Source organism: Rhinopithecus roxellana, chromosome 9 (assembly GCF_007565055.1).
Source record: "Rhinopithecus roxellana isolate Shanxi Qingling chromosome 9, ASM756505v1, whole genome shotgun sequence".
Lineage (NCBI taxonomy): Eukaryota > Metazoa > Chordata > Mammalia > Primates > Cercopithecidae > Rhinopithecus > Rhinopithecus roxellana.
Genome location: NC_044557.1, coordinates 61,969,231 through 62,113,409, shown reverse-complemented (window position 1 = coordinate 62,113,409; position 144,179 = coordinate 61,969,231). Strand labels below are relative to the sequence as shown.

The 144,179-nt window shown below is 42.2% G+C and overlaps 4 protein-coding genes and 1 non-coding gene across 6 annotated transcripts in view; 3 read left to right on the top strand and 2 right to left on the bottom strand.

Moving 5' to 3' along the window:
• The window catches only part of NIPAL2 (NIPA like domain containing 2), a 100,994-nt gene extending 57,576 nt beyond the window's left edge, over positions 1–43,418 (top strand). Inside the window, exons 5-11 of one of the 2 annotated variants that reach the window (XM_010385620.2) lie at positions 9,880–10,001; positions 20,066–20,162; positions 28,898–29,033; positions 30,952–31,040; positions 39,517–39,580; positions 40,698–40,792; positions 42,485–43,418. In XM_010385620.2, coding sequence (XP_010383922.1) covers positions 9,880–10,001; positions 20,066–20,162; positions 28,898–29,033; positions 30,952–31,040; positions 39,517–39,580; positions 40,698–40,792; positions 42,485–42,597 — 716 coding nt within the window. In that variant the 3' untranslated portion in view covers positions 42,598–43,418. The remainder of the gene's footprint in view (positions 1–9,879; positions 10,002–20,065; positions 20,163–28,897; positions 29,034–30,951; positions 31,041–39,516; positions 39,581–40,697; positions 40,793–42,484) is intronic. The other variant, XM_030937756.1, reaches the window with a different exon arrangement.
• Positions 36,472–37,449, bottom strand: LOC104679886 (cytochrome c). Its single transcript, XM_010385619.2, has one exon. The coding sequence runs from the start codon at positions 37,377–37,379 to the stop codon at positions 37,062–37,064; it is 318 nt and encodes a 105-aa protein (XP_010383921.1). The 5' UTR covers positions 37,380–37,449; the 3' UTR covers positions 36,472–37,061.
• On the top strand, positions 43,268–43,372 carry LOC115899766. The gene has a single exon (XR_004059375.1). It is a non-coding gene; the product is annotated as a U6 spliceosomal RNA (small nuclear RNA).
• Positions 43,419–78,001: 34,583 nt separating the features above from the next.
• POP1 (POP1 homolog, ribonuclease P/MRP subunit) lies at positions 78,002–123,592 on the bottom strand. The gene is made up of 16 exons (XM_010385621.1): positions 123,495–123,592; positions 116,551–116,694; positions 112,230–112,397; positions 111,461–111,636; positions 109,270–109,518; positions 104,353–104,440; positions 103,723–103,910; positions 101,649–101,905; positions 101,433–101,526; positions 97,909–98,020; positions 97,188–97,307; positions 91,096–91,211; positions 88,776–88,967; positions 87,195–87,349; positions 81,418–81,780; positions 78,002–80,211 (listed from the first exon to the last, which is right to left on the bottom strand). Exons 2-16 carry the CDS (start codon positions 116,690–116,692, stop codon positions 79,557–79,559), a joined length of 3,075 nt encoding a protein of 1,024 aa, XP_010383923.1. The 5' UTR covers positions 116,693–116,694; positions 123,495–123,592; the 3' UTR covers positions 78,002–79,556.
• Positions 123,593–123,692: 100 nt separating this feature from the next.
• On the top strand, positions 123,693–141,614 carry RIDA (reactive intermediate imine deaminase A homolog). The gene is made up of 6 exons (XM_010385623.2): positions 123,693–123,853; positions 134,287–134,392; positions 137,312–137,366; positions 137,631–137,699; positions 139,099–139,154; positions 141,052–141,614. Exons 1-6 carry the CDS (start codon positions 123,789–123,791, stop codon positions 141,112–141,114), a joined length of 414 nt encoding a protein of 137 aa, XP_010383925.1. The 5' UTR covers positions 123,693–123,788; the 3' UTR covers positions 141,115–141,614.
• Positions 141,615–144,179: the final 2,565 nt, after the last annotated feature.

Sequence of the window (144,179 nt, the reverse complement as noted above, 5' to 3'; positions counted from 1 at the left end):
CAACCTAGTATTACTTAACTTCTCTAAGCCTCACTTTTCTGACAAATATATAAGATAGTTTTGAAGATCAAATTAATTAATTCATATATAAGTACTTTGGAAAATGCAAAGCTTTGTCAATATAATTGTCATAATTTCTATTACCACTTTCATTGCTGAGAGATTCCTAAGAGGTAGTACTAAAAATGCAATATAAGGAAGGAGAAATACACACACACACACACACACACACATATCAAGAAAACAAACTAACAAAATAAAACTTTTAAGTAATTATTTGGGATTCTTTGCTAATTCCTCACCTTTTTTTTTTCTATTGAGATAGAGTCTTGCTCTTTTGCCCAGGCTGGAGTGTAGTGGCGTGATCTCAGCTTACTGCAACCTCCACCTCCTGGGTTTAAGCAATTCTCCTGCCTCAGACTCCCAAGTAGCTGGGATTACAGGCACATGCCACCATGCCCGACTAATTTTTGTATTTTTAGAGAGACAGGGTTTCACCATGTTATCCAGGCTTGTCTCAAACTCTTGACCTCATGATCCACACACCAGTGCCTCCCAAAGTGCTGGGATTACAGGTGTGAGCTATCGTGCCTGGCCTACTTCCTCATCTTTTAAAAGCAGCTAACATTTATTAAACATTTACTCTTGCCAAATACTATGTTAAGTGTTTTGCATGGATTATCTCATTTGAATGTAGGAACAATCCATTTACAGAAGCAAAATCTGATACTTAGAAAGGTTAAGTAACCTGCCCAAGGTCATATAACTAGTACATGATAGACCAGTATCCTAACAATGGCAATCTGGTATAGCTATAGTATAAAGTTAGGGTGAGTCTTTAGTATCAGAAAGCTGTTATGTAACCTTATATAACCCTTCTCTTTTTTCTTTTTTAAGGCCACACTGGAGGAACCTTATGTAACTTTTGCAAAGTTACATAAATAAGCTTTTTAAGCTTCAATTTTCTAATCTTTAAAATAAAGATAATATTACATACCTCACAGGATTAAGTGAGTTCATATATGTAAAACTCTTACAACAGAGCCTATCACATAATGTGTTCAATAATATTAGCTATAATTGTCATTATGACTACTACCACCACCACCCACCACTGTACTCTACTAATTAATCAGAGGAAACCTTGATTAGGACATTTTTGCCAACTTTAGGAATCCAGGTAACCTTTCCCACAACTCTGATTGGGTGCTTTGTTTTGTTTTTTCCTACCTAACTTAATGCTTTTGGAGTAGGGCCATGTAACTCATAAGTCATATTTATTTCATACCATAGTTAAACATGACCAATTTTTGCCTTTAATCTAGTGTCCTAGGAATGAAAAAAGGGTTGAGTCACCTATTCTATACCCTTGCCTCCAACAAGTGATATCCTAAGATTATCATTATCTGAGATGTAGCAACCCACTTCATACCTAGGGAAGTCCAAGGAAGGACTTTTCCCCAACCCCTCTCAGAAATGTGTCAAGTCACATGTATTTGCTCTGAGCCTTTGTTGCCGTTGCCTTGAGAAAATGTAGCTTTTCCTGTTAAAAGCAAAAAAAAAAAAAAGCATCTTTTACTTCCTAGGGACTAAAACTAAACAGGGAAAAGAGTAGTTAGTGGGGTTTTTTAAAGATTAACACATGAACATGCTAAAAATTAAATTATCAAAATGTGTAAAGGAAGATCATTTATTTTTCCCTGTTTCGAGCAAATGGAAGTTTGTTTTTCATGATGGAACAAATGAAGATTTGGGGACCATGTGGAAACAAGCTGAACTAATTTATTGCCAAATGTTACTCTGTGACTATGAAGCTTTTCACCACTAGTCTCAAAAAATGACCTCACAAAGCTATGTCTGAAAGCAATCGCCAAGTATTATTAAGTCAATGACAGGTTTTGGACTGTGCTCTGATTCTTAGTGGATTAATTATTTTAATGATTATTTTTCCTTTAAAAAGTAAAAGCACCAGATTTCTCTCCCCTTCAATCAGCTGAAAACTATAGGATTTTCTTCCCTCTTCTCCCTTAGACATCAAAAGCACCAAATCATCTGTGAGATCCCAGTTGATTTAAAACCAGATAGAGTCATCATAGAAACAAAAATGACAGTCAACTCATCAGCAATTTCCAGAGACCAGCAATTTGATTACTTCAGGTCACCTAGAAAGGGTTTCCCTAAATAGAATATCACGAGATTAATAGTGAGAGGAGGGCTATTTCCTTCCTTCCATTTCCCACCCCAGAAGTCAGCTTGATTTGGAGCCAGTGTCTAGAATACTAAACTAGCTAAATGCCCCATTGTCTGTGGTTGAGAAGACAGATTGACTGTTTTGGTTGCAGAGCTGCCTCAAGAATGGGAGCCTTTCTGATGGACTACTTGAATTCACCACATCATTGAGATTTTCAATTGAGGGCTTCTTCAAGGTTTTGCTACCATAAGCCTGATGAATCCAGAGAGATTGTACTTATGGGAGGGTATTCCCAAATGGTTTGATGTTAAGGAGTCCAATTTATTCTTTGACTCCTGTTATCCCACAAAAGCAATAACTGGACTCCCACTGACCAGGAGACATATTGCAGGAACCAAAGGGATTAGACTGCAATCTTGGTTGCAGTCAGGTTAGCTGAATAAGAAACACTCTTAAGGTTCCTAAAAGTCAGGTCAGACCAGATTCCAGAAGTCAGCAAATGGGCAGTTAATATTAAGTAGCATCCAGCTGGAGAGTGGACAAAATTCAAGAAGATTTCAGGTTTTAGTTCCGGGAAAGAGGAGCTTGGGAACCAGGATATCTGTTGTGGAAGAACTGTGCAAGTAGATCTTAGATTCCAAGACTTGCACAGGTGAGGGACTCCACAGGTTAGAGGTGCCTGTGAACAGAACCTTCAGAAGGAGCCTGATTCTGGGGTGTTTTCCTCCAACCACATTCTTGGTGCACAGGTATCTATAGAGGAATTTTGCAACAGAACACTAGTAGCCTCCTGAAACAAAGGCATGCTCACAGCTGGATCCAGTTAAATGTCAAGTATTTCCCAAAATATAAAATATTCCCCCAAAACACTATTTCAGTGCAATATAAATGGTCAAATATGTTTAGAAAATATGACAACCACATCCTCCTCTGGGAGATTTACAGTGAATGCTAATACATTAGGATCGGAGAGGTTTTCCAGTAAAAGAATGATTTAAGTTTGTTTAATTCACCTCTTCTCAAATACATTTGCCTTGGGACCTTTTTTGGTGGAGCATCTGTCTTACGAAACTGGTTCCAGGGAATACCAGTTTGGGAATACTCTTCTCTTCTTTTTTTTTTTTTTTTTTTTTTTTTTTGTTTTTGTTTTGAGACGGAGTCTCGCTCTGTCACCCGGGCTGGAGTGCAGTGGCCGGATCTCAGCTCACTGCAAGCTCCGCCTCCCAAGTTTACGCCATTCTCCTGCCTGAGCCTCCGGAGTAGCTGGGACTACAGGCGCCCGCCACCTCGCCCGGCTAGTTTTTTTTGTATTTTTTTAGTAGAGACGGGGTTTCACCATGTTAGCCAGGATAGTCTTGATCTCCTGACCTCGTGATCCGCCCGTCTCGGCCTCCCAAAGTGCTGGGATTACAGGCTTGAGCCACCGCGCCGAATACTCTTCTAAAGGAAATTTAGGGCCAGAAATATTACCTGAGACCAGTCAAGGACCCCAGGGACCTTTGCCGGGAACAATCAATTTCTTTTATCCCCAGTGAGGATGCTGCATACGGCCTCAGGTTGTGCTCTGTACAGCTCCTAGGGGTGCCACTCATACAGGCTTCAATGTAAATGACAGCCCTGAGCTGTCCATTCAGTGGCCTTGATTCTTAAGGCAAATAAGAGGCAGTGGAGTATAATAGTTAAGAAAATAGACTACCTAGGTTCCAATCCCAGCTCTCCTCTTCTTAGCTGGAAAATCCCAGGCAAAATAACTATTTCTTCTGTGGCTCAATTTCCTCATTTGTCAAATGTAGATGGTAACAGTTTAAGAGTATACATTATATACTATTCATATTATATGTCATATACTATACAACCTATGTATAGTAAAAGTTGTAACAGTATAATAACACAAGGGTAAATCATTTTCACAGATTTGTTGGAAGGATTAAATTAGTTATGTATAAAGCATTTAGAACTGTGCTTACAAGTATTAGTTATTACTATTATAGTTATCATTATCATCACATTTTAGCATGATGCTGATTATACCATAACTCTCATGTCAGCCATACACATCTATGAACTCAATAATTTTAAGAACAACACCTAAAAAAAATTATTACTGGCTGGGCATAGTGGCTCACACATGCAATTCCAGCACTTTAGGAGGCCAAGGTGGGAGGATCACTTGAGACCAGGAGTTCGAGACCAGCCTGGGCAAAATGGCCAGACCCTATCTCTACAAAACTTAAAATTTAAAAAGTAGCCAGTCATGGTGGCACATGCCTGTAGTTCCAGCTACTCAGGAGGCCAAGATGAAAGGATCACTTGAGCCCAGAAATTCGAGGCTGCCGTGAGCTATGATTGCATCACTGTACTCCAGCATGGGCAACAGAGTGAGACTGTGTCTCTATTTAAAACAAAAAAGATTACATTCCCTTGGCATATGCCCTCCCAGTATAACTAGTGTATCTATTATAAAAGGCAGGGATTTGCTTGTTTACCTGTTTTGCACAAATATCAAGTTTATAGGGAGAGGTTATTTTTTTAAATATTTGTGTATGTTATCAAGCTAAATCTAAGATTCCCAACAGACCATTATAGACTTCGAAGTGACTTGAGTTGTATATGATGAGAAAAATGTATTTGCTGCAAGTTTGGGCATGAGGACAGAGGATGGCATCCCATGCCTGTATTGTGTGTAGCATCTAGCATCTAGACATTGCCTCTTACCTGCAGCTTACCCACAGCTGTCTGGCTGCTGTTTTATGTCCCCTCCAATATCCAGATCTTGGGACTCTATGCACCAGTTTCTTGAGGCTAGCTGTGGGTAGCAAACATAAGACTGCTATTTTTTCCTTCTTCTTTGTTATGTCTGTTAGTTATGCCATGTCCTTCTTTCTGTTTTCTTTGAAAACCAACAGCGAGAAGTCTTTGCTAGGCATTCAGAAAACACCAGCCAATTCCTTCCTGCTCACTCCTTCCATTATCAAATTGGGTTATCTCCTTAGAGACAGCCCCAGTGATGGTCCCTGATCTTCCCAAGGCTATAATATTAGAGATACAATTTTGGACTAATTTTTAAGCTTAACTCAGATGGCCATTGGCTCATGGCAGGCAGTCAGCATCCTGAGATGGATCTATCCAGGATCCGCTGTCACATCAGGCCTCTCAGTGGGCTTTGAAGCATATTCAGTTCCCTAGACTGGCCTCTTGCAGAGCCAAATTCCTGGGATTTTGCAAGTATGATGACTTAATTTGTACCTAGAGATGAGGAAACTGAGTCACAATGGAGTAAATAACTTGCCTAAGCTCTTCCAGGTAGCAAGTAGCAGTGAAATGTGAATTTTATGAGGGCAGTTTCAGCTTGGATTAGACTCCTGGGATCCAAGTCTTGACCTAAAATGTAACATTTCCCTGGGTGAGGAACATGTTGGTGATACCCTGCTTCCTTTTGGATCTTACATGTCCAGACAAAGGAGGTGGAGCAAGATGGCTGAATAGAAGCCTCTGCCAATCGTCCTGCCTGTAGGAACACCACATTTTACAACTATCTAAACACAAAAAAGCACCTTCATAAGAACCAAAACTCGGGTGAGCAATCACAGTACCTGGTGTTAACTTCATATTGCTGAAAGAGGCTCTGAAGAGGGTAGGAAGGACAGTCTTGAATCACCAACACCACCTCTCCCACATCCGCCAGCAGTGGCCAAGTGGCACAGAGAGTCTGTGCACTTGGAGAAGAAGAGCACAGTGATTATGGGACTTTGCGCTGGAACTCAATGCTGCCAACACTGACTAGAGCTCAGCTGATGGCCACAGAGGGAGCATTTAGACCAGCTCTATCCAGAGAGGAATCAACCACCCCAGAGGTGTGAACTTGAGTTTTGGCAAGCCTTGCACCGCAGGCTAAAATTTCTCTGGGGTGCTAAATAAACTTGAAAGGCTGCATGGCCACAAGAACTGCAACTCCTAGGCAAGTCCTGGTGCTGTGCTAGGATTAGAACCAGTGGACTTGAGGGGCATATGATCCAGTGAGACAACAGCTGGGAAGCCAAGGGAGTGCAGACGCCACTCCCCCGCCCCCCCCCAGCCCCAGGCAGCACAGCTCATAGCTCTGGGAGAGCCTCCTTTCTTGCACTTGAGGAGAGGAGAGAGAATAAAGAGGACTTTGTCTTGCAACTTGGACACCAGCTCAGCCACAGCAGGATAGGGCATCAGGCAGAGTCCTGAGGTCCCCATTCCAGGCCCTAGCTCCTGGATGACATTTCTTGACACACCCTGGGCCAGAAAAGAAGCCACTGCCTTGAAGGGAAGGACCTAGTCCTGGCAGGATTCATCATCTGCTGACTAGAGTATTTGGGCCCTGAATAATCAGCAGTGGCAGCCAGACAGTACTCACCATGAGCCTTGGGTGAGACTCAGAGATGTATTAGTTTCAGGTGTGGCCGAGCATATTCACAGCTGTGGTGGCTGTGGGGAAGGACTCCTTCTGCTTAAGAAAAGGAGATGAACAAATAAAAAGTATTTTGTCCTGTAGCTTAAGTACCAGCTTGGCCACAGCGGAGTAGGGTGCCAAGAGGGCTCTTGGGGTCCCTGATTCCAGGTCTTGGCTCTTGGATGACATTTCTAGACCTACCCTGAACCACAGGAGAGCCCACTTCCCTGAAGGGTAGTGCCAGGCCTGGCAGCATTCACCATAAGCTGACTGAAGAGTCTTTGGGCCTTATGTGACTATTGGCAGTACCCTGGCAGTACCTGAGGGTGGTGGACAGAGGAAAGACTCCTCTGCCTGGGGAAAGGGGAGGGACAAGTAGAAAGGACTTTGTCTTGTGGTTTTGGTGCCGACCTAGCTGCAGTAGAATAGAACACCAGGTAAATTTCTAAGGTTTCTGACTCCAGGCCTGGCTCCTGGACAGCATCTCCAGGCCCACCCGGGGCCTAGCGGAACTTGTCACCCTGAAGGGAAGGATACAAGCCTGGCTGGCTTTGCCACCTGCTGATTGTAGAGCCCTAGGGCCTTGAGGAAACATAGGTGGTAGCCAGGCAGTGGATAGAGCAGGCCTTGAGCAAGATCCAATGCTGTGCTGGCTTCAGGTCTGACCTAGTGCAGTCCCAGTGGGAGTGGCCACAGGGGTGCTTATGTCATTCCACCCCTCGCCCCCAGCTCGAGGCAGTTCAGGACACACACACACACACACACACACACATACACACACACACATACATACAGAGAGAGAGAGATTGTTTGGGAGAAAGTAAGAGAAGAGAACAAGAGTCTTCTCCTGTTAATCCACATAATTCATCCAGATCTTATCCAAGACCACCAATATGGTACCTCTACAAATATTCAAGAACTACAACATTACTGGGCTTGGAGTGCCCCCTAATGTAGATATGGCCACAGTGACCAAAAACTTAGATCACAACACCCAAGTTCATTAAAATACCCAAAAAGTCTTCCAAAGAAGGAGGGTACAGACAAGCCCTGACTGCAAAGACTACAATAAATATCTAACTCCTCAATGCCCGGACACTGACAAACATTCACAAGCATCAAGACCATTCAGGAAAACATGACCTCACCAAACAAACTAAATAAGGCACTAGGGACCAATCCTGGAGAGGCAGGGTTATGTAATCTTTCAGACAGAGAATTCAAATAGCTGTTTTGAGGAAATTCAAATAAATTCAAGATAACGCAGACAAGGAATTCAGAATCCCATCAGATATGGATGTGAAGTAGGGAGGGATATGTCGGGATGTGAAACAGGGACAATATTGGAAAGTTATTCAGTAAACAATACTACCTCCGTGAGATAGAATACCAGTAGACTTAAAGAGAATGACACCACCCTGCATATACTGATGTGAAGTATCCTCCAAAATGTTCTAAGTAGAAAAAAAAAGCAAGATACAGAAAAGCTTATATAATATGCAATTATTTATGAAAAAAAAACTCATGCACACTTTTTTATATGCACATGCATAAAACATCTCTGAAAAGAAAACCCCAAGAACTAGTGGTGGTAGTGACTTTGAGGAGGAAAACTAGTGAACCATCAGGGTGTATGCGATTTAACTTTTCACCAGTCCACCTTGTGTATTGTTGGAATTTTGCCATATACATGTGTTGCCTACTTGAAACTAAATTTAAATACAAGAAAGTTAATAGAAACTAGATACTATTAGTAGAGATAAAGAAGTATCTGATGGAGGAAATTGATATAACTAGAAATTTGGATTTCACAAAAGAAACACAAGTATCTGAGACATTTTAAAGTATATTAAATGGATTTACGCTACTTTATCATACCAAGTTTAGAAAACAGTTTTTTTAAATCTCTTCCTCCTAGGGACCTACTTTTGAACAATTATGTAATTTTTTTCCAAAGAAAAGATATGACTGACAAATAATTTTCTCCCAAGTTCTTACATATGGTTTTATCATTTGCTTTTATTACAGTGTTTAATAATGTATATTGGTTTTTGTTTCTAAAGTTCTCATTCAAAATAGCTTTAAAGATTGCATATAAACTGTCTTCACAAAGTATTACAGAATAAATCGTTACATTAGAGGAAACTTCCTTGTAGCTTCTACAATACCCTGATTTGCTGTTGTCTAGGTTTTGCGAAAAATCAAATGCTATTTGTTTCCAAGAACTAGAGTTCAAAACCTAAGTCATTTGCATAAGAGGAACAGGAAATTGGTGCCTTCAAATTGTGAGACTTTGTAGACAAACCAAATTGTTTCAGGTTGGAGTCAATGTTGGTTATAAATTATATCCACAATAGCACTGACCTCAGAGATGAAAGAAGTTGAAGTATGTTTTCAAGTGTGCTATCTAAAATACACTACTTATATCAGGGTTTTTTTCAGGCTGCTAATTATATATAAATAAGCACTTTTCAACATTATTTGGAAAGGCAAGTCCTCCCTTCACCCCTTCTTTGGTGGCCTCACCCCCTAACCCCTCTTCTGTCATTTTAAGTAATGCTAAACCGATGGCAGTAACATACTCCTTACATAGGTTTATGACGTGGTTTCTATTTTATTTTATTTTATTAAGCTAACCTTGGAATTCTATATTCTAGACTGGATTAATTAAACTCCCATAGCAAAGCCAGCGTTCACCTTTGTTATTGCTGCTAAAACGAATCCAATAAATGGCAGTGATTAAAGATACTCATTACCAGAGTTTCAAATTATTAAATCACCTGAGTGTGTTGAAGTCTCCAGGGATGAGTGAGTGTAGAGCAGATCATCACGTGATGGGTTTCCCTGTCCTCTGGACTGTGCCATCTAGATCTAGACAGATCTAGACATGTCTAGATCCATCATGCACTTACTGGCCCATGAGGAAACGGTCAGCTTAGGATGTGTTTTCACATCTTCATAGCACATATACTGATCTTCCTGATCACTGGGAAAAGCTTCCCTGAAGAGACCGGGAGTTGTCCAGAACAACAGAGAAAAATTGGAGGTTATGTCCTACCCCATCCATCCCCCAGCTCTATTCCCCTGTAAAGGGAAAGCCTTCAGGTGAATGTGGATGCTATCCAGGGATGGTTTGATGAAACGGAGTATAATAGGGAGGGGCGACTGGCACTTTTACAAGTAATGCTCAGTCTCTAGGCATTGTCTGCGTCAACAAAAAGCTTTAGGTTGGTTTCAATTTGGTTTTTCTTTTCAATTTTATTTAAAGGTATGACACTGGCATTTGCAGGAACATATTTACTGGTGAACTTTGCTCCAAATATAACTCAGGCAATCTCAGCAAGAACAGTGCAGTATTACTTGGTCGGATGGCAGTTCCTGATCTATGTGGTAAGAATTCTAAATATTTTACTATCCCCAAATCTGTATTATCCAGACCACCAGTACATGCAGATATTAGAGAACATAACCTTTTCCTTACCAGCACTAACATCTTATTAAAATCTAAATGTATTTGACTGACACCAAAGTATTTGAAATACTAAGTCAGCCATAGAAGCACCCTTAGTTTCCCAGGTATCCTTTCCTGGAACAATTTCCACATCAATTAATCCAGCAAGTTCCAAAGCAACATGTTTTAGGTTAACTCAGAGTAAAACAAAACATTCCCTTCCAAGTTGAAGGGACAATACTTGAGGACACATTTTGCTTTACTGAACTTTATTCAAAATAGGGGTTCTCTTCAAAAAAGTCCTTGTTTTTTATGGCTGCATAGTATTCCATGGTGTATATGTGCCACATTTTCTTAATCCAGTCTATCATTGATGGATATTTGGGTTGGTTCCAAGTCTTTGCTATTGTGAATAGTGCCGCAATAAACATACGTGTGCATGTGTCTTTATAGTAGCATGATTTATAATCCTTTGGATAAATACCCAGTAATGGGATTGCTTGGTCAAAAGGTATTTCTAGTTCTAGATCCTTGAAGAATTGCCACACTGTCTTCCACAATGGTTGAACTAATTTACACTCCCACCAACAGTGTTCCTATTTTTCCACATCCTCTCCAGCATCTATTGTTTCCTGACTTTTTGATGATCACCATTCTAACTGGCGTGAGATGGTATCTCATTGTGGTTTTGATTTGCATTTCTCTAATGGCCAGTGATGATGAGCATGAGGGATAGCATTAGGAGAAATATGTAATGTAGGTGATGGGTTGATGGGTACAGCAAATCACCATGGCATGTGTATACCCATGTAACAAAACTGCACATTTGGCACATGTATCCCAGAACATAAAGTATAATAATTTTTTTAAAAAACTTGATAGATGTAGACAAACTGCCCTCCAGAATTTCCATATTCATTTATATTCCCATTAGTACTGTCAACCAATACAAAATATTTAAACTTGTATATTTCTCTTTTATTATACTTTAAATTTTATATCTTTAATTTTTCCAGTGAAAAAGATTAAAGTGATTTATTAATTTTTTTAAAGTCCTTGTTGAGATCAATGCCACAGATTATCTGAGAGGAGCACACAACAGTACTACAATGCCAACAGATGTGTAAAAGAATCAAATGAGGCTGGGCACAGTGGCTCACGCCTTTAATCCCAGCACTTTTGGAGGCCAAGGTGGGCAGATCACTTGAGGTCAGGAGTTCGAAACCAGCCTGGCCAACATGGTGAAACCCCATCTCTACTAAAAATACAAAAATTAGTGGGAGTGGTAGTACACACCTGTAAACCGAGCTACTTGGGAGGCTGAGGCAGGAGAATCGCTTGAACCTGGGAGGTGGAGGTTGCAATGAGCCAAGATGGTGCCACTGCACTGCAGCCTGGGCGACAAGAGCGAAACTTTGTCTCAAAAAAATAAAAAGAATGAAATGAGCTGGTAGAGAAATATGAAGGTGTTAACTGGGTTATCTCGCTTGATGCAGTGGCTGTATCTGTAGGTATAAAGAGAATATGATCAAAAGGGTTGATATGCAACTTGTCACAGAAGTTGGTACAGATTGGGGAATAATAATATTCTAGGAAGGGTAGGTAATAAGAAGAAAGCTGGGACAGTCTAGCTGAGCATTTAACCAAGAACCGGTTTGGTAAAATAGTTGTGAAAACAATAAAAAGAATCAGGCTGGGCATGGTGGCGTACGTCTGTAACCCAACAGTTCGAGAAGCCAAGGTGGGAGAATTGCTTGAGCCCAGGAGTTTGAGACCAGTCTGGCAACATGGCAAGACCTCATCTCTACAAATAATTTTAAAAATTAGCCAGGCATGGTGGTATGCACCTGCAGTCCCAGCTACTGGGAGTTGAGATGAGAGGATCTTGAGCCCCGGAGGTCAAGGGTGCAGTGAGCCATGATTGCAGCTGTGCACTCCAGCCTGGGTGACAGAGTGAGACCCTGTCTCAAGATAAAGAAACAAAAAAAGAATCCAAGCACACAGAATTATACACTATTAGGATTAGAAGTGACCTCAAACGCTAACTGGTCTAACCTTCTGCCATTAAAACAGGTAAAATAGTACGATCCTACTTTATATGCCTAGTATTGAAAAGTGTGACATTGGCATTTACAGGGATGTGTCTACTGATTAAATTTGCTCTAAGTACATGACTGAAGCAGTTCCTAGTGTGTATGACAAGAATTCTACATATCCTACCATTTCTGATATGTATTCTGACCACTAGAACACAAATATCTACAGATCTTTTCACTTTCATTTCCTTTTCTACTCCTTTCTCTTGCCCTACAAAGATACTTAGGTTTCTCTACTTTAAAAAACTTCTCATACACTACACACCCTTTTAATAAACTGCCCAATTTCACTCCTGCCATTTACTACCAAGAATGTCTTCAAATAGTCTACTCTTGCTGGCCCTGTCCACTTCCTCAGCTCCCACTGACTCTTCACTCATTCCAATCTGTGGATGGGTCTGTGGGTCAAAGGAGGTAGGGGATTTTGCCAGTAGAGGGAACAGCAGACAGATATAATAGCACTGCATTATGTGGCTGGAGGGGCTCACTGGTCAGATTTGTTTATTAGGAGGAGCTTGTAGCCACAGTGTTGATGATTAACAGAAAGGAGAGGCAGCCTTGTTAAGAGGCTGCTGACACAGTCCAAGCAAGAGATGATGGAAGCCTGAATTAATGCAATGGGAATGGGAATATAGAAAAGGACCAAGTTCTAGAGGCTTTACATTCCCAACGGGAAGGGGACTAGGAGTGACGAATTAGGGTGTAGGAGAAGTCTGGAGAAGTAAATCCCTCTCCATGAATTGCCAAAGGAATTGCTTTTTTTGATCCTGATTCTCCTCGAACCTTATGCAGCATTTACTCCCTGGCCCATGATCTTCTAGAACCTCTCTCCTCCTTGCTTCCTCCAAATGTTTTCCCTGTTTCTCTTCTTCCTCTCTAACTAATCCATGCCAGACTCTTGAGCACCTCCTCTTCCTCTGCCTCACTTCTATTGATGCTGCACACTCTTCCAAGGTCTTCTAAAAGAATCCCATTGCCCACCCACCAGCACCCTTTTTAAAGACTTCTTAATCCAGACCTACCTCTCCTTCCCAGGCACCTCCTGGGCTCCAGATCTATATTGTCATCTGTCCACATATTACTCATCCCTGCCTGGGCGTCCCATCGTCTCCTCAATTGTAACGTATCAAAAAACAAACTATCTTCTCTCCCAGACTCTCTCTTCTCTTCCATGTCAGCCTCCCATACTGGAAACCTAAACTACACATGACTTCTCCTCCACCCTCATTCCTCACTCCTACCCCTGATCCTTTTGGAAATGTAAAGTCTCTCGAACTTGACCCCTTTTTCACATTCCCATTCCTGTTGCATTAACTCAGGCTTCCACCATCTCTTGTTTGAACTGTGTCAGCAGGCTCTTAACAAGGCTGCCTCCCCTGTTGTTCATCAACACTGGTACAAGCTCCTCCTAATAAACAAATCTGACCAGTGAGCCCCCTCTGGCCATATAAGGCAGCGCTGTTGTACCTGTCTGCCTCCCCTACCTCCTTTGACCCACAGCCCCATCTCCTTATGACCTCTGAAAACTTACCCTCATGGGCATGGCTCAGATTGGACCTCTTTATCTATTTACCTGCCTGTCTTATTTCAGAAGACCCTGCACTTCTTCAGGACATGAACTTGTACTGGTTGATCAATGAATCAATCAGGCCATCAGTCACAGTGCCCTGCCTATTTAAATCCCTGATCCTCATCTGTTATGGCCCCAAAATCTATTTTCATAGGCCTTATTTCTACCCTAGTGCTGTCACTTCCTAGCTCTTCCCTCACCCCTGCCTTCTTTCAGCCTTTAAGATTGGGCTTCCCAACTCAGATCGCCTTCCTCGGGTCTGTCATACTTTGTGTCAACCCCTCTGCCCCATTTATCTTCCTACTTCTATGCCGCACTCAGTTCTTTAATTATTACAGCTTTTGTCAGTCAATGATAAGCACTAGATCTCTGTGATTTACTTCTGTCTTTTATACTTTACAGAAAATTTCATGATAGTCCAGACTTGAAGCCCTACCAACAAATTATTACTCTTTGCCTACCAAATTATTATTATTATTACTCTTTGCCTACCAAAAAATTATTACTCTTTGCCTACCAAATTATTACTCTTTACCTACCAACAAATTATTACTCTTTGCCTGCAGGCAAAATAATTCTTCATCTAGTTAAGAAAAGGGTCACATAGCCTGAAACCAGAAAATTAATGGCATGAGTTAAATCCTTTGTATATTAAAGATGCATCAAGATTTATTTCCTGGAATAAACAGCATTGTTTAATGATGCTATATCTTGTATTGTTTTAACACCAGAGAAAACATTTGAAGAGATCCAAACTACTTTTTATTAAACTGTATATTTCCACAAAAAGTACTGAGATGAGTTGCAGTTTGCCATTTTTCCAAAATCAACTCTTAAAATAAATTTATTCATCCATTTATTCACTCATCCATTAAGTGGTGATTAGACACCAAGTTTAGAGACAGGAATTCCCGTAGCAGGAATTTTACAGTTCTGGGAGAAACCCATCTATATATGAAAAATCATATTAAGATAAAGAAAGTATATTTGAAAGTAAATCCACAGAGAAAAATGTAAATAATTTCAGGTATTTATAACATAGCATAACATAAACCTTTAATAAAATTACTTTTGAATAACACTGTTGGCATTAGACCCTAAGGGGAATAGATCTATATTATATTCATTTGTAATTTAATCCATTATATAATTGCATCTCTAAAGACTCTAGAAGTGATGCATTTTATACTAAGATTGTGAGCTGAAATTTGGTTTGAATCTGTTAAACACCTAAGTAATATTTAATCCTCAGATATGGCAAATTCTATGCTTTTCTGCAAGCCCTGACTGCAAAGATAATAATTACAGTAATTAAGACTATTCTTTGACATATCATTCATCTAACTCTATGTATTATACCAAGTATAAATAAGAGCACCTGAATTGGCTTTCGGGACTGATCAAATAACTTCTAAAATATTTATAAGCCTGAATACCTTTTATATTTCTCACAAAAGGAATTATAATATTGCGGCACCCACTGGCTCACATCAACCCCTTGTTTTGCGTGTTTGCGTGCCCCAGACAGATGTCTGTTTTTCCTTCAAGGCTTACATTAAATGGAAGCCTCACAGGGACAAGGTTCAGTAGCTTTTCCTCTGATCTGGTACAGAAAAGAAAGGAGGGAAGATTTGAGAAGCCCAGTGCATACCAGCCAGAGAAGAATAAAGTGCCCTCCACTCACTCACTAAAACAGCCTTTCCCAGCCTGTCTGCCGCAGACGGACAATCCCGATCCTTGCCAAAACACAGAGGAGTGGGATTTTCAAGGTCAAACTAGGTGAGGAAAATTCTGCATAACATGGCCTGTCTGAGAAATTCATCATCTCTGTTAGCAATGTTAAAAGCCAGAAGTCCTGTAAGAATGAGAAAGGTTTGATTTTGTTCGTCCTACATGCCCCAGGCTACTTTGACCATGAGGCCCTTTTCTTGGAAGGACCTTTTGTTGAGTAATACCTATGAGCAAACGTGTTCTGCAAAAACCACGTTAGAAAATGCAGCCCTAATTCTCAATTACTTCATGTTCTTTGGCAGGCTTGGTCATGGCTATTTTGCTCACCCAGATTTTCCAAAAGACTATTCAAATGGAAACCTCTTTTGTGAAGATAAAATCCTTCACAAAATAATCTGCACATTGCTCATTTTCTCTCAGACAAAAAAATTAAATCAGCAGATGCTGGGGCCAAGCCTGTCATTTGGTGTCATCCTGTACCCTAAACCTGATTATTAAGCCAGCCTTTCTGGCAAAACTGTGACAAAATCCACCATCGAGTATTAGAAACCTAAGGGAGAAAACTGTATGTTTTTATAGGACATCAATATCTATGGCATGATGTTATTTGCTTTATTGTCTGAATGCAAATAGCACTTGTGCATCCACACAAGAGTCCACCTCTTTGGTAGCAGCAGCCACTCTCTGAGTGGCTGAGCCCTACGTCTAGCTCAGATTATATTCTGCTCTTTACCTGCACACTGGCCCTATACATGGGACACTGTTATCCTCTGCGTTTAACGGATGGGGAAGTTGAGGCTGGGGAAGGCCCAGGAACTTGTTTAAGGTCACATAAGTACTAAGTGATAAAGCCAAAACTCAAAACCAGTTTGTTCACTTCTGGGGTGCACATGCCAATACACCTCACTCAATGCCTCTCTGCAGAATTAATAAACTGACCACCAAGGATCAGATCTTTGTCTAAATATGGCCTTAGAGAGAAACTTTGCAGAGCTCATTTCTTTTGGACAGAGAAGCCATATGCTATGGCCATAGGCTATGCGTTTGAGAACTTGGTGAGGCAAGATGAGGTCAAATCGGGCTCAGATATTGGTACTGGCAGTGGGGCATCCAGTGCTAAAATTTTGTCTGTCTCTTTTGCCACACACCCCTTCAGCTGCCAGTGCTCTTTGTATTAGGTTGGTGCAAAAGTAATTGAGGTTTTTCCCATTGAAAGTAGTTATTTTCAGTGGGAAAAATTGAAAATTGTCTGCTTTTCCTTCAAGGCTTACATTAAATGGAAACCTCACAGGTACAAGTCCCAGGAACTTTTCCTCTGATCTAGTACAGAAAATAAAGGAAGGAAGAATTGCACCAACCCACCAACCTAATACAAAACCCCTTTGCTATGTAAAGTAACATCTTCACAGCTTCTGGAGATTAGACCAGGGACTCCTATGGGGCCATCATGCTGCCTATCAGAGCTGCATCATTTTGCCCCTCTGAGCCTCAGTTTTCTCACCTGTAAACCGATGATAGCACCTACCTCCTAAGTGATTTTGAGGATTCAATGAATTCGTAACAGGAAGCTCTGAGAACAGCGCACGGGTGAGGGGGACTCAGTAAGTGCTGTTACTTTTTCTAACCTGTGAGATTGCAATCAATAATGCAGCCTCTTCCTGGGGCACCGCAACCTGCAGAAATCACAGCTTCTTTAATATTGATGTTTTCAGGGAGAAAAAAAAATGTTGCTAGAAAAAAATCAGCATTAATTCATACTGCTTTAATATTTTACTCCTAGGAGCTGTGTGACTTCTTGCCACAAGGCAGAACCAGGGCAACTATAGTTATTCTGTGAATAATGGGAACTCATGTTTTATTTATCTGAAGCCACAGAGATGGAATTTGCCCACACATGAAAAAAGTCATACATGGTTTCTAGAACTGATAACAAATACCTGCAAAAATTAATAATCAGCATGATAATCGATTTACCTAACAGGCTCTGTGTGTTAACGCAGGAAGAGCTTTCTTTTCTCCCACAACAAATACAGAGGCCCAAACGCTGCTGTGAACTGTCTATAATTGTCTCATGTGAGAAATGGAAGCCTGTGGTGGAGGGGAGACCAGGCCCAGAGGGATATTTCTGTTAACAATTGGCGAAATGCACAGAAATTAGGACATCCAATGTTTTGATGGCCATTTTAGGGAAGGCAAAGAGATACAAGTTTAATAGCTTTTGTAGCACTACTCAATTAAATTAAAGGTCTGGCAAATAAGTCCCGTAAGAAACAGTTAAAATAATTGGTTTAATTTACCAGGAGAAGAAAAGACAAAGAAAAAGGATGATTTCATCTTCCATATTAGATGAAAAGGTTTTTTAATGAGGAAGATAAGGGCCTGCTATTTCCCATGCCCACAAAGGATTAGAGAAAAAAACAAACCCACAAGCAAATCCTTGAATGGAAACAAATTTAAGTTGATTTAGAGAAGGCATTGTAGGTAGAATGCATTCCTATAAATAGTGAAGTCCCTAACTCCTGTGGTTAAAAAAAAAGAGAAAAAAAATTAGTGATGGTACTGTCTGCTGTTAGAAGAGTAAACATTCATACTTACGAATTCAGCCCAAGAATACCATCTCGTCAAAAATAATAGCCTGGGCTGGGCGCAGTGTCTCATGCCTATAATCCCAGCACTTTGGGAAGCCGAGGCAGGTGGATCACTTGAGGTCAGGAGTTCAAGACCAACCTGGCCAACATGGCAAAACCCTGTCTCTACTAAAAATACAAAAATTAGCCGGGTGTGGTGGCAGGCACCCATAATCCCAGCTACTTGGGAGGCTGAGGCAAGAGAATCACTTGAACCCAAGAGGCAGAGGTTTAAGTGATCCGAGATCGAGCCATTACACTCTAGTCTGGGCAACAGAGTGAGACTCCATCTCCAAAAAAAAAAAAAAAAGTTAAAACAAAAGTAAAACTGAGAACTCAAAATTACACTAAATTTCTTAAGGACAGGAACATTTTAGACTTTTAGTCAATTAATATTTATTGAACAGTCACTTTTTCAGACATTAAGTCTTTTTTGTCGACTTATTCATAATAAATTTGAGGTGTGATTTACTCATTAATTCCATCAATTCTCACTGAGTGACCAACTGTGTGCCAGGCACCAGATATTGAGTGGCAAAAAGAGTGGGTAAGATTCCTGTTCTAGGGCTGGCATTCCAGTAGGGAAGACAGACAAGAAACACATAAACATATGAACAAGAAATGATGATGGCAAAATGCTCCACAGCGACCTGAAGCTGGGGGTGTGACAGGATAATGAGTGGCTCCGTTAGATCAGAAGAGTCAGAGAAGAACTCTCAGAGAGGTGGCATTTGACCTGTGAGCTGAGTGACTTGGAGGAGCCATTGTGCAAAGATCAGTGAAAGAGCATTCCAGGCAGAGTGAACAGTTAGTGCAAAGGCCTACAGGCAGGAGCAATCTGAAGATTGCAAAGAACTAGGAAAAAAAAAAGAATTTTTAAAAATTGCCATGAGGCTGGCACAGAGTGGACCATCCAGGAGTGAGTGGTACAAAGTGAGGTCCAGGGAGTTGCCTAAAACTTTGTGATCCAGAAGGGAGTTTGGATATTATTCTAAATGTGGTAGGAAACCACAGGAGGTTTCAGCAAAGTAATGAATGGGTCTAGTTTATATTTTTACTACATGCATCATCCTGGAAGAATGTCACAAATATAATACATGGCGAAAAAAAGCAAACAAGTGAAAGCAAGTGTGAGTCCACTTGTATAAAGTCCAAATGTGCAAAAATAAACTGGGTACCATTTAGGGACACATAGAAATGTGATAAACTATAAAGAAAGTGAATAATAAACACAAATTTTCAGCGTAGTGATTCCTGGGGAGGTTGAAGGAGGAGGGGAGTGCAGCTGGAGAGGGGCACATGAGCAACTTCAGAGGTGTCAGTAGGTTCTGTTTGTTAGTTTGGGTAGAGAATCTGTGAGTGTCTGTCATATTATCTAAATCCCTTTGATGTGTATCATATATGTTCTCTATGAATAAAATATTTCATTATCCAAATTGTGTTTTTAAATGATTCCTCTGGCTGTGGAATGGCTGGATTATAGAGAGGCAAGAGTAAAATCAGAGATGAGTTAGAAGCAAATGCAGCTGTCTAGAGAGGAAGGCAGGGAGTGAGGGAAAGGGAGGGGTTTGGGGTTTGTGCAACAGGGAGTGTGGGAATGCTACTAACTGGAGGGCAAAGGCCCTGAAGGAACAAGCTGGGAAGGTAGAGAATCAAGTGGGAAGTGTTACCCACATTACTGTGGCATGTCTATTAAACATGCATATGGAAATGTCCCATAGATACTTGGGGAAATGAGGCTGAACTCCCAGGGAGGTTAGGACTGGAGATCTAGATTGGTCATCACTGGCGGAGAGGGGTGTTCGAGCTCCGGGTCTGGATGGCCAAGGTGCTTATGCTGCTCTCCTGTGTCGTCCTTAAGAACCTCAGTCACCCTCAACTCTCATATGAGAACTGCTGCAAAAATCAAAATGAGAAGTGTGACATTTTGAAGATTTTGTGTAGAGTAACTTACTCTTTTTCATCTTTTTCATTTCTAGATTTTAGAAATATTAATTTTCTGCATTCTCCTATATTTCTACACAAGAAAAGGAATGAAGCACATGGTGATTCTGCTAATCCTGGTGGCACTTCTAGGTAAAGGCATATTTTGTTTTCTTACTCTTTAATTGAGCTGTGCTGAGTCATAAATGAGGTTTGAAGGAAAATACTTAAGCATTCTACTCCTTTCTCATTGTTTATATTTTTCAGCTCTGATCTACAGGAAGAAACTGAGTCTAAATTATAAAAATTATACATTGCCTGTCCATTACTGCAATTGGTTAGATATTTAATTCTTTTAAAAATACATTTAAGGATTTTTCGCTTCTTGATAACTTTATTTGCTCCCTGACAATTTGAAGATATTTTGTTAATAAGTAATTGAAAATCTTAAAAGAGAAACAAATTAATGATCCCAATTGAAACTCTTGTGTCAGGAATTGGTTAGCAAGACCTATACTATTAATATTTTCTTTAAAAACTTTGTAATATGACTAATAGGAAATGTAGATGTAAGCAGTATGATTTTCTTAAATACCACATTTCTTGCATTCATTGTTTACCAACCTATTTACTTTGTTTTTCCAGAGGCACCTTGTTAGAGATGAAAGTAGTGCTTAGATAAGCCCACTATGTACTTTTTAATGTATCTTCACTCCCTTCTCCTTTTCTGTCTCTTTCTGTCTCTCTGTCCCTGCCCCTTTCTCTCTTTCTCTCTCTCTCTTTCCCCCACCCCTACACACACACACTCTCACTCATATATACCAACACTAGGAGATCTCACTAATCATTTAGGAAATTCCCTTTATAAAAATGTATTTGTACATCTTCCTTCATTTCCTCTTTGCCAGTCAGATGGCCCACGCATCACGTGCTGTTTGCCATGACTTGGAAGGCCGTACTCCTACCCCTGGGGCAGCATGTAGCCTCCATGTTAATGAGCTGCTGGGTTTTCATGTTCCCATCTCATCAACTAATTCTCTCCTTTGTACTAGTAAATTTGTGTTTTTGATAGTTACTTAGAGAAACAAATGTACTCTGTGCTATATTCAGGTATGCTGTAGATCAAGAGAACAGAAAGAGAACTTTATATTTGTTTCTTTCCAAATTACCAAATAGGGAAAACAAAAGCAGACAACTAAGAAACAAAATGTACCTTATATAAGAAAATAATGAAAATGAAGCCAACTTTAAATAGGAATGTAAGATAACAGAATTAAGATAATGCGTAGCAGTTATGATAATAAATGTAAATGGAATACGTTTACCTAGTAAAAAAAAAAAGAAAAAAGAAACATTCTCAAATTGGATGTCAGGGAAACTTCCAGATTGATTTTGAAAATGATTCTGAAGTTGGATTCAGCCAATTTGCACTAGTACAGCTGTAAGGGTTATTAAAATAGCAGCCACCATGCTTCCTTCCCCTAAGATCTCCTCCTCTCAAATCCAGCCCTGTCATAAGTACTAAGACAGGAGCCCTCCAGGACCCTCTTCCAGCAGTGCCAGGGCCAGCACCCTTTCTGATTGGCCCTTGCAGGTTGCCAAGTGTTTTGGCTACATGCATAAATTTTCATCTAAAACAAAATAAATGAGGTTGAAAGTAAAACAAAGCAGGTCATGATATTACTAAATGAAAATTAAGGCAGAAGATATTAAATGAGACAAAAGGGATAATTTATCCTGACAAAAAGAGCACAATCCACAAAAATATCATATCCAACATGCAATAGAAAATCTGCAGAAAATGCAAAACTACATTAACAGAAATATAAGGGGTTTAGGAGACTTCTCTCAGCTCATGGAAGATAATTAGACAGAAAACCATATAAAGACAGAGGATCTGAATAATTAATCATGAACTGGTACCTCTAATATTGAACTCTAAAGCCTGAAAACAGAGAATAAACTTTCTTTCAAGTGCCTGTGTAACATTTACAAAAGTTGATCATATAATTGGCCATGAAGAAATCCTTGATAAATTTCAGGAAGTTGAAAGAGTACAGACCACATCCTCAGATCACGGTGAAATAAAAACAGAAAAATAATAACAAAAATAGAAACCAGTAAAACCCTACCACCTGGAAATGTTAACACTACCCTTAAACTGCAGCTGTGCAAAGTAGAAACCAAGATTTAATTGCAGCATATTTTTAAATTATTATTAAAACACTTAATATTAAACCTAGAGTTTCTGACTAATGCTGTACTCAGAGAAATTGATTGCTTTAAATGTAAGTCAATTAAGCACTCAAGAAATTAGAAAAAATACTGAAATAAAACTAAGGAAAGCAGAAATAATTAATTAAAATTAATTAAAAAGGCAAAAATTAATGAAATAGAAAAGAGAAAAGTAATGGATTTATAACTAAACACAACAATGTGTTCTTAAAAGACAATAAAATAGGCCGGGCACGGTGGCTCATGCCTTAATCCCAGCACTCTGGGAGGCCGATGTGGGCGGATCACGAGGTCAGGAGATCAAGACCATCCTATCCTGGCTAACACAGTGAAACCCCATCTCTACTAAAAAATACAAAAAATTAGCTGGGCGTGGTGGCAGGTGCCTGTAGTCCCAGCTAATGGGGAGGCTGAGGCAGGAGAATGGCGTGAACCCGGGAGGCAGAGCTTGCAGTGAGCCGAGATCGCGCCACTGCACTTCAGCCTGGGTGACAGAGCTAGACTCCATCTCAAAAAAAAAAAAAAAAAAAAAAAAAAAAAAAGACAGTAAAATAGATCCTCCATCAGAAAAAAAGAAAAACCACAAATACTCCAAAATAGAAACGATAGATATGCCTATATATAAATTTGAATAAATTGCTTATTTTTTAATGAAAATAACTACGGAGGAAATAAAGGAGTTGTTAAAAAGCTATATCCTAAAAGAGAACCAGGCCTAGAGAGTTCCAAAGGTAATATCTTCAAATCCTTAAGGAATAGATTATTCTGATGTTGTTGCAACTATTTGAGGACATAAGAAGAAAGCTTTTACTTTAAAAAAAACATAATCAGATAAGACTCACCTCCCAAACTGGGAAAAAAATAGGACAAACAAAAAACATTATGAACTGATATCACTGCTAAATATTGATACAAAAATAAAAAAAAAATTAGCAAATAAACACAGAGCAAATCATACTCAGTGACAAAGTGGTCCTTGTTTTGTTTTGAGACAGAGCCTTGCTCTGTCACCCAGGCTGGAGTGTAGTGGCACAATCATAGCTCATTGAGGCTTCAAACTCCCAGGCTCAAGTGATCCTCCTACCTCAGCCGCCTGAGTAGCTGAGACTACAGACACATGGCATCACGCCTGACTAATTTCTTTATTTTTTATTATTTTTGTTTTGGAGAGACAGGGTATCCCCACGTTGCCCAGGCTGGTCTCAAACTCCTAGGCTCAAGAGATCCTCCTGCCTCACCTTGCCAAAGTGCTAGGATTGCAGGCATGAGCCACCGCACCTGGCCCAAGTGGTCTTAATAAAACTGATTCTTCTTTGTAACACTTACAACAATTTACACTTACATATTCTACTTATATGTTTATATGCTGTTATGAGCCCCTCTTCCTGGCCAGGTTAGCTACATGAGGACATAGAGCGTGTCTATTATTTACAGTATACATTCTTTAAGTAGAATTGAGCACAGTGAGCACACAGTAAACATGTGAATTTAATTAACTATGGGAATGAAAGAGGGATTCTTTAAGAAATTCATTAATGTAGTTCATCAAGTTTCATATGCACTCCTAATAAAGAACTTGTTGGTAAAATACCAGAAGTGTTCTCATTACAGTAAGAAATGAGAACCAGGATGCTCACTCTGCACCGTGTGCTCGTCTTGAATATTGTACAATGAGCATTAGTACCTTTTTAAAAAGTGATTATCAAAGTCATGTTGTATCCGTGAGAGGTAGCAAAGTACATAATATTGCTTGTGTGATTGATAAAGATGGGAATAAAAAAAAGAAAATAGCAAGCGAGGGTAGTCAGAAGAAAGAAACCTGACTTCTGGTGAGTGGCCCCCTTTGCCAGTGGTGGTGATCATTCTTAAAGGACTCCAGGCCTGGTGCGGTGGCTCAACCTGTAATCCCAGCACTTTGGGAGGCCGTGGCAGGTGGGTCACCTAAGGTCAGGAGTTTGAGACCAGCCTGGCCAACATAGTGAAACCCCAGCTCTACTAAAAATGCAAAACTTAGCTGGATGTGGTGGTGGGCACCTGTAATCCCAGCTACTCAGGAGTCTGAGGCAGGAGAATCATTTGAACCCATGAGGCGGAGGTTGCAGTGAGCTGAGATCGTACCATTGCACTCCAGCCTGGGCCACAAGAGTGAAACTCCATCTCAAAAAAAAAAAAAAAAAAAAAAAAAGTACTCCAAAGCCTCTGGGACCATCAGGAAACTAGGAAGGCCAGGAAGTCCTTCTCTATCCATGGAATGCTTTGGTTATCAGAGACAAATTAATAAATAAAATGTTTATGGCTCTCATAAGGAAACGTTGATGGCAACCTAGGAAAATTTTTGAAAGGAGGTATATTGATGAAAATCTAAGAGGGAATTGAGAGGGCCAAATTTCAAGAACAGGTCAGCACAGGTTAGAAAAACTGGTGTTGTCATGAAAAAATGCTCACCATCACTTGCCATCAGAGAAATGCAAATCAAAACCACAATGAGATACCATCTCACACCAGTTAGAATGGCAATCAGTAAAAAGTCAGGAAACAACAGGTGCTGGAGAGGATGTGGAGAAATAGGAACACTTTTACGCTGTTGGTGGGATTGTAAACTAGTTCAACCATTATGGAAAACAGTATGGCAATTCCTCAAGGATCTAGAACTAGATGTACCATATGACCCAGCCATCCCACTACTGGGTATATACCCAAAGGATTATAAATCATGCTGCTATAAGGACACATGCACACGTATGTTTATTGCGGCACTATTCACAATAACAAAGACTTGGAATCAACCCAAATGTCCATCTGTGACAGACTGGATTAAGAAAATGTGGCACATATACACCATGGAATATTATGCAGCCATCAAAAAGGATGAGTTTACATCCTTTGTAGGGACATGGATGCAGCTGGAAACCATCATTCTTAGCAAACTATCACAAGAACAGAAAACCAAACACTGCATGTTCTCACTCATAGGTGGGAACTGAACAATGAGATCACTTGGACTCGGGAAGGGGAACATCACACATCAGGGCCTATCATGGGGAGGGGGGAGGGGGGAAGGATTGCATTGGGAGTTATACCTGATGTAAATGACGAGTTGATGGGTGCTGATAAGTTGATGGGTGCAGCACACCAACATGGCACAAGTATACATATGTAACAAACCTGCACGTTATGCACATGTACCCTAGAACTTAAAGTATAATAAAAAAAAAAAAAAAGAAAAACTGGTGTTGTTCTAATGATGAAAGTATATATGGTAATTATTGATAATTAAGAAAATAGAGAAAGATACAAAGAAAAATATGAAAATCTGTGTAACTGAGCACTGTACAACAGAGTGCGGCTGGTACTCTCTGGAAGGCAGTTTGCTAGTATATTTCACAAGCCTTCACAGTGGCTGTAGTCAGGAATTCCCCTTTAGGTGATTTTCCTAAGGAAATAGGCAGAATGATATACAAAGACTTATGTTCGAGAATATTCATCACAGCTACACTTTTAACAGTAAAAAAAAAAAAAAAAAAAAAAAAAAAAAAAAAATCTAAATATCCAAAAATAGGGAATTGCCAAAATAAATTATATATTCATACAAAAGCATTCTTTATGCTTTTGTATGGATATACAATTCATACAAATTCATGCTTTAGAAAAATACTTAATGGCATAGAAAATACTTTAGGTAAATAAGTTCCTAAGTGGTATATACTTGGAAAATAAGCTCATAAGTAGTATATACCTTATGATTCACATGTTGTAACATATTCATACTTATAGATAGGAAAATAACAATATGTCCCAATGTCAAAAATGATTTGGGGGGAGTGCTGAAACTACAAGTGATTTTAATTTTCCTTTCCAGGCTTTTCCACATTTTCTAAAAATTTTTAAATGAATGTGTTTACTTGTGTAGATTTTTTTTTAATGAATTTAAAGTTAATTCATTATCCTAGTGCTAGAGATAACCACTGACAATATCTTGATGTAGTTTCTTCTAGTCTTTTTTCTGTGCTTACCTAAGTACTTTCTATTTTTAAGTATAATGTTAGAAGAACACTGCATTACAATTCTGTATTTCCACCTATCCTCATCAACCACCCCCCAAAAATACTTAGAAGTACTCAACACCAGCCTAGAAATAACTTACAGGTTAAAATAGTGATTAATTAGTTGACAATTGTGCATGCTTTGAAAATATAATGATTGGCTACAGAAATTGATAGTTTGTTTAGCTATCAATAACAGAGAATTCTAGTTTTGTTTTTGTCTTTATTTAAGTATAATATAAAATCAGATAGTGGTTAAATCAGATGACCTTTAAGGTCCTTTGCAATTCTGAGGTTCTGAGGCTAATGGAACAGTACGTTTAACTCCTTCTCCATTAATTGTCCCTTTGGGAAACCTGGCTGTTCAGACCCCAAGATCATAATCACATTGTGCTCTGATTTCAGACAGTGTTTAGGAGGAAATCAAGGTCCCTCAAGAGCTAACCTACAAACTTAAACCATCAAGTGACACACAGATCTCTATAGCTATTTAAAATGCCTAGGTTAGCTAAGATGTGACTATTGGCATCATCAATAGGAAATACGTAAAAGAATCAGGTCAAGGACGGGCGCGGTGGCTCAAGCCTGTAATCCCAGCACTTTGGGAGGCCGAGACGGGCGGATCACGAGGTCAGGAGATCGAGACCATCCTGGCTAACACGGTGAAACCCCGTCTCTACTAAAAAAATACAAAAAAAAAAAAACTAACCGGGCGATGCAGCAGGCGCCTGTAGTCCCAGTTACTCGGGAGGCTGAGGCAGGAGAATGGCGTAAACCCGGGAGGCGGAGCTTGCAGTGAGCTGAGATCTGGCCACTGCACTCCAGACCGGGCGACAGAGCGAGACTCCGCCTCAAAAAAAAAAAAAAAAAAAAAAAAAGAATCAGGTCAAAAGACATCTTAAGATGGAGAGAGACCTGACTGTAAGGGCCTCTTTGTTGAGAACTGGGGTTTGTTTTTAGAATTTATTACCTGATCTCCTGTGTCAATTATGGTTTTTTTTGTTTGTTTGTTTTTTTAAGACGGAGTCTGGCCTTGCTCTGTCGCCCAGGCTGGAGTGCAGTGGCACGATCTCCGCTCAGTGCAAGTTCCGCCTCCCAAGTTGACGCCATTCTCCTGCCTCACCCTCCCGATTAGCTGTAGTTGGGACTACAGGCGCCCGCCACCATGCCCAGCTAATTTTTTGTATTTTCAGTAGAGACGGGATTTCACCGTGTTAGCCAGGAGGGTCTCGATCTCCTGACCTCGTGATCCACCCACCTCGGCTTCCCAAAGTGCTGGGATTACAGGCGTGAGCCACCGTGCTCAGTCAATTATGATTTTTAACTGAAAGAAAATGCCTAATTTGGAAGTGTGCCCTAATACCCTTCAAGTTAAAGTATATTTTCAGTTTTTGGAAAACGATATTATGGAAGACTCTTCTTGGCTGGCCACCACTCGCCATTTTAAATATATATATATTTCAAATATATATTTGAAATATATATATATTTATATATATATAAAATATTTATATATTTATATATATATAAAATTTATATATTTATATATATATAAATTTATATATATATAAAATACCTTTTCAAATAAAAGGAGGAAAACTCAGATATATTATGGCCAAGTAGATCAACAGCAACAAAGGGAGTATTTCTCCTTTGCATTGCCTCTGACATAATTTTTTGATTTCATGTAAAAATTATTTTTGAACTTTCAGTGAATTTTAGCTAAATTATGGAATTATTTGCAGCAGTAACTTCAAGAGACATAAGACAGAAAGCATTCTTTTCTTCCTTACAGAAGGATGATGTTGTCGGAAAATGCTCCATTACTTTCAAGTTACTTTTTCTTAATGGCTGTTTGGAACCTATGAAAAGTTTATTCTCATAAGGGATGAGTTCATCTTTAGCATAGAAAATAAATAGTTATTGCTTATGTAAACCTTGAATTGATGGTCCACCCTGAGAAATGAATACTCAACTCTGGTCCTCTTTCCAATTATTGTCATTGTCAAAAATATTTTTAGTGAAACTTCTAGGTGTCTCCTAACAAAAAGGCTTATATATAGACTTAGTACAACTCACTTGATCTTAGCCAAAAGGCTGAGAAGCAATGACTTAATACAACTCTAAGTAAACTCAAGAAGTGAGTTGCATTTCACTTTCTAGTCTTCTCATCTATTTGGTTTTTAAATTTTCAGTATAGCTTAATAGTTATTTTTCTCATTAATGTCACATGGACAATCTGACTTTTCTTATCTCCTCCCTCCATTGTTTTTGCCTTTCCCATCTACTCGTAATTATAACCTCCACAGCATTCTTTCAACAGTTAGGGCTGGAAAAGAAGCATCTTGCTCCAAAGATTAGAAAAAAATAATAATAAAGCACACAGTCACACAGCAGAACTTTAGCTGATTAAGCAAATTTGAAATCCAGCATGGCTCGGGCAATGAGGCCACTGCTTACTACTGTCACATTCCTTCCTACACCTCTCACAACCATGTTCCTTCTTAAACCATAATTGGTGTATTTGCTACTCTACCACATAAGCTTAAGATATTTATTTGTTAATTCAATCTCAAATATGTTCTTTGTGTTTTTTGTTTTCTTTTTCAGCCTCATTGACTGTTATTTCAGTAAAGGCCGTCTCAGGCATGATCACTTTTTCTATGATGGATAAAATGCAACTAACTTATCCCATTTTCTATATCATGTTTATCATCATGATAGCATCTTGTGTTTTCCAAGTCAAGTAAGTTAGCTTCTGCATATTCACTAATCTTTCAACATTCCTGTGCTTCTCCGGGCATTAATCTTTATTGGCTTCAGATGATAATTAAAATGAGATACAACTGATTTCTAAGGGTGAAGGGCCTGTAGCTTGTCCTCAGTCAGTGTGCCTTGCTTCCTCCTTTGCATCCAATAATGAGTTTTTACAAAGAGTTGCCTTCATGTCTTGTGAGTTCTAAAGCGCAGCCTTAATCCAGCTAAGTGCACTTTGATACTTTCCTGATGCTCTTCTGCTTGTAATTAATATCCATGGTACACAGGTTGTCATTAGCAATAAATCAAAGGGGCAGGTCCACATCCAGGCTTTCATTCTAAATATAGGACACACATGAACCCTTCACCTTCATTTCTTAGCTCATGCTCACTAATTGCCCAGAGATGGACGAAACCAGACATTTGGCCGGGAGGGAAATCCTTTCCCCAAAATTTTGCATCTTTGGTCAGAATTTCCTTTGTATCCATGGGATTGCAGAATGATTGTTTTATGTTTCTCTTGGGGCCTAATAGTGGTGACATGGAACATTTTTAATTTCTGCTCTTCCCTGCCCCCACTTCCATCAGCTCTGATCACTTCCCCTCCATCTCTCACACTGGGATCGTGCCTTTGCCTGCTGGGCTTTCTTGAGTTGACCTGAAAGTTTTCTGTTCACCCCAAAATGCTGTGCAAAAGCACCATCCCAGATAAGAAATCAGAGCTCAAAATCAGTACAAGAGTGGTTCCTTCTGTAGGTGTGAGAAGTACCATCTAATTGTTATGGACTGAAGATAGGCCCTGTTACAAGGTCTGTGGAGAATTACTGGAGAAACCCAATATTTTGTCGCTGGTTTGTCATCTCCTTATAAGTCTGTGTTTCTAATACTTGTATTTTGCTATTTTTTTCTCTTTCTTCTTCTGAATTAATTGGTACTGCCACAATATCTTTTGGGATTAGTGGCATTATCTTCATACCATACTTTGTAAATTTGACAGGCAGACACAATCGGGGGTAAACTGCATTCTGTCACCCTGTCTCAATCTCTGCACCCATCACACTGTACAACTGTGGTTCTCAGCCCTGGTTGCCCATTAAAATGATCTGGGTTTTGCACATATATGTGTACATGCATGTATATGACCTGACTTTTGTACATATACGTACATGCAGGCATACAAGAACATACATGCATTTATGTATACCTACATATGTGTATGTATACACACACACACACACACACACACAGATACACACAGGATCTACCCACAAAGTACTTTTTTCAATTGCTCTAGAGTAGGACCTAAGCATTCGTGCTTTTTAAAAGCACCCCTGTGATAGTACAATTCACTGCTTCAAAAAACAATCTAGTCCCGAGCAGGGCAGCACAGCACAGTTGTGGGAACTGCTTTTGTGTTGGTGGCCAGAATGAGAAGTTGAGCTCCCACATATGCTCTGCAGCTGGAGCACTCAGCATTGTTTTTGAAACATTAAACATTCCTTTACTTCTCCATCTTCTTTCTTGGCACGTGGCATGTCAATGGATAGCTCTACTATTCCCCAGATATGATATTTAACAGATTCTAGGGTCTATCCTAATGAATCAGGCCCAGTGTGATACTGGTCCAGCAGCTTGAATCGCTTCCAACTCAAACTTCTGTGGCCTCGGAATATGATTAATTGCTTTTCATTGTTACTGTTGTTGGTTTAAACAGACCATAAAACCTGACATCTGATCTCATACATCAGATGCATATAAGCTATGACTGCTGATTGGAAATGCCCTTTCACTGCACCTCCTTTCCCTTTGTAGTTGTAGCTAAAGAACACGCGTTTCTTGAAGTTATTGTTAACTTATTGCTGAATGTCTCTTAAAGCCAAAGCTCCAGTAAGTGCCTTCTGCTCTAGGTTCCTGAATCAAGCCACGAAACTCTACAATACGACAAGAGTGGTGCCAGTTAATCATATTTTCTTTACAATCAGTGCCATCATTGCAGGTGAGTTTTGGTTTTCTATACATAGGTGATTCCAAGCATAAATTAAGTATCTCCCAGAGTAAATGAGAGGATCCAGAAATCTTTAGGTTGTAAGGATCTCTGTTGCCTCCACCTGGTGTCTGAATTTCCCCTATGACAGTCCTCCAGGAGAGGTTCCTCTACTTTTTGTGAATGCTGTCTGCCTCCTGGCTCAGCTCAGTCCTGCTTTGGATCACTCTCATTCTCTGGAGATTTCTAAGTAGAAAATGTGTTCTTATATTGGAGCTGAAGTGAGTTTCCTTGCAAATTCAAGACACTCATCTTTGTTCTTCTTGTTGGAGTCTTTCCCTTGCCAGCCCTTGTATTAGTCCATTTTGTGTTGCTATAAAGGAATACCTGAGACTGGGTAATTTATTTTAAAAAGAAGTTTATTTGCCTCATGGTTCTGCAGACAGTACAGAAGCATGGTGCCAGCATCTGCTTCTTGTCAGGACCTCAGGAAACTTTTACTGTGGCAGAAGGCAAAGGGTGAATAGGCGTGTCACATAGCAAGAGATGGGGCAAGGGAGAGGGGTAGGTCCCAGTATCTTTAACAACCAGATCTCATATGAACTCAGGACTGACAGAGGACACCAAGCCATTCATGAAGGATCCACCCCTAGGACCCAAACACCTTCCTCTAGGCCCCACACACCTTCCTCTAGGCCCCACCTCCAACATTTGGGGATCACATTTCAACATGTGATTTGGAGGGGACAGATATCCAAGCTATATCAGCCCTTCTGATCATCAAAGCAACTGAAAGATCCTCTTGAGTCTTATCTCTGGGCCATACATGCCCAATTCTACTAACTCTTCCCTATATGCCCCTCGCCAGCTTGATCAGAGAGCACAATCCAAAACTGAATTCAATGTTCCAGGGAAAGCCTGAGAGACAAGAATAGAAACTACTGCCTTTGCTATTCTGGCCTCTATTTTTCTACTATTGCAGTTCTTTTATTAGTATGGACCATTTTTTTAAAATATGACAGGCATGATAACATTAAAACTAAAAGTATAAATTTGAAATTCAGTCCAAACCAAAAACAGTTGATTCAAGTATACCATTTCTAAATTTGGTACTGGTATGCCCTCATTCATTGGCTTATTTGATGTATTTACCACCTTCTTGATCTTGAGATTCCATTTCTCAATGTAAAGTTTATGTATTTGAGGCAGTAATTGAAGATTATCTCTTTCCTAAATGATACATTTTTTTTTTTATTTTATGGAAAACAATGTGACTGTCAGTGGGTAGTTCTTTAAAGTAATTAATGCGTTTTCTGTTTCCCAAACTTGACACTTAATATTTAAAGAAAAAGATTCTATCCCATAACGTCTAATTTTTTAGTATTTTAAGCTAGTTAACAAAGTAAGAAAATATTGCATATTGATGTGTCTTAGAATTATTGGAAAAGGAAAATAGGCCAAAAAGAGTCACAGAAATGGCATAAGCCTGATAGTTAATGTGCATAAAGAATATAGTTGCCCTGATCAGAAGGTTTTGTGCAGCCTGGGAACAAAGCAAAATGTTATCTCTAAAAAATTAGGGGGAAAATCAGCCAGGTATGGTGGCACATACCTGTATTCCCAGCTACTCAGGAGGCTAAGGCAGGATGATTGTTTGAACCCAGAAGTTCGAGGTTACAGTGAGCTATAGTCACACCACTGCTCTGAAGGCTGGGTGACAGAGCAGGACCCCATCTCTAAAAAAAAAAAAAGTTAAAAATAAATAAAGATTTTCTAGGAGAACCAACAGGGCTGGGTCTTAATACTCAGCATACAGAGTAATTAATGAGTCAGGGGGATGCTGAGACCTTTTGGGAGGCATAAGAGTCCCTCTGATGTTACTGGTGAGTGGAATGGTGGTGGAGCTTGCTGACTACTTCTTCTCTCTGCCTCCATGAGAAAGCATAGCTTACAATTAAGATGAGACCATATTTTGCCTACTAATTAGTCAAGTTTTGTTTGTTCTTTTTATTGCATTATCCAATGCTGATAAGGCTACAGTATCACAGGCACTCTTATGGGCTGGGTAACATGGTGCCACCCTCCTAGAACTGAGTTTTGTAGTTTTTATCAGAAGCCTTAAAAATATTTCTATTCTTTGATTCTACAAGTCAACAACAAAAACCCAAATAATCTGATTTTAAAATGGGAAAAGAACTTGAATAGATGTTTTTGAAAAGAAGATACACAAATGGCCAAAAGACGTGAAAAGATGTTCAACACCTAATCATAAGGGAAATGCAAATCAAAACCACAATGAGATATAATCTCACACTCAATAGGATGGCTGCTATTAACAAGAGAAAACAACAAATGGTGGTGAGGATGTGGACGAACTGGAACTTTCGTACACCGTTGGCTGGGATGTAAAATGGTGCCACCATTATGGAAAACAGTGTGGCAGTTCCTCAAAATATTAAAAATGGAATTACCATATGATCTAGCAATTTCACTTCTAGGCAAGAGAATTGAAAGCAAGGTCTTGAAAAGACATTTGTATATGCATGTTCATAGCAGCATTATTCACAATAGCCAGAAGGTAGAAGCAACCCAGATGTCCATCAACAGATGAATAAACAAAACATGGTATATATATACAATGGAATATATTCAGCTTTTAAAAGGAAGGAAATTATAACACATGCTACAACATAAATGAACCTTGAGAGCATTATGGTAAGTGAAATAAGCCAGTCACAAAAAGAAAAATATTGTATGATTCCATTTATATGTGATATCTAGAGTAGTGAGATTTATAGAAACAAAAGTAGAACGATGGCTGAGGGGAGGAGGAAATGAGTAGAATTTCAGTTTTACAAGATGAAAAAGTTCTGGAAATTGGTTGCAAAACAGTGTGAACCTACTTATCACTACTGAATTATACACCGAAAAAAATAGAGATAGTAAATTTTATGTTATGTATATTTTACTACAATGTTTTTATTTATTTATTTATTTATTTATTTATTTATTTATTTATTTATTTATTTTTGAGACAGAGTCTCGCTCTGTCACCCAGGCTGGAGTGCAGTGGCTGGATCTCAGCTCACTGCAAGCTCCGCCTCCCGGGTTTATGCCATTCTCCTGCCTCAGCCTCCCGAGTAGCTGGGACTACAGGCGCCCGCCACCTTGCCCGGCTAGTTTTTTTTGTATTTTTTAGTAGAGACGGGATTTCACCATGTTAGCCAGGATGGTCTCGATCCCCTGACCTCGTGATCCGCCCGTCTCGGTCTCCCAAAGTGCTGGGATTACAGGCTTGAGCCACTGTGCCCAGCCTACAATGTTTTTAAATTGGGGAAAAAAAATAGCCAGGTGTGGCGGTGCACACCTGTAGTCCCAGCTACGCAGGAGGCTGAGGCGGGAGTATCACTTGACCTGGAAGTCCAAGGTTACAGTGAGCTATAATCACGCCACTACTCTCCAGCCTGGGTGATGGAGCAGGACCCCATCTCTAAAAAAATAAAAGTTAAAAATAAATAAAGGTTTTCTAGGAGGACCAAGAAAATCTTTGAAAACAGAAATTCCACTTCTAAAAACCCCCACGAAAATTCATAAAATACTTGGGAAAATGAGGCATACCTCATTTTATTGTGCTCTGCAGATACTGCATTTTTTTACAAATTGAAGGTTTGTGGCAATCCTGCATCAAACAAGTCTGCTGGAATCATTTTTCCGACAGCATGTGCTCACTTCATATCTCTGTGTCATGTTTCAGTAATTATTGCATTATTTCAAATTGTTATTATTATATCTGTTATGGTGATCTGTGATCAGTGATCTTTAATGTACTACCATAATTGTTTTGAGACACCACAAACTGCACCTGTGTAAGACTGCCAACTTACCAATAAATGTATGTGTTCTGATGCTCCACTGACCAGCTGTTCCCACATCTCTCTCCTTCCCCTTGGGCCTCCTTGTTCCCTGGGACACAACAATATTGAAATCTGGCCATTTAATAACCCTACAATGGCCTGTAACTGTTCAGGTGAAAGGAAACATCACACAATCCTTCCGTTAAGTCAAAAGCTAGAAACCGTTAAGCTTAGTGAGGAAGGCATGTCAAAAGCCAAGATAGGCTGAAAGGTAGACCTTCTGCACCAAACAGCCAAGTTGTGAATGTAAAAGAAAAAAGTTTCTGGGCTGGGTGCGGTGGCTCATGTCTATAATCCCAGCACTTTGGGAGGCTGAGGCGGGCGGATCACTTGAGGTCGGGAGTTCGAGACCAGCCTGACCAACATGGAGAAACCCTGTCTCTACTAAAAATACAAGATTAGCTGGGCATGGTAGTGCATGCCCGTAATCCCAGCTACTCGGAGGCTGAGGCAGGAGAATTGCTTGAACCTGGCAGGCGGAGGTTGCGGTGAGCCAAGATGACACTATTGCACTCCAGCCTGGGCGAGAGAGAGAGAGAGAGAGAGAGGGAGAGAGAGAGAGAGTTATTAACCATTCTGAAAAGCCTAGGGCCCTTAAGAATTATGCTAAATCTACTCTGCCTGTACTCTCTAAATGAAACAACTAATCCTGGATAACAATACATCTGTTTATGGCATGGGTTACTGAATATTTTAAACCCACTGTTGAGACTTAATGACCAGGAAAAAGATTCCTTTGAAAATATTACTGCTTATTAGCAATGAACCTGATCACCCAAGAACTCTTATGGAGATGTACAAGGAGATGAATGTTGTTTTCATGCCTGCTAACACAACATTCATTCTGCAGCCCATGGATCAATGAGTAATTTTGACTTTCAAGTCTTATTATTTAAGAAATACATTTCATAAGGCTATAGCTGTCATAGATAGTGATTCTGCCAATTGATCTTAGCAAAGTAAATTGAAAACTTTCTGATTTTCTTGATGTCATTAAGAACCTTTGTGATTCATGGGCGGAGGCTAAAATATGCACATTGACAGGAGTTTGGAAGAAGTCTGTTCTAACTCTCCTGGATGATTTTGAAAGGTTCAAGACTTCAGAGAAGGCAGTAACTGCAGATGTGATGGAAATAGGAAAAGAACTAGAATAGAAGTGGAGCCTGAACATGTGACTGGATTGCTACAACTTCATGATCAAACTTTAATGGATGAGGAGTTGCTTTTTTTTTTTTTTTTCCATGATCTGTGGTTTTCTTTTTAATTATCTTTAGGCTTGCGATCACACATAATTTTAAAATTTGTGTATATCTCCGCTACTTTAATCCTTTTAAGTTGGCAAATCCTTTTAAGTTGACCATTCCCAATCACAAATACACCGTTCTACAGATTTATGTTTCTGAATGGCTGTTTAAAGACAATCCTAAATTATAACTTAGTTTGACTTAGATTGTAAAGAATTCAGAGTGAAGTTTAACTCGCTACTATTTTAAAAGCATGTGACCTTATAGATTTGTAAGATGTGAGACGTGTTGAATAATCTTTAATATTACACATAAACCATACTAAAATGCTTTTCAATAAGTAAAAGGAACCATTTTAAATACAGGGGATTATAATTAGATTGGCATCGTTAAGGCCAAAATTCTAGACATTGCTACCTTATTTATCTTCAACCCTTGCCTTTAAGAGGCAAATGAACACAAAACACAGGTGAATCTTGCTTGGTTCTGAGACAGTGAAGGAATTTCCCCAGTATTTAAATATATTCACATAACCAGCTATATAAAATTAAATATAAAACCAATCTCCAGTAAGTTTTAAGATGGCACTCACCATCTTTGCGAAAAGTTGAACATTACTAACAAAGTCTAATCATATCTTTAGAAGGGGTAAACAGTGATGGCATTTACTGAATTGGAATTACTATTAAAATTCAAAAACTGACCATATTCATTTAACCACAACCCAGTCTTAGTTTTAAATCAGGACTGCCCAACAAAATATTCTGTCAGTCATTCACGATCTGAATTCTGGTGTATGAGATCTATTAAAGTATGGTACACATAAAAAAGTCATGAGACATTTGTTTTGTAATAAATAAGGCAGCGGCCAATTATTACTCATTAGTAGCTTTTTTGAGATAAGCTATCAAGTCTGCCCTTTCTTCCTTCTTCTTAATGCCGACAAAGATCATTTTTGTTCCCGGGATGTACTTCTTGGGATTCTCCAAATACTCCATCAGTGTATCCTCTCCCCAGGTGATGCCTTTGTTCTTATTGGCGGCTGTGTAAGAGTATCCAGGGGCCTGACCTGTCTTCCGCCCGAAGAGACCATGGAGATTTGGCCCAGTCTTGTGCTTGCCTCCCTTTTCAACGGTGTGGCACTGGGAACACTTCATAATAAAAATCTTCTTGCCTTTCTCAACATCACCCATATTTAATTCTCTTTTTAGTCGCTGGCGCAACAAAGATTCCCGCTCCGAAGCAGGACGTCCCCACTCTCTCAGGAGTTGCTTTTTATAAAAGAGCAAAGAAAGTGGTTTCTTGAAGTGGAAACTACTCTTGGTGAAGATGCTAGGAACACTGTTGAAATGAAAACAAAGGATTTAGAATATTTCAGTAACCTAGTTGATGAAGCAGCAGCTGTGTTCGAGAAGATTAAGTAGAGATTTTGAAAGAATTTCTACTGTAAGTCAAATGCTATCAAACAGCATTGCATGCTACAAAGAAATCTTTCACAAGAGTTCATTGATGTGGCAAACTTCATCATTGTCTTATCTTAAGAAGTTGCCACAGCCACCCCAAACTTCAGCAACCACAACCCTGATCAATCAGCAACCATCAACACTGGGGCAAGTCCCTCCAATGAGCAAAAAGATTAGGACTCACTGCAGGCTCAGATGATCATTAGCATTTTTAGCAATAAAGTATTTTAATTAAGGTATGTACTTTTTTTAGACATAATGCTATTGCACATTTGATAAACTATAGTATAGTATAAACATAACTTTTATGTACACTGGGAAACCAAAAATTTAGTGTGACTTGCTTTATTGAGAGATTAGCTTTATTGTGATGTGGTCTGGAACCAAAACCACGTATTTCCAAGATACGCCTGTACAAAGAAGTACATTGCTGCTTTACTAAAGAAAAAAAAATGAAAAAAAAAAAAAGAGAAAAAAGATGTAGAACCAACTTGAAATGCCCTTAGAGAAATGAATATTATGGTATATCAGTTTAAAATAACATGAAAACTGGCGGGGCACAATGGCTCACGCCTGTAATCCCAGCACTTTGGGAGGCCGAGGTGGATGGATCACGAGGTCAGGAGATCGAGACCATCCTGGCTAACACTGTGAAACCCCGTCTCTACTAAAAAATACAGAAAATTAGCCGGGCGAGGTGGCGGGTGCCTGTAGTCCCAGCTACTCAGGAGGCTGAGGCGGGAGAATGGCGTGAACCTGGGAGGCGGAGCTTGCAGTGAGCCAAGATTGCGCCACTGCACTCCAGCCTGGGAGACAGAGTAGACTCTGTCTCAAAAATAAATAAATAAATAAATAAAATAACATGAAAACATTAAAATGGTTATAAGGAAGTATGTAATAACCTGGAGTGTGCTTCAGAAACTTTCATTCATTCAACAAATATTCATTAGAACTGGACATGACTTCTTCCTGTAAGAAGTTCATTCCCTAGGTAAGAAGATAAGGTGAAGATTGAGAAAGCTCCTTGAGGATAGGTCTCTGTCCTGTCGTTTCTCCAAGACCTAGAGCAGTGGCTGACACACAGCAGACGTTCAATAAACATTTGTTGGCTGGCTAGCAAGGATAACACCATACACAAAAATATTTAATTCCAGGCGACATACAACTTAAAGATATCTTATTTAACAAAAACTCTATGAAGGCTTTGGAACTTTACAGAAAAATCATTGAGACCAACAGGGATAGAAGCAACGTTCATCAAAGTAGATGATGCATCCTTGTTTATCTGTGGAAGACCAGAGGAAGATGAGATGAGGGTTGGCAGTGGGAAGTGGAGCTAAGGTAGCACTTCAGCTGCTAGAGTGTGCTTTGGTGCTTGAGTTGCCGTGGGGCCAGACCACCAGATCACTGGTATCGCCACAAGTGACAGCATGCATGGCAGCAGCTGGCCTGAGGCGGACCTGCCGTGTCAGAGGCCCCAGAGTCCACCAAGACTCTTGGGCCAGGCTGGCTGACTCCTGACCTAAAACTGCAGGTGGGGAATAGTCACTAGAGTGTTGTTTTCTTGTATGTTCCAGTGGGGCAATCCTGGACTGGATGAGAAATTTCTGCTTGCAAATATATGTCAATTATGTTGATTTTATAATAATGATAATTATATCAGGTCTACAAATCTATGTTCTTTTTGGAATAATTCAGAATGTGTGGCCTGCAAATTTTCTTAAACTAAACTGCTGAATGTGCATTTTAAGGGTGACTAAATTTACTTTGAAAAAATAACATATTAACATAAGTTTACAAACAATATTTAGCTATTATAAATAACCTTACTTCAAAATCCATTTTATCTTCTTTTCCTGTGTCACAGGTATCATATTTTATCAGGAATTCCTTGGTGCTGCTTTTCTCACTGTATTTATATATCTTTTTGGGTGAGTAAATGTCTCAGAGGTAAAGTATGTGAAATTCTATTACTTTTACATAGGATTTTTGGCATCGTAGCAGAGGTATAGAAAATTGGAAAATAATATAAGAAACGTCAGTTTCCTAAGCTCCTAAAAGAAACATATTTTTTAACTTAAGGCCCTACATGGGGCTCACTGTCTTTGGCTTTGTGACTTAAGTATTCCTCTGAAGCTCTGAAACATCGGGGATTTTCAATTCCAGGCCAAAGACAAGATACATCCACTGGCCCTTGTAGTTACTCCATGACCTTTCTGTACCGTATCAGACCTACTTCACTCTTGGGAACCCCTAGATTAGATCTAAATTAGAGAATCATGATCCTCTAGGGTCGCCCAAAATAAAAGACCAAGATAGGCAGATCCCTTGCTTTAGTCATGATAACGTCATGTTGGTACTGTCCCTTCCTTGTGTCAGAGTGTGCAGCTTGAACTCTTCCTAGAGATTTGGTGGGCATCATTGCTAGCATTGCTTGCAAACAGAAAGCAGAACTTTGACAATATATCGCCAGTGTATAGGAGCTTCCATGAGTCCATGAGGCACTTCATTAAATGTTTAGCTGCTTCTGATCTGATATTCAGCATGACCATTGTTATGCAAACTTAAGCCTAGGCTATTTTCTGTGTAGGAAGCCATCTATCTTGAAAATTCAATTTCATAAGATATTTGGTCAAGGCCAAACTTCTGAGGTCTGGAAATTATGACTACTCTTATGGCCAAGGACAACTAGATTTGTCAGAAAATTAAAGAATAAATTATTTTTTCTCTTGTGTCACATGCCAGAAATGGATCTGGGCATGCATGGGTAGAAAATGAGACAGGGTGTCTACCCAAAGGGTTTTGAGCCTGAATTAGCCCCCAGATGGTAAAAACCCGGGGGAGAGATCTACTGGAATCTGCCCAAGTCTTGGTTCTGGGTAGAACTATTGGCTGTGCTAATTAAGACAAGTACTAGGAAGCTTACCAGAAACTGGATGAACAAAACCAATGGGATTTATGTCATCATGTAGAATACGGAGCTCAGTTATTTAATATCATGAGTCTGTTTCAGTGTTCTTGTATTCTTTATTAATATTATTCTTACAGGTGTTTTCTGTCATTCCTTGGTGTATTTTTGGTCACAAGAAATCGAGAAAAGGAACATCTGCAACAGTCTTATATTGATTTTGGAAATATTCCTGGTAAAAATCATATATTCTTTATAGTGGAAAATTTGATCCTTATAAATGAATAATTATTGGTATTATTTTGGGTGGTAAGTTAATATAAAACATAATTCTTACCCTTAAAAAATGTGCATTTAATAATGAAACCAAAGGTGATATTTTCAGTGTAAATGTTACTAATAATTTATTGAATATTAGTTTTGCACAGAACTGGGGATATAAGAGAACTGACCACGTTTCCTTGATTTGGGTGATTTGGAGGATTTCCTTTTTGGGTTTCCTTAAATTGGAAAAGGGTAGAGAAAAGAGTAGCAATGACTACCAGCAGCAGACCCCTGCCACTTTGAGAACCTTAAAGGAACATCCAAGGACAAAGGGTAGGCAGCTAAGGAACATGTCTTGGGGAAAGCCTGGGGTGGCTTGTGCACTGTGGCTCAGGACATGAGTAGCTTCTTCCCCCTTCCTCGCCCCACCTACACAGAGAGCAAACACTCTTTCCCGTTCTCACTCTCACTGAGAAATAACTCACCTAGTCATGTAGACAACAAAAGCCAAGTCCAGGACAGAGGAAACAGTCTACTGTGTCACCTCTTCCCCCATCCACCCACCCTCAGCACTCTCCAGCCTTATTGGGGGTATGGGGGGACCTATAGGTTTCCAGGCAGGAGTGGAGATATTCTCACAGCTTTCTCCACCATTCTGTTAGCATCATGCCTGTGAAGCAAAAACTAGGGAAGCCTCATCCCTAAGACTGAGAAATATGGCCCCATGCAATGAATTCTGTGTTCTCTTTGCCATTCGAGCCATCTTATCTGCTGGGAGCAGTCAATGAAAGAATTGGCATCAGTGGCAAAGGTGCGTGTGAGAGAAGCCTTATATGGTTAGAGGTTCTTTAGTAGGAAGTAAAGTTTGATTTTATTTATTTATTTATTTATTTATTTTATTTTATTTTATTTTATTTTATTTTATTTTTATTTTTATTTTTTTTTTTTTTGAGACGGGGTCTTGTTCTGTCACCCAGTTCTGGAGTGCAGTGGCACAATCTCAGCTTACTGCAGCCTCCCCCCTCAGGGTTCAAGTGATTCTTGTGTCTCAGCCTCCCAAGTAGCTGGGATTACAGGTATGCACCACCATGCCTGGCTGATTTTTCTATTTCACCATGTTGGCCATGTTGGTCTCAAACTCCTGACCTCAAGTGATTTGCCTGCCTCAGCCTCCCAATGTGCTGGGATTATAGGTGTGAGCCACTGCGCCCAGCCTGATTATTTTTAACTCTATTTTTTTATTTCACAAAGCCCAGTGCATAGACTCCGTAGCAGCTTTAGAAGCCACTATCAAAGGCTATTTTTCTATGTTGTTATATGCATTTGACATGGAAAAGAAGACACAACCCTGGGGAGAAAGGCTTGGAGATGAGTGAATGCTTCATGTGAATCTCCAGACTAAAACCAACCTGATTTCCATGCACAGCCTGTCGATCCTGTGGGGTGGGGACAGTGGCTCTGACACAGACAGCATGCTATCACACAGCTAGAGACATGGCATTCCAAGGGCCTTTCCTTCCTTGACATTCATCTCTTCTGTTTAGACAGTGCCCACATAGTATAAAAGAGAGGTGATAAAATGTGGCCTAGATTGAGGAGGAATTATTAAGACTCATTTTTCTGTAAGACCACAAAAGATTCTCTATGATTATTATCTCCACAGGGAAACAAATGTTGGACAAAATACAACCAGATTCAAATAGCTTATCCTATGGAACTTTGCCTGATGGAAGTGACTCAATAAACAGCCAAAGTGGAGAGAAGAAAGAGGTCTAAAATGCTGAGAGGGATGACTGTTGGCCTGTTATTCGATACCACCTTTTTAAAAAATTGCACATGTTCAATTTGTGTCAGCAGCTCTTTTATAAGCTGACATGTGCTAGCGTTCATTTCAGTCCTTTCCCCCACCTCAGCGTCTATGGACAATCGGGGGCTTCCTAAGCTCTGACAGTCCAATATTTCCATGGAATGTGATTTGAAGTGTTCCCCACACCCTGGACCTCTCCCTAGTGATTATCTAGCCAGCTACACCTTAATCAGAGCCCAGCTGCTCTAGCAGGAATGTTGCACAGAAATGTACATTTGCGGTTTGGCCATAGGTCGCATAGGTGGCTTCTCCCATGGGTAGTGTCAGTTGCTTCACTTTAAAAAGATACTTCAGCCCCATAGCCTGACTCCCAAAGAAAGGCTTGAGAGTGCTCATTTTTTTCTAAGCCACCTTTTATAAGCCTCCCTATAAAAATCTTACCTTTCAAGTCCTAAATTAGAATCGCAAGTCATCTTTTCTGAAAACTAATGCTATCAAAGTCCTCCTTGGAAAATTAAGGGTCTCTTTAAAATTAGAATTTATAAATGGCATTCAGTGATGGTGTATACCAAAATTAAAAGACCTTGACTGGTGGGCTTTTTAAATGTAAGAAAGAGGAAGTTTAAGAAGTAGGACTCTGCTTGTTTCGGTAGCCCGTGTACTAAAATAGGAACAATGCAGAGAAGATTAGCACAGCCCCCGCGCAAGGCTGACACATAAATTCATGAAGCATTAGAGACAAAAAGTAGGACCAATGTTTCTTTATTTTGTAATAAAAATATAGAATGGTGATGTTTTCTTCAGCTGTATGATTCTATTATACTTGAAACTGAAGAAAAATTTAATATCCTATGCCTTTGTTTTTATAGATCTTATAATTTATCAAGTGGGTTTATATGTCTTATTCTCCATGTAAGTCTAAAAAATCACATTTAAATTCTTAGTGATACTTTCACTACACATCATTTCTTCCCAAAGTCATTATCTCAAGCTTTGTAAATTCTTCGAGATAAAAGGAGAGTTGTGATTAGAGAACTGTATTTCAGTCATTTAAATCTGTAGACATAGAAGACAACACAGTGGTCAAACCTGAGCTTCAAGAGGAAGCCCAACTCCTCCTGTGCCCTGAATGACTTTTCCACTTCAATTCATCACATATCTACTAAGACACATTTGCATGTAGAATCCATAATAATATCTGTTATTTATGATCTACCTAATATTTAAAGGAGAAGGAAAGAGGTAGCCTTTGTTGTAGCCAACATCAAACAATAAGTCCCACCCTTCATGACATTTCAAAGCCATCAGATCAGGAGATAGAGACACAAAAAACCCTTCAAAAAATCAATGAATCCAGGAGCTGGATTTTTGAAAAGATCAACAAAATTGACAGACCACTAGCAAGATTAATAATGAAGAAAAGAGAGAAGAATCAAATAGATGTAATAAAAAAATGATAAAGGGGATATCACCACCGACCCCAGAGAAATACAAACTACCATCAGAGAATACTATAAACACCTCTATGCAAATAAACTAGAAAATCTAGAAGAAATGGATAAATTTCTGGACACATACACCCTCCCAAGACTAAACCAGGAAGAAGTTGAATCTCTGAATAGACCAATAACAGGCTCTGAAATTGAGGCAATAATTAATAGCCTACCAACCAAAAAAAGGCCAGGACCAGATGGATTCACAGCCGAATTCTACAGAGGTACAAAGAGGAGCTGGTACCATTCCTTCTGAAACTATTCCAATCAACAGAAAAAGAGAGAATCCTCCCTAACTTATTTTATGAGGCCAGCATCATCCTGATACCAAAGCCTGGCAGAGACACAACAAAAAAAGAGAATTTTAGACCAATATCCCTGATGAACATCTATGCAAAAATCCTCAGTAAAATACTGGCAAACCGAATCCAGCAGCACATCAAAAAGCTTATCCACCATGATCAAGTGGGCCTCATCCCTGGGATGCAAGGCTGGTTCAACATACGCAAATCAATAAACGCAATCCAGCATATAAACAGAACCAAAGACAAAAACCACATGATTACCTCAATAGAGGCAGAAAATGCCTTTGACAAAATTCAACAGCCCTTCATGCTAAAAAACTCTCAATACATTAGGTATTGATGGGACATATCTCAAAATAATAAGAGCTATTTATGACAAACCCACAGCCAATATCATACTGAATGGGCAAAAACTGGAAGCATTCCCTTTGAAAACTGGCATAAGACTGGATGCCCTCTCTCACCACTCCTGTTCAACATAGTGTTGGAAGTTCTGGCCAGGGCAATCAGGCAGGAGAAAGAAATAAAGGGAATTCAATTAGGAAAAGATGAAGTCAAATTGTCCCTGTTTGCAGAAGACGTGATTGTATATCTAGAAAACCCCATCGTCTCAGCCCAAAATCTCCTTAATCTGATAAGCAACTTCAGAAAAGTCTCAGGATACAAAATCAACGTGCAAAAATCACAAGCATTCTTATACACCAATAACAGACAAACAGAGAGTCAAATCATGAGTGAACTCCCATTCACAATTGCTTCAAAGAGAATAAAATACCTAGGAATCCAACTTACAAGGGCCTCTTCAAGAAGAACTACAAACCGCTGCTCAACGAAATAAAAGAGGACACAAACAAATGGAAGAGCATTCCATGCTCATGGATAGGAAGAATCAATATCGTGAAAATGGCCATACTGCTCAAGGTAATTTATAGATTCAATGCCATCACCATCAAGCTACCATTGACTTTCTTCACAGGATTGGAAAAAATGACTTTAAAGTTCATATGGAACCAAAAAAGAGCCCACATTGCCAAGACAATCCTAAGCCAAAAGAACAAAGCTGGAGGCATCATGCTACCTGACTTCAAACTATACAACAAGGCTACAGTAACCAAAACAGCATGATACTGGTACCAAAACAGAGATATAGACCAATGGAACAGAACAGAGCCCTCAGAAGTAATACCACACATCTACAACCATCTGATCTTTGACAAACCTGACAAAAACAAGAAATAGGGAAAGGATTCCCTATTTAATAAATGGTGCTGGGAAAACTGGCTAGCCATATGTAGAAAGCTGAAACTGGATCCCTTCTTTACACCTTATACAAAAATTAATTCAAGATGGATTAAAGACTTAAATGTTAGACCTAAAACCATAAAAACCCTAGAAGTAAACCTAGGCAATACCATTCAGGACATAGGCATGGGCAAGGACTTCATATCTAAAACACCAAAAGCAATGGCAACAAAAGCCAAAATTGATAGATGGGATCTAATTAAACTAAAGAGCTTCTGCACAGCAAAAGAAACTACCATCAGAGTGAACAGGCAACCTACAGAATGGGCAAAATGTTTGCAGTCTACTCATCTGATGAAGGGCTAATATCCAGAATCTACAAAGAACTCAAACAAATTTACAAGAAAAAAAAACCCCATCAAAAAGTGGGCAAAGGATATGAACAGACACTTCTCAAAAGAAGACATTTATGCAGCCAACAGACACATGAAAAACCGCTCATCATCACTGGCCATCAGAGAAATGCAAATCAAAACCACAATGAGATACCATCTCACATCAGTTAGAATAGCAATCATTAAAAAGTTAGGAAACAACAGGTGCTGGAGAGGATGTGGAGAAATAGGAAGAGTTTTACACTGTTGTTGGGACTGTAAACTAGTTGAACCATTGTGAAGACAGTGTGGTGATTCCTCAAGGATCTAGAAGTAGAAATACCATTTGACCCAGCCATCCCATTACGGGTATATACCCAAAAGATTATAAATCATGCTGCTATAAAGACACATGCACACGTATGTTTATTGTGGCACTATTCACAATAGCAAAGACTTGGAACCAACCCAAATGTCCATCAATGATAGACTGGATTAAGAAAATGTGGTACATATATACCATGGACTACTATGCAGCCATAAAAAAGGACGAGCTCATGTCCTTTGTAGGGACATGGATGAAGCTGGAAACCATCATTCTCAGCAAACTATCACAAGGACAAAAAACCAAACACTGCATGTTCTCACTCATAGGTGGGAATTGAACAATGAGAACACTTGGACACAGGAAGGGGAACATCACACACCAGGGCCTGTTGTGAGGTGGGGGGAAGGGGGAGGGATAGCATTAGGAGATACACCTAATGTAAATGACAAGTTTATGGGTGCAGCACACCAACATGGCACATGTATACATATGTAACAAACCTGCATGTTGTGTACATGTACCCTAGAACTTAAAGTATAATAAATAAAATAAAATAAAAGCCTTCAGATCACTTTTGACATGTCTATCCAATATCATTCCAACCAATGGTCTTGCATGTAAATAGGTTGTTTAACTTGGTGGTATTGAGACTGTAACCTTAATGGTTCAGGTCTTTCAGTTTTGTTCTTTGTCATAATCTGCACTCCTGGCCATACTGACCAAACCTGGCTGCAAAGGAAAGAGATTTGAATTGATCACCAATGTATGAAAAATACAGAACCCATGTCTGGCTCCTAAACTCCTGGTAATAATTCCCACCATTGTGGAAAGTGTCCCATGCATTCAGATAAAGCAGTCATAATTTATGGCATATTTTACTGAACTGGTCCAGCATATTGGTACTACAAGGCTCAGCGGAGAAATGTATCTGGTGCCTTAAACTACAGTTTTCTGGTCACTCTTAAAATTGGTTTCAAAGATTGGGAAAACAATTAGATTGAAGAGTTTTGCTTCAAGTAGACCTACATTCGTAGCTAGAGTGCATGAGGTTTTCAGCATTGCAGAATTTCACACAGGCACAAGCATAACACCAGTACTTTAGCAGCCGCCAACAGTTGCATCTATTAAACGTTTTGAGAAATGACATTGACTTATGCACATTTAAACAATCAACAATGTTTTAGAAGTCCAGGTAATATATTAAATGTATTCAGACCTAGTTTTACTTTCCATATTATTGCTCCAAAGTAAGGTAAATAGGAGTTTTAGTTGTACTGGCTTGTAAGATTTTTTAAATTACGCAGTGCATGACAACAGCTAAAGCCAACTCAGTCTTTCTCTTGGCATTGTGAGTTGAGGACCTTTAGCCAACAGTTAGCTCATCTGACTGTCTAGACCAAGGGTCAGCAAAGTTTTCAGTAAAGACCCACAGAGTAGATATTTTGGAGATTGTGTTGTCTGTCCCAACAGACAGACATGGTGTCTGTCCCAACTACCCAACTCTGCCATTGTAGCACTAAAGCAGCCAAAGACAAGATGTAAACAGAAGAGCATGGCTGTGTTCCAATAAAACTTTATTACAGACCAGGCACGGTGGCTCATGCCTGTAATCCCAACACTCTGGGAGGCTGAGGCCGGCAGATCATCTAAGGTTAGGAGTTCGGGACCAGCCTGGTCAACATAGTGAAACCCCATCTCTACTAAAAGTACGAAAATTAGCCGGGCGTGATGGTGAGTGCCTGGACTCCCAGCTACTCGGGAGGCTGAGGCAGGAGAATCGCTTGAACCCGAGAGGTGGAGGTTGCAGTGAGCCAAGATCATGCCACTGCACTCCAGCCTGGGTGACAGAGTAAGACTGTCTCAAAAAAACAACAACAAACAAGCAAAACAAGTGGTCAGTCTATGAGCTATAGTTTGCCAACACCTGGTCTAAACTCTTCTGCCCTTGCTCTGCAGCTTCTTTCCTGTTGATTGGGCATTCAGGGAAGGAGTTTAAAAAGTGACACTCATGGCTCATGACAAATGAGATACTTTGGGAGTGTGAAACCATGGCTTGATATTTGTCTTCAGATATTTTTGCTTATATAAGTTATAAATGGAAGTGAGAAGTTCATTCTCAGTGTCCAAGTTTCTCTCTTTTGAAGGCAATGGTTCTTTTGTGAACACCACTAACTACATTCGAAAAGCCTCTCTGATCCCACATTCCAAGTCGATAATAGCTTTGGAAATGAGTAACAATGACCTCTCATGTAGTAGACTAAAGCAGAGGCCTTTACCACATGATTGTTTTTTGGCTTATATGTTTGCTTGTCCTGTAACTATAATACTTTCATTACCAGAATCACTTGAAAACAAATACAATAAAAAAATTTCTCAAGCGGTGACCCAGAATGAATTCCTCCCCCTCCTCAATACCCCACACACTCCTAGAGATTCTGTTCTGTGGCAACGTAAGAAAGAGAAAGACAGATTTCATAGATGTGTGCAATTCCAGTGCTATGAAAGAGTAATGGTGGTAATGTGTAAGTCTGGCTCCAAAGGATGCAGGTGTAATGGTGGACATGACTCAAATAGATAGAAATGTCGAGCCAAGTTCCCTAAGCCAAGAACCCTCTTTGTGCTCCTGTTTCCAAGCACGCAGCTCATCCAGGAATGGTGAGTATACACACTCAGCAATGCTGAAGGCTGCCTCAGTGCTTGCCAATTTAACAGTGACATGATGGACGTAAATATAGCAGTTACTAACATGAACCTTCCCAACACTCTTCCGGACTGCTTTACTTAAACTCTGTGGCTGGTTATAGAGGCAGTCTTTGCACTGGGCAGCTGCAAGGCTAATGCACGTGTTTGGCACCAATGAATGTGAGTCCTTTAGTGGGGTTGCTAGATAAACACCACACATTTTGAACTATTAGAACAAAATCTCAAAATTGAACCCAACCTGATTGTGTGGGGAATTTAGAGGCTGCTTCTAATCGTTAGACTCATCAACAGTCTGGCTCTTATTATGACCATCTTGAAGTAAAAAAAATAAAATAAAATTCCACACATACACAGTTTCCATGCAAATATAGACCAGCTTGGGCTATTAAACCTAGCATTTTAGCAATTGTGGTAAATGCAAGGAAGAGCCTTCCCACCCAGGAATTTTTTAGTTTTTTTCCCTTTCTCACCAGCCTCGGGGTACCACACAACATGATGTCCTGTGCCAGGAGAGCAAATCAGTTACAGGAGCTGTGGCCCATCCAAGGAAGGTTTTTTTTTTTTTTTTCCTGAGAGGGAGGAAACTCCTCTTTTAATGTTAACATTGGTCCTTTTTGAGAGTTAATGAGTCCCAACCACAATGTAAAAGAGGAATATCAATCCCAATATCAAATAAATGTGGTGTTTCGGGGCGCACCCTGCTGGGCCAGGCACTGCCAAGAGTTTCATGGAGTTCCAGGCAAGATGTAAGATAGTCTCCATGTTCCAGGAAAGAATCTCCTTCCCAGGGAGCTGACAAGTGCATAGCCAAGAAAGAGCCCTCCATTCCTGGTGGGACCAGCATGCATGGACCAAAGCCACTTTGCACATTTGAGCTGCTGCTATCCAAACACGAGCCAGTCCTTCCAGTGTGCACGCATCCCACTTTCAGAATCTTTCCCTCATGGTTCTAATTTGAAAACCAACCTCAGAAATGTTCTGAGGCCTGGACTCTACTCCCTCTATCCAAAGCACCTCATCTAAACCTTCTCAACACTGTGCATGAACAAGGAGATGAACCAGCTCAAGAACTCTTGACCCAGGGACTCAAAGCCTGGGTTATTTGCCTAATTACCACATGCCTCAAACTTAGCAAATGTTCATTAATTCGCTCAAACATAATTGATCACCTACAATTTTCAATGTAATGCGCATTTTTTAATAGACTTTATTTTGTAGAGCAGCTTTAGGTCACAGCAAAATTGAGCAGAATGTACAGAGAATTGCCATCTACTTCCTGCCCCTTCACATGCTAACAGCCTCCCCTATTAGCAACATCCCCCACCAGAGTGGTACATTTGTTACAATCAATGAGCCTACATTGGCACATCATTATCACCCAAACTCCCTAGTTTACATTAGGGTTCACTCTTGGTGTTACACATACTATGGGTTTGGACAAGGTGTGATGACATGTACCCATCACGATAGTATCACACAGATCAGTTTCAAAAACCCTCTTGCTCTGCCTCCCCACAGGCCCTGGCAACGACTGATCTCTTTACTGTCTCCAAAGTTTTGCCTTTTCAAGAATGTCATATATTGAAATTATATAGTATGTAGCTTTTTAAAATTGGCTTATTTCACTTAGTAACATGGATTTAAGGTTCCTCCATGGCTATTTACACTTAGTTGCTCACTCTTTTGAGTGCCGAATAGTATTCCATTTTCTGGATGTTTATTCGCCTATTCACCTACTTGGTTGGACAAGTAGATGAATAGATGTCATCTTGGAAGGACATCTTGCAATTGCAAAAAGCTTCCAAGTTTTTGCAATTTAAAGTTATTGGGAATATGATAAAGAATTAGACCAGCTCTTCGGGAGTTGTCTGTCTAGTCAGAAAAACCACAGCTATCATTTATTGAGCCCTTACTGCTAATCTTTTACTTGTGTTACTCATTTAATCCTTAAAATTATCTATTAGAGAGGTTCTGATCCCCACTTTACAGATTAGAAAACCATGATAAGAGGCAGGGCAGGGACTAGGGTAAGTCAACAGAGGCCCAAGACACACAATTTAAGGAAGCTTATGAAAATCTGACTGGCGGGGTGGTGAGAGGACCCTGAGAGTGAGTGCCTCTTTAAATGTTGTGCCCTAGGTGCCTCACTGTGTCCCAGTCCTGGCAAAAGGAGTTAAGTGACTTAACCAGTATCATTCAGCTGGCAAGTGGCAGAGCTGGGATTTGAACCCAGGACATCTAGCTCTGTAACCCACACTTTTAGCACAAGTAGCCAAAGGACCTACACTGTGCAATTGAATGTCAAAAATGCTTAAGAGACTTAAAGGGCATGGGAGCTCAGAGGAGAGAAAGGTCTAGGGCACAATCTTCAAAGGGATTTGGGATTACAGTGGGTTAAACAGTGGCCCCTGAAACACTATGTCCATGTCCTAAACCCTGCAACCTGTGAATGTGGCCATATTTGGAAACAAGTTCTTTGCAAAAGGAATTCAGGATCTTGAGATGAAAGCAAGCTGGATTACCTGGGTGGCACCTAAATCCAGTGACAAGTGTCCTTATAAAAGACAGAAGAAAAGACAAAACACAGAGAGGACCCTGTGAAGATAGAAGCAGAGACTGGAGTCCTGAAACCACAAGCCAAAGCAGACCTGGGGCCAGCAGAAACTAGAGGAGACAGGGCAGGACTCTCCCCTAGCGCCCTCTGAGGCAGCACAGCCCTGACTACTCCTTGATTTCAGATTTCTGACCTCCTTAGTGGTGATTTATTGTGGAAACTCCAGGAAACTAAAATAGGGATTGATCTGGTCTTTGAAGCACATGTAGAATTTGGACATAACGGGAAGCCCCATGAGCAAAGAAGAAACTGAATTGTTCAAGCCTGGTAAACATCTATAACATGGGGTCACATGAAGAGGAAGGCAACTCAGTAAGGCTAGAAAAGCAGGTAACAAGGGCCTGAGTGGCCAGCTATGACACAGATTTAAGAGTTCATGCTTGATTTGGGAGGTAAACGATTATATTAACTTCATTTCCGGGGATGAGGACTGACCTTAACGAACATAATCAGTTATCTTTCCAAAAACTCACCTATCCATTCACACTAGCAAATAACCACTCAGAAACAACAACAATAAAACTCACCTATCAAAATTTAAGGACATTCCTCCATATCTTCCTTAGGCAGTCATTCTCAATATAAGATGGCATAAAAGATATTCAAAAAATAATGACTGAACTCTACTTTTGCATTTGTGGCTCATCACATCCTACCAGAAACGATCAAGCGTAATGAGGCCATGAGCTGGACAGTGACTTCTGAGTTGGCCTCGAGCAAAACAGCTGTCTCCAGAGAAGAATGTGCTGGGCCAACCAGACTCTCACTCTCCAGAACTTGGGTTGAGAGGTATAGAGCAGTCAAGGAGTTAGGAGTGGGAGCTGATACTGGAAGGCTTCCCAGAGAGATATAAAGGCACAAGGGGACCATGAAGGGCCTTGGCAAGCCAAGGTTAATAGTATACAAGGAAGAGGGAATCATGAGACTAAATGAGCTAAGAGCCAAATCTGTTGGCAGAGACAGGGGAAGTAAGAAAATACTGCAAGAAAAACATAAACTCTGAGAGAGGTGACCAGGAGAGCAAAGCCCAGAACCTCTTGCAGGTATAAAGTTCATGGCACACTTACAGTAACAGCCAACACCCTCTGGCTGGCAGGAGAGATTCTTCCTAGCCACCAAAGGGCCTGAGTTCCTTGGAAGTCATTGGGTTTCCAGAAGACAATAGTTTGATTGGGCTGTTGGCACCAGACAGGGAAGGGATGAGCTCATTTGAGAAATACTTCATGAAAACCAGGAGGCCATCATTTCCAGTATTCACACTACAGTGCAGGACTGTTCAGTGAGAATCCATAGTGGTAGGGGACAACCTTTGGAGAGAAGATGGAAGAAAGTGGGCCCAAGAAAATGATCAGGAGTCCTTGGTGGATCCCAGGGCTAATCTTAATGAGCAGTATAACCTTGTTTTTTGAAGGTATGTAGAGTACTCCCAATGCATGGTCACTGAATGACGGCTGAGGCATCTGCTGAGTGAGTGAGAGTGTGTGTGTGTGCGCGTCGGGAGTGAGACACGGTGATGCATAAAAAGACGTTGAGGGAGCAGGGGACATAATGGGAACCCTTTTCAGTGTGGAGAGAAAGGTCAGCTCCCTCAGTCACAGACAGGATAAAAACAAGGAGCACAACAGCAAAAGAGCCCTTTAAACACCTCCTTCGTTGACTCTCTGTCCACCTAGGAATGCAAAGCTGAGCAGGTGGCTCTTGGGGCAAAACCAGAGAAATGAACCGGGTCACGGGAGGAGAGTTGCCTCCAAGTAGCACAACCCCTAACCCCGTCCCCCAGGCCCTCACCACCCCCAAGCTAGGAACTCCTGCGCCAGGTTATGGCTCCACTGCTGTGCCTTGGAACAGGGTGAGCACCCACATGGAGCCTGGTACGCAATGGCCACCTTTCTCCTTTGGCTTGGGGGGTCTCGGAGTGGTAACCTGGGACACTGCTGCCTGCACCATGACAGGGCCCCCCCTGCTTCTCAGTCGCTAACAAGAAAACAGGATTCTGCAGGGGAGGACAGAAATCTGTCACCCAGGGCACAGGGCTTGCCTTGCTGGACTTTCCACGGGCCTTCTCTAAAGCAAACCACCTGTTTCCTGCCCGGCATGGGCCTGAGCCTTCCAAAATCTCCGCAAAAAAGAAACGTGTCCAAACCACTGCTGAGGAATGACAGTCTTGGCACTGCCTCTGGTTGTATTGTTGTTCACTAAGGAGTTTTGTGGAATCCAGACTCATTTTCCACTGAAACAAGGGAAAGTAAAGACAGCACCAAATAAAAATAGCTTCCCGGCGTTTCCTGTTTACTCTGCTCTGTGGGCTTCCCACGGCCTGGGGGCTTTGCTGAACTTCTGCACAGAAAGCCCCTCTCCAAAGAACACTGCAAGTGACGATTTGCTTTCTTCTTCTGTGTTTCTATTTCTCTTCCTTGTGTTCCATGGCAGTTTAGTTTGGGGGTCTGTTGGGTTAACTCCAAAATCTCCTTTCTCTAACCCTTTGTAGAGGGAGACAAGGTTGCAGCGTGTTTCTGTGCTTTCCATGGCCCCGTTCTCTCATAAAATAGAGCTAATTATGTCCGGCCTGCTGGGCCTCAGAAGGAAGATGTAGGAGAAACAGTAGGTGACACAAATATAAAAGGACTATGGAGAGAGGGGACCTGGCCAGGCACAGTGGTTCATGCCTATAATCCCAGCACTTTGGGAGGCCAAGGTAGGAGGATCACTTGAGCTCAGGAGTTCCAGACCAGCCTGGGCAACATAGGGAGACCCCGTTTGCACAAAAAAAAAAAAAAAAAAAAAAAAAAAAAAAAAAAAAAATTTAATTAGCCAGGTATGGTGGCACATATGTGCCTGTGGTCCCAGCTACTCAGGAGGCTGATGTGGGAGGATCCCTTAAGCCTGGGAGGTCGAGGCTGCAGAGAGCTATGATCTCACCACTGCACTCCAGCCTGGGCAATGAAGCAAGACCCTGTCTCAAAAAACAAAACACAACAACAAAAAAGAGGGGGTTTAGGACTAGCACAAAGATTTCACATCCTCCTTCAGAATAATGTTCAGGAGAATTGACAGCAAAGACACAGGTGACGAGACAGGAAAAGCTCATCCAACAGAAGAGCAGAGGAGTCCCAGACATCAAGTCTCACAGAGCTGTGTGTGACTCTAAGCTTTTGCTTAAAACCACGGAGACATCAAACATGTCTGGGGAGAGTTCTGTCTGAGGAGCAAGCAACTCCTGGGTGGGCCAGGAGTGACGGGTCTGTGCTGCAAATTGGTGTTTGGCCCCTGCACACAGCCCACGTGCTGAATATGTTTTTTCGGTCCAAAAGCAACGGGAGCAGCCTCACTTTCCCTGCTGATTTTTGCACCACAACAATAACGTTAATAATGGAAAAAACATATCCCATGGCCAGGAACACTCTCAGCGAGCACAGCAGAGTGTTGGATCTACCATCTATAGACAGAAACTGCTAAGAGCAAACCAAATCTTGTTAAGTGATTTTTATGAATGATCGAAACAGCAAAGCAGATTTATTTCATTTCCATCATATAAAAATTGACAGTTACATAAATATATCTCTAAAACTATCAGGATTAAAACCATCCTGTTCTTGACAGGAAGCGAAGTCACAAAGAAAGCTAAACTGACACTGCTATCGGGGACCTCTTCTGGATTGAATTGGGGCCCCCCACCCAAAATAAACATTAAAGTCCTAACCCCCACCACCTCAGAATGTGACATTATTTGGAAATAGAGTCTTTACAGAGGTAAGCAAGTTAAAAATGTGGCCATTAGGCACTGAGCCCTGACCAGTTCAGTTGGTGTCCATAGAAAAAGGAGAAACATGGTCACAGAGACACACAGAGTGAAGCCAAGGCAAAGACACGGCGAGACACCGTCAACAAGCTAAAGGACGCCTGTGGCCACCTGAAGCCAGCAGAGAGGCATGAAACAAAATCTTCCTCGCAGACCTCAAAAGGAACCAACCCTACCAACACCTTGAGTTTGGACATCTAGGCTCCAGACTGTGAGACAGTAAATTTCTGTTACGTCCCCCAGTTGATGGTACTTTATTACAGTGCATGTAGCAAACTCATACAAGGACTTTCATCTCCTTTGCTCCCAGAGGCTGACCCCCTGTTCTGTTCAGAGAATCTGCCATGGTGCAAAATTTGCTGGGAAGCAGACCCACCCCGCACCTCGCTATGAAAGCTGAAAGTCAAGATTTCCCTCTCCCCAACCCCTGGCAGATGATGCTCCATTCCAGGGCACTGGGGCTAGAGCACTGGGCAGTTTAGAAAGGATTATTTCATTGCCAGCAGCGGTGGCTCCTAACCTCCAGTTGTAATGGTGCCAGGATGCCACCCAGCATTTGCCAGAAACCTGACCTTGGCCATTCGTCCAGCCATTTGGTTTCACTTGGTTCCTTCCCCTTTTCCAAGCCCAATCCTGCAGACTTCCCATGGATTCTGTAAGTACCTCAGCAAACGAGGACATCAGTGCAAATCAACAAAAAGCCGAGCATCCCATACACCTTGTCTGGCATTTTCCACCCCTGCTTGACCATGGCCTGTGGGACATCCTAATCTCAGTGCAAACAAAGGCAAACTCCCTACCTTTACCCTCTGTCTTTTCTCCAGCCGTCACCAAACTACCTCTGTTCACGGCACCCCTGTGCTCCCCTGACCACCATGAGATAGGTCCCGTACAACCCACGCTTCCCTTTTTTCCCAGGCTCCCAGCAGCCACCCTTTTGTCAGGTCCTCCCACCTGAACCACCACCCCAGTCCACACACTGGTCTGAGCCATTGTCTGCATCTCTGATTCCCATGCATGCTGGTGGGGGCAGTGAGTCCTGGAGAGAGAGAAAGTCCTGATCCTACCCTGACCGTGCATTTCCCTTGCTACTGCTCCTGGCCTCATCATCTGCTCACCTGTACTCCACTGGAATCCAGCCCTCCTTCAAAGCCCATCTCTAATATGGACAAAGAGTTTTATAATTTTTTCTTCTTGAAACAAGAAACTCCCAGGCTGGAGTGCAGTGGCACAATCTCGGCTCACTCCCGCCTCAACCTCCTGGGCTCAAGCAATCTTCCCACTTCAGCCTCCCAAGCAGCTGAGACCACAGGTGAAGGCCACCACATTCTGCTAATCTTTGTATTTTTTGTAGACACGGGGTTTTGCCATGTTTCCTAGGCTGGTCTCAAACTCTTGGGCTCAAGCAATCCACCTGCCTTGGCCTCCCAAGGTGCTGGGATTATAGGTGTGAGCTACTATGCCTGACCAGTTTTATGATCCTTATCAGCCAGAGGTGCTGCTTCCCACCTTCGAATCCCCTTTACGTTCTTGGATGCAACTCAGTGTCTTCCAGGTTGCGTCACAGTCATCTACATGCTCATCTGGTTCCTGCTATCCAATTGCCACTATCTATGGAACAGGATTTGCCCTGGACTCCTCTCCAGCTCCACAACCACCACTGTCACTTGTGACTTCTCAGTGGTGATCACTCACAGCCCCCTAACTGATCATTCAGTAGAAAAGTCCCAGTCAAAAGACTAGACGTGATCCAACCTCCATGACCTCTCTGCCCAGAAGGTCTCCTCCTTGCTCTCTTCTTCCCTCCTCTCCAGCCTTACTGCTTCCTCCCTGTTCACTGAACACACCAAGCACACTCCTGCCTCAGGGCCTTTGCACAGGGTAAGTCCCTCAGCGTCTTTAAGTTTTTGCCCAAATGTCACTTTGTCGAAGAGGTCACCCTGACCTCGTTATTTATAATCTTGCAACCCACCCCACCTCCACCCTGTACCCTTAGTCCTGTTGCCCTGCTTTCTTTCTCTCTGTAGCAGAGATCACCTCCTAGAATACTGAATAATTTTTTATCATGTTTATTGATCATTGTCTGCCTCCCCATCCCCACCTGCCACAAAGTGAGCCCCTCAAGAACAGGGATCTTGATCTATTATGCTCACTGATGTATCCTGGGTGCCTGGTACATGGGAGAGACCCAGTAAATATTTGTTACATAAACAAATCTCTGAATTCTGCATACTCCTGACTATGATAGTCAGTAGGTTCTCAAATCATGCTACTTTTCTTTTTAAGCCTAGCTGCCTGGTTGCTTGGCTGCTCTTCCCTGCGCTGCCATGGAAACCAACAGCTTAGGGACAGGTTGCTTTTCATGAAGTCAAACAACGTGCATCACACGCCGCAGAACACACGGACCTGCAACATCCCTCCACAGCCAGAGGACGGGACGCTCTGGCCAGTCAGCTGGAAGTGTAGGGGTGCAAATGGCCCTGGGGCCAGCACCACACCAGCTCAGGCAGTCTCGGGTCCCCATGCAGTGAGTGGTGGAGGCTTCCCAGGAGGACCCACCCCTGACTGATGGATGCCCACACAGACCACACATTCTGTTCTCAGGAGAGGCTCAAGTCAGAATGTTCCCATTACCACCCACAGGCACTTTCTTTCTATCCCCAATAACAGCAGGTATTTATGGGGCATCTACTATGGACGAGGTACTTTGCATATATTACCTCCAATCCTGGTGACACTGCAAAGTCATAGTTATTATGACTTTCACACTTGAGGGAACTGAGGCTCAGGGAGACTAATTAGCTTTGCCTTGGGTCACAGCAAGTCAGTGAAGGAGGTAGATTAGAATCCAGGCGCTGAAATATGTAGCTTCTTCCTACGCCACGAGCTCCCACCTGCACTGCTGTCTGCAGGCTCCTCTGCTGTGATTGTCTCAGACCCTGCACCTGAAGAAGGGCAGATAGAGAGCAAGTGGTGGAGGCAGAAATCACTGTAGAAACCCAGTGTGTGTGCATCACACGCATGCACACACACGCACACGTGCACACACACAGATCAATGACATGGCCCCAGCAACACTGTAACACCAGAGGTTTCTGAAGGAGGGGGAGCTCTAAGCTCTCTCTGGAGGCCTTTAAAAAATAACAACAAATAAAAGATAATTCCATCTCGTTGGAATGACGTAGGTGTGGTCGTGTCTAAAAGCAGAGATCAGCTGACCCCTAACGGTCCCGTTTAGCTTTCTGACTATGATAAACCATTACTGAGCAGACGGACTAACTACTTGGAGCATTGCTAAATCTGTTTTTAATAACGTCACCATCCCAGGACCAAACCCTGCCCCATCGCTGCAATAAAGGTTCATCATCGCTGGAGAAAGAGCACTGGGTCACAGAGGGCAGAGGCGGGGAAGAGGGGACAGCCTGTTTGTTCTCAAGCTTGGGGCTTCATGAGTCATAGCCTTGCTCGGGCAGGGACGAAGAGCTTGAAGATTTATCTCAGCTGAGGTCTGAAGAATAAAGATGAAAACAATAGCAAGGAGACCGTGTCAGAGCAGCGAGGACAACAGCCCTGCTTGAAAACTGCTCAGCAGCGGGGCGCGGGGGCTTTGTCGGTGTTGGCGTGCACACAACTGTGTAACGTGCACATTGCAAACACATGAAGACACCCCTCGAAGGTGTCTAAGATTGTCAGGCAACATTTGTCTCAGGCTGTCTCCAGAAGTGGCCAAGCACCTACTACGTGACTCAGGTGGTAAATATTAAATTGAAGTGCCACCAAGGGCAAAAACTCTGGTCCGCGCTGAAGAAGCAGAGGGGCCTGCAGAGAAGAGAGCCTGGCAGCCACCCGCAAAGAGCTGCCAAACCAAACGTGGTGACATGAGAAGTAATCAGAGGAGATGAGTGTGAAGGGCTCTCAGAAAGCAGTGACACCAGTGTCCAAATGTGAGCATCCTGGGCATTTGGCCACCTGGCCCGGGCCCACAGACCCTACTAGTGTTGACAGCTCTCATCACCTTCTGCGCCCACCAGAATCCAGGCCTTTCTGTATCACATGAGAAGGGTGGAGTTCATGCTGGGCAAAAGAAGAGCAAGAATGAGCCCTGGCTTCTGTGTCTGTGTGGGCTCACAGGTGGGTGAGAGCCATCTCCGGGGGTGCTTCTTGGTGGAAAGATGGGGTTAGCTGGGTCCCACAGCAGTGTCCTTGGGCACAGAGGAGACACAGGTGTCCCAGAGATGGGGGGAGATGGTCTCTTTGCTGCCCCTGCACAGAATCTGCACTTCACCAGCTCCCTGGGAGAAGGGGACTTAGGAGCACCCACATGGGTGCTCCCACAAGGGGCTCCAGCAGCGAGGCCCTAGTGAGGCTGCTCCACACGGCTCTCAGAGAATGGATGTCAGGGATTAGAGAGGCCCAACCCGGCACACCTGCACATCTGAATGCCCACACACTTGCATATCTGCTACTGCAACCCTTGCCAAGGGCCTACTGTATAAATACGCCCGAGACTCCATGGGCAGGGGAAGCGGGGAAGGCCCTGTATGAGCAGATGGGGACTGGAACTTTAGGTCCCTGTCTGCATCTAACAGGAGACATTAGCGTGAAGGAGACACAGGAAGAACGTGCTCTGCCACAAAACATGGCTGCCAAGACTCTACATGGCTCCAGCTCACTGAGAGTAAATGCCCACGTACCACATCTTACCCCACCCCTACCCCGCCCTGTGACCCCAGCCCCTGCTACTCTGGCACTCAAGGGCTCCAGTCACACAGGCCTTTCACCAGCTCTGGAAAAATTCTGGGTGCTCCCGCCGCAGGGCTTCTGCACGAACTGCTCCTCTGCCTGGATTCCCTCAGGAATCACAGGACTTTCAGGCCTTACCTCGGTCAGCCTGTCCTCGATGTCACCTGCTCAAAGAGGCCTTCCTGGCTCACTCACTAACACAGCAGCCACCCCCTGACACTTGCTCTCCACCTTCTCTTCTTTATTTTTCTTCACAGTATGCTTTGCCAGCAAATATTCAACTTGAGTATATTTTACTTATTTTTGTGTGTATTGTAAATTCCCCCAAGGGCAGGAATTATTTGCCATTGCTGTCTCTCCAGTGCTTATCATTATGCCTGATAGCTAGTACTTGCATGCACATTGTTGGATGAATGAATGAATGAGTGAATGAACAGGTGGACAAATGAGTTAATGAATGAGAGACAGAGAGAAGACACACAGTGCCTGCCCTCAAGGCCTTTGCTCTCTGGTTGAGTATGTCTTTTTGCTTAGAATAACTTAGGAGCAAAATAAGTTCACTGGTCATATAAGACTTAAAAATTTTTTCAGCATTTTCATCTCTTCCTCCCTCCAGATTCTAGAAGGAAATTATAACTAACCTGTTTTTGGGGGGGTTTTTTTTTTTGGTTTTTTTGTTTTGTTTTTTTTCCCAAAACAATCATGGAAACTGTGACTGAGAATCTGAAGGGATTCGGGAGGAAACTCATCTGTTGCATTGCGGTCCTCACCCAAACCAGCCTGGCCTGGGGGCCAGGAAGAATGCTGACAGCAAGCAGAGCTGACCACGCTGACAGCACCAAGTGCTGGGGCAGGGCCTGAGGAATCCAGGCACAGGGAGTGGGGAGCAATGCCAAGGCTGCTGAAGCAGGGGGTAGGCAGGGGGCATCAACACAGAGCACATACAGCAGCAAGATGTCTGTAGCCCACTCTCAGACCGCACAGCCCCTGCCTTACTCTGGGAGTGGGCAGTTCAATTCTGGGAAGGGTCCTGATATCTGAAATTCTACTATTAGAGTTCCTGTCTGTCTTAGCTAATGTTGCATAACAAATCACACCAATACTCAGTGACTTAAACAGTAACCACTGATGATCTCTCATGATTTCTGTAGGTCAGGAATTCAGGAACAGCTTGGCTGGTCAGTTCTGGCTCAAAGTCACTCATTAAGTTGTAGTTGGATGTCAGTTAAGGTTGCAGTCATCTGAAGGCTGGGGTGGGACTGGAGCTTCCCCTCCCAAGGTGGCTCACTCATAGCTGGCAGATTAGTGCTGGCTGCTGATCCATGCCTTGTGTCCGTGGGGCCCCTCCACAGCGCTACTTGAGCATCCTCATGGGATGGCAGCTGGCTTCCTCCAGAGCAGCTGATCCAAGGGCCATGTCAGAAGCTGCAATGCCTTTTTGACTTAGCCTTGGAGGTCACCACTTTCACTTCCATCATATTCTATTCATCACACAAGCCAGCCCAGATTCAATGTGGAAAGGGGCTACACAGGGTGTGAATCCCCAGAAGTGAGGATGACTGGGAAAGTGTGTGTTTGTCTTTTGTGACATCAAGTCACTGCCACTGTTGGGGTACAAGGGCCTCTGGGAGACGTAGCTACTCAATCTTATCAATCCAATTCACATCTTATTGGGACTGACTTCATGACACCATCCTTTCCAGCTAGGTTTTGCCTCCCTTCCCCCACCCCACTCCAGGTCCCCACCCCTTACCCCAACTCCCTCCACTACCACAGGCAGCAGAGGAAATCAAAGAGGAGAGTGAAATGACATAGCAGTGAGAGTGAGGTGGGGGCTGGGAAGGGAAGTGAGAGGAAAAGCCAAACAAAGGTCTTCTTCCCTCCACACTCAGGACCCCTTGTTGAATTCACCTATTGAATAAATATTAATTGCATCAACAATGTGCTAGGGACACAGTAGTAACTCAGACCTCCTACCCAAAATTGATTCTGTATGGCATACGTCCTCATGGAGGTATGTTCTAAGGTCCACCAGGAGCACAGAGGAAGAAGCGCATGAAGTCTGTGCTAGGGAAGATTGGGAAGGCTTCACAGAGGAGGTGTCACTCCACACACCCATGAAGTGAAGCTTCCCAGCCCCTGTACAGTCAGAGAGACAGAAAGAGGCTGAATATCTTATTCCTTGTCACAGATCAGAGCATCACAGCCCGATCTTCTGACCTCAGCGCCCAAACAGCACATCCCACAGACTATCATGTGCGACACAGCTCTCATGCTGTGGCAAGGAGACAAGGCTGGAGCTGTGTGGCCACCACCACCATTTACCAACATAAGACCCAGGACTACGGGCTGGCGGCTTTCTATCCTATCACTAAAATAACCAGGGAGAGAAACCCTGGCAGTATGCTCACCCAGCTTCGTCTAGGCAAGCAGCCCTCACTCACAGGAAATCCTCCTAAAGGCTCAAGTCCAGTCTCTCTGGCTAGATGTTAAAGGCAGTGCCTCTTACCATGAGAATTCTAAGAGTTATTACACAGTGTTTATCTTTTTGACTGGCTTATTTCATCCTGACTTACATCCTCCAGGTTCGTGCATGTGGCAGCATGCATCAGAATATCCTTCCTTTTTAAAGCCAAGTAATATTATATTACATGTATATACCACATTTTGCTTCTCCATCTATCATATGGACACGTGGGTTATTTTCACCTGTTGGCTATTGAAAATAATGCTATGAACATGGGTGTACAAATACCTCTTTGAGACTCTGCTTTCAATTCTTTTGGGTGTATACCCAGAAATGGAATTGCTGGATCAGATGATAATTCTGTTTCTACTTTTTTGAGGAACCACCATACTGTTTTCTGTAATCGTTATTATATAATAGTTATTAATGATTTAATGATTACTGAACAGCAGCCATCCTGCAAAGCCCTGTCACTCATTCCAGGTCTTTCTCACCCAATCTCATTGTCTGAGGTAATACCCCAACAGAGAGCCTTCGTTTGCTGGCACTGAGTGTTGTTGTTACACATTAACCTTCCCAAATTACACATATTTCACAGATGAAAATCCTGAGTTGCACTGATGGAAGGGAACTTGCCAAGGGCAATAGAGTGAAATGTCAGAACTCCAGACTTGAATTCAAGCAGCCAAGCTTCTCATCTCCTGCCAGGAGGCGTGTTTCAAAGTTTGGGATAGAACTGGGACTTGCAGGCCAGGCGTGGTGGCTCATGCCTGTAATCCCAACACTTTGGGAGGCCGAGGCGGGCAGATCACGAGATCAGGAGATCGAGACCACAGTGAAACCCCGTCTCTACTAAAAATACAAAAAATTAGCCGGGCGTGGTGGTGGGCACCTGTAGTCCCAGCTACTTGGGAGGCTGAGGCAGGAGAATGGCGTGAACCTGGGAGGCAGAGCTTGCAGTGAGCCTAGATCACGCCACTGTACTCCAGCCTGGGCGACAGAGCTAGACTCTGTCTCAAAAAAAAAAAAAAAAAAACAAGAATTGTGACTTGGATACCTGTGTCACCTACATCGTGTGACTTAAACTCCCTTTGCCTGTTTCTCATCTTGAATATGGGTCTAATGATGATGATCTGGGAGTCATTTAAGGATTATGTTAGGTAACTGCCAGTCTGCCTGGGATGCCATAATTAAATACCACAGGCTGGGTGGCTTAAACAAAAGAAATTTATTTCTCACAGTTCTGGAGGCTGAGAAGTCCAAGATCAAGATCAAGGTGTCAGCAAGGTAGGTTTCATTCTGAGGCCTCTTCCCTCGGCTTGCAGGAGGCCACCATCTGGCTATGTGCTCACATGACCTCTTCTTTGTGCTCACACAGGGGGTGGGGGAGACAGCAAGCTCTCTGGTGCCTTTTCTTATAAGGGCACTAATCCCATCATGAGGGCCCCACCCTCACAATGTCATCTAACCCTACTGCCCTCCCAAAGGCCCTACCTCCAAATACAAATACCATCACATTTGGAGCTGGGCTTCCCATGAATTCTTGGGGGCATACTGAGTCCACAACAGTCCATCACTTACTGGAGGAGTCTCCATGTGCCAGACTATGCTAACTGCTTTACCCCCATCCCAGGCTCACAGGGCAGCGTTAGGGAGCAAAGCTTTGTGGCTAACAGCACAGGCTCCAAAACCAACGGCCTGACATATGGTAAGTGCTTAATGAACAGTTACTATTACTTGCTCCACTTTGCAGAAGAAGAAACTGAGCTTTAAAAAAAAATCAAGAAACTTGCTGGAGGGGTAAGCTGGGCTCCCTAATTCTCAGCTCCCTTGGGAGAGCCCTTGGCACAGTTCCTCACGCAAGGTAGACGCTCTGAGGGGCAAGTCTGGCTGCTGCTGACAGTCATGATGTTTCCTTCTCATGCAACCAGCTGCACCTGCTGCTGCTGCCTGGATTCCAAGGGAAGACCCCAGACGGACAAACCCCTGTCCCCAACTATTCCCCCGCAGCCACGCCCACCTCCCCTCTTTAAATTCTTGTCTCAGCCTCTGATGCTTCCTCGCTGCAGTCAGCCAGGGCCCCACTACAAGAAGCAGCTTCCTAAACAGCTGATGTGGGGGCTTCTGATGGTCCAGGGAACGTCGAATGTCATGGCAGGCAGAGCCGCCAAGGTGTGGCTCCAGCCTCCCTCCCAACGTTTTCATTGACTTCTGGAGTCAGCTGCACCCTGCAACACTTCATATATGTTCTTCTCAGGTCCAGAGGAGTAAATCCTACCCACTTTCCAAGACCTCCTTTGGAGACTTCTGAATCACTCCCCATTAACTCCACCTCCCCCTGCCCATCTCTGCAGAATTCCCCACTTTCCTCTGGCTTGCAGATATTAAAGCATATATGTTCTCTCTCTTGCCAAACTGCAAGTTCCCTGCAGGCAGAAACTACAAGAACATTGGGGGCTGAGCACCCAGAGAGGTGCCAGGACCACAGGAGTCACTCCATGAATATTGATCAAATTGGGTTCAACTGTTGAAGTGAAATCCAAAACTCCCAGGGAACCTTATTCTCCCTGAGCAGGACCAGAAATGCCCCAGTGAAAGAATGCCTTTGTCCCCCACACTCACTCTAGATCTCCTGGAGAGAGAGAAGGCGAGATCAGTCAATGCCAGGAGCTGCCAATCTTTGCTGTTTTTCCCTTTAAGTCATGTTTATTGATATAATTGGTCCTAATATTTTAATTCCCACACAAATGTGTCACCTCCAGTCTCCACAATGTCAAAATGTCATCAAGTAACCTCCCCAAAGTCGCGTTTAACCTCTGCAGCGGCATCAACACCCACACAGCTTTGGCGCCACAAAGCAGCGGTGAGGCAGTGGGTGTATCATCCCCTCTGCCTGCCTCTCTTGTTTCTATATATATGCTAAATAGTTATAAGAAATAAAACAATTGTCTCTGGCTCTCAAGGGAAATCTTGCAAAGATTATGTCTCGCTGCTCTCTAAGTGAACCGCCCAAGAACTGCTTACCTCCAGAACTCTATTATCCTCAAAAACAGAGAGAACATTATCATCTCTTCTTTGTTGCCATTGCTTTTGCCTGCTGTTCTTTAAGTTTTCTCCAAAAACATCTTTTTTTTTCAGTCCTAAGCATACAGCTTTGCCAATAATGGTGAAAAAAAAAATCTTCTTTAAGAAATGCAGCCCTTCTCACATGGGAATTATTTTGCATGTGCTTTTTGTTGGACACATGATGTTCTGCAGACTCCGTGTGTCTGTGTAGGTCATTATAGTACTTATTACATGTGTTCGGGCATGATTGATAGGTATGTACCCTTGTGTATGTATATGTATGTGGATACGTGTGCATTTGTCAATACAGGCAGGTATGCACAGGTGTGTGTGGCTTCGTGGCAGAGTTGGATGGTGCCCACCCACTATGCCTGTGCTTCTTATGTTTCTCAGTCCCCCTGGTCTTTATGTTGGGGCAGTATGGCTAGTTTTGGACAATGAATTGTGAACAGAAGTGACTTCTGGCTGGGGCAACTTAGTGCCCACATGCCCTTGTAGTGGCAGCTGTCATGAACTAAATGTTTGTATCCCCTAAGATTCACACACTGAAGCCCTGACCTGCAATGTGATGGTATTTGGAGGTGGGGCCTTTGGAAGGTAATTAGGTGTAGATGAGGTGATGAGGGTAGGGCCCCATGATGAGAATAGTGGGTAGGGCCCATGACGGGATTAGTGCCCTTGTAAGACGAGAAAGCAAGACCAGAGTCTTCTCTCATTCAGCCATGTGAGGACACCTGCAACCCAGGAAGAGGGCCCTCACTAGGAATTACATTTACTGGCACCTTGATCTTGGGCTTCCCAGCCTCCAGAACTGTGAGAAATAAATGTCTGTTGTTTAAGCCACCCAGTCCATAGTATTTTGTTACAGCAGCTCAAGCAAACTAAACCAGGAGGCTTAGAGACATGCATTCTAGATAAAGTAGCATGAAGATGGAAGAAGGCTGCCCAACTCACACAGGCTGTGATGTGAGATAGAACCTCTGAGTGTGTTAAGCCCTTGAGATTTCAGGGTCTCTCTTTTGCAGCAACTAGCGTTGCCTCATCTATAAAATAATGCAGATAATCTTCTGGGGTTAAAAAATAGTAATAATAATGTAGATAATAGCAAGTACATAGGGTTTTTGTTAGAACTGAATTAGGTAATAACTTAAAAATCCTGTGTGCATTCTCCAAGTAGTGTGGGGTAACTGCAGTAAACAACAATGTATTCTATATTTGTTTCAAAAGAGCTAGAAGTAAGGACTTGAAATGTTCTCAACACATTGAAATGATAAATACTCGAGGTGATGGATAGCGTAAATACCCCGACTTGATCGTTACACATTCTATGCATGTAGCAAAATAGCATATGTATCCCATAAATATGCAAAAATACTATGTATCAATTTTTAAAATTGGACAAGCGCCTAATAAGCACACTCTACTAGCCTGGCCCTGTGTCAGGTGCTAGGGATACAAGCCCAGGGACCCTGTCCTCAGGGACATTTTGTTCTTGCAGGGCAGATGTGGAAACTGACATACACGGTAAATGCACAATTCCGGGAGCGGGAGCATATACAACACCAAGGAGGCAGCGGTTCATTCCAAAGGATTCAGGAAACGCTACACTATAAAAGGGTGGGATGAGCAGCATTTTGAGGAAGAAGTAGAGCTTGCCCGGTTAAATGAGCCAGGGTGCCCCAGGGGAGATGGGGAGGGGATTGGTTATGAATGGTGGATGTGCAAGTTTTTAGAACCTTCAAGGAAGGCCTGGGATTCTCAGACGCCACATTCTGTTGAGGCTGGGTCACTCCGAGTGGCTCCAGGGATAGGGGTGAGGGTCTGGGAAAGCGTGAAGGTCTCATTTACTCTCGATACAGAAAATGCGAGCTTTTTCTTTTTTAAGGCTATGGCAAAATGCCCTGCTTTCTTCGTATTCATCTAGAAGGGAGCGTGTGTGGGGGCGTCTGCCACTGTCCCCCAAGTGAATGTGCGCTCCCAGAGGCAGAAACAGACCTGGTCATGTAGCCCCCTGGGTTCCCTGAGCCAAGGGCCTGGTCTGCGCCTGGAGTCCCCACAAACGCCTGCTGGATGGAAAGGAACACAGGTCTCATGCTGGGCTGCAGTTTGGAACAAACAAAACTGAATACCCACCCCAGGGTGGCATCCACGTCAGCGCCTGGGCTGCACGGAGGTTTCTCTCCAGGGAAGTCTGCGAACTCGGGGGCCGGTGCACCGCGCCACCCCGCGGTCACACCTGGCAACTGCACCTTCCCGGACAGCGCCGTGGAGCCCCGCTCTCCCGCCGTTGTCACCCCTTCCAGGACTGGAATCCTCAGCCCACCTTCTTCCCTCTATAAAGTCTCCGACAATGTCCAGGCACTGCTTCACCACGGTTATTTGGGTCCTGACATCCTAAGCCCCGCTTGTCAGATTATGAGTGGGAGGTGGCAATGAGAATTCAAGTCACACGTGAGAGAAAGGGACAAAGACAGGACGCGTTAACCCCTTACTGAAGCGCATGCTGGTAAAGAATGCTGGCAGAGAGGGGTCTGAGCCCAACCCAACCACTCCCTAGCTCAGACCCTGCAGAGCTACCTCACCCCACCGGGCCTCAGTTTCCCTCTCTATAAAATGGGGATGATAGAACCCAGAATCACTGTATTAAAAGACATAATTCATATAAAATAAGCTAAGGCTCCATGGCTGGCACATAGCAAGTGTTCAACAAATAAAAATTCAAAGCACCTATGCTTCTGTTACTCCATCAGAGACTTGCTTCAGGTTAGTGAGGTAAACATTAATATTTTCATTGTATTGACAAGTACACTGAGGCTCAGAGAGTGGAAGGGACTGGCCTGAGGTCTTTCAGCCAGGGAATGATGGGCTTGAAGCGGAGCCTTTTGGTGCTTGCCAACATTCCAGGAGCCCCCTGAAAGAAGATGCAGAGGGCAGAATGCTGAGGGAAAACTGGGAAGGTCAAAAGAGAGAAGAGAGAGGAGACACAGTGCAAGTCCAAGACAGCAAACTGCTCTTTTCCCTTATGGATGTCAGACCCTCTTTCTGCAGGAGGGAAAAAAAAATGCTTTATTCAAAAAGTTCAGCCAGGCACAGTCAGAGGCTGAGGGCGGGAGAATCCCTTGAGGTCCAGGAGTTGGAGACCAGCCTGGACAACACAGCAAGACCCCCATCTGTACAAACAACATCAAAAAAACTAAAAAACATGGTGAAACCCCGTCTCTACTAAAAATACAAATATTAGCTGGGTGTGGTGGTGCTAGCCTGTAATCCAAGCTATTCGGGAGGCTGAGACATGAGAATTGCATGAACCAAGGAGACAGAGGTCGCAGTGAGCCAAGACTGTGCCACTCCCCTCCAGCTTGGGCAACAGAGTGAGACTCTGTCTCAAGAAAAAACAAAACAAACAAAAAACTAAAAAGACAAAAAGTTTGTCCTGAGAAGCACCCAGCACTGTTAGGAGGTCTGGGCTCTGGTTCTGGCCCTGCTGTGACGCAGGGGTGTGACTGGCTGACTTTGGACACGTGATACCCCCTCTCTGGGACTCAGTTTCCTCCTTGACAAAATGAGGGAGAGGGTGGGTCAAGATGCCTGCTCCGGGGCCTTTCAGCCCCACACCAGTCCCTCCCCATGCTTTTCAGGTGCCCTGTGGGGAAGCTGTCCACCACCACTCTGTGGACATCCATGGCCAAGGGGTGTCACCATTTGGCCTCAGAGACCTCCGAGGAGGAAGAAAGGACCCAGAACTGTGCCCCGGCGCGTGACAGATGGAAAGAATAACTCTTAACTCGATCATGTGAACAGGAGATTAGCATTAATCCCCAGTGGGACTGAATCACTGTGCCCAAAACGCTGCACGCAGGGCCAGGAGCTCCGCAGGCGCAGAGCCCTGTGGGCAGGGAGCCTGGCGGTTTGCTAGCCAGATTAAAAGAATGCAGCCTGCCGAGGCTCCAAAGGCTGACCCAGGGCAGAGTGGGAGGAGAGGTCACTGCTCCTTGCCACCTCTCAGCTGAGAGGAGAGCGCGGGTGGGGTGTACCCACGCCTTTCTGGGTGCGGGACGGCTGTGTGCCTATGTTTCATTGTTTTGCTTTTGGCTGATGTTTCAAACAAGAGCGGGCCAATCGGTAGACGTAATCACGGGCCTTTCACAGACGCCTAACTAGGCGAAGATGAATGGCTTGGGTGGTGCTCTAGTTGAAAATAACAGCAGTATATCAGGGCAGAATTAAAGAGAGAGAAAAACAAATGAAATAAATCTATCAGGACTCCAGGGCCATCTTTCCGAGGAAAACGTCAGGATGAGAAAGACCAGATTCCTGTGCCAGACCAAGGGTCAAAATCCTCGACACTCTTCACGTGGCCCCAAAGCAGGGAGCTGTTGTTGCCCTTTAGCTGCCTGAGGCAAGTCGGAGCCTATGTAGGGAAGACAGCCGGCCTCCCTGTCTTCTATTCCTAATGACTGATTAAAGCCTTTGAAAATGTTGAAAGCCATTCCAAATGCCACGCTCGTGGGACAACTGTTTTCTTCACACTCAGGGAGACAGAGGCTGAGGAAGCACTGGTAACTATGAGGAAGGGGGTCTCATGCTGGCGTTTGGGGAACCCTAGCTGTCCCTGTTCCCAGCTTGACTCTGTGGTCACCACAGTAGGGACAGACACTCCCCTCCAGTCACTCCCCAGTGCCCTCCAGACTTAGGGGAGGATCCGCAGATTCTGCCTGGGAGTGAGGTGGAGGCCCAGACCGCAGCCACCCCCGCCCCTGGCCTCTGGGTGGAGGGGCAGAGCCAGGCAGTTCTGTGAGTGATGTTGGCCCCATGCTGAAGGCCAGCTACCCCTTGGCTGCCACTTGCTTCGCGTTAGGGGGTGCCCCTGAGCCAGTGACAAGTGTTTGTGGGAGCCATGCTCTGCCCTGGGTAAGAAGAAATTTCTACCTTTTCTCCCAGCCCCGCAAAGAGAGCTCTGCAGCACCTCACAGGCAGAAAACAATTAGTGACTCAAAAAGGAAATGTATGGGAGGAGACACTTACTTAGGCTTTGCAGGGGACCTGCCACTTCAGCAGGACCTTCTAAGGAAGGCTTTCTATTGGTTTGGAGCCTCCAATACGTTCTAACACCTCAGCTTGGTGGGGGTACCTCTGAGGTCTTCATCCTCTCTCTGCTCACCTGGAAGTGCCCCGTGCTCCCTGCAGCCAGTTAGTGCCCCATCCGGCAGGTTTTTCTCCCCTTATGATGCCCAGCCATGGGGGGTGCCTCCAGATGCCCCAGCCAAGGCTCCCAGGGCAAAGGATCGAGGTTACTTTCTTGAAGGTCACTCAGGCTTGTGTGGGGTGACGCATTGGGACAGGAATGGCCCCAAGATGCCGAGACCAGAAGAAAACACACTCTGACCGCCTTCTGCAGTTCCCCCAGGCCTCATCTGTCAATAGCCACACAGACAGTCAGGACAGGGTGTCTCAGAAACATCCCCTCCAGCGCCTAGCGGCTGAAGGAGGGCGGCAAAATGCCATCCCAGGCTCCAGCAGAACTTATATGTCCCTGCAGAAGTGTGATGCCGTGGGAGCTTACAGGGCATGTGAAATACCCGGAAGTTACGTAAAGGGGCAGCTGCTAGATGTTAGAAGAAAGACAAGTTCCTGACCAGAATATTCAATATTCAGCAACCAGAAGCTAGGCCTCACTGTTTAAAAAAAGAAAAGGAAAGGAAAGAAAGACAGAAAGAAGGAAAAGGCCTACAGTGATCCAGATCTCAATGTTAAAAAAAAAAAAAATTAAATCTTTATGCCCTAATTCATAACACCCAAAAAGAGTGACATTCAAATTTGTGAACAGTCAATTCTGGCAAAAATATCAGAACTTACAAGTGGACAAAAAATTCAAAAGAGTATCTTTCCTAGTGATTCTCAAACATGATCCCATGAAATCACACAGGGAGCCTAATAAAAATCACAGGTTTCAGGGCCACCCTACAGACCTAGTTGGGCTGGAATCTCTCGGGGCTGACACTAAGACATTTGTGAGTTTAGTAAGCTCCCCAAGTGCTCTGATGATAATGAAGTTTGGAAACCACTGACTTGGCCCACTGCTCCTGAACCTTTCCTGTGCATGCAAACCACCTGGTGATCTTGTACAAATGCAGATTCTATTCCGGGTCTGAATGGGGCCTGGGATTCTGCATTTCTGTTGCTGATGCTGCTGGTCCTAAAACCATACTTGAAGTGTCCAGACTGTTCTCCAACCTCCCTCACTTGACTGAGAAACAGATAAACTGAGGAGTAGATATAAGGGAAGTCGAGAGGAGAACTGCTGAGTTGAAAGATAAAAAAATGACGTGGGTGGGAGCTGAGCTGAAAGGAAGCTGCAAGCTAATTGATCAAGAATGATAGTAATCTCAGCACTTTGGAGGGAGGCCAAGGCAAGAGGATTGCTTGAGTTAGGAGTTCGAGACCAGCCTGGGCCACATGGCAAAACCCTGTCTCTACAAAAAATACAAAAATTAGCCAGGCACAGGGGCTCACGCCTATGGTCCCAGCCACTTGGGAGGCTGACACAGGAAGACTCCTTGAGCCCAGGTGGCGGAGGTTGCAGTAAGCCAAGATTGTGCCCACTGCTGCAGCCTGAGCAACAGAGCAAGACTCTCCCCACAACCCAAAAAAAAAAAAAACTAAGAATGATGGTAAAGCTGGAAAGCTGGTTTCAAAGTCAGCCCCAGAATCTCCACTTGGTCATTTTCTTACCAGACAACAGTCTTGGGGCTTGTTTCCTAGTGATCATTGCAGGTGTGCAGTGGGAACTAGAACTCTGCATGAGCCCCTGGGACTGAGGGCTTGCTGGGCAGCTGAACCGTAACTACCCCACTCTTTGGCAAGATCAACTTTAGAGTCTACATGCCAACCTCTGGCATGTGTTCCAGGGTGTGCATGAGGCCCTCCCTGACACCCCTCCACCCTGTATATACAAGTGTGCATGTGCACACACACACAGAAATGTGGCTCCAAACACCCCTCCACCCTGTGTATACAGTACACACACACACACACACACAGAAATGTGGCTCCATAAGTTGCAACAGGAAATAATCACCCTGTCTTCTGAGGGCCCTGTGCTGAACACCTATCCTGTCTCTCATGCCCTTGACCCACTTTGTGCTCAGCCCTTGCTACAGCAACTTGTGCTCAGCCCTTGCTACAGCTGAGCACAGGTGTAGGCCAAGGGCACCTTGCCTTAGCCGCCCCTAGTCTTCTGCCCCTGGGGCTTCTCGTCCTGCCTTCTGTGAGATGCTCACTGAGCAGGCCCAGCCATTCTAGCACCTGTGCAAATCTGGCGGAAATGAACAGTCCCTAGGGGAACCCTTGGGCAATAGAAATGGGAGCTGGTAAATAAAGATTTTCCTCTCCCGGGCCTCCTGTAGACAAAGCACTCCGTTCTTCAGACTGTCCCCAGAGGAATGGAGCCCCAGTTGCCTCCAAGGGTAACCAGCTCACAATGCATACTTGGATAGGCTTTCCTCCTTCCCTAGTTCACTTTCCCAGCCTTCCTGCATCAAAGCCATGCCAGGCTTTGTTTTAGAGAAAAACGTGGCTAACCCATGCCCTCCAGTGGTAGTGGCTAAATCCTGCAGAACAAGGAGGAAGGAGGAGGCTGCAGACTTCAGAGACGGCCAGCCCACAGTGACCCAGAACACCAGAGGCTCTCCCTGAAGCTGCAGCCCCTGCCTGAGGCTCACTGCAGCTGTGCAGGGTTCTGACAACAAATTATGTTGTGTCCAAAAAATAATTTAAGGTCCTCTGTGCGATGTTGGAAACAAGAGAAGGAAGCTAAAGAAACAAGGCTTATTTGGCCTGGAGAAAAGGTTAAAAACCAACCTCATAAAAATAAATGGGTGGTTCTCATTGTTAGCTGATGTAAGAATGCAGGGAGATAGGACTGACCTGGAACTGAAGGGCCATTTCACCCATTGGTATGCTGCCAAAGAGGACATGGCGTCTCCTGGTGAAGTTATGAGCTCCCCATCATCAGAGGCATTCAGCTTGTGATGGAGAGGGGTAGACTTCCTGGGGATAATGTGGATGGGATTCATTCTTCAGATAAAGCTTTTAAAGTTATTCCTTTTTTTTTTTTTTTTTTTTTTTTTTTGGATGGAGTCTCACTCTGTCACCCAGGCTGGAGTGCAGCGGCACGATCTCGGCTCACTGCAACCTCCGCTTCCCAGGTTCAAGCGATTCTCTTGCCTCAGTCTCCTGAGCAGCTGGGATTACAGGTGTGAGCCACCACGCCCACCCTAAAGTTATTCCTTTTCTAGGCACCTCTTTAAAAATCACAAATCCTTTTCAAACTAAGATTCTGTTAGTATGAGTCTGCCCCAAAAGGGGGGAATGTTTATTGATAAGTGACCTCATAAACTCCCCCAGTCCAAGGACATACACCATTGAATTGTGCTTTCAGCTGATGTTCCCCCCCCATGGGCTGTTTATTCATGAGGTCTTAGCACCACCTAGTGGATTCCTTTGTTCATTACAAAGAGGATTAACTGTAAAGTTTAATACATAACAACCTTTTTGATTACAAGTTATGGGTTAAGCATTGTGCCATCACCTGGGGTGCAACACTAATTAAACAAGACATGGTCTCACCTTCATGAGTCTCATATTCTAATGGACTAGACAATAAACATGTAAACAACAAAAGAATTAATTGTTTTATATTGTGATGTCAGGAAATAAACCCATTGTGTGATATAGAGTAATGTAAGCAGGAAGAGGCTATTTTAAGTAGTATTGGCAAGCCCAGTGCGGTGGCTCACACCTATAATCCCAACACTTTGGGAGCCCCAGGCGGGCGAATTATTTGAGGTCAGGAGTTCAAGACCAGCCCGGGCAACATAGTGAGATGCCTGTCTCTACAAAAATACAAAAATTAGCCAGGTATGGTGGCACCTTCCTGTAATTCCAGCTACTCAGGAGGCTGAGGTGGGAGGATCACTTGAACCCAGGAGACGGAGGCTACAGTGAGCTGAGATCATGCCACTGCACTCTAGCCTGGGCAACAGAGCGAGACTGTCTCAAAAAAAAAAAAAAAAATTAGCTGGGTGTCTTGGCACGCATGTGTGGCTCCCAGATACTCAGGAGGCTGAGGGAGGAGGATCCCTTGAGCCCGGGAGGTCAAGGCAACAGTAAGCCATGTTCACGCCACTGCACTCCAGCCTGGGAGACTGGGCAAGACCCTGTCTCAAAAAATAAAAAATAAAATAAAATAAATGGTGGGCAGAGAAAGCCTCTCCACGTGGACAATCGTGGAGGAGCTAAGAGCTTGACTGTTCAAGGAGCTGAGGCCAGCATGTTCAGAGCCCAGTGGGTGAGGCCAGAGGGGTGCAGTGGGACTGGAGAGAGAAACGAGGGAAGTTCCATGTTTGTAAACATTTCCTCAAGTGAAAGCACACAAATGGTTAGGGTGGGCTTCTCCAGAACAATATCTGATTAAATTTTCAAAACACGGGGAAAGGGAAAATGCCTTGATATGAACTTGGCCACGTGCTCAACTCCAGCAGGCCCCTACCAGGGCCATGGGTCACAGCTGTGTGCCCCTTAGGACAGCTGCATCTGCTCCCCACACCCTGCTTCAGGGTCCCCATTACTGATAAGCTGCATCTTTAATTACTTATGTTGGAAGTTCATTTTTAAAGTCTGGAAGAGTGGTTCTCAACCTTGGCTGCAAATCCTGGGAGACGTTAAAACCCCCCAAGTCTAGCTCACACCCTTGACCAGTTAAAGCTCCATCCCAGGAGGGTGGGCCCTGGGCACCGGTGCTTTGAAAGCCTGCAGGTGATTCCCATGTGCAGCCAAGGCTGAGAACAGCTGATCTGGAAGGATACTCATCAAGAGAAAAACAAGACACCTATTTGATATTCTCAGGTAGAGAAGGCTACACAAGTAATGAGGCTGTTTCCTTTTTCAAGACCAGGCCTCTTCCCCAGGTGGAAGCCCCCACTCTGGACCACCCAGCTGTCGACACTACGCTCTCACTACGTTCCCACCTGGACGCTTCACAATGCAGTCAACAGACCCTGTGAGCTGACTTTGCAGAAACGTACTTTTTCATAATGGCAAGCAGGCCTGCCACAGGCCCGGGAGTTCTTGGGTTTCCACGGCCTTGTTACTCAGTCACACTTCCCCAAGGTGCGGAGGGTCCAAGAGCTGGACCTCCTAAGGCGGTGATTCTCAGCTGAGCAGCACATCACAACGGCTTGGGGAGCTCATAAATACTGATCCTTGGGCCCAGCCCAAGACTGATTTCTGGGCTGCGGCTTGGGCTGTTGGGTGATTCTAAAATGCAGCCAAAGGCCGGGCGTGATGGCTCACATTTGTAAAGTCAGCACTTTGGGAGGCCAAGGTGGGCAGATCACTTGAGGTCAGGAGTTTGAGACCAGCCTGGCTAACATAGTGAAGCCCCATCTCTACTAAAAAAATACAAAAATTAGCCGGGTATGGTGGCATGTACCTGTAATCCCAGCTACTCGGGAGGCTGAGACAGAAGAATGGCATAAACCTGGGAGGCGGAGGTTGCAGTGAGTGAAGATCGCACCACTGCCCTTCAGCCTGGGCAGACAGAGTGAGACTCTGTCATAAATAAATATATTAATTAATTTTTAAAAACGCAGCCAAGACTGGAAGCTGCTGTTGCCAAAGAAAAGGCAGCACCTGTATTCCTCTATGTCCTCAGGAGGTCTACAATAACCAGAACCACTGTGTAACAGGTTGCTGCTTGAGTGGCCCACAATTGCTACAGGCTTTGTATTCTCTGCTAATGCAGCTCAGTCCTGGATCTATCTCTGTGTTCCCCAGGCCTCAGGTCGGCTGGTTATGAGTAGGCCAGTTAAGACTACAAGGGATTCCATATAGCTTGTCAACTGCCCCCCTCACCTCCCACTGGCTGGGAAGAAAAAACTCACGCAAGGCATGTGGCCGCCAAGACGGCAATGCCACATTTAGTACATGATGGGTGGTTACCTAGTAAATTCCCATTTAAAAAAAAAAAAAAAAAAGGAGCATTATCCTTAAAGCTCTTGCCAGTTAAGCACCAACAAAAAAAACTGGTAATATGCACTTTGCTGCACTAGTATGGTATAACTGTTTACATACGCAATGGCTTATATTATTAAAAGAAAGCTATCCACATACATCTTAACATCTAGGATACATACCAGAAGGTAGCTAGTTACACTGGCTGGTGAAAATCCAGGTGATTCAAATTTTGTTATTGTTGTTGCTTATCTTCATTTTCTAATTGTTTTATGATGAATATGGATGACTGATATGACCAATGTTACTAGAGCAAATACCAAAAAGAATCCATTGTTTCTTACAGAACTTAAGTGCATAGCTGGTCTATAAGTGTTCAGCTCACAACTCTTACCTTTTTTTTGTTTTTTGAGATAGAGTTTCACTCTCGTTGCCTCTCAAGTAGCTGGGATGGTAGGCATGCGCCACCACGCCCGGATGATTTTGTATTTTTGGTAGAGATGGGGTTTCACCATGTTGGTCAGGATGCTTCAAGAACCCTAAAAGCATTGCTCCCTCAACAAGAGGACAAGGGCCACATTGTACTTATTTGGTAGCTACGCGGCTCTAGTACAGCATGGCAGGCACTTAGAAGGATCAAGATCAACATGCTAATCAATTCAGCTGCCGGAAAATAAGCCATTCCCCTATCAGTCTTTTTCACAAGGAACACGGATTCTTTACTGCCTCTGCAGATTCTGTTAGTTTTTCAAAGTATCTTCTGTGAAACTAGTTTTCTCTGGACAATAGGTATGCAAAAACCAAAAAAGGTACGTGTGTGGGAGTCTGAAAGACAGATTTCTTTCCTAAAGAGCTTTGCAGAGCTTTGACTATACAATTATTCATTGTGAATCGCAATAGAAGGATACCATATATAGCTTTTCCCAAATTTATTTAGCCATAGAACACTTTTCTCCAGGAACAGCTGCAGGGACTAGTACTCCCAGGAATACATTTTGGGAAATACTAGTCTATCTTTCTGGTGCACAGCTCTTTGACCTACCACCCACAAGGCAGAGTGGCTGCAAACGTGCCCTGTCCTCTATAATGAGGGCAGGGCTGCACAGAAGGTGGTTAGGTGACCACGCAGCACACTCAGATTTCTGTCATCGAGTGAGCTCAGACACAAATGAGGTAACTGAGAGCCCAGAAAACAAATAAGGAATGGTCCAATAAATATTCACAACTGAACATCAGGTGACATTTTCATTTATTCTGTTTACAGGCGCAACGTAGTTACACTGATTTTTCTCGGTCTCATCTGGGTTGGATCCAAAGACATTCAGAGGCATGGTGAAAGGCAAAGCATCAGACATCTCACTGGTGGCAGGTACTTTCTGACTACTGTACCACCTGCCATATCCTTCCCCACCGCATCATCCCCAAAGCCATTTACTGCCAAACGCTACAGTAAAAACCCAATGCATTTACATAAAATAATGCCTAACTGCACATTTACAATTTTTAGAAAAAATCCCGCTTAAGCTCTTCTAGAAATTTATGGCAGGAAAGTTAAGGACCAAGGCTATGAGTGAGCCATATGTGGCAACTAAAAGTAGATGAGCACTGAGTTTCTCCATTCGTGGAAAAAAAGTCACACTGAGCCCACTCTTCCTGTGGGGCAGGATAAGACCTTTCTTTTATACCCTGTTGAGAATCTCAGGTGGACAACGTGACTGCACGAATGCTGAAAGGCAGCTTGCCGGCTTAGTTATCACCTTGCAGAGGTAGCTATGCACTACACAGCCACGCTGCCCAAAGCGCGCTCCTGAGAACACTGGTCCTACAAAGTGCTCCTTGTAAGAGAACTTTAGGAATCAAAGTATTTAGAAAATACTATACACTATCATTCCCTTCCTGGAGATCCACAATGTACAGTATCACATGGAAGTTTCCAGAAGTCCTTTCATAAAGAAATGCTTAACTTAACCCAGAGTTTCCATATCAACCTGACCTTGGAATCTCTTATTTTTTGGGGTGACACATTTCATAGAACACATTCTGAGAAATGCTCCTCTATGGCTTTGAGAAATTCTTTGCAGAAACAAAATAATAATAATTTTTTTTACTTAAAAAAATTAAGTAACTAGTAGGATCATGTGTTGGTCAACAACAAAGAGATCAAAGAGTCAGGAAGTCCACGTCATAGACCCCCCCTTTCTAATTCCAGCCTAGCACTGTCGCCATAAACTTTGCCTGCCTGAAAACAGGTAGCAATCAGTTGTCCATGATTTCTCCCTTTGAGTTGTTCAGCATGGTAATCACAGTACAGAATTGAATGTGGCCCATCAGGGGCCCATATTTCATGTACAGAGGCCAAGCGCCTTGTCTTGTCTTCTGTTGTAACAGTGAAATCATTAAACATCTATTGTTGCTTATCACATGACTACAAGGTTTTTCAAATAGACCTGACAAGCCCTTTGTTCCTAACAAAAAAGGGGGATGATAACTTGTAGAGCTTCTAATTATTTTCAGCCACAACTACCCAGACCAAGAGATCAGAATACAAAGCTTTTGGCCAAATAATTTAAAAGTATTACAGCAATGACAGGGAAAGATGGAAATCAATGACACTACTGGAATGATGTAAACATTTTATCATCTGCATAATACATAATTTTTTATTCTTGTTTCCAAGGAGTTTCACATGATGTTTTGAAGCAGAAGCAGACTCGCCACATGTGAAACTTGGCAGACAATAATAACATATTATCTATGCCCTGCTGGGATATAAGCGCACGTTCACACCTCAATAGCAATCCTCGCAAATCGATATTGCAGAGAGGCGGGAGGCCTCAGTAGCACTAAGCCCCTCTGCGCCGCTGGCTGGCTGGACAGCATATCCAGCAAGCCTGTCAAGCTAACAAACCCCAGGGCTTCTCCACAGCCAACAGCCATGGAAAAATCTCCCTGAGTCACAAAGCCTAGGAGAGTTCTGGAGCAGTGCATCGTCACACACGGCAGAGGGCCTGACCACAGCCCCAGAGTCAGAGCTTCCTGCCCAGCCAGAGGCTCTTCCCACGCCGGGCCATCAGAAGAGGCGCGTCCCGGCTTCTGCCTCTTCTCCCTTTTCTTTTTCTCTTTCTGTTCCAGGATCTTGCTCCTGAATGGGTCACTGTGTTTGGATTCCTGGGGCCCACAGTAATGCCAGTCCTCACGGAGCTGGAGGAAGTCCTCCTTGGCTGGGACGCAGATCATGGTGTGAGGCTCGGGGCTGCCCTTGCTGAGCAGGGACAGGCTGACCCACACCAGGGCCCTGGGGAAGTGGCCCAAGATGGACAGGCAGGCCTCTCTGGTCAATCCTTGTTGGCCTCTGCCAGGAGCTCGCCGGGCTCCCCGAGTGTCCTCAGAACTGGGCCCACACCAGGCTGACAGTTGCTTCAGTAATTTTCTACTCCTACATGAAGTTGGAGACATACGTTTGAGGATATTTTGTTCCAGAAAAAAAACATACAATCAGAAGATTAGACACTGCTAGAATTAATTTGATTCTTTTATACTATATAAGAATCAAAACTACAATTTTTTAAAAATTAGAAATACACTGTAGTACATTTTAGTACTGATATTTTTCTTTTTATGTGTTTGCCATTCTGAAACTCAGGGACTAAATGTTTAAGAAGTTGAAGGCAGGCAAAACAAGACAGTGAAATAGAATCTAGGATTGTAATCATAGTGAGGGTGAAAATAAAGAGGCACTAAGATTTTAATGAGTAAAGGAACTGTAAGGGACAACAGTTGCATGTAAAGTAAGAATGATAGGAAATTAAGAGGCTACTATATGGAAAAGTAAGCAAGACTTTGACTAGAGGGATAAGCACTTTTTAAGAATCATAGCACAGGCCGGGCGTAGTGGCTCACACCTGTAATCCTAGCAGTTTTGGGAGGCCAGGGTGGGCGGATCATATGAGGTAAGGAGTTTGAGACCAGCCTGACCAACATGGTGAAAATTAGCCAAGCGTGGTGGCATGCACCTGTAGTCCCAACTACTTGGGAGGCTGAGGCAGGAGAATCGCTTGAATCCAGGAGGTAGAGGTTGCAGTGAGCCAAGATCACACCACTGCACTCCTGCCTGGGCGATAGAGCAAGACTCCATCTCAAAAAAAAAAAAAAAAAATCAGAGCAAAGCACAGAATGCAGGGTTGTTGATAAGCAGAACCTGGCCCGCAGCAATATTGAGAGGAGAACATAGTGTATCTGGTAGCCTCTCTGGTTAGGACCATATTACATCTAACTGGTTGCTACTCTATTACGAATCCATATGATTCAAAAGGAACTAGAAAAAATCTAATTTGGTGATTTAAAGCAAAGAATTCTTGCTCAAACTGCATAAAATATGTCAGAAAAAAACTGCCTTGGTTTAGATCTATTGATGACAATATTGTAAATCATTTCATCAATTAGCATCATGCCTTACATCAAACATTATTAAGCTGTTTCCCTGAGCCCTCTATGAAATATGAAAGACTGGCTTTCCCTTCCAGAAAGTCTATAAATTCCCTTGGATTTTGCATAAACGAACAGTGATGATGCTTATATCCTGTAGCCTCTTCAGTATTAAAATAAATAATCCAAAATGTACCCAGAAGTCACCGACACTTACCTGAGAACACAGAGTTGATGCCCTGTGGCAGCAACATGGTTTTCACTGGCCTCCTGGTCTGTGATGCTCTCAGGCCCTGGCGATTCTTGACACCCTGCATCCATTACCTCTTCTGCCTCCCTGGGGTGCTCTATGGATGTGCCCACTTCGTCAGATGGCTGATGAGGTTTTTTAGGCATGGGAGCACAAGGTGCCTCAGATCTTCTTAGCTTACTCTCCTTACCATTTGGAGATGAAGCTGCAGAAGGTTCTTCGTGGGCCTGGCCTCTTGACTCCCAGTCTTGAGTTAACTGCTCCCAGGGACAGCAGAAAGGTGCCAGAGTGCCAAGCTTAACGTAGTTGGGCCGTTTTGCAGGAGGGCGTCTAAAGAAAAACACAGAGGAGAACCAATGTTGAACAATTTAGGACTGCAAAACTAAAATAATTATAACCATTATAATGTATCTCTATTTTAACACACACACACAAACACACACACAAAAGCTCTCCGAGAAACATATGATAAAGAATAATAGGCTGGGCTCAGTGGCTCATGCCTGTAATCCCAGCACATTAGGAGGCCGAGGCGGGCTGTAATCCCAGCACTTTAGGAGGCCGAGGTCAGGAGTTCGAGACCAGCCTGGCCAACATGGTGAAAGCTCTACTAAAAATACAAAAATTAGCCAGGCATGGTGGAGGGTGCCTATAATCCCACCTACTTGGGAGGCCGAGGCAGACGAATCACTTAAACCCAGGAGGCAGAGGCTGCAGTGAGCCAAGATCGCGCCACTGCACTCCAGCCTGGGCAACAAAGTAAGACTCCGTCTCAAAATATAATAATAATAGGCCAGGCGCAGTGGCTCATACTTGTAATCCCAGCACTTTGGGAGGCCCAGGTGGGTGGATCACCGGAAGTCAGGAGTTCAAGACCAGCCTGGCCAAAACGGTGAAACCCCATCTCTACTAAAAATACAAAAAAATTAGCTAGGTGTGGTGGCACGTGCCTGAAATCCCAGCTACTAGGGAGGGTGAGGCAGGAAAATCACTTGAACCCGGGAGGCAGAGGTTGCAGTAAGCTGAGATCATGCCACTGCACTCCATCCTGGGTGACAAGAGCAAAACTCCATCTCCAAAAATAAATAAATAAAATAATAATAATAACCAACTCTACCGGCCAAGCTTTTTTGTTTTCTCTGGTTTTCAATAAACAATGTAGCCCCATGTGGCCACTGAACCACACCAGGGGGTTCATTCCTGAAAGCTACAAGGAACTGGTGCCCCTGGAGTTGCGCCACGATTTTCCTATACACTAAGCTCGAGGTTACATGAAGTTTCTATTTTACTCTTGACCTCCAGTGACCCAGCTACCCTCCACAAAAACAATAAATATCATTATCAGTTTCTTACATAGCCTTCCAGAGACATTTTATGTACATACAAGCAGATATGTACATCTCTTCCTTTTTATTTATTTTTATACAAATAGCAGCATACTAGATACAGTACTTTTTGCTTAACTTCACTTTTTTCATTTAACAAAATATCTTGATTACTTTATGCCAGTACTGAAAGCTCCCTCATTCTTTCTTTTTAAAAGGCTGTGTATCTTGTATCTTATTCTACTGAATGAATATGCCCTTATTGATTTAGACAGTCCTCTATGAAAGGACATTTTGATTGTCTTCAAGTTTGGTTCCTCCAAACAAGGCTGCAATGAATGATCTTGACGGTTACTCTGCCTTCCGCTGCACCACCATGACTCTTGTTGTCACTCCCAGTGGCTTCAGCATCTACCTAAATCATCCTTCCAATACCCCACCAGTCACCTTCCCACCCTCACTTCGCATCTTTTACTTCATCCCACCTCAAGCACCCACTCGCTGCTCATACCTTAAGTGTGGTCACTGCCAACACCTGCTCCAGCTTCAAACCGTGATGTCAGTATCCTGTTCTCAGAGCCATGCGTCCTGTTTTCCACCCACTTACCCTCCCACAACAATGCCCCAACCATCCATTTACACTAGCACCTCCCCGCGGCTCGCAGCAGCTGCCTCGCTCTTCATCAGCCTAGACTCCATGGTTCACACCACCGTCCCTCCCCTACAAACGCCCCCACTCCCTCCACTGGAAAGTCCACCTGGGCGCAGCTGACTCTCCAATGACCCCATGCCAGCCCGAGTGGCAGAGCACAGCTGAGGAAGAACTCAAAATGGTCCTGAATGGTCTTCCTTTATAAACACAAATCTCAAATAGGCGCTCTCTACATCTTATAGATCCTATGTTTCTCCTTTCAATTCCATCTTCCACTGTCCCAGAAACTGCTTACAATTCCTCTCTCTTCAAATCTCCAACAGCCTCTCTCCCCTTCTTACTGCTGGCTGATAGCTGTGCCTCTTTTTTCATGAAGACAGTCACAATCAGGAGTGTGCTACTTAATCCCCCCACCGCAGAATCTAACCTAGCTAAATAAATCCATGTTCAGATTTCAGTGGCAGTCTAACAGTCTTATATTAATTTTTTCTGAGGAAGAAGAACTAGCCAACTTAAGAATTACAGAAAGAAAGTGGTTTGGAAAATAGAATTAAGAGTCAGGGCTGTGCGCGGTGGCTCACGCCTATAATCCCAGCACTTTGGGAGGCCAAGACAGGCGGATCACAAGGTCAACAGATCAAGACCATCCTGGTGGTGAAACCCCATCTCTACTAAAAATACAAAAATTAGCTGGGCATGGTGGCAGACACCTGTAATCCCAGCTACTCGGGAGGCTGAAGCAGGAGAATCGCTTGAACCTGGGAGGCGGAGGTTGCAATGAGCCGAGATCATGCCACTGCACTCCAGCCTGGCGACAGAGTAAGACTCCATTTAAAAAAAAAAAAGAGTCAGAACTGTTTGTAAATCTATTTGGAAGATAGCCAAAGAAATAAAAGCAGATTAAACGGTATCAGTGGCAGTCTAACAGTCTTATATTCAGAAGAACTGAACTCAATCCCAACAGATACTGCCTCCTCTACTTGTGCCCTGAATCCCACCCCTTCTTCCTTGTCCAAGGACTTAGCTCTTACATTTGAGCCTCCCTCCCATCTCTTGGGTACCCCCAACCAGCCTAGATACTTGTGCCTCCATCAAGAACACAAGTTACACGGCCAGGTATAATGGCTCATTCCTGTAATCCCAGCATTTTGGGAGGCTGGGGTGGGAGGATTGCTTGAGGCCAGTTCAAGACCAGCTTGGGCAACAAAGCGAGACCCTGTCTACAAAAAATTTAAAAATTAGCCAGGAGTGGTGGTGCACACCTACAGTCCCAGCTACTCAGGAGGCTGAGATGGGAGGATTGCCTGAGCCCAGGAGTTGGAGGCTGCAGTAAGCTATGATCACACCACTGCACTCCAGCCTGGGTGACAGAGTGAGACCCTGTCTCAAAAAATAAAAGAGGAATATAAGCTCCATGAAGGCAGAGACAGACTTGTCTGCCTTGCCCCTGCTGTCGCCCCAGCACCTAGAATGGTGTTTGACACACAGTAGGCTCTAAAGAAATGTATGTTAAATGAAGGAATAAATGAGACAAATATATAAAGATGCACACAGGAAGATGTTCACAGAAACACACAGCAAAAAATCAGAAATAACCTCAAGAACTACTGATAAATTACAGGACATCCACACTGCAATTGCATGCGACCATTCAAAGTGACATTTTGAGCAAAGCTGGCAGGCTGACTCACAGGCCAAATGGAGCCTGCTGTCTGTTTTTGTACCACCAATGAGCTAAGAATGGTTTCTACATTTTTAAATGGTTGAAAAAGCAAAAGAGTAATATTTCATGACACATGAAAATTATATGAAATTCAAATCTGAGTGTCCATATATAAAGCATGATTGGAACACAGCCGTGCTCGTTCTCTTACATGTCATCTGCAGCTGCTTTGAAGCCACAATGGCAGAGTTGAGTAGTTGCCATGGAGAACAAAGGCTCCACAAAGCCAAAAATATTTAGCATCTGGCCCTCTACCAAAAAAGTTTGTCAATACTTGGTTTAGAGTCATATTTTTTGATATGGTAAAACTATACATACCATATTGTTAAGCGAAAAAGGCAGGTTTCAAAATAATGTATGTAATACCATTCTTTAAAAAAATATGTGTATCTATGGAAAATTTGCATGCATAAAAAGCTCTGAAGAGTAAGAAATAAGTATTATTGTCAACTATTATTTAACAAACACATAGAAGCCTCTCAACTACATTCTATGGGAGACACAAGGATGTATAACATGTGATTGCTGCCCTCAAAGAGCTGGTAAGCTAGCAATCCAGGAATATATCACTAGTCACTCATTCATCCACCACTCCACAAATAGTTTGAAACCCAGGCACAGGCCAGGCAGGGTAGCTCACACCTGTAACCCTAGCACTTTGGGAGGCCAAAGCAAGTGGATCACTTGAGCCCAGGAGTTCACGAACACCCTGGGCAACATCACAAAACCTCATCTCTACAAAAAATACAAAAATTAGCCAGGTGTGGTGGCAGGTGCCTGTAGTCCCAGCTACTCTGGAGGCTGAGGTGGGAGGATCACCTGGGTCCGGGAGGTGGAGGCTGTGGTCAGCCATGATCATGCCACTGTACTCCAGCCTGGGTGACAGAGTGAGATCCTGTCCTCCCCACCCCATCCCCCCAAAAAAAAGCTAGGCAGACTGCCTGTCTCTACAGTTATGGTTGCAGCAATGAACAAGAAAACACAATTCTGCCCTCATGAAGCTCACCATCAAGGAACTACAATATTCAACCAGTCATTCATCAGACAACAAATAAAGGTTATTAAGACCTACTGTGCACCAGGCACTGGCTAGACACTGCAAATGCCACAATAAAGAGAGACAGCTTCTGTGCTTCTGGGAGCCTACAATTTAGGGGGCAACAAATTCCAAATGTTAGAATATACTTTGTAATATAAAGGAAATCATGACCCTCATTGGCCACACTTCCAGTGAAAAAATAAAAGTCTAAATGGATAAGTACTAAGATATAAAAACAGTGCTTGGCCAGGTACAGTGGCTCATACCTATAATCTTGGCACTTTGGGAGGCCGAGGCCGGTGCATCCATGGAAAACCGGTATTGAGACCAGCCTGGGCAACATAGTGAAACCCCGTCTCTACAGAAAATGCAGAAGTTAGCCAGGCACAATGGCACATGCCTTTACTCTCAGCTACACGGGTGAGGTGAAAGAATCGCTTGAGCCCAGGAGGCGGAGGTTTCAGTGAGCCAAGATCATACCACTGAACTCCAGCCTGGGCACAGAGCAAGACCACCATCTCAAAAAACAAACAAACAAATAGTACTTATCTCTCTGGATGGCAGGACTATACCAATCTATCTTTTTATATATTTTCATAGTTTAATTAAAATTTTATAACTATATATTACTTCTATAATACGTTTCAAAAACACAATTTCCATTTTGGAGGGAGAGAGGGGTTGGTACTAGCAATCTATTAACAAGTGTCTGAGACTCATGTCCAAGTTTAAGTGTACATTATTATTGATAGAAATAAATAACGAACAAAAGGGTTTATAACCAAAATGGGCCTATAAAAGCCAAACAGACATAAGACAATCTCCCCACTTAAGTCATATCTTCTTAATTAATTCTCAGTAATGCTGAACTCACTGAAAAGTCTATGAAACTCCATGTTAGATAACAAGACTTACCAAAGCCATCCTAATGCTTGGGATACCAATATAAGCAGGCACTTCTCTTCTCCTTAATACGTTAAGAAACTAGAGAAGCCAGCTTCTTACCTTTTGTACTTTTCAAGAAGATTATTAGCTTGCTCTTCTGCAAACAGCATCCCGGCAGGGCAGTCTGGAAAATCGCCTGGGACATTAGGCGACCTCTTATACTGAGAATGCACTGCAGACTCTTTCAGCCCTCCGACTCTCGCACCTCGATAGATCTAAAAGAAATGTCAAAAAGATACTGTCAGTCTACCAACTTAAAGTGAATTGCTTAATGTTTATATGGGGGAAAATGAGAAACAACCTAAATGCCCCTCAAAAGGAGAATGGATAGAAATACACACAATGGATTACCATGCAATCGTAAAAATGAATGAAATTGAGCTTTGTCATGCTTCATTAATAAATATGGAAAAGAATCTCAATGCCAAGTGAATACAGCAAGTTGCAAAATCATATATACGGTGAGGTATATACTTTAAAAACCTAAATAGTGTCAAGTCTAAATAGTTATTTTATTGTGGGATACAAACATACTTCAATAAAGCTATAAAAATACGCATGGTAGTAGCAAACACTGAAATCAGAGGAGTGATTATTTTAAAAGGAGGGAGGGAAACGAAACTGGAGAGGGGTACACAGGGTGCACTGATGCATCTGTAGTGTTTTATTTCTTAAGCCGGTGCTGGGTAATGGCGCACAGGCATTTACTACATCAGCGTCCATTCTTTTTTGTATGCTTGAAAGCATCTCATAGTAAAAAAGTAAGTAGGATTATTTTTAAATATTCCTACTCCTGAATGATTAACTGGATGTCCCTGCACTAGGCATGCTAAAAATTAATTACTGGCATGAATCTAAAAGTCTCACATGCCTTTCACACTCTCTAGGATCAAAGTGATATGTATTTATTTATTTATTTTCATTTTTGAGACAGTCTCGCTCTGTCACCCAGGCTGGAGTGCAGTGGTGTGATCTCAGCTCACTGCAACTCCGCCTCCCAGGTTCAAGGGATTCTTATGCCTCACTCTCCCCAGGAGCCATCATACCCAGCTAATTTTTGTATTTTTAGTAGAGACGGGGTTTCACCATGTTGGCCAGGCTGGCCTCAAACTCCTGACCTCAAGTGATCTGCCAACCTCGGCCTCCCAAAGTGCTGGGATTACAGGCGAGAACCACCACACCCAGCCTTCGAAGTAATATTTAAAATAACCAGGAAAAAAAGACACATTCGATTCTAATAAAATTTTTAGCTGCAGTTGATAAATAGGGGTATATGGTTATAGTTAACATTTTTTTAAAAAGTATTCTGTCTGTAAAAGTTAAGTCCTTTGCTTTTAAACTATAACAAATTTCTTCAAATCAAATAGCTAGACATTTTTGTTGCCACTACTATTCAAAAATCAGGTCACTTTAAAAACCTCGACAATTAATGATATGTCAGCACAGGTCTTATAATGAGAACCTGGCTCCAGGAACTATATGTATGAAGTATCTTGTATCCGGGACTATAGCTCTAAGGGCAGAAATATACCACTCAATTCCTCCTAAGTTGTACATAAAGTCTGGAACATTTTGAGTACTTAGCATTTATTAGGAATCTATTTTAAATATTGCAACTGTTAGAATCAAAAAGTAACTTACAAATGGAATCCAGAAAGCCATGCCCCAGCCCTTTGGGAGTAGGACATCCCAGCCACTTCCCCAGCCTAGTCGGTCTTCACCAGTCACTTTTCCTGGCTGCTGAATCAAAAGTATAGGTATCTTGGATTCATGGGGACCTAAAATAAGCTGTGACCCAGGCACCAGCAATTCACTCCTCATCCGGTTTAAATCCTAAAGTGGAAGAAAATAATTCAAGACAAACAGCCCTAGTCTCCTGGGAGATCCTCCTGGGTCTCCCTATAAGCAGCTTTAGAAAGTTAAATGCTCTTTTAAACAAGCAAGAGAAAAACATTCTCAATAAATAAATGTGAGCCATTTTAAGTATAAGGTATTCCTCCTACAGATATTTTCCTCTATACAAGTGTTTAGGTAGAAATGCCAAATTGTCTTATATCACTCATTATCAGCATTCATTCTGTTGATCTCTTATATCAAGATTAATCTTATATGTTGATATTCTGTCCTTACATTGATTTTGATTAAGATTTGGTGTCATAGAGTAAAAAAGATATAAACAATTAAGTGACGCCTTCTCAAGGATGTGCAACTAGAGAAATGCACTGGCTCTTGAGAAAATTGCCCACTAGGTCTTAAAGAATCAAAACAGAAGATGGTTAAAATTATTGTTAAGGGGAATGTAGGGGGTGGATAACATCCTTTCAGACTTTTCTTGGAGCTGTAAAAAGAGATTAACAGGTAGGTAAGAGGGCTATCACTCAGTTTAGAAAAAACTACGCAAGAGACTGCCTCCAGACCATAGTCTAACTGCTATCTCATGAACACTCTTCAAGCCAGGTCCAATCTTCTTTTTCACTTTCGGAGTTTCTGCTACCATCTATGTGTTAGTAATTCCAAACTATCTCTCTTTAGCCCTGACTCTTCCTTCTGGGATCGAAACCTGCCTCCTGGACCTCTGCTCTTGGGAAGTCCCACAGCCCCTCAAGCTCAAGATTGAACTCATCACCCTTCCACTGTATTTGCTCTCTTCCTGTATCCCCCACCCAGCTGAATGATTCACACACACCACAATTCACACACTCCATTCATTCAGCCATTCAAATATTTACTGAGCACTTCTATGTGCTACACACTTTTCTAGAACCTGGAAATACATCAGTGAGCAAGTAAGACATGGCTCTGGCTCTCTTTTAGCTGAAATCCTAAATCCAAGCTAGAATATCAGGACCTAATCGGCACGCCTCCTCCTTTCTCACCTCCCATCTTCCAGCCAACCACCAAGCCTTGTCAATTTCACCTTCCAGGAATATGCGTTAAACCTCACCCTCTCCACTCCAGCCACACCGCCACAATTCAGGCCCCCATCATGTCATATTTGAATATTTCAAGGGTCTTTTTAAGGCCATCCAACCCACAGTCTCTCTCCAGCTCCCTCACCCCCCATCTGCAACCCCCCACTGCTGCCAGTGTGAAATCTCATCATGTCATGGCCAACCTTAAAACCTTTAAGGGTGTCCCACATCTCCAAATCCTTAAAAGGCTTCAAGGTCTTTCATGCTCTAGCCCCATTTGTGTCTTCAGCTTCATTTCTCACCCCATTTCTGATTCCTAGCTCCTGATCCACTTGGAGAGTCTTCCTGGTTTCTGCCTGGGCTCCTGCACGTGCTTTTCTCACTTCCTGCAATCTTATCTTCACTGAAACCTTGACTCTGCCTCCAAGAAGTCTGGTGACTTCTGGCTCCCATCTGAGAATCAGTTCAAATGCCTGCTCTTCCATCCAGGAGGCCAGCCTCATTTTTCTCATCTGAGCTCAGTACCCCTTCTAGAGATTTCCTGAGTGCCCTGTACTTTCTTTGACCACATCTAAGTCATCTATCCCAGCATCTCACACAATGTCTGGCCCTGGAAGTTCCCCAATCATAGTAAAATTAAAGACAGAGAACATTTAAGGGAAAAGAAAACAATAAAAGAAAAACATATTTAAACCATGAGATCATCATTTCAAGAAAAAGTCTTTGTATTAACATTTCCTAGAGATTATTCTTACTTTATCTCTAAGAACAGAAAAAAATCACAGTATGTATCTTTCTTCTTAGATTCTTATCCTTGGATAACAGATAAGATCCTTATTCTTATATCCCTATCCTTATTCTTAGATTATCCCTAAGAACAGAAGAAAATCACAGTACATATCATGAGTCAGGGATCAACAACTTGTTTGAAAACAAAAGAAAGTCTATGGAATTCTATGAAGTATGAAATGACTTTTTATGGTCTCTAGAATGATATATTTAACCTGTCATTCATGACTTTACCAATAATCCTTACACTAATTAGTTACCTGATCCGAGATTTTATTCTCTGTGACACTCTTACAGATATCTTGGTTCCAGATAAAGCTATGCGTACATTCCACAGGCACACCCTCCAGAAGCAGCTGTCTAACTTTCTCATTATCTAAGAGGGAAAAGAAATAGCCTTCAAACCACATCCTTCAGATCAATGAAGTCAAACTCCAAACGTTGGCAGTAGGCCTTTTGTTACAAACCAATATTTCATAGGCATTTACTTAGTTTAGAAGAACTTACTTGACAAGAAATTAAGTTATTCTTATAGTCAGTTTTACAGTCTATGACATAGCAAAGGCTCCTAAGCAGTTTTCTTTGGTATTGATTTTTCATGTACAAGATGCAAATATCACAATATTAAATTGCCTCCAAAAAACTGCCTAATTCCACATGCAAGATAATCAAATTCTAGTAGCCACTGCAAAGGCAAACACTATGGCACATTAAGCCAGGCATGGTGGTGCACACCTGTAATTCCAGCCACTTGGGAGGCTAAGCGGGGAGGATCACTTAAGCCCAGGAGTTTAAGTCCAGCCTGGGCCACATAGCAAGACCCCATCTCTAAATAATAATATGCCCATATTATAAATACATGTCATATTTCAGCTACTGGCTTCAGGACTTTGTGTATCATTCCTCATCCAATGGTGGTGAGCCAACAGATATCATCATCTTCTCTTCTGCCCCATTATTTTAAGTCTCTGATAACCTATTTATATTGAACTACTTATTCCTTTCTGTAAAATGTATTTTTGCATCCTTTTTTTTTTCTTTGAGACAGAGTCTCACTCTGTCACCCAGCCTGGAGTGCAGTGGCACAATCTTAGTTCACTGCAACCTCCCCCTCCCAGGTTCACATGATTCTCCTGCCTCAGCCTCCCAAGTAGCTGGGATTACAAGTACGTGTCACCATTGCTGGCGAATTTTGCTATTTTTAGTAGAGACAGGATTTCACCATGTTGGCCAGGCTGGTCTCAAACTCCTGACCTCAAGTGATCCACCTGCCTCAGCCTCCCAAAGTGCTGGGATTACAGATGTGAGCCACCATGCCCAGCCTCATCCCTTTAAAATAAGCATATTTTCAGTGATACATAGTGTTTTATCCCTTTAAATAAGCTGTACCATTCCAGCAAGTACTCAAGCAGAAAGAGGAAGAAACTTTATCAGTGACAAGCCTCTATATTGATAGAAGGAACTTCCTACATGCAGTCATTTAATCCCCAGAGAAAAGTATCTCCCAAATCTTATTTTGTTGAACTGATGAATTTTCATTAGAAAACAAAGACAATTTTTGAGTTTGGGTTATGGTTCTAAACTCTCCACAAAGAAACATCACTCAAAGGCACATACCTGCCTGCATGGGTCTGATGGCTAGTAAAAAATAAGTTGGGAGCCATTGGGCCATAGTGTGACAGATTTTAAGGGAGAACAAAGTTAGAAAAAAAATTAAGTTGATGAAAAGATCTGAGATTAAAAACTGTTTAAAAGCCACAACAGGCCAGGCACAATGGCTCATGTCTATAATCCCACCACTTTGGGAGGCCAAGGCGGGCAGATTGCTTCCGCTCAGGAGTTCAAGACCAACCTGGGCAACATGGCAAAACCCTGTCTCTACAAGAATTAGCTGGGTGTGGTGGTGTATGCCTGTAGTCCCAGCTACTTGAGAGGCTGAGGTAGGAGGATGGCTTGAGCCCAGGAGGCAGAAGTTGCAGTGAGCTGAGATTGTGCCACTCCACTCCAGCCTGGGTGACAGAGCCAGACCCTGTTTCAAAAAAATAAAGCAAAATAAAAAATTTTTAAAAGCCACAGCAGCTTCAGTACACTGCTCTTCCTTACAGAGATAACCACCATCAGATCCTCAAGCCACAGTGCTATGTGCTGCAGGTTCACATGGCCTGTCTAGGAGCAATCAAGCTCCACTTCCAACAGCCTGGGTACCCAGAGTGCTTTCCTGTGGAGCACTGCCACGCATTTGGGGTCATGATTGGGATTGTAGTCAGATTAAGCTGCAAACAAGAGATAGTTGATACTTATAGTGTAAAGACCCAGGAAAGTACTACCTCATCTTCAAATATTCTAAAAGATAATAATAGATAGGTCTGGCAAAAGTGGCTCATGCCTTTAATCCTAGCACTTTGGTAGGCTGAGTTGGGAGGATCACTTGAGCCTACGAGTTCAAGACCAGCCTGGGCAATTTAGTGAGACCCTTTCTCTACAAAAAGTTAAAAATTAGCCAGGCGGCCGGGCGCGGTGGCTCAAGCCTGTAATCCCAGCGCTTTGGGAGGCCGAGACGGGCGGATCACGAGGTCAGAAGATCGAGACCATCCTGGCTAACATGGTGAAACCCCGTCTCTACTAAAAAATACAAAAAACTAGCCGGGTGAGGTGGCGGGCGCCTGTAGTCCCAGCTACTCGGGAGGCTGAGGCAGGAGAATGGCATAAACCCGGGAGGCGGAGCTTGCAGTGAGCTGAGATCCGGCCACTGCACTCCAGCCCGGGCGACAGAGCGAGACTCCGTCTCAAAAAAAAAAAAAAAAAAAAAAAAAAAAAAAAAAAAAAAAAAAAAAAAATTAGCCAGGCATAGTGGTACGTGCCTATAATCCCAGCTACTTGGGGGCTGAGGTGGGAGGATCGCTTGAGTCTGGAAGGTCAAGGCTGCAGTGAGCCATGATTGCACCACTGCACTTAGGTCTGGGTGACAGAGTGAGACTCTGTCTCAAAAATAAATAAAATAATAATAATGATAATAATAATAACAGATAAAACAAAGTAGACAGTATGTCCACACAAGGGAATATTATTGAGCTAAAAATAAATGTGCTATTGAGCCATGTGAAACACAGAGGAATTTTTTGTTTTTTTAAAGATGGAGTCTTGCTCTGTTGCCCAGACTGGAGTGCAGTGGCACAGTCTCAGCTCACTGCAGCCTCTGCCTCCCAGGTTCAAGCTATTCTCCTGCCTTGGCCTCCTGAGTAGCTGGGATTACAGACACCCATCACCATGCCAATTTTTTTTTTTTTTTTTTTTTTTTAGTAAAGACAGGGTTTCACCATGTTAGCCAAGCTGGTCTCTAACTCCTGACCACAGGTGATCTGCCCACCTCAGTCTCCCAAAGTGCTGGGATTATAGGCATGAGGCACCATGCCTGGCCTACATAGAGGAAATTTAAGTGCATATTACTAAGTGAAAGAAGCCGATCTGAAAAGGCTATGTATTGTATGATTCCATTTATATAATATTCTAAAAAACACAAAACTATGGAGGTAGTAAAAAGATCAGTGGTTACCAGAAGTTAGGGGTAAAGGCAGGATGAATAGGCAGAGCACACAGGATTTCGAGGGCAGTGAATCTATTGTGTATGATGCTATTATGGTGAGTATGTCATTATACCTTTGTCAAAATCGATAGAGTATATATACCACCAGGAGTGAACCCTAATACAAACTGAGGACTTTAGGTGATAATGATGTGTTAATGTCGGTTCATGGACTGTAACAAATGTACCACTCTAGTAAGGACACGGACTGTGTGGTGGCGGTGCACAGAGGGGGATGGAAGTTCATGGGATCTCAGTACTTTATGCTCAATTTTGCTGTGAACCTAAAGCTGCATTAAAAAATAAAGTCTATTTACAACAAAGTGGAGTATGTCTGAAGGCTAAGGGGAAGGCCCTTTTAGGTCAATAGTCTTTACTGGGAAGAGAAAAACAATACCCCCAGCTGAGACTCACATCAGTACCCTAGAATCAGTACCCACATCAGTGTGCCTAGAATGACTGCCACTTCTGAATGTAATTCTGAGTCCTTCCCCCAGACTCATATAAAGCATGTTTTCTTTCACAGACAAAAGTTCTTGAATTGATTATATTAACTCAAGAATGTGACTTAAAGACTGAAGAGAGGAGCTGGCTTTCTTCTTTCTTAAACGTATTTAAAGATCACCAAATGTTACATTAAACTTTCTTTTAATGAGTTTGACTCAGAGAAGCAAAGGTAACCAGTAAAAGGCTTTCTCATTTGGAAATCAAATAAAACCAAAGTTACAGCCTTCAGATTAAACTATTTTAAATAAAATATGCAAAACAGTTAAAAGGACCCAGGTGAAGCAGAGAACATGACTGCTAAATGGGCACTGCTCAAGTCCACTGCAGATCAGTGCTCTCAAAAAGTGCTTGCAAGAGCTCTAAAATATAAAGGATGACCTGCAACCTATCACTCTAAAGGCAGCTGTTCTCCTTCCATGTTTTGGGTAGTACAGGAAAGTCATACTACCAAAGAGTGTTCAAAGGGAAAGATGATAAGCCCACAAGCACAATGTAAATTCAGTATTTCCTAAAAGAAATTGGTCTCTCACAGACAAGAACTAATCAAAATAATCCATCAAAGCAAAATGGCAAATACTAAAGATTGCAAATAAAATAACAGCTAGTATGGCAGAAATCATATTTTTAAATCTCACCTAGAAAACCAGTTACTTATATAGTGAAATATTGTGTTAATACAGTTGAAAAGATTTGCAGAAACACATTATTAAGATTTAATTCAAATTCTAGAACCAGCTGATCAAGCAAACTTTTCCAAAGCATCTAAGAATATTCATTATCACTTCAGGTACCCTTCATGTACCCTTCCTTTTAAAAGCTCTCTAGCTGGGAATGGTGGCTCACACCTGTAATCCCAGCACTTTGGGAGGCCGAGGCAGAAGGATTGCTTGACTTCAGGAGTCAAATTAAATCATGTTTTTCAAGATAGACTTTTAATTTTCCTTGAGCTGATTCATATTAAAACAAAAGCCTTAGAGAGGATTTAATAATCACCTCATTCCAAAAAAGGATTTGAGGTAGCAAGAGAAACTAAGTAGAGTTTATAGCTTTAAGGTGATTATAATAGTCAACATTTAATGGTGTAGTAAATGCTGCAACTTTTATGTTGCACCAGACCACATTGATATTAAAAAAGAAAAGAACGAGGCAATGACTCACTGAGTAAAGTCTTAGGCTTCATAATTAACTAACTTACCTATATATCTTCAAACTCCTCCCTCATCCAATTCACCTTTCATGTGAAGTTCTGACAGAGTAATTTATTGCCCCCTCAATAAGCTATCTAACTACATTTAAAAAAAATTCTGGGTCGGGCGTGGCGGCTCATGCCTGTAATCCCAGCACTTTGGGAGGCTGAACTCAGTGGATCACCTGAGGTCAGGAGTTTGAGATCAGCCTGGCTAACATGGTGAAACCCCATCTCTACGAAAAATACAAAAAAAAATTAGCCAGGTGTTGTGGTGGACACCTGTAATCCCAGCTACTCGGGAGCCTGAGGCAGGAGAATCGCTTGAACCTGAGAGGCAGAGGTAGAAGTGATCACGCCATTGCACTCCAGCCTGGGTGACAAGAGCAAGACTCCATCTCAAAAAAAAAATTCTGAAGTCGTTACAACACAAACCTGTACTTTACCTCCAAAGATTGCCACGGTAATTTTAATTATTCTTCCAACTAATCATGTTTAAATGACAGTAAATACAATGAGACATTATCAAAATTGCTGCCAATCTCAGATCAGAACAAAATTTTAGCCAGCCCCTTACCCACCTCCTATGCCACCCCAGCCAAACAACTTTCTCAGGCCATTCTACTTAGTCTAAACCAAAACATCTTATATTTCAGCACCTGGGATGGCCTTGCCAGGATTCGAACCTGGATCATCTGTATGGTCAGACAGAGGCTTCCACTGAGCACAAGACCAGCTTCGGGTGCAGATCCCTTCCTCACAATTAAAATTCTGAAACGCCAGACATTTTCAGAGAACGTAGTTTGCAGAGAGACAGGTTTTACTAGATACTAAAAAGAGAGAACTCGGAAAATAAAATGAACGTAAGTATCAAGCTACATGTTTTACAGCTAAAAGACACTTCCACATGTACCATTTCCTCAGATCATAATCAGTTTGTAAAGTGGGCAGGTAAGGAGACTGCCCTAATTTTTTACAGATGAAGTTACTGGAGATGTGTCAGAGACAGAACTCTTCTAATAAGACTGGCCTGCTCAAAATCGTAAGGAAAACCTGGGGTGTTTTTAGAACTTTACCTTGGCATTTTTCTGGATTGGGCAAAGCTTTGGACTTCTTTTGGGGCAAATTTATTCGAGGATCCCCAACTGTCAGTCCCAGAATAGTACCTGCCGGAATTTCTGCTGGTGATGTTATTCCTTTAACAACAACAAAAAGAACAAAAACAACCAAAAGAAGCTTACAGAAAGTCATTCATAATACATCTATATTTGTTTGTATTTTTAAATCTTTCAGATTTCCTAATGAAACGTTTTTCTTGGACTAATTACTTAAAAGCATGTATTCCCTCTCTTCCCATTGATACTTTTACAGAATAAGTTAACATTCATAAAGAATGAGGTTTCTCGCAAAAAAACATGAAGCCAACATAAAAAAAAAAGGTTCTTTTATGAAATGAACACACATGCTTCTATCAGTGATAACTATAGCAGCTATGAGCAAAACCGCAGTTGTGTTCAGGTAAGTACAGAGTTTAGGTCAGTACCTGGCGTATGCATTTATCTCCACTATCAGAATGCCAGTTACTTAGAATACGAACATCTCATTTGTTTGTTGTTTCATAACCAGGCATGAATATAGTGTTTATTCACTGAGTTCAGTCCGACTCTTACTTGGTCCTCTTGCTGTGTCACAATAGCAGCAGGTTAAAAAGCAATATTACACGCTGGAGGCCCAACTGCAAAAGGCTCTTTTAGCCCCCTTCCCTCCCCAACACAACCCGGTCTTCCCTTCGTATACCTCCCAACAACTCGAAAATGGCTTCTTGTCTGCAATGAAGGGAAACGCTGTCAGGATTCTTACAGGTTTCTATCCACCAGCGGTGAGGTGTCTCCTCTGTGTCCTCTCCCACCTGAAAAATAACAACCACTATTCACCGGGCGAACAATGAATCCACCTTCATAATTTTGTCATGGTTGTGATATCAGCCCCCACTCTTTCTTCTTCTGTGTGAAGAAATGAATGTGTTATGGGGTGAACCAGGGAAGTTGCCACTATACTTAACATAGTAATTAATACCAGACTACTCTTTCAGTTAGTAGCAAGGATATAGTATTACACTTCTCTCAAGATTTCACATATGAGGATAGACTAACTCACTAAGATACTTCACACCCAGTCTCTCCAGAGCACAGTACCAACAGAGGAGGCCTCGCTCCTCTCTTACCTTTTTTTTTTTTTTTTTTATGACACAGTCTCACTCTGTCACCCAGTCTGGAGTGCAGTGGCCCGATCATGGCTCACTGCAGCCTCAATCTCCCAAGCTCAAGTGATCCTCCCACTTCAGCCTCTCAAGTGGCTGGGAGCTGGAACTATAGTCACACGCCACCATGCCTAGCTAATTTTTTAAACTTATTTTTTGTAGATACATTGTCTCACTATGGTGCCCAGGCTGGTCTTGAATTTCTGGGCTCAAGCAATCAACCCACCTCAGCCTTCCAAAGAGCTGGGATTTCAGGTGTGAGCCACAGCACCTGGTCCTCTTCCACTAGAGCTAACTTCATCATCTCCGATGTAAGCAATAAAATGTTCCTCACCAAAGGAAAATCAAACCAGTACCTCTTGAAGAACTCTCCAGATAAAGGATATACTACTACTACAGTATTCCTAGAAATGTATATCTTTTCCACATGGAACTAGGAATTGAGGAAGATTTCAAAAAGCTCTTCAAGTATCATGTGCATGGCAAGAAGGGAATCTATAGCCACAACTCATGCTGAAGTTCACTGAAGTAGGACGTGCACTTACAGATCCTAAAGAAGCAATCATGGCCAGGTGCAGTGGCTCATGCCTGTAATGACAGCATTTTGGGAGGCCGAGGCAGGCGGATCACTTGAGGCCAGGAGTTGGAGACCAGCCTGGCCAATATGGCGAAACCTCTAATAAAAATACACAAAAAATTAGCCAAGTGCGTTGGCTGGCGCCTGTAATCCCAGCTACTCAGGAGGCTGAGGTATGAGAACTGCTTGAACCTAAGAGGTGGAGGTTGTAGTGAGCTGAGATTGTGCCACTGCACACCAGCCTGGGTGACAGAGCGAGACTCTGTCTCACAAAAAAAAAAAAAAAGCAAAGGTACCATTTACTCACAGAAACTCAGATAGCACAGCTTAGTGGTTTACAGTACAGGCTCTGGAACCAAACTTCGTAGGTTCAAATCTTTGCTCCACAACTTATTAGCTGCTACGGGGCACCCTCTCTGTGCCAGGCATTGTGCTAAGCACTGGGGAAAGAGTAAAAAACAGGACCAACCCTATCCTCACCCTTATGAAGCTCACAGTCTCACGAGAGACACAGACATTACGTAAATACACAAATCCATACAAACAAATTGAGGAAATTTGCAAGATGCTCTGAAAACAACAGGAGGGATCTAGTTTAACTTGGGGGATCAGGAAAGGATGCCAGAGGGAAATGCTAGAGACTGAAACCTGAAGAATGAGGACGGTTCAGCCAAGCAAAAAGTGGTGGAGGCAGAATGCTCAGTAGTTGGAAGAAAAAAACAGGTGCAAAGGCTCTAAGGGAGACAAGAACTGACATTCTAGAACCTGAAAGAAGGTCAGGGTGGCTGAAGTGTAGAAGGTGAGGAGAAATGAGGCCTCAGAGGCAAGAAGGCACAAGATTACGTGGGTCACATTGAACACTTTGGATTTTATCTTAATTACAATGAGAAGTTATTCAAAAACTTTTTATCAGGAAGCAACAAGAGGTGAATAAATTATCAAAAAATCACTCTGTCTCCTGTGTGGAGAATGGGCTGAAAAAGAGGAGGGATGGGCCGGGCGTGGTGGCTCAAGCCTGTAATCCCAGCACTTTGGGAGGCCGAGACGGGTGGATCACGAGGTCAGGAGATCGAGACCATCCTGGCTAACACGGTGAAACCCTGTCTCTACTAAAAAAATACAAAAAAACTAGCCGGGCGAGGTGGTGGGCTCCTGTAGTCCCAGCTACTCCGGAGGCTGAGGCAGGAGAATAGCGTGAACCCGGGAGGCGGAGCTTGCAGTGAGCTGAGATCCGGCTACTGCACTCCAGCCTGGGCAACAGAGCGAGACTCCGTCTCAAAAAAAAAAAAAAAAGAGGAGGGATGGAGGAAACGTAAGGTTCCCTCTAGAATCCTTTCCTGATCCCCTAAGTGTTCAGGTAAGAGACAACACTGGTTGAGAGCAAAGCAGAGGCAGTGAAGATGGAGAAAAGTAGCTTTTGTATTTTAAAAACTTCTAAAAACTCAGATCTATTCAGCCCTATCATCATATTTGACCACGTCAAGTCAGTGAGAGGCACAGGCATTGAAAAGTTAATTGCACTAAGATCAGAAAACAAACAGGATCTGAACCCAGGGTACGGATTCCTAAGCTAGTCTCTGTGCTAGCTACTTGCCAATAGAGCTACTCAGACTTAATTTTTAGTTAATTAAAGTTAAGTAAAGGTATAAATTCAGTCCCTCAGTCACTCCAGCCACAATTCAAGTATTCAACTGCCACATGTGGCTAATGGCTATCATCCTGGACAGCACAAAGGAACATCACCCTCACAGAAAGCTCTACTGGAAGTTCTGCCCTAGACACAGTGCTCTTAACCTTTTTAGGGATCCTAGAGTCCTAAAACTAGCCCCAGAAAACCAGCCAGGTGTGGTGGCTCACGCCTGTAATCTCAGCATTTTGGGAGGCCAAAGCGGGTGGATCACCTGAGGTTAGGAGTTCGAGACCAGCCTGGTCAACATGGTGAAACCCTGTCTCTACTAAAAATACAAAAATTAGCTGGGCCTGGTGGTGCGCACCTATAGTCTCAGCTACTCGGGAGGCTGAGGCAAGAGAAGCGCTTGAACCCGGGAGGCAGAGGGTGCAGTGAGCTAAGATCGCACCACTGTACTCCAGCCTGGGCAACGGAACGAGACTCCATCTCAGAAAAAAAAAAAGAAAGAAAGAAAGAAAACCTACATGGCACAAGCACAAATGCACAAAATCTGGCACACAATTTCAGGGATTTTAGAGACTCCCTACCTAAGAAGCAGAAGTTAAGACCCTCTACAAGGCTCATAGCTACCAGAGCAGTCTGTATTTAAATAAGAACAGTCAGTTTACTGATCATATCCACTTAGTTGTGGTCTTCTAGGAGAAGTGAAAGATAACAAAATCTTTGATAATAAGTAGGGAAATAAACATCTAAAAGCCATGGCCCAAAATGTTACCAAATTATATATTAGGTTTCACAAATTTGACAGGAAAAACATGATTAGAATAAAACACTACCATCATTTTTACTCTTACAGTGTGGACAGAAGCAGCTTTTATTGCTTCAGTTAGGATGGAGTGGGAAAGTGGCCCAATCAGCCGGAATCTGTTCATCTCCATCGTCAAATCACTGAAAAAGAAAGAAGATCTTAAAATGGAAACTTCCATCACACAACATCTGTGCCACTGACAAAAACAGAGCAAGTCTTCACTGAAAATATTCAGTAGGTTCAAAGCAAATTCAACTCATACCTGATTACAATGCCTGTGGTTGGAGAGATCCAAGAGTATGGTAGACATGGATCTCTAGTTCCATCGCCGACAATTTTTTTAATTGGTTTAGCATTTTCTCCATCGTCTTTCCTTTTTCTTTTCTTGCCAATTTTCTCATCAGGCAATTCACTTTGGCTTTTTTCTTGGGATTGTGTCAGAAGTGGGTCAGCGATGCAGACAGCTGATTTGATGGGTTCCACGCACTGACACGCTGCTTTTATTTCCTCTAAGATATCCTAAAAATATATTTAAATATTCACTTTAAAATCCTGAAATTTAAATATATTATGACAAATTTAGTTGGGTTATGTTTTTTTTTTTTCATCGCTTTAAAAATTAACATTTTTGGACGGGCATGGTGGCTCATACCTGTAATCCCAGCACTTTGGGAGGCCGAGGCGGGTAGATCGCCTGAGGTCAGCAGTTCGAGACCAGCCTGACCAACATGGCAAAACTCCATCTCTACTAAAAAGTACAAAAACTAGTTGGGTGTGGCGGCAGGCATCTGTAATCTCTGCTACTCAGGAGGCTGAGGAAGGAGAATCGCTTGAACCTGGGAGGCAGAGGTTGCAGTGAGCTGAGATCATGCCATCACAATCCAGCCTGGGCAACAGAGCAAGACTCCATCTCAAAAAAAAAATTCACATTTTTATCCCTTCACAGATTAACTTAAATTAATCACCAAAAAGCTTTTTTGGACCAGGTGCGGTGGCTCACGTCTGTAATCCCAACACTTTGGGAAGCTGAGGCGGGAGGATGGCTTCCATCCAGGAGTTTGAGACCACCCTCGGGAACATAGGGAAACCTTGTTTCTACACAAAATAAAAAAATAATTAGCTGGACATGGTGGCGTACCCCTGTAGTCTAAGCTACTCGGGAGGCTAAGGTAGGAGAATCACTTGAGCCCAGGAAGTAGAGGCTGCAGTGGGCTATGACTGCACCACTGCACTCAAGTCTCAATGACAGAGCAAAACCCTGTCTCAAAAAATATATATATTTTTTAATCTAACTTTAATTTTTTAAAAAAAGCGTTTTGGGGTGTTCTGAGTAGCGCATGTCACTTTAAACAAAAAAAAATTGAAATTTAAAATTTAAAATGGGTTAGGGCTGGGGTTGGGGTAGGGTTAGTCAAATATTATGAAAACAACATGATCACTCTGACTAAATTTTTTTTAAGTAGTGAGTATGCTAAAGAAGGGAAGCTAAGCTAAATTCAGTGTGAAAAATCATCAGAAGTACTCAGAAATAGCTTTTCATTATCAAATAGGCTGCAACTAGCACCTAGATACTAGTGAACCACTTCAGTCATGGTAGAAACATTAGTTCCAATTCAACATTTCAAATAATTAGCATAAGGCTGGTTTTTATCTCTACTTCTACTTATGACTTACTAAAAATATGAGAGGTCAAGATTAGTTTCATTTTTTTTTTTTTTCAAGACAGGGTCTCATTATCACCCAGGCTGGAGTGCAATAGCACGATTTCACCTCACTGCAACTCTGCCTCCTGGGCTCAAAGCGATCCTCCCGCCTCAGCCTCCCAAGTAGCTGAGACTACAGGCGCATGCCACCAATCCCAGCTAATTTTTGTCTTTTTTGCAGAGACGGGGTTTCACCATGTTGCCCAGGCTAGTCTCAAACTCTTGGATTCAAGCAATCCAACTGCTTCAGCCTCCCAAAGTGGTGGGATTACAGGCATGAGAAACCATGCCCCGCCCTGACTTCATTCTATTTGATGAACAAGTTCTGGGGATCTAATGTACAGCATGGGTGGTGATGGATGTGTTATTTGATCGTGGTATGCAACATGTACATCAAATCATCATATTATATACTTCGAATATATTTGCTTTTTGTCAGCTAGACATTTTTAAATGCAAATTATATAAGTTTTTTAAAAATTCACTTCATTCAATACTCACAGAGCCCCCCCATATATAAATATCAGACTATCAGACAAACCTTTACACTATTTACATTTCTACAGTATTGACTTCCAGCTGTAATTAAAAATGCAGTTTCAGAATAATGGGAGATAACCTGAAAGATTATACCTGTTTAAGGGTTGGATGCAGCCAGATCCATAGCTGCCTGCTCTCAGAAGTGTCACCAGGGGTCCTCTGGAACTTCCAGATAAACGTAACAGGCCCAAGCATTTCTCTGGGATATTTATTCACCCGATAAAGCACAAGGCTCCCTTGGCGCTTTCCAGACAAGCAGTGAACTGCTGCAAACGTCAGTCCTGACATCAACAAAAGCAAAATTCCATAATTCCAGGTATTGAGACTGCAGTCCTATTTCCTGATAGCCACACTGTCATTTACTCTCTGCCTCCATGAGAGGTGAAGTTTTGGTTGTGAGGATTGCTCAGATCAAAGCCTGGCACACAATAAGTTCTCAACAAATATGTGTTAAATGAATAATGAGAGCTTCAAGTATCTTTCTGTCAAGTTCACCCCACCAGAAAAATGACTCTATCACTGTCAAGTGTAAAACTTGACAATGTTAGAAATGATTTAAAAGCCAACCCAACTGTTCTTAAATTAATATTTTCATCGGGAATGATTAGTGTCTCCCACATTTTTCTATATGTTTGAATTCCAAATGCTTACAGTAGACACTTCTTTATGAAAGGAATAAATATACAAAGACTAAAATAGAACTCAGCTTTAAAACAAGTTTACCTGTGTCTATGCTACACATTCCAGAAAGTGCCTTTAGTATTTCTTCCTCTTTGCCTTTCAACTCCAAACAACAGTAGTAGGATAAATCCTGCACAAAGCGGGAGACACAAGTACTTAGGAATTTACATAGGCAAAACTGCTAAGAAGCCAAAAGCTACATCACAAAAACTTTAGAGGCCTAAGACACAAAACAAATTGCTAAAGCTATATTCTCACATATCAAAATCTAAACCTTCTCCTGCCCGATGGTTTAGGGGAAAAAATATCTAAACCCGTCCATTCCTGTTACCTTAGCAAATATTTTTAAACCAATCCGAACCAAATAAAAATGAATCTCCATTTAAAAATGTAAGTTACAGTATCCTACCTTTTAGATAATCTACGTTTTATCCCATATTCATAGACAGGTTCTATGGAGGGTATATAACTGTTGCTTCTAAGTAAAGAACCGTTCACCCCCAAAATCTACCTAAGATAACAAACCAGAGTAAAATAAGGAAAACAGTAATGAATTCTGCAAAATTATGCTCAGGTTGCTCAATTTGGTTAGGTAATTCAGGACCTCAAGATTACTTAACACTAAGCCTAGAGATACAATATTGCAATTAATCCATCCCATATTTCTCCCATGCTCAATCTTAACCATGATATGCAACTTTAAGCACAGTACAAAGAAAGTAAAAGTAATAACACAGAATTTTAAGTAAGATGAAGAGAGATCAAACTAAGCTAATGAAATCAATGTTAAAAGTTTCAATAGTTATAGTATCCATAATAATAATAACATGGCGCAGGCCATGCAGGAGAGGGACGACCCGGACCCTGATCGCATAAGGCTGCTCTGGAGCAAGGCTCAGAGCCCTCTGGATGTTGGCAAGGCCACTTCCAAGGCCTGTGCAGCAGGTGGCGCTGGTGGGCTCTTCTGTATCGCTGGAATAAGCTATGCTATTTTGCTTTGCATTTGGTTGATCATATATATGCAGACAACTATTGGAGGGGATTCACGGTGAGGTCTGGGGAGTGTTACTCATTCGGTAATAGTACTGCCCACCCCCACTCCAGATCTTGGAAAATGGGGCAATACCCATGAGCTGGAAAGATAGAAGAAAAATCTTACCACATTACCCTCGGAAAATTTGGCCCTGGGCCTGTCCCTACAATATGGGTTAATGGCCAGTGGGGGTATGTGACGGGAACACATAAGGGAAAAAAGGAAATATGGTATTCCCCTAAAGGCAAAAATTCTATGCAAAATTTGTCAAGGTTAAGTCCCCAACTTATTTCATATTCTAAGAATTATATTAATGGTGAAAAAATGGTGTGGATAGATGGGAGGTTAATTCTATGAAAAGATTTAAGTTTGTGGGACACAATAAGATGACAAGGATATTAAATTTGGTGCCCTAAACAAAAATAAAAGTAAAATACTAAACTTAGAAAAAAGAAAAATTGTTATACATAGTTATATAATCAATGTTAAAGTATAACCTTGCACTTAATAGAGACTGCTGTGCCAGTTCTAAGCCTATAACCAATTGTGCTGCTATAATTGTCCCTATGACCATTTCCTCAAAGACCACACAATAGTCCCTTCTAGCACCTGTAACCGCAAGAGCCACCAAGTCTGATATAAGACTTTGTTATGTTAACCATTAAGCTTGCTTATTCCCCAAAAGGGTAACCAAGGAAAGAAGAACAAACTGACCATCCATGAAGAGAACTGTTCTTAATAAACTTCTGAGACTATCCTAATAATCTATATATAATTATGTAATCACCTGATGCTCTGCTGATTGACAATTGTTCTATAATTATGTAATCGCCTGATGCTCTACTAATTGACAATTGTTCTATAAGATACTATATAAGCTTGTAATGAAAATCATTCGGGGCTGTCAGCCCTTTGCTGGGCTGCAGTCTTGTCTGTGTCCTCTTGCATGTTGTGTCTGGTGTCTTTATTGTCTCTCGCCACCTTGCCTCTCCCCTTTGGGGTACCTTGGACATGCTAGGGCTGGACCCCGGCAATAACAGTTCTAATAGTTTGTTTTGTTTTGTTTTTGAGACAGGGTCTTACTCTGTTGCCAATGCTAGAGTACAGAGGTGCAATCACAGCTACAGAAATCTCAACTTCCTGGGCTCAAGCAGTCCTCCTGCCTCAGCCTCCCAAGTAGCTGGGACTAGAGGTACGAGCCACCACACCCAGCTTTTTTTTTTTTTTTTTTTTTTTTTTTTTTGCAGAGACAGAGTCTCACTATGTTGCCCAGCCAGACTGGTCTTGAACCCCAGGGCTCAAGCAATCCTCCTGCCTCAGCCTCCCAAAGTGCTGTGATTCTAAGCATGAGTTGCCATGCCTGGCCTGTAATAGTTAATAGTCATTGAAGGGTTACTGAGTGCCAGTAATGAGTTAACTCCTTACATGAACTGTCATTTAGTCTTCCTGACAATCAGATGTACCAAGTATGGTTATCTTATCTGATAGACAAGGACACTGTGACAGAGATTGTTACTTGAACAAAGACACAGAGTCATTAAGTGGAGAAGCCAGCATTCTAATCAGGCTCGGTGACCTGCCAAACCAACCCTTCTGCTATGGCACCTTTAAGCAGTTTCAGTTCACTGAGCAACTAGAACTAAAAGGCAAATTATAGCTATGATTCTGACAACACACATTAATCAATATGATCACTCACAGAAAGAAATCTTCCCATCCAGTGACCAGCTCTCAGCTGTCAGTGGCCAGAGGAAGCGCACCCAAATGTGTGCAAACAAGTGACAGCAGAGAATAATGGTTGAGAGTGTGGAACCCTGGAGTCAGGCAACTGGGCTCAAATCTGAATCACCTCAACACTCATTGGCCATATGGTCATGGATAAATTACCTAACCTCTCTGTACTCAGTTTCTCCATCTGTAAAATGGAAATAATGGTAACTCCTTACCTCATACTATTATGAGGATTAAATGAATAAACACATGCAAAGCATTTAAAACAGGGTAGGGCGTATATTAAGCACTCACTAATATTTGTTATTATTAGTTATTATTTTTATTACTTAGGGCTGATCAAATTTTAAAGAAAGTATCTAATAACTTTAGCAAAAATTCTGCCCAAAATGAAAAGTAACTCATTGGCAGAGGACAGTGGAAAAAGTGCAGGCCAGGGAATCAGCCACTCAAGTGCCATGTAGGCCACCAACAAGCTGTGTGAGCCCAGGCAAGTCACGTCATCTCTCTAGAACCCAGCTTCCTCAATGTGAATGAGGAACTTGACTATAATCTGTGATTTCTGCTGCTGAGTTCTCAAATCAAAGACTCCTAAAAGGTGCTCTTATTCACTTCACACTCATTATAATGACTGTGATCAAACAAATAAATAAGTAATAAGTACTGACAAGGATGAGGTGAAATTGGAACCCTTGTGTACTGCTGGTGGGAATGTAAAATGATATGGTTGCTATGGAAAACAGTAAGGCAGTACCTCAAAAAATTAAACATAAAATTACCATAGAATTATCATATGATCCAGCAATTACACTTCTGGGGATATACTCAAAAGGACTGAAAGCAGGGATTGTAGTGATATTTGCAAATCCATGCTCACAGCAGCATTATTTACAATAGCCAAAAGGTAGAAGTAAGCCAAATGTCCACTGACAGATAAATGGATAATCAAGATATGGTATATACCTACAATGGAATACATCTTCAGCCTTAAAAGGGAAGGGAATTCTGACACATGCTACAACACAGATGAATTTTAAGACATTATGATAAATTAAATAAGCCAGTCACAAAAAGACAAATATCGTACGATTTCACTCCTATGAAGTACCTATAGGATCAAATTATTGGATAGACAGTAGAAGGGTGGCTGCCAGGGGCTGAAGGAATGGGGAGTTAGTGTTTAATGAGTACAGAGTTTCGGTTTGGGAGGATAAAATGGAGATGGATGGTGGTACTGATTACACAACGTAAACATACTTAATGCCACAGAACTGTACACTTAAAATGGTCAAATGGTTTTGTTATGTATATTTGACCACAATTTTTAAAAAAGATTCTTGTATTGCTTACTCTCAAGGGGTATCAAAGGACACCAACAATAATCGCTTTCAAAATTTGGCCAAGGCCCTTCTGCCATTGAAAGATAGGCCCTTCTGCAAAGAACAGATTTCTAAATATGTACTGGAAGAAACAGAAGGCAACTGAATTAGCTACTGAGAGGAGGGAACAATCAGATAAATACTATTAAGAGGCTCTAAAATAATATGTCCTCTCAAAGCTTTTAAAATTTAAAACATCCTTTAGCATCCCACTGACCCACAAACACCTAGACCAGCATTTTGAACCCTGTTCAGGGTACACAGTAGATTCTCAAATATCTGTTATTGGTGAATGACTGTTAGATTAATCTATAGTGAATAAAGCTTGATATGATCAACGAGACCTGCACGATCTGGTTCCTACTCTTTTCTCCAGCCTAACCTCGCCCTCATGTTGCCTTGCTCTCCTCTTCATCTCTATCACACAGAATTGATTCCAGTTCTTCACTCTCACCTGGCTTCCTTCTGCCTTCCCCCCTCCCATCTTATCCCTGAGAGCTCAGTTCAAGCAGCACTTCTGGGGGACGCCCTCAGTGTGATGACCTGGTTAGAAATGCTCATCATACTGCATGCTTTTCCCTTACAATCGCATATCTGGAAATCATTTGATTAACGTCAGTCACTCCACTGGTAGTGAAGTGACTTTAGGCTGCCTGATCTCCAGTATCTGGCAAAGGACCCAGGCCTCATGCTCAGGAATCATTTTTCCAATGAATAACCACATAAACGGGGCTTGGCATACCATAAACTATTCTAAAGGTCTCAATAGGAAAGGATCAAACCAAAATAACAAGAAAGCCCACTAGGAAAGCTCACCTGCAGGAGGCACCGGTTCGTCATGGCTCGATAGCAGGCTCTGTGGCTCTTGACTGTTGGCCTCTCCCCAAGGCAGTAGCCCCACTTCCTGACCATGTGAAACCGCTTGGCATGCCAGATGTGGGTTTCTAACCAAATGTTCTTCTTTTGTCTACGGTTAAATTCTAGCGTCCGGTTCATGTGACATCTTCGAGCTTTATGGCATTTATTTTTTGAATGTTCTTTTTTCTGATGTACAGCTTTCTCTGCCTATAGTTTCAAGAAAAGAGACATATCCCAGTTTGTAAGAATCTCAAAACAGAGTTAATGGTTAGGAATGCAAACAAATAACTTTAGATTAAGTGGAATATTTTATAGATCCCATTAGTTTGCTTAAATTGTTAACTTGGGGCCGGGCACGGTGGCTCACGCTTATAATCCCAGCACTTTGGGAGGCCAAGGTGGGCGAATCACGAGGTCAGGAGATCGAGATCATCCTGGCTAACACGGTGAAACCCCGTCTCTACTAAAAAAAATACAAAAAATTAGCGGGTGTGGTGGCGGGCACCTGCAGTTCCAGCTACTTGGGAGGCTGAGGCAGGAGAATGGTGTGAACCTGGGAAGCGGAGATTGCAGTGAGCCGAGATCACGCCACTGCACTCCAGCCTGGGGGACAGAGCGAAACTCTGTCTCAAAAAAAAAAAAAAAAAAAAATTGTTAACTTGGTTTCTTCAATGTAAGTAGAGAAGGAAGACATATGGCTATTAGTATTAGAGGGCAAGAAAGAAGAAGTCAAATGTTAGCTTCTTGTTATCATTTTAACCTGTAGAACTGTAACTAAAACCAAAAACTTAAGATCAAAAATAATATAAGTGAGGAAAATCCACACATTTCATTTCAGTTAGGCTACAGACAGACACACCCTGAATGCTATCACTGGCAAATAGACTTTACATTAAATCCAGAAAGTATAAAATTCCTTGTTAGTTTTCCCTCTTGAACTCAAACCCCACCACTAACATAGCAATGGTACATAGAAGGCTGCTGAATAAATAGGTTTTAAACCAATTAGTAAAGACATTGGCTTAATCTTAGAATGTTCAAGTCTAGAATTCTGATGAAGCCAAAACACAATTAGACTTGTACAAAAATAAAAACCCAGTTCAAGTTTTCAACTTTGAAAAAGTCAGAAAGCAAATGCTAAGCATTGATGTTGCTTTTTTTAACCTTCCTACCCCAAGCTGGCCACACTCCAAAAACACAAATCCAAAACTACTTGGTAAGAGGGTCAGGTTTTTTGGCCGGGTGCGGTGGCTCAAGCCTGTAATCCCAGCACTTTGGGAGGCCGAGACGGGTGGATCACGAGGTCAGGAGATCGAGACCATCCTGGCTAACACGGTGAAACCCCATCTCTACTAAAAAATACAAAAAACTAGCCGGGCGAGGTGGCGGGCGCCTGTAGTCCCAGCTACTCCGGAGGCTGAAGCAGGAGAATGGCGTGAACCCGGGAGGCAGAGCTTCCAGTGAGCTGAGATCCGGCCACTGCGCTCCAGCCCAGGTGACAGAGCGAGACTCCGTCTCAAAAAAAAAAAAAAAAAAAAAAGAGGGTCAGGTTTTTTTTACATTTGGGAAGGGAACATAAACTATTCAACACCCTTACAAGAGAGGAATATCAAATGCTGTATTTCAAAGCACCTGTAATAGCCAATTGTCTGTTAATTTGGCTTGGAGGGAAGAAGAAGTTTGGATAATGATTAAATCAAATATATGCAAAACAAAAACAAAAACCATGAGGGTGTTCTTTTCTGAGTTTTTTTGTTTCTTTTCTTTTTAGACAAGGTCTCACTGTCACCCAGGCTGGAGTACAGTAGCGCAATCACAGCTCATTGCAGCCTCAGCCTCCCCTGGCTCAGGGGATCCTCCCATCTCAGTTTCCAAGTAGCTGGGACTACAGGCACACATGCACCACCACGCCCAGCTAATTTGGGGATTTTTTTGTAGAGATGAGGTTTCGCCATGTTGCCCAGGCTGGTCTTGAACTCCTGGGCTCAAGCAATCTGCCCACCTCAGCCTCTCAAAGTGCTGGGATTACAGGTATGAGCCACCATGCCCAGCCTTGGTTTTCATTTTTAATAAATTCTATTAGGTCAATACTTCTCAATTTCTTCTAGGAGTTACTACTCTAAACATTTACACTAAGTGGAACTCCAACCTCTTTCTGTGCAATCTCCTGTAACCGTCTGGGAAGACGTTTGACATTGTGGCTCATGGCTCTTCGTCGCATGTGCCGTGGCAGAGTCTGGAAAACCAGTGAATTCGAAGACTTCTGGGTCACAGCTTTTAACATAGCGCTGATTTCAGCCGCTCGTGCTTGAGCAAAAGTAGAAGCTGTTGAAAGAATTGACAACGTCATTAAACACCAATCTTGAATTAACGCTGGAGAATAAACAGGCTGCTGGGGAAACTTAAGTGAATTCCTCCACCAAGAAGGTGTAAAGAGAGACCAGAAAGCATATCTAAGGTATGTACAAGGAATACAGGGTTTAATGTGGTAGTGTGGTTGGGGATTATAGGGTGAAGAACAGAAGAGGCTGGAAAGGGCCTGGAGATAAGCCCTTTAAATAAAGGTTTGGTTGCCATTAGTGCATATGCAATTTTCCATCTTTGGAGAATGCCATGCTGAGTATGGATGGCATATTTAAAACAAGAGAGGCATGGGGGCTAAGACAAAGAGGAACAGTTCACAAAGACTTGTAAGAAGACGAGTAAGAGACAGGGAGAGAAACTGAAGAAGGGAGAGCCATCAAGCCCAAGGAAGCTCTGGTCAAAGTCCAGGCTAGAGGTGAGAAGGGTCTGAAGTGGGAGGAGGAGAGGAGAGGCAGGGGAGGCAGAGCCAGGACCACAAGGAGGGCAGTTTGTTGCTGCACTAGACATGAAGAGCTCAAAATACAAGGAAACTGCACTTCTTTATGAGTACCCACCAGTTATATACTTGGGGATCTCCTGAGACGTGCCCTCAGGACCTGCTTTCCATCCTCCCTTTTTTCTAAACATCCCTTTGGAGGAAGACTGCTCATTCACATCAGGGTCAGGCAGAGAGTGGGGGTTGACTCTGGTTTGCCACTGTCGTGAAGTTCCAGGATGAGGCTCTAGTATATTTTCAAAAAGAAACATGTCACCTTTATCAGAGATAAAAATTATAGTGGAGAACTAATATTTGTTGGGTGGCAACACTGACCATGTTTTCAATCCTACAGTCACCCTGTAAGGTGGCTATTACTACTTATTTTTAAAGAGGAATCTTACGTAGGAAGGTGAATTCACTTGCCTGAGGTCACAAAGCTAGTAGGTAGCACACAAGGTAATCATGTCAGGATGACATATAAAGGACCCTGGATATAACAGATACAGGGGAAATTTTCTCCTATAAACAGTGCAACATGAATGTCAAATCTAAGCTCCCTGGTATGGTCTGAATGCTTATGTCCCCCAAAATTCCAATGTTGAAATTCTAACCCCCAAGGTGATGGTAGTAGGAGGTGGGGCCTTTAGGAGGCGATGAGGTCATGAGGGTAGAGCCTTCATGAATGAGATTAGTATCCTTATAAAGGAGTCCTCACAGAGACCCTCACTCCTTCCACCATGTGAGAACCCAGTAAAAAGGTGATGTATATGAAGCAGAAGGCAGGCCCACACCAGTCACCAAACCTGCTGGCTCCTTCATCTTGGACTTTTCAGCCCTCAGAACTGTGAGAAATACATTTGTTATTTACAAGCTACCCAGTAAGATACAGGTTGAGTATCCCTCATCTGAAATAACTGGGACCAGAAGTGTTTCAAATTCCAATTTTTTTTGGATTTTGGAATATTCATATATATATATAAAATGAGGTATCTTGAACACAAGTCTAAGGTATCTTAGAACACAAGTCTAAAGACAAAATTCAATTATGTTTCTTTTACCTTATCACTCATAGCCTGAAGGTAATTTTATACAATATTTTTAATAATTTGTGCATGAAACTTTTTGCACATTGTATACCTGAAGCATCAGAAAGCAAAGGTGCCACTATCTCAGCCACCCTGTGGACAATCTGTGGTTGGCTGGCATCAGCACCCTTCCTGACTCGGAATCTATACGCTACTGATAAGAAATCACTTTATCACGCTGATTCACATGTAAGTATTTAACAGTAAAAATTACATGCCATTTTATTTGTCTTTGCAGGTGTGCTTAGGTGGTGAAATCTAGGAGTGCTTGGAAATATTTATATCCCAGCTGAAGGGGGCCAGGAATATCTTTTTTTCCATGGGAATGCTGAATAAACTGTGTGTTATATGCCTGCATTTTGACTGTGACCCATCACATGAGGTCAGACGTGGAATTTTCCACCTGTTGTGTCATGTCAGTGCTCAAAAAGTTTTGGATTTTGGAGGACTTCAGACTTCAGATCTTTGGATCGGGAATGTTCAACCTGTATTTTGTTACAGCAGCCCAAACGACACTCCCTTAATACTATAATCCACATGATTATGTACAGTCTTTTATCCTAATTGTCTGCCACACTCAAATTGAGAGCTACTATACTAAATAAATAACTAAAAGCAAAGTTCCAGGATGGATGTGGTGGCTCACACCTCTAATCCCAGCACTTTGAGAGGCCAAGGTGGGCGGATCACTTGAGTCCAGGAGTTTGAGACTAACTGGTCAACGTGGCGAAACCCTGTCTCTACAAAAAAAAAAAAAAAAAAAAAAAAAAATTAGCTGGGCACAGTGGCACATGCTTGTAGCCCCAGCTACTCGGGAAGCTGAGGTGGGAGGATCACGTGAGCCCAGGTGGTCAAGGTTGCAGTGAACCACGACTGTGCCATTGCACTCCAGCATGGGCAACAGAGTGGGACCCTGTCTTAAAAATTTAAAAAGCAAAATTTCCAGCCAGGTGCAGTAGTTCACGCCTGTAATCCCAGCACTTTGGGAGGCCAAGGTGGGCGGATTGCCTGAGCTCAGGAGTTCAAGACCAGCCTGGGCAACACGGTAAAACCCCATCTCTACTAAAATACAAAAAATTAGCCGGGTGTGGCAGCATGTGACTGTAGTCCCAGCTACTTGGGAGGCTGAGGCAGGATAATTGCTTGAATCCGGGAGGCAGAGGTTGCAGTGAGCCAAGATCGCACCACTGCACTCCAGCACAGGCAACAGAGCAAGACTCCGTCTCCAAATAAAAAGGCAACACTTTCACACAAGTGTCTGGGAATTATGACTATAAGACAACATTAAATATCTGCCTGTGGCCAGGTGCAGTGGCTCACGCCTGTAATCCCAGCACTTTGGGAGGCTGAAGCAGGTGGATCACTTGAGGTTAGGAATTTGAGACCAGACTGGCCAACATGGTGAAACCCTGTCTCTACTAAAAGTACAAAAATTAGCCAAGAGTGGCAGCACACGCCTGTAGTCTCGGCCACTCAGGTGGCTGAGGCAGGAGAATCGCTTGAACCCAGGAGGTGGATGTTGCAGTGAGCCGAGATCGCACCATTGTACTCCAGCCTGGGCGACATAGCAAGACTCTGTCTCAAAAAAAAAAAAAAAAAAAAAAAAAACTGTCTGTAAATTAAAGGAGAGATCAGTAGAGAATTTCATAGTGTTTCTGCTTATTTCAATTGTGGTGTTAATTATTAAACCACTATAATCTTAAAACACTGTGAGGATAATATGTGTGAAAGGTTTATCACATGGCATGGTGGGCATCAACTGTAGGATCTGAATCTAGACCTTATGAACTTGACTCTAAAGTTTACTTAATCAGACCCAATGCACAGTTTTTTAAAGCATTCCAAACAAGTTCTTGGCCACTTGGTTTTGCTGTCTTCCCAAATTAGCATTTTCTACCACTGCCCTAATGAACAACTGTAATCTTTCTATCACTTCATAAGGTTCTAAAATCAGCACACCAGTGAAATACAGATATGATGACTATACTGCACTTCTCTTAGGAAATACAGAAGTATAATAATCACTGATGTTAAGGTAGAAATAAAATATACCAGCTCTAAAATATGCACGGCTAATTTTCATTATTTATAGTAGTTATGTTTCATACAGTCACTGAATTATGTCAATGAATTAGTGAATACTGAACCATTCCTCCTAGTGGGGATACATATATATCTTCATCTCACATAGATTATAATCTTTTTTTTTCCTTTTTTTTTTTGAGACAGCCTCACTCTGTCACCCAGGCTGGAGTGCAATGGCACGATCTTGGCTCACTGCAACCTCCACCTCCCGGGTTCAAGCAATTCTCCTGCCTCAGCCTCCCGAGTGGCTGGGACTACAGGCACGCACCACCATGCCTGGCTAATTTTTGTATTTTTAGTAGAGACGGAGTTTCGCCATGTTGGCCAATCTGGTCTCAAACTCCTGACTTCAGGTGATCTGCCCACCTCAGCCTTCGAGAGTGCTGAGATTACAGGTGTGAGCCACTGCCCATGGCCATATTATAATCTTAAATCCTAAAAACAACTCCTCCTGGTAGAATCTATTTCCTTTATTTTACAAAAGAGAAAATGAAGTCTAGAAATGCTAAGTGACCTGCATGAGGCTGCCCCAGGGCTGAGATTCAAACCCCAGTAGAGCTGGAGCTGCTTGCACTGTACTGCCCTGCCCCTGTACTACCACCATCCTCCGGCCATTTCTGCATGAAAGCTGGGAAGCTCGGCTGGGAACATAAACACAGGGCAACTCAAATTTTTCCTGCTCTATGTATGTCCACAAATGATAGCAAAGCTCCATGGGTATTGACATTGGGGTTACAAATAAGCTTTGGCAAGAAGGCAAACTTGCAAATAGGAAATTGAAAAATAATAATAAGGGTCTACTGTATCTGTTTTTAATTCAGCTCATTTACTATTTAGATAATGACTATCAAAAGAGCTGACAAAAGCAATTTGATCAAAATGGGAGTGGAGACAGCATCATGTGTATCTTTTTTTTTTTTTTTTTTTTTTTGAGACAGAGTCTCCCTCTGTCTTCAGGCTAGAGTGCAGTATCGCAATCTCGGCTCACTGTAACCTCCACCTCCTGGGTTCAAGCAATTCTCCTGCCTCAGCCTCCTGAGTAGCTGGGATTACAGGCACGTGCCACCACACCCAGTTAATTTTTGTATTTTTAGTAGAGACGGGGTTTCACCATGTTGGCCAGGATGGTCTCGATATCTTGAGTTCATGAACCGCCCGCTTCAGCCTCCCAAAGTGCTGGGATTACAGGCGTGAGCCACCATGGCTGGTCTATTTTGTGTATCTTACCTTGTTTTTGAGCTTGGAAAGGTTTTTCACCTCCACTGTGGTGCTTTACGCCTCTGTCAGCCACAAAGCCAGAGGACAGAGTCACATTGGTGGGCTGGTTTCTCATTTTCTTGGCGTGTTTTCTTTCTTTTGCATTAGACATTTCTGGAAAGAAAGTAATACATTTAATACAGGGAAAGGAAACTTCCACTTAAAAATAAAAATAAATTTAATGAGTAAATATTCATGTGATTCAAAATAAGTCTACTGATGGAAGAGACCCTATCAGTACATTCCAGTTTACACTGTCAAATAATTAAATCATGTACAACTGCTGATATCAAATAAAGTCTGTTAGAAGAATGAAAAATGAGATAAGATTACTATGGATGATAAAAAAATTAATTAGTCCAAATACTTTATCTTGATTCTTAGATGAAATAAGAGCCACCTGAATCAATGAAATACAAAACACCCTATTCCAAAAGGAGAAACTCTATTAAAAACAACACAGATTACTGATGCTTTCATTTCCAATACTCAGATGTAGCCAGCTATATATTTAATTTACAAAAGCAATAGATAATGATTTCAATTTGAAGCAAGATAAAGGACAAAAACAGTGGGACTCCGATTGACTTACCACTCAGCAGTTCCCAGCTCTCAAACTCAACATCCCCTATTTTTACTGATTCAGTTTGAAGCAGCTGTTTTCTACTTTTAAATGAAATGAATGTTATAACCTATTAGACACATATCAAGACATACCCTACAATAGATGCCCTAAATGTAACATAAAGGAGACCTAAGAAGTAATTTTAATAAAATAATATATATTTCAGTATGTAACCATTTCACCACAACTACACTAGATGATATTTTGAAATAGATTTTGAACCCAGGGGATAACAACATCCACATAGGCACTAGCACAGGCATTGGCACAATCCATAAAGCTGGAGAATGATCCTGGAAGCCCTCCAATCCCGGGGCACCAGTGATTAACTCTTTCATTGCTAACTGTAGGAAATCCGAAGGGCCCTATACATGGACACACTAGGAGGTAGCGGAGCTCAGAGCAGCTGGTATTCACCAAACAGTTCTCAAAGCAGTTCAATATTTTAATACCAGTCTTTACTTCTACCTATAGATAGAATTACCATGAATTCAACAGCTACAAAGGCAAAGCAGCACAGGTGCATTGTACTAGTGCCTCCAAGAGAAGGTAACAATGCCACTAATGACATAAATTTCCAAATTGGTGAACACTCCTTAGTGAAGTACCCCCACCCCCACCCCGCCAACAAAAGTACAAACTTGCTTTGACTTACTGCATTACTGGAAAATTCAGTGCATATTAAAACTGTGTAACCAGGCCAGGTGCGGTGGCTCATGCCTGTAATTGCAGCAGTTAGGGAGGCTGAGGCAGGTGGATCAGTTGAGGTCAGGAGTTCGAAACCAACCTGGCCACCATGGCAAAACCCCATCTCTATTAGAAATACAAAAATTAGTTGGGTGGGCCGGGCGCGGTGGATCACGCCTGTAATCCCAGCACTTTGGGAGGCCGAGGCAGGTGGATCACGAGGTCAGGAGATCGATATCATCCTGGCTAACACGGTGAAACCCCATCTCTACTAAAAAAAAAAAAAACAAAGAAATTAGCCGGGCGTGATGGCGGGTGCCTGTAGTCCCAGCTATTCCGGAGGCTGAGGCAGGGGAAAGGCGTGAACCCGGGAGGCGGAGCTTGCAGTGAGCCGAGATGGAGCCACTGAACTCCAGCCTGGGCAACAGAGCGAGACTCCGTCTCAAAAAAAAAAAAAAATTGGTTGGGCGCAGTGGCGCGCACCTGTAAGCCCAGCTACTTGGGAGGCTGAGACAGGAGAATCGCTTGAACCCGGGAGGTGGAGGTTGCAGTGAGCTGAGATCACACCACTGCACTCCAAGCTGGCCAACAGAGCGAGTCCCCATCTGGGGGGGTGGGGGGGATGGGGGGGGAACCTGTGTAACCAGTAATTTTATATAAATTAGGTACTGGGCTACTACGGGGCTTTTCTGCACATAGCAGGTTGTCTAACATCCCTGGTCCCTGCCCAAAAAATGCCGGCAATCTTAGCCCAATTATGCCAACCAAAATACCTGCACAAACTTCCAAAATGCCAGTCACATCAGAATTTGCCCACTTCCACTGAGAGCTACTAAATTAACTACCCCCTATTCACTTACTTCCTTTTCCAATGCAAGACCTCACACAAAATTAAGACTTGCCTATATGGTAAAGCGTTTAAGGGCTTTCACTATTGTAATACCTAACCTTGTTTTTAGACTCTCCCTTAATCACCTAGCCTTGTTTCCACATGAATAGGCTCTCCCTTAGCTGAGAAAGCCAGACGACTCCTTTCTGCTCCTTCATTTACAAGGCTTCAAGGACTCCTTACCCACCCCGCTTCCTCAAGGAGTTAACTTGTGTAAGCAGACTCTCAACATACCAAAGAGTCCAATTAACTGATAAGGTACTGAAGCAAGCAATGTACGGAGTTCCCAGGATTTTGCTCAAAAGATAACACCACAAAGCCTTGAGTTCGTGTCTGGCAGAGCCCCCATATAAAACATCTTAGGAAAGATTTAGAGCCCCTGCACCTGGAAACTCTGTCGCCCGGGCTGGAGTGCAGTGGCCGGATCTCAGCTCACTGCAAGCTCCGCCTCCCGTGTTTACGCCATTCTCCTGCCTCAGCCTCCCAAGTAGCTGGGACTACAGGCGCCAGCCACCTCGCCCGGCTAGCTTTTTTTGTAGTTTTTAGTAGAGACAGGGTTTCACCGTGTTAGCCAGGATGGTCTCGAACTCCTGACCTCGTGATCCGCCCGTCTCGGCCTCCCAAAGTGCTGGGATTACAGGCTTGAGCCACCGCGCCCGGCCTTTTTTACATGTTTTTACTTCTGTAGAATTGTTGCAGCTGAGCTCCCCTCCCCTTCCTAACCCGAAGTATAAAAGAAAATCAAGCCCCTTCCTGGGGAAGAGAGAATTTTGAGCGTTAGCCGTCTCTCGGTCGCTAGCTAATAAAGGACTCTTAAATTCGTCTCAGAGTGTGGCGTTTCTCTAACTCGCTCGCATACAACACTACGGAGTTTGAAAGATGTGGGTTCAAATTCCTTCTTTATACTTTGTAGTTACATAATCTTAGGAAAATTACTTTCTCACTTTCAGCCTCAGCCTCTTCCTCTACAAGTTGCTGTGAGAATTAAACATTACATACAGGCCAGGTGGGATGGCTTATGCCTGTAATCCCAGCACTATGGGAGGCCAAGGCACTTGAGGCCAGGAGTTCAAGACAAGCCCGGCGTACATAGTGAAACCCCTTCTCTACTAAAAAATACAAAAATGAGGCCGGGCGCAGTGGCTCACGCCTGTAATCCCAACACTTTGGGAGGCCGAGGCGGGCGGATCATGAGGTCAGGAGATGGAGACCATCCTGGCTAACACGGTGAGACCCCATCTCTACTAAAAACACAAAAAATTAGCCTGGCATGGTGGCAGGCACCTGTAGTCCCAGCTACTCGGGAGGCTGAGGCAGGAGAATGGCGTGAACCCGGGAGGCGGAGCTTGCAGTGATCCGAGAGATCGTGCCACTGCACTCCAGAGCGAGAAACAGAGCAAGACTCCGTTTCAAAAAAAAAAAAAAATACGAAAATGAGCCACATGTGATGGCATGCGCTTGTAATCCCAGCTGAGGCTGAGGCACGAGAATCCTTTGAACCCAGGAGGTGGAGGTTGCGGTGAGCCGAGATCACGCCACTGCACTCCAGCCTGAGCCATAGAGTGAAACTCTGTCTCAAAATAAAAAAATAACAAACATATACATACTGTATGTGGTTTTGGCTTTGCAAAATGCATATACACAACTCACTTAGCATGGGGCTTTATGCTAACTAAATGCTCAGTTTATAGTAGCTATTATTCTTAAATAATAAATGAAATAGCAGGGATTGATGCCTTTTCACTGTCTACTCCACTAATTTCAACTAAATGAAAGACAACTATATCTACACGCAAAAACATTTTTCAAATTAGACATTATGAAGGAAGTAAATGGAGTTCTGCAGAACTGGTTGGCTAGTGAAGCACAAGATTCAGATCAGTCTGCATTAAAAGCCATTCCAAATATTCCACAAAACAACTTAGTTAACCTACTGTTACCTGCTTGAATCAGAACTCACCAGCAAGCCTAGACAAGAACACCATCGGAACTCTAGCTCCCCTCAGGATCAGAATGGGCCAAGAAAAGGTTGGTGCTGGAGGATTAGGATAATCTTGGGAACATCCCTGAGCTTTGGGTCCAGATTTAAAAATGAGCAAATCAAACTAGCAGTGGTCTAACAGCAAAAGGGAATGAATATAGGATGCATCTTTATGAAGTCTGAGGACTTAGTTTAAAAGTTTCCAGAGGCCTGGTGTGGTGGCTCACACCTGTAATCCCAGTGCTTTGGGAGGCCAAGGCGGGAGGATTGCTTGAGCTCAGGAGTTAGAAACCAACCTGAGCAACATAGTGAGAACTCATCTCTACAAAAAAATCAAAAAATAAGCTGGGCATGGTTATGTGCTTGTGGTCCCACCTACTCAGGAGGCTGAAGTGGGAAGATGGCTTGAGACAGGGAGGTCAAGGCTGCAGTGAGTGAGCCTTGATCACACTACTGCACTCCAGCCTGGGTGACAGAGCAAGACCCTGTCTCAAAAAAAAAAAAAAAAAAAAAAAAAAGTTTCCAGAAGGAATCTTAACTCTTACCTTCACCTTCAAGTCAGTTTTGTCAAAACTTTTATAAGCACTAAATATGTGCTGCCTTTATAAAAATATTTTCCCCAAATCTTCAAATAAAATGGATACGTTATATTTTCTGACACAGCTTAGTATCCCCTGATTGGCCAGACACAACCTTTGGTGTTAGTTAGTTCCCAGTTTGAGAACCTGGGAACTAACTAGATGATGTCTATTTTCTTCTAGATCTAAAAAGTTGGTAATTCAGACTTGATATAAAATCTGCCTTAAGAATAAAGGTACCTTATTTCACAAGAAATATTTTACACAAGTTGAATCATTTGTAATGCTCCAAGGTAGCTTCTTATTTAAAAACAAATGGTGAATTATTTTGTAAATAAAAAGCATCTCTTAATTATCTAGTTTAATCAAATTTAGCAAACTTTTGGGCACCTACTATGTGCCTAATAGTTTCAAGCTGTGTATAATACCAAAGTAGAATAAGAATTTTGTCATCTTAGGCAGCATTAAGAACTTGATGTGGCAGGCATTATTCTACATGACTTATTCATTTAATTCTCACAACTCGGTGGTCACTAGTATTATTCCCATCTTATAAATGAAGAAATTGAAGCACAGAGATGCTATATACCAGCCCAAGGCTACTAAGCTTGTGATTGTGCTGAGATTCAAACCAGGCAGTCTGACTCTATCCACTATTCTTCTTCTTTTTTTTTTTCTGCCCCTTCCCTCTCCAATCCACTATTCTTGAAACACGTAACAATTAGAAAGTAGGATCTCATATAATAAAATACTAAATTATGCGGTACAGCACAATAGGAAACAGGAGAAGGGAAAGAAAAAATATGTGGCTGGGCGTGATGGTTACACTGCACTTTGGGAGACTGAGGCAGGAGAATTGCTTGAGCCCAGGAGTTGGAGACCAGCCTGGCCAACATGAAGAAGCCCTGTCTCCACAGAAAATACAAAAATTAGCCGGCATGCACCTGTAATCCCAACTACTTGAGAGCTGAGGCTGAAGGATCACTTCAGCCCAGGAGGTCAAGGTTTCAGTGAGCCAAGATCATGCCACTGCACTCCAGCCGGGGTGACAGAGTGAGATCCTGTCTTGAAAGAAAGAAAAGAAAGAAAAAGAAAAGGAAAGGAAGGAAAGAAGAAAAAGAAAAAATATGTGAATTGATAGGAAAAGTCAAAGAGAAAATAGGCTTTCAGTTAGATGGAATTTGCATAGATGAGGAAGAAAGAGTATTCAGGAATCTATTGTGTGAATACAGGAGGACTCTAGTGGGAAGAGGGAGTAGATGACAATGAAACTTGAATAGGCAAGGGGAGGCCAGATTGAAAGGTCTTTTATTCCAGGCCCCAAACCAGTGAAAAAGATCAGAGGGTTCCTGAGCCGGAAGTAGGAAGGCCAAAACCTAAGCAGTATGTAGGACAAAATGAAAGGGAATAAAGGAGATTGTCTTATATTATCTTTAAGAAGCAGGGAAAGCAGAGATTTTACTTTTTTTTTTTTTTTTTTTTTTTTTTTTTTTTTTTTTTTTTTTACTGTTGCATTCCTAGCATCTAGCAGAGTGCCTTACACAAAGTAGGGACTCATTATATATCTGTGAGTGCCCGCATAAATGAAGAAATGAAGCGTACTAACAATGCAAATATTAACAGGATAAGAAATATTCAGCCAAGTACCATCCCTTCTGACACAGCAGAACACTCATAAGGGATCTGGGCCATTCCAGATCACTATCTTTCTTTCTGAAATGATACCCCAATCACTAGGGCTCTGTTCAGATAGTGACCTTGTAAAGCCCGAGGAGCACCCTAGAGAAGGGAACACGGGAGGAGCAGGAAAGGGAACACGGGAGGACCAACGCCCAGATCTCAGCGTGGTCGCCTGAATGACCCATCTTAGTCCTTTGGGGTTGCAGAAGAGGGGATGCAAGTTCATCCCAGGACGGCCTCCGCCCGGCGGGGCAATGAAGGGAAATGACTGACGTAGGGGGTTCGAGCGCAGGGGCCGAAGGAGATGCGACACCAGGAAGAGGGGCCCCGGGCATAGGCAGCAAGGAAAGAAGTGGTCAGCGGAGTCTGAGGGAGAAAAGATGAAGAGGAGAGACGAGCGCCGGGCGGGGGACCACCACAAACAGTCCCCCCGACACTCACAGCCCTGGAAGGCACGAGCCCCTCACGACCAACCTGCCAGACGCTCTGAGGACTTCCCGGGTCAGAATGACAAGCCTCCACGGCAGTTCCCACCGAACCAAAGCGCCTGGCGAGCGCGCTGGAGAGCGCATGCGCCAGACCGGGCGCTTTCTCCACGTGGCCTGGAGCGTCGCCGAAACTACAATTCCCAGAATGACGCGCGAGCCCGCCCCCCGCAGGCGCTGTCGGGCAGAGGCGCTGCTAGGGTTGGTCAGTCCCACCAGAAGCGAGCAGGACTGGTGCTGGGGCTTCTTCTCCTGAAGGGGCTGCAAGGGGGAAGACTTAGCCATGTCGTCCTTGATCAAAAGGGTGATCAGCACCGCGAAAGCTCCAGGGGCCATTGGACCCTACAGGTAACGAGGCTGGTGTGAGCAGTGACGGTCCCGGGGCGTGTGGGTTCGGGGATTCGGGCCCGGTTGGGGTCCCTCCGGGTCAGAGCCCCAGCGAACACGCAAGGAAATTGAGCCTGGAAAGGGGCAACGCACCCGAAGACCCACAGAGAGTTGGGAGCCACGATGGGACCGGGAGCCTGCACTCCACGGGATTTTGCTCGTTCTGGGGCTGCCTCGCTGCGGAACCGAGCCTGCCAGACAGCTCTCCCCGTTTAGAAGTCTTCAGACCCTGTGTTTTTTGGGGGAAGGGGGTAGTTTTTGTTTTCTTGGTAACAGCTTTATTGAGATATAATTCACGTACCATAAGATTCACCCCCTTTAACATGTACAGTTCAGTGGCTTTGACCATACTCACAGTTATGCAGCCATCACCACTTTCTTCAGAACCATTTTCATCACCCCAAAAATAAATCCCATCCCCATTAGCATTCACTTCCCATTCTCCTCTGCCCCCCCCCCCCCCCCCCCCCCCCCCCCCCCCGGCCCCTGACAATCTACTTGCATCTTCATGAATTTGCTGATTGTGGACATTTCCTATAAATTTAATCATAAAACATGTGGTCCTTTATGACCAACTTCTTTCATTAGCTTCATACTTGGTCTACCCCTCTCTCAATTGAAAAGACCCCCATCAACAGCTCCCTCCTTTGAACCTCCTGCTGTGAGAAAAGGCACTGAGATGTAGCAGAACAGAAATTATTACAGAAAACTTGGAAATAAAATGCAATGGGAGTGAGAGGGCAAGTGGGGTAGGAAGTAAAGGAGAAAAAAGACAAATTGATTTTAACTTGGGGTGGAAGAGGAAACAGAGCCCTCCCTCAATTGAGAAGAGCCCTGTCAACAGATGTGGTTGTCTCTTCTGTGGAGAAGCTGAGTTCCTTTAACAGAAATGCTTAGCAAATCCCTGCACATCTACGCAAGCCACTGGTTTCTACAACATATGGAAATGCATTGTAATGTTTATCAATTCATTGCCCATTCTTATTTCCCACTACTAAATACAAATCGTAGCAAACATTATTTTCTAAGACTGTGCCAACATACTCTAGCTAAATATACGTATACTGGCCAGAAAGTCTAACCTGTTTTTGTTTCCACTTGTGCTTTTGTTTCCACTTGTCAGAAGTGCTTTTAAATGGAAAAGTTAATTTTATTTTTAAGCTTCATATTCTTTTTTTTTTTTTTTTTTTTTTGAGACAGAGTCTCGCTCTGTCGCCCAGGCTGGAATGCAATGGTACCATCTTGGCTCACTGCAAGCTCCGCCTCCCGGGTTCACGACATTCTCCTGCCTCAGCCTCCCGAGTAGCTGGGACTACAGACACCCGCCACCTCGCCCGGCTAGTTTTTTGTATTTTTTTGGTAGAGACAGGGTTTCACCGGGTTAGCCAGGGTGGTCTCGATCTCCCGACCTCGTGATCCGCCCGTCTCGGCCTCCCAAAGTGCTGGGATTACAGGCTTGAGCCACCGCGCCCGGCCCCCTACTTCATATTCTTAAAATGTCTCAGCTTTAAAACTATTGGATCTTATCGTATGCATTGTTGGATACTTTCTTTTTCTAAGATAATTTTTTGTTTATTTTTAATTCTTCACTAAATTATACTTTGTAACCCTTTTTCAATTTTTTTCTATTTAAAATACAGTTTATAGTATCTGCTCACTGTTAAAGAACCAAAATGGGAAAACTTCTACAGCTGAAACATTTGAACTCTTATAGATGTGCATTGAATGCCTACTATATGCCAAGCACTTAGGAGTACAAAAATGTATAAAGACAACCCAGTGTGAAAAACATTAATATATATGGGGAAAAGAAAAATGAACATTTTAATTTAGCACATGCTCTATGCCAGGCACCATGACAACCACCTTCTCTTAAGTCCCATCCCCATTTTACAAAAAGAAAACTGAAGCTCAAAGTCAAGGTCAGAGAGTCTACAAGTGACATTTTGATTTGAAGTCAAGCCCTAGCTCCCTCCTTTAAACCTACTGCTGTGAGAAAAGACACTGAGATGTGGCAGAACAGGAATTATTATAGAAAACTTGGAAATAAAATGCAGTGAGAGTGAGAGGGCAAGTGGGGTAGGGAGTAAGGCAGAAAAAAGACAAATTGATTTTAACTTGGGGTGGAAGAGGAAAAAGAAGATTTACGAAGGTTCCTTGTGAGAGGTAGTCCTTTGGTTTTGAAGGTTGGTTTTGTCATTTATAGTAGTGTTGTAAAGTTTGATTTTTAAATTAATATATTAAGGATTTCAACAGGAAGTCATTGAGTGAAGGGCATGGAGGTAGAAGTCAGGTAGAGGGAATGGCTTGAGTGAGGGCATGGAGGTAGAAGAATGCATGGTATAAAGATTTTGGGGAGAAAGTTTTCATAATTCAAGTGCTACTTCTATCTTTTTTGTTTGTTTGCCAAATCTGTATATCACTTATAATTTACTTAACCTATTTCTTTGAGATGGCTAACTTCATTTTATTTAACAAGTTAATTGAAAAGGGAAACTTTACAACAGTACACGAAATAGAAAACATTTCAATAGAAAGTAATAGTAAAAAAACCTCAATTTTAAAAAAGGTGTTATTAAATTTTAGCTAGACTAGACATTACAGTTGGTTCAAAATCTGAGGCCTGCTCTCTCTTTGTTAAGAGTGAGGTTTCTTTAGCCTGGTACTGTGTCTCACGCCTGTAATCCCAGCACTGTGGGAGGCCAAGGTGAGAGGATTGCTTGAGGTCAGGAGTTCAAGACCAGCCCGGGCAACATAGTGAGACCCCATTTCTATTAAAAAAAAAAAAAAGTTTAATTAAAAACTTTCAATTGATGTTTTAATTTGTTTTCTAAAGATGATTTTTTTTTCTCCTTAATGTAATCAAATGGGGTAGAATCGTCACTGCTAACATTTACTGATGCTTACTCAGCAGCATCGGGCACTATTCTTTTTTTTTTTTTTTTTTTTCTTTGAGACAGAGTCTCGCTCTGTTGCCCAGGCTAGAGTGCAGTGGCACAATCTCGGCTCACTGCAACCTCCACCCAACAGATTCAAGTGATTCTCATGTCTCAGCCTCCCAAGTAGCTGGGATTATAGGCATGTGCCACCACACCCGGCTAATTTTTGTATTTTTAGTAGAGACAGGGTTTCACTGTTTTGGTCAGGCTGGTATTGAACTCCTGACCTAAAGTGATCCACCTACATTGGCTTTCCAAAGTGCTGTGATTACAGGTGTCAGCCACCACGCCTGGTCAGTACCAGGCATGGTTCTAAGTGATTTATATGCATGGTTATATTATAGTCCCCATTTTTCAGATGAAGAAACTGATGTGTGCAAAATTAAATAATTTGCCAAAAGTTACACCACTAAAAAGTGATGTAACAAAATGTGAATTTAGGAAATGGGTACTAGAGCCTAGTCTTAATCATTTACTTTGTTGTCCCTGGTGTAGATTGAAAAAAAAAATTGGAAAAGGAGTCATTTTCTTACTGTGTTTTACTGTGTATGACCGACTCCTTTGAGAATACTGATTAAGAGTTGGACTTTGGATTTGAATTTTTGTTTTGCCTCTTTTTAATTATATAACCTTGCAGAGTGACTTAACCTCTCTTAGTTTGCTTCTCTGTCTTCTAAATGGGCATAAATAATACCACTTGATAAGATTATTGTGGGAATTAAATAAAAGTGACCAATAAAAATTAGATTTTGGCTGGGCGCAGTGGCTCACGCCTGTAATCCCAGCACTTTGGGAGGCAGAGGCGGGTGGATCACATGGTCAGGAGTTCAAGACCAGCCTGGCCAAGATGGTGAAACCGCATCTCTACTAAAAATACAAAAAAAAAAAAAAAAAAAAAATTAGCTGGGCATGGTGGCGTATGCCTGTAATCCCAGCTACTCGGGAGGCTGAGGCAGAGAATTGCTTCAACCTGGAAGGCAGAGGTTGTGGTTAGCGGAGGTCATGTCACTGCACTCCATCCTGGGCTACAGAGCGAGACTCTGTCTAAAAAAAAATAAGAGAGAGAGAGAGATTTTAGCAGGATACAGGTTGTGGTGGTTTCCAATACTAAATGGAAGAATATAAACTTTATTTTGTATATAATGAGGAACAATCAAATATGATTTTTGTTGTGGTTATGTGTTTGTATGTGTGTGTGTTGAGACAGTGTCTCGCTCTGTTACCCAGGCTGGAGCCAGGATCATGGCTTATTGCTGCCTCAACCTCCTGGGCTCAAGCCATTCTCCCACCTCAGCTTCTGAAGTAGCTGGGACTACAGGCCCAAGCCACTATGCCCAGATAATTTTTGTATTTTTTGTAGAGCTGGGGTTTCACCACGTTGCCCAGGCTAAATGTTTTTAAACAAGGTGGAACATGATCAGATCTTTTAAGAAGGTAATTCTGATAGTAATTCCGATAGAAATTTGGAGGTTAAGAGAGTGAGAATAGTTAGGGAATATTGTAAGTGAAAATTTGTAATCTTTTTTCTCCTTCTGCCCTAATGTCTTTCTCTCAATCACACAGTAGCAGTATTTAAAAAAACACTTTTACCTTCAAACAAGAGGGACACAACCAAATCAAAGTGATTATTAGAGACACTTTGTCCTGGAGCCTGCTAAAGAGTATACCCCTTCCTTGACCTATTTAGAGATACTCTGTGGACTTTGTTCAAGAAGGAAAGCATAACAGTAATGTTGCTGGTTGACTTGAAGGTGAGTGGGAGTCAACTGTCTTTATAAAGCTGAAAGCAGAAGAGAAGGGAATCATTGTATGAATGTGCAAATATAACAAGAAAAAAAAGCCACCAACCAGCTTCGTGGTGTGGAGACTTCCAGGACATTGTGCCTCTTGTGCACTAGGTGACTAGAAATCGTGCTTATTTTCAATAGTTTAAGAAAAAAACAAACTCCAACTAACTACTTATATTCTGATAAAGTTAATTGGACATGTTTTAGGAACCTTTTGGAAACAAGAGTTTTTGTGCATGGAGTGCGTAGTGAGTACACTTTTTGAGAATCCTGGGTCCTCTCCAGGAAGAATTCAAATGTGTTGAACTTTCAGTCTCTGGCATTGGAATGGATGGGGTGTTGTCACTAATTAGCCAATCAACTCCGCACATTTCAGGAATACTTCCAGACAGAACCTTGAAAGATTTCAACATTGCATTGCTTTGCATTGCGCATATTGCACACTGTCCTCATAATTATGAATTTTTGAAGCAGTAGCCCGTGTGGCATAGACTATGATGTGAGAATTATTAGAACGCTTTTGAAAGTGTGATTACCCTTTAACCTGGAAGTAGAACAATGCACTTTTAAATTTTCTGAAGTCCAGCCACTTGTCTTTGGATAGTAGGATTCTTATGCTCAGAAAGTGTCAACTAGACAATTATTCTTATGAACAAACCTCTTTAGATCTATAAGAGATAACTCACATAGCTCAGATGGACTCAGCTCCAGTGCTTACTTTTTATATTTTGAAAATAAAAGAGTTTCGGCCGGGCGCGGTGGCTCAAGCCTGTAATCCTAGCACTTTGGGAGGCCGAGACGGGGGGATCACGAAGTCAGGAGATCAAGACCATCCTGGCTAACACTGTGAAACCCCGTCTCTACTAAAAAATACAAAAAACTAGCCGGGCGAGGTGGCGGGCGCCTGTAGTCCCAGCTACTCGGGAGGCTGAGGCAGGAGAATGGCCTAATCTCGGGAGGCGGAGCTTGCAGTGAGCTGAGATCCGGCCACTGCACTCCAGCCCGGGCGACAGAGCGAGACTCCGTCTCAAACAAAAAGAAAAGAAAAGAAAAGAAAAGAGTTTCTTTTTACTCTCATGGAGTTTCTGATAAATAATAATGCATATGGTCTTAAAGTGTGTTTCAGATATGGGGAAAGCTGAAGGCACTTTGCACAGGACCTAGGGCAGATGGCCTAATTCTACACAGGACAGTTAATGAAAAACAGTGTTACTGATGGTATTATTTAACCCGAGAAAAGATTACAAATTAACAAACTCAGTAGTTATCTATTTGTGGACCAGTGTGAAAGCCAGATAGCTGAGAAAACTTTCTAGACTTTCTGAATCATGTTACCAAGTTTAAACATACTTCCTTAGCTCTCTCCAAAGCATTTGCTATAAGTCGACAGGTCCTGCTAAAAAGACATTCACTGACAACCAAAATTGTTTATGCTACTAAGTGGTTAAAGGGCAAAACATCAGCAAGTAGTTATAGTGTACCTACTGTATGCAAGGAATCACCTACACCCTACAGAGCTACAGAGATGTGGTAAGACATTACCCCGAACTCAAGGAGTTTAGAGTCTAAGATACCTTGGGAGATAGGATAATAACAGGAGGAGTTACAACACAAGGCAGGATCCTGTACATAGTATAAGGAAGATACAACCAGAGCACTCCTGGGATCCAGGAGAAAGAAAAGCTTAGTTACTTTGGGAAAGAGTGTGTGTGTGTGTGTGTGTGTGTGTGTGTGTGTGTGTGTAGTGTAGTTTTATTTATAACAAAATATTGGAAGTAATGGTGACTAATTAAATAAAGTATATCCATATTGTAAAACATACATAGCTGTTTCAAAAAATGAGGAAGCACTCTACATAGACTTATGGAAAGATCTTCATGATATTCTGTTGAGTGAAAAAAACAAAGTGTACAAGAATGTTTAATATACCATATTTTATGTAAAAGAAGAGAGAAAATATATATTTGTTTTGGTTATCTGTTCTTTAAAGAAACTGGATGAATACCTGAAGAAGAACAATGGTTCTGGGCTGGGAACTGAGCACATAGGGAACAAGAATGGAAGAAAGACTTTTCACTGCAATTCTTTGTATATTTTCTGGATTTTTGAACCATATGAACTCCTATTCAAAAATAAATTATAAAGGAAAACAAAAGATGTGGTCAAGAAGACCAGGGAAAACTTCATGAAATAAAAGAGGAAAGTTTGGAGCATGTTGGAAGATGGAAGAATAGGGAACTAAAAGAAGAGGATTAAAATGAGACCATCTTAAATTTATAAATAAGCATGGAAATTTTAAAACAAATTTCACTTTTTTTTTCTTTTCTTTTTTTTTTTTTTTTTTGATACAGAGTCTTCCTCTGTCGCCCAGTCTGGAGTGTAGTAATGCAATCTTGGCTCACTACAACCTCCACCTCCCAGGTTCAAGTGATTCTCATGCTTCAGCCTCCCAAGTAGCTGGAATTACAGGTGTGCACCACCACTGGCTAAGTTTTGTGTTTTTTAATAGAGACAGGATTTCCCCATGTTGGTAAAGCTGGCCTTGAACTCCTGACCTCAAGTGATCTGCCCGCCTCAGCCTCCCAAAGTGCTGGGATTATAGGTATGAGCCACCATGCCCTACCACATTTCACTTCTAAATTAAAATTACATTAAGGTTTCTTTCTTCAACATCTTAAAAAAACAGACAGGCTTTCTTCATCCCAAAACTAATATGATTCCTATAAAAAGTGGACTTGTTTGGCTTTTTTTCCCGTATCAATGTATTGTATTCTTTTTCCTGTGATTTTATCCTACTTCTGAAATTTAACATCTTCATAACAGAAAAAGTCAGTTACAGAAGTAAGCACTTTACAGAAATGAAGTTGTATTAGTTCGTTTTCACACTGCTATAAAGATACAACCCAAGTATTTATAAAGAAAAGAGGCTTCATTGACTCACTGTTCCGCATGGCTGGGGAGACCTCAAGAAACTTACAATAATGGCGGAAGGGGAAGAGGCACATCATATATGATGGTAGGCAAGAGAGAGAGTGTGTGTGTAGAAGGAACTGTCAGACACTTATAAAACTGTTAGATCACATGAGAACTCACTATCATGAGAACAGCATGGGGGAAACTGCCCCCATGACTACTTATGTTTTTTAAAGTGCTCTTGAAATTGCATTTTTTTGCTTTACAGCTATATTGAGGTATAAGTTACTTATAAAAGTTACCCATTTTAATGGCTGGGTGTGGTGGCCCACAACTGTAATCCCAGCACTTTGGGAGGCCGAGGTGGGTGGATCACCTGAGGTCAGGAGTTCAAGACCAGCCTGGCCAACATAGCAAAACCCCATCTCTACTAAAAATGCAAAGATTAGCTGGGCGTGGTGGCTCACGCCTGTAATCCCAGCTACTTGGGAGGCTGAGGCAGGAGAATTGTTTGAACCTGGAGGCGGAGGTTGCATTGAGCCGAGATTGCGCCACTACACTCCAGCCTGGGTGACAGAGTGAGACTCCATCTCAAAACAACAAGTTACCCATTTTAATTAAGTTACTCACATAGTGTGCCATGAGTTTTTGCAAATGTATAGAATCATGCATCCAAATAGTCAAATTTTAGAACATTTCCATCACTCCCAAAAAATTCTCTTGTACCCATTTATGATCACCCCTGGCCCCAGACAACAGTTAATCATCTGCTGCTGCTATTGTCCTTTCTAAGGTTTCATTTAAGTGAAATAAGACAATATATAGTCCTTTGTTGGATCTATCAGTGGGTGCATGTGTGTGCATCTTCCATTTTTGCTATGAATAATGCTATTCTGAACATTCACATAAAGTCTTTGGACATATGTTTTCATTTCTCTTGGATAGTTGCCTGGGAAAGAAATTGCTGAGTTGAGGCTCAAGCCTGTAATCCCAGCATTTTAGGAGGCCAAGGCAGGAGGATCACTTGAGTCCAGGAGTTTGAGACAAGCCTAGGCAACACAGCAAGACCTCATCTCTACAAAAAATAAAAATAAATAAAAAATAAAATTAAAAAGTAGCCAGGCATGGTGGTGCACACCTTTAGTCCCAGCTACTTAGGAGGCTGAGATGGGAGGATCACTTGGGTCTGGGAAGTCAAGGCTTCAGTGAGCCAACATCCTACCACTGCACTCCAGCCTGAGTGACAGAGCAAAACCCTGTCTCTGAAAGAAGACTTTGCTGGGTTGTATGTCAAATATATGTTTAAATTTTTAAAGAAACTGCCGAACTATTTTCTAAAGTGGCTGTACCATTGTGCATTCCTACCAACAGTGTATGAGGGTTGCTCCCCATCATTGCCAATGCTTGTTTTATCAGTGATGTCTTAGTGTGTGGTTTTGCTTTGCATTTCTCTAATGACTAATAATGTTGAGCAAATTTAATGTACTCTAACTCTTTGTATGTTTTCTTTTGTAAAGTATCATTTGCTCCTATTTCATTGGGTTGTCTTAACATTATTGACTTATAAGAGTTCTTCTGGCCAGGCGCGGTGGCTCAAGCCTGTAATCCCAGCACTTTGGGAGGCCGAGACGGGTGGATCATGAGGTCAGGAGATCGAGACCATCCTGGCTAATACGGTGAAACCCCGTCTCTACTAAAAAATACGAAAAACTAGCCGGGCGACGAGGCAGGCGCCTGTAGTCCCACCTACTCGGGAGGCTGAGACAGGAGAATGGCGTGAACCCGGGAGGCGGAGCTTGCAGTGAGCTGAGAGCCGGCCACTGCACTCCAGCCTGGGCGGCAGAGCAAGACTCCGTCTCAAAAAAAAAAAAAAAAAAAAAAAGTTCTTCTTATATTCTGGATATAGGTACTTTATTAGGTGTATGTTTTGCAAATATTTTTCTCCCAATCTATGACTTGCTTTTTCTTCCCCTGACCCCTTTTTTAATTTTGGGTCTCTCTGTTACCCAGTGCCAACTGAGGCTGGAGCGCAGTGATATACACATGGCTCACTGCAGCCTTCAACTCCTGGGCTTAGGCAATTCAATCACCCTAACCTCCCGAGTAGCTGGGACCACGGGTGTGCGTCACCATACTCGGCTGTTTTTCATTGTTTTTTGTAGAGACTGAGTGGTTGCCCAGGCTGGTCGCAAACTCCTGGTCTCAAGCGATCCTCCTGCTTCACCCTCCCAAAGCACTAGGATTACAGCACCCAGCCCCTTTTCATTTACTTAAAGATATCTTGATAGGCCGGGCGAGGTGGCTCACACCTGTAATCCCAGCACTTTGGGAGGCCGAGGCGGGCAGATCACAAGGTCAGGAGATCAAGACCATGCTGGCTAACATGGTGAAACCCTGTCTCTACTAAAACTACAAAAAAAGCCAGGCGTGGTGGCGGACGCCTGTAGTCCCAGCAGTCCCAGCTACTCGGGAGGTTGAGGCAGGAGAATGGCGTGAACTCAGGAGGCAGAGCTTACAGTGAGCCGAGATCATGCCACTGCACACCAGCCTGGGCGACGGAGCAAGACTCCATCTCAAAAAAAAAAAAGATACCTTTAGTAAATAAAAGGTTTTAATTTTCATGAAGTCCAATGTATCTTTTTTTTTTTTTTTTTTTTTTACCATTTGTACTTCTCTGTCCTATCAAAAACGTCTTCTAGCATTGAATTTTGTGTTTTATATTTATATAAATACACTAGCTTTCTGTTTATTGCAGTCAAGCTGTGTTAGTCGACAGGACCATTTACATTTCAGGACAGATAGGCATGGACCCTTCAAGTGGACAACTTGTGTCAGGAGGGGTAGCAGAAGAAGCTAAACAAGTAAGTCATTTTCCACATTTGAGGTTCCCTTTTCTGCTACCTTTTTAAGGTTGGAGAGTATTAAGAATCCACTTGCCTGATTTGTTTTATAGAGATTAACAGATAAATGTTTTTTAAACTACTTACTGCTTGATTTAACATAGTTTTCAATCTAAGAGTTGGAAATTTGATGAATCGTGAATCATCTAACAACCAAAAGAGAGATTCTACCTCCTTAACACTAAAGTCACCTTAAACCTGAATCATTGACATCAGATGACATGCTGCCACTTCCATATGGATTGGGAAATTTTCTTTTCAGGGCCACTGACCTGCCCCTCTTAAAAAAAAAAAAAAAAAAAAAAAAAAAAAAAAAAATTACCACCACAGAAGTAAAAGTCAACATTTTTAAAAATAAGCATGGGGAATATAATTCTAATCCAATAAATATAATTAAACCATAATGTAGGCCAGGCATGGTGGCTCATGCCTGTAATCCCAGCACTTTGGGAGGCCGAGGCTGGCAGATCACTTGAGGTCAGGAGTTCAAGACTAGCCTGGACAACATGGTGAAACCCCATCTCTACTAAAAATACAAAAACTAGCCAGGGGAGGCCAGGCACAATGGCTCACGCCTGTAATCCTAGCACTTTGGGAGGCTGAGGTGGGCAGATCACCTGAGGTCAGGAGTTCAAGACTAGCCTGGCCAACATGGTGAAACCCTGTCTCTACTGAAAATACAAAAATTAGCCAGATGTAGTGGCATGTGCCTGTAGTCCCAGCTACTCAGGAGGCTAAGGCATGAGAATCATTTGAACCCAGAAAGTGGAGGTTGCAGTGAGCAACATATAATTAGAATTATATTCCACATGCTTATTTTTTTAAATGTTGACTTTTTACTTCTGTGGTGGTAATTTTTTTTTTTTTAGGAGGGGCAGGTCAGTGGCCCTGAAAAGAAAATTTCCCAATCCATGTGGAAGTGGCAGCATGTCATCTGATGTCAATGATTCAGGTTTAAGGTGACTTTAGTGTTAAGGAGGAGGAATCTCTCTTTTGGTTGTTAGATGATTCATGATCCATCAAATTTCCAACTCTTAGATCGCGCCACTCCACTCCAGCCTGGGCGACAGAGCAAGACCCCGTCTCAAAAAGAAAAAGAAAAAAAAAACTAACCCAGTGAGGTGGCACATGCCTGTAGTTCCCGTTACTCAGGAAAATGATGCAGGAGAATCACTTAAACCTGGGAGGTGGAAGTTGCAGTAAGCCAAGATCGCACCACTGTACTCCAGCCTGGGACACAGAGCAAGACACTGTCTTAAAAAGTAAATAAAATACGCCGGGCGCGGTGGCTCAAGCCTGTAATCCCAGCACTTTGGGAGACCGAGGCGGGCGGATCACGAGGTCAGGAGATCGAGACCATCCTGGCTAACATGGTGAAACCCCGTCTCTACTAAAAATACAAAAACTAGCCGGGCGAGGTGGCGGGCGCCTGTAGTCCCAGCTACTCGGGAGGCTGAGGCAGGAGAATGGCGTAAACCCAGGAGGCGGAGCTTGCAGTGAGCTGAGATCTGGCCACTGCACTCCAGCCTGGGCGACAGAGCGAGACTCCGCCTCAAAAAAAAAAAAAAAAAAAAAAAAGTAAATAAAATAATAAACTATAATTTTATGCATTTACTGAGTCATATAATGCTGAAAGTTTGTTTTGTTTTGTTATGTTTTGTTTTGTTTTGTTTTTTTGAAACAGCCTCGCTCTGTTGCCCAGGCTGGAGTGCAGTGGCGTGATCTCAGCTCACTGCACCCTCTGTCTTCCAGGTTCAAGCAATTCTCTTGTCTCAGCCTCCCAAGTAACTGGGACTACAAGTGCCCGCCACCACACCTGGCTTATTTTTTGTATTTTTAGTAGAGATGCAGTTTTACCATGTTAGCTAGGATGGTCTCGATCTCCTGGCCTCATGATCCACCCACCTCAGCCTCCCAAAGTGCTGAGATTACAGGCGTGAGCCACCGGACGTGGCCTAGCTGAAAGATTTTTAAAAACCTAAATGTCCACTCATAAAGAACCGGTTGAATAAATTCTGCTAGATCAATACAACTAAAGTAATGTGGAAAGATCTCCAACGTAAATTGTTTCATGGTAATAAAACCAAGATGCAGAACAGCATGCACAGTATGCTACCGTGTGTGCTTTTGTGTTTAAAAATATGTAACATAAGCATTGACTGTACCTAGAAGGATATACAATAAATTAGGAACAGTGGTTACCTCTGAGGTGGGAAACATGGGAGAGAGAGAGAAGGGTGAGAGAGATCTTTACACTATATATGCTTTTTAAATAGCTTTTGAGTCTGTTGTTGTTGTTGTTGCCATATCCATGTATTACCTATTTAGAAGATTATTTTAAAAGACACAAGAATATAATGAAATATTACATTGTGACCAGCAAAGTGGGAAGGAAGAATGAATCCAAAAAAAGATGTTTTTCCAGAAGTCAGTGTCTCAAACAGTTATATAATTTACTAATATCATTTTTTGAGAAAAAGGAAAAAGAACCCTTTAAAGTCAAATATTGCTTTAAAAGAAAACATGTTTTAATGCTTACTAGCTCATCCTTATCCTTGAAGTGGTATCAACTGAAGAACCCCAGAAATTATTTCTGTGGACATTGGCCGAACAATTAACACATTTTAGCACTGAAGAAGGGACTTCAACCCAGTATTTTTACGTACAAAAGGAGACGACCTTTTCACTGTATTTCAGAAAGACTCATTCTATTAAAGGGAAGCCAAGAAACACACTTGTAAGCTTCCTAACAAGAGTAGAGAAGATTTTTCTGCAACATAAGCTATTTAAGGAGGTATTAGTAAAAGATGATTAATTGAATGTAATTAAAGCTTTAAATCTAACATCAGTGACTTAGGCCTTTCTTGGCTTGGTTCACAGGCTCTTAAAAACATGGGTGAAATTCTGAAAGCTGCAGGCTGTGACTTCACTAATGGTGAGCAATTTGATATTATTTCACCTTTCTTTTTGATATTTCTTTGGCCTTTTTCAAAAATATATGGCATCCAGTAATATGCCATGCCATGTCTTGGTTAGTACTTGAAGTTGTTTTAAACAGCAACTGTTCTCTTTCGCTTCTTTGGTCCCATTTCAGTCCCATTTTAATCAAGACAGTCTCAGAATCATATAGTCTTTTTCTAAGTAATGTTTTGGGTCAGACCAAATAACTAAACCTAATGACAATGTTTATATCTTCTAGTGGTGAAAACAACTGTTCTTCTGGCTGACATAAATGACTTCAATACTGTCAATGAAATCTACAAACAGTGTAAGTAATTTGGCTTTATTCCTATTTTCCATTTTTAAAAAGAAATAAATCTGGTCACATTAATGAATGTGTATTAAGAATTAAGAGTGGTAGGAGATGCTAAAGAAATGGTCATAGATCTTGTCCTAAAATAATTAATAATCTGATTGGAAATAGGTTGTATATACCCCATGAAAAAGTTCTAAGACATTTCTATTGCATTCCCTAAAACAATGTAGTGAAACCCTACATACCCATTTTTCAAAAGCTTAATTTCATTAAACCCTTTTCAGGCTTTTTAAACTCTCCTAAAAAGTTTTTTACACATAGGTTTTATTTACTATTGCTGTATGGTCCAGCCACCATCTTTATCCTGGCTCTCTCAGACTTATTAGTTAGTTACTTAATATTTCTATGCCTTGGTTTTCTCATATGCAAAATGGAGATAATATACTCCTACCTTATAGGATTGTTGGAATGATTAAATGAGTCAGTACAACGTGTAAAGCACTTAGATGCTGGTGTGTTATAAGCACTGAGTAAATGTTAGCTATTATTAACATTGATGGCATAGTGGGGAAAATTGGTGTCCCCACCACCTAGTGGGATGAGGCAAAGGTATAACATGGAAAAAGCATCATTACTTATTCTCTCCTGAAGAAATGACTAGAAAAGACCAAAGTTGGCAGAGGAAGTACTTGCCAAAATTGCTGGAGATGGGCACTTGTTCCCTATTTAGTTAAATAGTTTATAAATATCACTTTAAAAACAAAACTCCACATCAAATCAAACAAGATCAAAATGTTAGAGTATGTATTTCTTTTTTTTTTTTTTTTTTTTTTGGCCAGAAAGCTAAGAGATTTTAAAAAGTGTTAACTATCATAGGAATCGTATGGCAAAATATTTTATCAAACAAATCTGATAGTGAGTCTCTTTTTTAAAATGTTACTTAAAGCCGGGTGCAGTGGCTCACATCTGTAATCCCAGCACTTTGGGAGGCTGAGATGGGTGGATCATTTGACATCAGGAGTTTGAGACCAGTCTGGCCAACATGGCAAAGCCCCATCTCTACTAAAAATACAAAAATGAGCCAAGCGTGGTGGTGCACACCTATAATCCCAGCTACTCGGGAGGCTGAGGCAGGAGAATCTCTTGAACATGGGAGACAGAGGTTGCAGTGAGCTGAGATTGCACCACTTCACTCCAACCTGGGTGACAGAGCGAGACTCTGTTTCAAAAAAATAAAAATAAAATGTTGCTTATATCTAAGAACTGACCAGTATATGAAGCACTTGCCAGATTCTTAGTTGTAGAGTATTGAATAACAATACAATATCTGAAAACTAAAATAAAATTTTTCACTTGATCTTTATTTTTTCAACTCTTCTCTATTAAAAAAATGAAATTCTTTTAAATTCAGATTTCAAGAGTAATTTTCCTGCTAGAGCTGCTTACCAAGTTGCTGCTTTGCCCAAAGTAAGTACACTTTAAATGACTAATGTACACAGTTTTCAATGTCTACATTGTTTTTCTTCTATAAGTAAACTAAGCACTGTGAAAGGAAACTTAAAAGAAGTAGCCTGGGCAGGGTGGCATACCCCTGTAATCCCAGTGCTTTGAAAGGCCAACACAGGAGGATCGCTTGAGGCCCGGAGTTCTAGACCAGCCTGGGCAACATAGCAAGACAGCCATCTCTACAAAAAAAAAAATTTTAAATTAGCTATGCATGGTGGTGGTGCACACCTGTAGTCCCAGCTACTTGGGAGGCTGAGGTGGGAGGAACACTTGAACCCAGAAGATTACAGCTGCAGTGAGCTGTAATCGAACCACTGTGCTGCAGCCTGGGTGACAGTGAGACCTTGTCTCTAAAAAAAAAAAAGAAAGAAAAGAGATAGATCCTGCTTCCCCAGGGACTTAAAGTCTGAAAGGAAATACCCTATATTACATGCTTGAAAAAAAAAAAACCTTCTAAGACAACACATGAACATAGAATCAAAATCAAAATACTTCAATTGTGAGAAAAGGCCGGGCACGATGGCTCACGCCTGTAATACCAGCACTTTGGGAGGCCGAGGCGGGTGGATCACGAGGTCAGGAGATCAAGACCATCCTGGCTAACACATTGAAACCCGGTCTTTACCAAAAATACAAAAAATTAGCTGGGTGTGGTGGCAGGCTCCTATAGTCTCAGCTACTCAGGAGCTTGAGGCAGGAGAATGGTGTAAACCCGGGAGGCAGAGCTTGCAGTGAGCCAAGATGGTACCACTGCGCTCCAGCCTGGGTAACAGAGCGAGACTCCATCTCAAAAAAAAAAAAAAAAAAAAAAATTTTTGAGAAAAAATTAAATAGCAGCTGTACTGTTGTAATGTTACTTAGGGGACTATAAATTTGAGCCAGATTTGTTTATGAGTTCTGCAGTAAAAATTTCACCTGGCTATTGTACAATTAAGAATCTTGGCTGGGCGTGGTGGCTCACGCCTGTAATCCCAGTACTTTGGGAGGCCTAGGCGGGTGGATCACAAGGTCAGGAGATGGAGACCATCTTGGCTAACACAGTGAAACCCCGTCTCTACTAAAAATACAAAAAAATTAGCCGGGCGTGGTGACGGGCGCTTGTAGTCTCCGCTACTCGGGAGGCTGAGGCAGGAGAATGGCGTGAACCCGGGAGGCAGAGCTTGCAGTGAGCCGAGATCACGCCACTGCACTCCAGCCTGGGCGACAGAGCGAGACTCCGTCTCAAAAAAAAAAAAAAAGAAAAAGTATCTAAACCTTCCACTAGAAAAATAATCTCTAAACCAGGGGCACACATATTTCTCACCATTTTGATTTTGCTACTCTAACTCGAAGCTTAGCAGCACGATATTCCTGCCTATAAAAAAGCAGCTCTTACTGACTTCTACTTGCAGTTTCTACTAAAGAAAAATTATGTTTTAAGAGTGTAATTTGTATTGCTTTAATTAGTTGTGACTTGGAATGATCATTATCAAACCTATTAAGGTACTGGTTGTAGTAGAAAGAGCTCTGAACTTGGAATCAAAAGACAAGGGTTCAACCTCTGCTATCTAGCTTGTGACTGGGATGAGTTAATTATTCCTTCTACACTTCAGCATATCATTCTGCGAATTGATGGGAAAATATCTCTCTAATAGGGCTGCCGTGAGACTCATGTAAGCTAATATAGTATATGAATATACTTAGCATGGTAACCTGGTCTATTATAGATTCTTGGTGAATATTTCCTTCTCCTTTCCTTCCTTGAAAAGCTTAACGTTAAAAATGTTATATTGCTGTTAGTTTCATGTTTTTAGTAGGTATTATAGAGTTTGCAATTTGTACAAAATGATTAAAACAAATTATTTCGTTTTCCTCACAGGGTAGTCAAATTGAAATTGAAGCAGTAGCTGTCCAAGGACCGCTGACAACAGCATCACTATAAGTGGGCCAGTGCTTTGTAGTCTGGACTTGTTAACATTTTAATTTTTACAATTTTACAATGTAACATCTTAATTAACCTTTTAATTTTCACAATTGATGACAGTGTGAGCTTGATGAAAATATCTGAAGTTATTATGGAAATACCATATAATAGGGAGAGTTGAACATGAATTGAAGATTAGAGAAGGAATCCAGTTGCTGTTTTAAATTACGCCTGTATTACTGAATATAGGAAAGAGATACCCATTACATAGTTACTCAATAAATAAAAGAGAAATAACAGGTAGGAAAGAAGAGTAATTATTCCTGAGAAATAATCAAGAACATATTTAATTCAAACTAATGATGTGAACGATTTAGTTTTCATGTTAGGTATGGGATTCTGCTCTTTCTTGAGTAAAATTTAAGTGTTTAAATTTGAGGTCAAGGAGAAGAAAGTGGACCAAAATTTAATATAGATAATATTTTTCTAATGGAAATAAAAGAGACATGCAGATTTCCTTTGGTGTGATTTTGTTCACTTATTTCTTAACAGTTTATACATTAAAACATATTGCCTAGTTGGGGTGGGTAAAGTTAAAATCTCCAACTATTTCATTTTTCAAAGCCTACTTCTGACTTCATGCACTTTTACACATTTTATTTTTTTCAGCAGTTTTAGCCAACTATTATTACATGAAACATCATTTAAACTTTCTAGTCTTCAGCAGTTTTGGCCATTTACAGTGTTGCAGAATTTGCATGTAAATTTTCACATTTGTAGACATCTTTTTAATCTCTGCTCTATCTGTCCCCCCTTTTCATGTCTGATATGATTTATTTGGACTTCTTTTTTTTTCCATTATCAGTCTTTGCCAGAAGTTTATCCCTTTCATTAATCTTTTTAAAGAACCACTTTTTGGCTTTGTTGATCCTTTCTATTATATCTTTCTTTATCATTATTTCTGCTCTTATATTTATTATTTTCTCCAGTTCATTGATAAGTCACATTTTTCTACTTTTAATATTGAGTCTTTTATTAGTAAGTTACAGACACCCAACTCAAACTAGTATTAAGTGGAGAAAAGAGATAAATGCATAGGCTTAGGTCGCAGAGGCCAGAGTACAGCTGGCTTTAGGCACATGTAGCCCAAAAACCTCACAGCTCCATCTGTCTCTTGGGGGAAGATGCTGCAGACCCCAGATACAGGCTATGAGTGCGCTAACCCCAGCAGAAAGGTAACGATTTCCTGATCTCTCTGGCAGAAGAATCTCAGGGAAGCCTCTGATTGGTCCAGCTCAGCTTAAGGGCCTGTTCCTAAGCCAAAGCCAGGAAATTAGACACCCTGGCCAGGTTAGGTCTAGGGGGAATAGTTGTATATAGGGCATGACTTCAAAATCAAACTCTAGAATGAAAGAGCTGGAAATAAGATGCTGGTACCCACGTTAATTAATTTGTTAGTGGCTGGGTCGTGGCTTGGAGTCTTCCTTTCCACTTTGAAGGAGAATCACTAGAATTTGTTAATTTTGGGGAACATTGCATGTTGGTCTTTTTCTTTCTTTCTTTCTTTCTTTCTTTCTTTCTTTCTTTCTTTCTTCCTTCCTTCCTTCCTTCCTTCCTTCTTTCTTTTCTTTCTTTCTTTCTTTCTTTCTTTCTTTCTTTCTTTCTTTCTTTCTTTCCTTTCTTTCTTTCTTTCCTTCCTTTCTTTCTCTCTTTCTCTCTTTCTCTCTTTCTCTCTTTCTCTCTTTCTCTCTTTCTCTCTTTCTCTCTTTCTCTCTTTCTCTCTTTCTTTCTTTCTTTCTTTCTTCTTTCGAGATATTCTCACTCTGTCACCCAGGCTGGAGTACAGTAGCACAATCATGTCTCATGGCAGCCTCAAACTCCTGGCTGAAGCATTCCTCCCACTTCAGCCTCCTGAGTAGCTGGGATTACAGACACCACCACACCTGACTAATATTTTTATGTTTTTGCAAAGACAGCATCTCATTATGTTGCCCAGGTTAGTCTTGAACTCCTGACCTCAAGCAGTCTTCCCACCTCAGCCTCCCAAGATTAATTTAAAGTCTGCTTTTTTTTTCTAAAGGACACAACAAATCAAAAGAAATAGTATGTTTCTGTAAAACAATTCAGGTAAAAAATACACAAACATAAACTTTTTAACACTTTATTAGTTCTAATAAGATATTTATTCAATCAAAATTATAAATGTTGACCCAGCAGTACGAATAATTTCATTAAAATTTTGGCCATAATTTCCCATAAAGCCAATTACTTTCAGTTATAAGGAAATTGCCATGATTACATAAGAATAAAGAACATTTGTTACCAACAAATATTTATAGAATGACAAATGTGTACTAGACTTAGGGGAGGAGAATGAAGTTTGAACTAACTTTCCTGCCCTCAGAAGAGCTTACAATTTTTCTCACTTCTGCCATGTGTTTAGCAATTGGAAAGCATGAAAAATAATTCCAAATAAAGGATTCCATTTCAGTGAATTATTCATCTAGCATAAATCATAAACTGTAGTCAGCTAAGCCCTAATATACTTAGGCAGAGTTGCTTTCTCTGCAGCACTAATCAATGTTTATGAATACAGCAAGAATTACTGGAACATTCTCTATAACCTATTATCTCCATTGGATTAAGTGCTGGCTCATTGACTCAACAGACTCAAAGTTCTATTGATAGTTGTGCTTTGACTAACTTGTTATTGCAACAAGTTTTGCAATTTAAAAAAATCCCCCATATACATCAACATACTAACAGTGATCATCTTTGATGAATTATGGGTAATATTTAGACTTCATATTTTAAAGTTTATATTTTCTGAAGTTTCTACAATGAACATGTATTGTTTTATACTAAGAAAAAAGTAATTATTTTAATAACCTCCTTCTTTTGTAATTATTGCCTAAAATAGTCATTCTGTGTTACACATAAGTACCTAGGCAGAAAGTGTTATTTCTACCCCCACAAAAAAAAAAAAATGTTTAAAAACTCTTATATCCAGAAACTTTGAAGATAATCTATACTGATCCACTAAATAACTGCTATTTGAAATCACTATTGCTTTGTTCTCCACG

What these genes read in the sequence shown, in the direction of transcription:
- LOC104679886 (XM_010385619.2), bottom strand. Translation starts at nt 37,379, where the DNA reads ATGGGTGATGTTGAGAAAGGCAAGAAGATTTTTATTATGAAGTGTTCC.
- POP1 (XM_010385621.1), bottom strand. Translation starts at nt 116,692, where the DNA reads ATGTCTAATGCAAAAGAAAGAAAACACGCCAAGAAAATGAGAAACCAG. An exon ending in AGAATAAAATCTCGGATCAG is followed by an intron (nt 88,968 to 91,095) that starts GTAACTAATTAG and finishes CTTCCACTTTAG; the next exon opens with GATTTAAACCGGATGAGGAG. An exon ending in CATCAACTCTGTGTTCTCAG is followed by an intron (nt 80,212 to 81,417) that starts GTAAGTGTCGGT and finishes AACTTCATGTAG; the next exon opens with GAGTAGAAAATTACTGAAGC.
- RIDA (XM_010385623.2), top strand. Translation starts at nt 123,789, where the DNA reads ATGTCGTCCTTGATCAAAAGGGTGATCAGCACCGCGAAAGCTCCAGGG. An exon ending in GGGGCCATTGGACCCTACAG is followed by an intron (nt 123,854 to 134,286) that starts GTAACGAGGCTG and finishes TGTTTATTGCAG; the next exon opens with TCAAGCTGTGTTAGTCGACA. An exon ending in TAGCAGAAGAAGCTAAACAA is followed by an intron (nt 134,393 to 137,311) that starts GTAAGTCATTTT and finishes CTTGGTTCACAG; the next exon opens with GCTCTTAAAAACATGGGTGA.